Raw genomic sequence first — 118,401 nt, 5'->3', positions numbered from 1 at the left:
ATTAGCTAATACATGTACCAGTCATTTCATAAAATTATATGGATTAGCAGGGAATTCTAACTTTGATAGTTGTACAAGTTATCTTCAAATCTTAAGCCGTGTACACATGGCAGCGATAGGGGCTGATATCGCTGGGAATATGGTGGCTGGCAACCATATTGCCAGTGATGGGAGTGTGCCCCGGCAATAAATCGCTGGGTGCGCGCTCCTGTTTTAAGCCCTGTTCTAATCGCTGGTCGCTGCGACCAGCTGATTACCTCTGTGGAACCGATGAAAAGGGGGCATTGAGCGATATATTGCTGGCTAATATATTGCCCGCCAATGTACTGCCGGGCGATATATATCGCCCTGTGTGTACACACCCTCAGAAAGCATACTGCAATTAGTTCAATACAAGATGCTAGATTTCTTTTTATTGCTAACAAGCAGAATACGTAAACCAATACAATAAAACAATATTGCAAAGAAACTATCATTGTAGGATAGATGTATTTTTAAATAGTATGCACAGAAAACTGTATTTTTTTTTTCTAGAAGCAAGCTGTAATGTGCCCTGGGATCATCTTGGGTACTTGCCAAAGAAATGTAAGTTCAATTTCTAATAGCATTTTTTGGTACTTGTGTATTATCACGGGGGCATTTGTGTAGTGGGCTATTCAGGGTAGTGAAATCGCATCGCATGCCATTATTGTATGGCATGCGATGAGATATTGGTTATGGTTGCACATATATTAATTTCATTTAATGTGCTATACCATTTAATGACATATAATGTCATTTATTTAGGCCCCAAACCCCCCCCCCCCTCTATCCACGCCATCCCAAAGCGTTGCGTTGCCCGAAGCGTGGTGAGGGGACACGTAATACATGTAACATAATACGCGTCCCCTCACGGGTCTCGCTGAGCTTGCCACGCTTCAGGCTATATAAACTCAACTCCACGCGTCCCGCCGCCCCTTGCGGGGCTCGCCGCGCTCACCACGCTTCGGGATGACGTCGATATTAGGGGGAATATTAATAAATGACATATGTCATTTAATGGTATACTACATTAAATGCCATTATAACAGTTAAAATCGCATTGCATCGCATGCCATACAATAATGGCATGCAATGCGATTTCCCTACGTTTGAGTACATAGTAAAATCGGGCGCCGTGATAATACACAAGTACCCATTTTTTTGGATTATTATCAATATCATACATTTTTTATCCCATTTTTACAATGCAACAACATTGGAATATTGGAGAAATAACGTAAATACCTATAAAAGTATATTACTATTGTTGGTACGTGTTGTGTTCTTTATATGCTAATCTATGTGTATGGATTTGGGTATTGTTTATTTTCTAAATACACAACTTTATGTAAATAAGTTTTGTGTTCATTTTTATGTATGTTATAACATTTTGATTCTTTTATTTTTCATTGTGTTAAACTACTGTAATATTGGAGAAATAAAATTTCTTGCCTCCCCGTCGGGGAATTGAACCCCGGTCTCCCGCGTGACAGGCGGGGATACTCACCACTATACTAACGAGGATCAGCTGTTTCACTTTGCTGCCACATCAGTGCAGGAGAGTGGGTCTACTATGTATATAGTAAGAGTTCTATTGATTTGCATGGGTAATATAAACAGTTAAAATCATTGCTAATTGCCTATAATTTCCACGTGTTGCCTATTCCATTTGCACAACAGCATGCAAAGTTGATTGTCAATCAGTGTTGCTTCCTAAGTGGACTGTTTGATTTCACAAAAGTGTGATTGACTTGGAGTTACATTGTGTTGTTTAAGTGTTCCCTTTATTTTTCTGAGCAGTGTAGTATGCACAGAAAACTGTATCCTTTTTTTTCTAGAGGCAAGCTGCAATGTGCCCTGGGAACATCTTGGGTACTTGCCAAAGAAATGTAAATTCAATTTCTGATAGCTTTTTTTTTTTTGATTATTATCCATATCATAACATTTTTATTCCATTTTTACAATGCAACAAAATTGGAATATTGGAGAAATAAAACAAATGCCTATAAAAGTTAAATACTATTGTTGGTACGTGTTGTGTTCCAAATATGTGCTTCCTACTATGTATATAGTAAGAGTTCTATTGATTTACATGAGTAATATAAACAATTTGTTGGTCTAAAGTTCACAAAATGTCAAATCCATGTCAATTCTTGTGCATCATGTACTACGTCAAAATCTTACAGAAATTGTTTAAACAATAATTTTCTCTGATGCACGGGCCGCTCATCTCTATCGCTATGGCCTCTATGCACAGAGCAATGTATAGTTATTTTCTAAGTGATCTAGTTAAATTTCTTAGAAAATGCCTTGAAATCGCCCCATGTGTAGGCCCCATTAGTTTACAGTGGCCAATTTCAGTAAAATGGCACATTTTGTTACTTTTTCAAGGTTACCATCAATTTCCAAATTAGTTAATACATGTACCAGTCATTTCATAAAATTATATGGATTAGCAGGGAATTCTAACTTTGATAGTTGTACAAGTTATCTTCAAATCTGAAGCCGTGTACACAAGGCAGCGATAGGGGCTGATATCGCTGGGAATATGGTAGCTGGCAACCATATTGCCAGTGATGGGAGTGTGCCCCGGCAATAAATCGCTGGGTGCGCGCTCCCGTTTTCAGCCCTGTTCTAATCGCTGGTCGCTGCGACCAGCTGATTACCTCTGTGGAACCGATGAAAAGGGGGCATTGAGCGATATTTTGCTCGCTGATATATTGCCCGCCAATATATTGCCGGGCGATATATATCGCCCCGTGTGTACACACCCTCAGAAAGCATACTGCAATTAGTTCAATACAAGATGCTAGATTTCTTTTTATTGCTAACAAGCAGAATACGTAAACCAATACAATAAAACAATATTGCAAAGAAACTATCATTGTAGGATAGATGTGTTTTTAAATAGTATGCACAGAAAACTGTATCTTTTTTTCTAGAAGCAAGCTGTAATGTGCCCTGGGATCATCTTGGGTACTTGCCAAAGAAATGTAAGTTCAATTTCTAATAGCATTTTTTGGTACTTGTGTATTATCACGGCGCCCACTGGGGCATTTGTGTAGTGGGCTATTCAGGGTAGTGAAATCGCATCACATGCCATTATTGTATGGCATTCGATGAGATATCGGTTATGATTGCACATATATTAATTTCATTTAATATGCTATACCATTTAATGACATATAATGTCATTTATTTAGGCCCCCAACCCCCCCCCCCCACTATCCACGCCATCCCAAAGCGTTGCGTTGCCCGTAGTGTGGTGAGGGGACACGTAATACATGTAACATAATACGCGTCCCCTCACGGGGCTCGCTGAGCTTGCCACGCTTCAGGCTATATAAACTCAACTCCACGCGTCCCGCCGACCCTTGTGGGGCTCGCCGCGCTCACCACGCTTCGGGATGACGTCGATATTAGGGGGAATATTAATAAATGACATATGTCATTTAATGGTATACTACATTAAATGCCATTATAACAGTTAAAATCGTATTGCATCGCATGCCATACAATAATGGCATGCAATGCGATTTCACTACGTTTGAGTACATAGTAAAATGGAATCGGTACATCTGTCAGAACACACTTAGGTCTACAGTCATTAGGTCGACCCCACTAGGTCGACTGGCAGGAAGGTCGACCTGACTTAAGGTCGACATGGGCCAAGGTCGACATGATTTAAGGTCGAATTTGCATAAAGGTCGACATGAGGAAGGTCGACTGGTCATATGGTCGACATGGGTTTTTCACTGTTTTTTTTACCCGAATGTTGACATAGTCGACATGGACACAGTTGGCAATGAGAATCGGACCCTCGCATTGCTCGCTTCGCTCGCAATGCTTCGGGCACGGTGGCTCGCTTCGCTCGCCACAGCTTTAATAACCTCCTCTACGCCCTTGTGGATGGTAGGGCATGAAATACCGCCTGTCGGCACATGTCGGCTCAAAAAACAGTGAAAAACCCATGTCGACCTTATGAGCAGTCGACCTTCCTCATGTCGACCTTTATGCAAATTCGACCTTAAGTCGTGTCGACCTTGGCCCATGTCGACCTTAAGTCAGGTCGACCTTCCTGCCAGACGACCTAGTGGGGTCGACCTAATGACTGTAGACCTAAGTTCATTCTAATAGATGACCGCTTCCCAGTAAAATCGGGCGCCGTGATAATACACAAGTACCCATTTTTTTGGATTATTATCAATATCATACATTTTTTATCCCATTTTTACAATGCAACAACATTGGAATATTGGAGAAATAACGTAAATACCTATACTTCCTGGTTTTGCGTTCCAAAAATGCGGTTCACATGCTGCATGTGATGAAAATAACATCATGGAAGCCACAGGAAGCAGTATTTGCGTTCCAAAGACCGGATGCCCGCATTTCGTCCACTGCAGATCTATTTAAGATGGCTCTGAACCGCAAACGTCAGTGACGATGCGTTCCAAGGACCGGATACGGACGTCACTTCCGCTATGAAGGCGGAAGACCACGCTGTATGATGTTTGGCGCCGTGTAAACCGGCAGATACGAAATTCTGGCTCCGGACTGAACTTTTTACGTTATTTACCCTCTGATGACATGCATATTTATACTTTTAGAAAACGATCATGTAACATTGTATTTATATATATCTTGTTTACAGTATTGTTATTGTGTTTTTAAATCATTGTGTTAAATTGCAGTGTGTTTTCCGGTGTGATCCGGTTCCATGTTTTTTAATTGTCAATTTCAATTAAGTCAGTCTGCAGAGGTATAAATACCTGTGCAGACACTATGTCACTCCACACCTTGAAAAAGGACCTTGCAGGTCCGAAACGCGTCGGTGCTGTGGAGTCTGTGGATGGTTCCAGTGCTTCCAACCCAATCTTCTGATCCTAGAGCCTTATACCATCTTTGGGCAAGTACCTACCTCATACCCGGGAGAGATTGGTTTGGTGAAGGAGTAAGGGAAAAGTGGCACGTGGAAGCCTCCATTTTTTAATCTTTTATCTGTATTCATTGGACTTTGGAATAAACCCTGTTTTTCACCTGAATCATTGTTGGTGTGGAATTCCATCTTGGCTATCCAGAGATCCCAGGAGATAAAAAGAAACCTTTATATGAAAATAGGGCCCAGTGCCAAGGTGAGCTTGTACTCCATGGGCATGTCTGATGCTTATTGAAAGGAAAGAAACCTTTACGTGAACATAGGGCCTTTTATTCAGGTCAGTAGAGGGCAGTCACGTGTTACCTCGAAGATAGAAATGTCCATTTGAAGTGTTTAATACCTTTGTTTCTATCCCCATTGCTTTTCGGTATCCAATTTGGATTGAAACCTGGACCAAAAGGGGAGAAGAAACAGAGTACTAAGTTGTTCCCTGACAGCGCACTATTGTCCACCATTTGTATTTTCTGTACCTATAAAAGTATATTACTATTGTTGGTACGTGTTGTGTTCTTTATATTCTATTCTATGTGTATGGATTTGGGTATTGTTTATTTTCTAAATACACAACTTTATGTAAATAAGTTTTGTGTTCATTTTTATGTATGTTATAACATTTTGATTCTTTTATTTTTCATTGTGTTAAACTACTGTAATATTGGCGAAATAAAATTTCTTGCCTCCCCGTCGGGGAATTGAACCCCGGTCTCCCGCGTGACAGGCGGGGATACTCACCACTATACTAACGAGGATCAGCTGTTTCACTTTGCTGCCACAGCAGTGCAGGAGAGTGGGTCTACTATGTATATAGTAAGAGTTCTATTGATTTGCATGGGTAATATAAACAGTTGAAATCATTGCTAATTGCCTATAATTTCCACCTGTTGCCTATTCCATTTGCACAACAGCATGCAAAGTTGATTGTCAATCAGTGTTGCTTCCTAAGTGGACTGTTTGATTTCACAAAAGTGTGATTGACTTGAGTTACATTGTGTTGTTTAAGTGTTCCATTTATTTTTCTGAGCAGTGTAGTATGCACAGAAAACGGTATCCTTTTTTTCTAGAGGCAAGCTGCAATGTGCCCTGGGAACATCTTGGGTACTTGCCAAAGAAATGTAAATTCAATTTCTGATAGCATTTTTTTGGATTATTATCCATATCATAACATTTTTATTCCATTTTTACAATGCAACAAAATTGGAATATTGGAGAAATAAAATAAATGCCTATAAAAGTTAAATACTATTGTTGGTACGTGTTGTGTTCCAAATATGTGCTTCCTACTATGTATATAGTAAGAGTTCATTGATTTACATGAGTAATATAAACAGTTTGTTGGTCTAAAGTTCAGTCTTTAGATCTAGTTAAATTTCTTAGAAAATGCCTTGAAATCGCCCCATGTGTAGGCCCCATTAGTTTACAGTGGCCAATTTCAGTAAAATGGCACATTTTGTTACTTTTTCAAGGTTACCATCAATTTCCAGATAAGCTAATACATGTACCAGTCATTTCATAAAATTATATGGATTAGCAGGGAATTCTAACTTTGCTAGTTGTACAAGTTATCTTCAAATCTTAAGCCGTGTACACATGGCAGCGATAGGGGCTGATATCGCTGGGAATATGGTCGCTGGCAACCATATTACCAGTGATGGGAGTGTGCCCCGGCGATAAATCGCTGGGTGCGCGCTCCCGTTTTCAGCCCTGTTCTAATCGCTGGTCGCTGCGACAAGCTGATTACCTCTGTGGAACCGATGAAAAGGGGGCATTGAGCGATATATTGCTCGCTGATATATTGCCCGCCAATATATTGCCGGGCGATATATCGCCCCATGTGTACACACCCTCAGAAAGCATACTGCAATTAGTTCAATACAAGATGCTAGATTTCTTTTTATTGCTAACAAGCAGAATACGTAAACCAATACAATAAAACAATACTGCAAAGAAACTATCATTGTAGGATAGATGTATTTTTAACCCCTTCCCGACGCAGCATGTTTTTGCCTTCCTGACAGAGGCCTTTTTTTCAAATCTGACATGTATCACTTAAGTGGGGATAACTTTTTTTTGCTTTTACTTATCCCAGTGATATTGAGATTGTTTTCCCGTGACACATTGTACTTTAAATTAGTGGTAAATTTGGGTCGATACAATTTTTTTTTTTTTGTGAAAAATACCAAAATGTCGTAAAAAAATGGAACATTTTGCTATTTGCAAAATGTTACATTTTCTGCTTGTGAGACAAATAATCATACCACTCAAAATAGTTAATAACTAACAAAGACCATATCTATACTTTATTAAAAAATCATTATTTTAACCTCATTTATTTTTTTTGGACACTAGGGGGCAGCAGCGTCTAATTTTTACCAATCGCACATTTCAACGTTGATTTTGGCTGTTCATGTTTAAACAGCCAATCACAGCGATCGCCCATAACGGGGGGCATAGCTGCCCCCCCTGGGCAATGAGGGAGGATGTCTGCTGTCAGGGACAGCAGACATCATGCCTCTGTCACCGCGTCTCTGGACGCGGTGACCGTTTAAAGTCATGACGTATATATGCGTCATGTGTCGGGAAGTACATCCCGGCCATGACGTATATATACGTCAAAAGTCGGGAAGGGGTTAAATAGTATACACAGAAAACTGTATCTTTTTTTTTTCTAGAAGCAAGCTGTAATGTGCCCTGGGATCATCTTGGGTACTTGCCAAAGAAATGTAAGTTCAATTTCTAATAGCATTTTTTGGTACTTGTGTATTATCACGGCGCTCACTGGGGCATTTGTGTAGTGGGCTATTCAGGGTAGTGAAATCGAATCGCATGCCATTATTGTATGGCATGCGATGAGATATTGGTTATGATTGCACATATATTAATTTAATTTAATGTGCTATACCATTTAATGACATATAATGTCATTTATTTAGGCCCCCAACCCCCCCCCCCCCCACTATACACGCCATCCCAAAGCGTTGCGTTGCCCGAAGCGTGGTGAGGGGACACGTAATACATGTAACATAATACGCGTCCCCTCACGGGGCTCGCTGAGCTTGCCACGTTTCAGGCTATATAAACTCAACTCCACGCGTCCCGCCGCCCCTTGCGGGGCTCGCCGCGCTCATCACGCTTCGGGATGAAGTCGATATTAGGGGGACTATTAATAAATGACATATGTCATTTAATGGTATACTACATTAAATGCCATTATAACAGTTAAAATCGCATTGCATCGCATGCCATACAATAATGGCATGCAATGCGATTTCACTACGTTTGAGTACATAGTAAAATCGGGCGCCGTGATAATACACAAGTACCCATTTTTTTGGATTATTATCAATATCATACATTTTTTATCCCATTTTTACAATGCAACAACATTGGAATATTGGAGAAATAAAGTAAATACCTATAAAAGTATATTACTATTGTTGGTACGTGTTGTGTTCTTTATATGCTATTCTATGTGTATGGATTTGGGTATTGTTTATTTTCTAAATACACAACTTTATTTAAATAAGTTTTGTGTTCATTTTTATGTATGTTATAACATTTTGATTCTTTTATTTTACATTGTGTTAAACTACTGTAATATTGGAGAAATAAAATTTCTTGCCTCCCCGTCGGGGAATTGAACCCCGGTCTCCCGCGTGACAGGCGGGGATACTGACCACTATACTAACGAGGATCAGCTGTTTTACTTTGCTGCCAAATCAGTGCAGGAGAGTGGGTCTACTATGTATATAGTAAGAGTTCTATTGATTTGCATGGGAAATATAAACAGTTGAAATCATTGCTAATTGCCTATAATTTCCACCTGTTGCCTATTCCATTTGCACAACAGCATGCAAAGTTGATTGTCAATCAGTGTTGCTTCCTAAGTGGACTGTTTGATTTCACAAAAGTGTGATTGACTTGGAGTTACATTGTGTTGTTTAAGTGTTCCCTTTATTTTTCTGAGCAGTGTAGTATGCACAGAAAACTGTATCCTTTTTTTCTAGAGGCAAGCTGCAATGTGCCCTGGGAACATCTTGGGTACTTGCCAAAGAAATGTAAATTCAATTTCTGATAGCATTTTTTTTGATTATTATCCATATCATAACATTTTTATTCCATTTTTACAATGCAACAAAATTGGAATATTGGAGAAATAAAATAAATGCCTATAAAAGTTAAATACTATTGTTGGTACGTGTTGTGTTCCAAATATGTGCTTCCTACTATGTATATAGTAAGAGTTCTATTGATTTACATGAGTAATATAAACAATTTGTTGGTCTAAAGTTCACAAAATGTCAAATCCATGTCAATTCTTGTGCATCATGTACTACGTCAAAATCTTACAGAAATTGTTTAAACAATAATTTTCTCTGATGCACGGGCCGCTCATCTCTATCGCTATGGACTCTATGCACAGAGCAATGTATAGTTATTTTCTAAGTGATCTAGTTAAATTTCTTAGAAAATGCCTTGAAATCGCCCCATGTGTAGGCCCCATTAGTTTACAGTGGCCAATTTCAGTAAAATGGCACATTTTGTGATATCGCTGGGAATATAATTTGTGGTGTGTGCTGCGCAATTAAAGGCAGCTGACACAGGGTTTAGTCACTAACCCAAAATAGTAATAATAGAAAAAAAGGAAAGGTTTGTGTCAGCGCCTGCTGTTTAAATAATTGTTTACACGGTTCTCTTAAAAAATATATATAAATTTAATTAGAATAAAAAATAAGTATAACAAATTATAATTCATATAATTACATACATACAATAAAATAAAAAAATAAAAAAATAAATAAAAAATAAATTTATCTCGTATTGTGAATCAATTAGCAGCAATAAAACTTTTTAGCAGCAAAAAACTTTTTTTCTTTTTTTAGGAGGTATAATTGGCGACAGTCCTGTAATAGGGTAAAAGATTGCTGATATTAATATTACCATCCCTTGGCGCAGGTTGTTATGTTGGCCAGTTCAATATCTTGTGACGCTTTGAGGTTCTGTTTGCCTTATAATTTCAAAGGCTCAAGGATCCTGCATCGACAGTCCTAGTTTCCTTCTCCTTGGAACAATTAGGGACAATTGGAAACCCAGATGATTTTGAAGTGTCCAGGAAATAATTTTTGAAGGTGGACGTCTCAGGAATGAATGGATGAACCAGGTCACTTTGTATGATAAAGGATGGATCAGCAGTAGATTGATCGCTCAACGCGTTTCTCCGGAACCTCCGGCTTCCTCAGGAGCAAGTGTGATTGTGGGACAGTTTGTCCTGGGTTTATATACCAGCAAAGCTAATTGATCTCACTGATTCACATGTGTTCACATTAAAAACAATAAACTATTATAGCAAGAGAACCGTGTAAAATATAACAAATAAAGGTACCTTATCTTGACAGGAGACAGATATTGTCATTAAACTTTAATAATTCAAAAAAGAGACCTTTGTTTTTTTACTATAGCTCTAAGTTGTGCTCACGTGACCCGGAAGTGAGTCTATAGAAGCCGATTTTGGTATCCAAATATTGCATCGAATAAACATTATACAGAGACATACCCGACATAGGACAAGAGCCGAAGGACTAGGCTGGCGGAGTACGAAGGCCCTGCGTCTCTGCCCGAAGCCGATTGCCGGTATCGCGCCTCTAGCCCTAATCGCCGATACCGGCAATCGGCTTCGGGCAGAGACGCAGGGCCTTCGTACTCCGCCAGCCTAGTCCTTCGGCTCTTGTCCTATGTCGGGTATGTCTCTGTATAATGTTTATTCGATGCAATATTTGGATACCAAAATCGGCTGCTATAGACTCACTTCCGGGTCACGTGAGCGCAACTTAGAGCTATAGTAAAAAAACAAAGGTCTCTTTTTTGAATTATTAAAGTTTAATGACAATATCTGTCTCCTGTCAAGATATGGTACCTTTATTTGTTATATTTTACACGGTTCTCTTGCTATAATAGTTTATTGTTTTTAATGTGAACACATGTGAATCAGTGAGATCAATTAGCTTTGCTGGTATATAAACCCAGGACAAACTGTCCCACAATCACACTTGCTCCTGAGGAAGCCGGAGGTTCCGGAGAAACGCGTTGAGCGATCAATCTACTGCTGATCCATCCTTTATCATACAAAGTGACCTGGTTCATCCATTCATTCCTGAGACGTCCACCTTCAAAAAATTATTTCCTGGACACTTCAAAATCATCTGGGTTTCCAATTGTCCCTAATTGTTCCAAGGAGAAGGAAACTAGGACTGTCGATGCAGGATCCTTGAGCCTTTGAAATTATAAGGCAAACAGAACCTCAAAGCGTCACAAGATATTGAACTGGCCAACATAACAACCTGCGCCAAGGGATGGTAATATTAATATCAGCAATCTTTTACCCTATTACAGGACTGTCGCCAATTATACCTCCTAAAAAAGGAAAAAAAGTTTTTTGCTGCTAAAAAGTTTTATTGCTGCTAATTGATTCACAATACGAGATAAATTTATTTTTTATTTATTTTTTTTATTTTATTGTATGTATGTAATTATATGAATTATAATTTGTTATACTTATTTTTTATTCTAATTCAATTTATATATATTTTTTAAGAGAACCGTGTAAACAATTATTTAAACAGCAGGCGCTGACACAAACCTTTCCTTTTTTTCTATTATCGCTGGGAATATGGTCGCTGGCAACCATATTACCAGTGATGGGAGTGTGCCCCGGCGATAAATCGCTGGGTGCGCGCTCCCGTTTTCAGCCCTGTTCTAATCGCTGGTCGCTGCGACCAGCTGATTACCTCTGTGGAACCGATGAAAAGGGGGCATTGAGCGATATTTTGCTCGCTGATATATTGCCCGCCAATATATTGCCGGGCGATATATATCGCCCCGTGTGTACACACCCTCAGAAAGCATACTGCAATTAGTTCAATACAAGATGCTAGATTTCTTTTTATTGCTAACAAGCAGAATACGTAAACCAATACAATAAAACAATATTGCAAAGAAACTATCATTGTAGGATAGATGTATTTTTAAATAGTATGCACAGAAAACTGTATCTTTTTTTTCTAGAAGCAAGCTGTAATGTGCCCTGGGATCATCTTGGGTACTTGCCAAAGAAATGTAAGTTCAATTTCTAATAGCATTTTTTGGTACTTGTGTATTATCACGGCGCCCACTGGGGCATTTGTGTAGTGGGCTATTCAGGGTAGTGAAATCGCATCGCATGCCATTATTGTATGGCATGCGATGAGATATCGGTTATGATTGCACATATATTAATTTCATTTAATATGCTATACCATTTAATGACATATAATGTCATTTATTTAGGCCCCCAACCCCCCCCCCCACTATCCACGCCATCCCAAAGCGTTGCGTTGCCCGTAGTGTGGTGAGGGGACACGTAATACATGTAACATAATACGCGTCCCCTCACGGGGCTCGCTGAGCTTGCCACGCTTCAGGCTATATAAACTCAACTCCACGCGTCCCGCCGCCCCTTGCGGGGCTCGCCGCGCTCACCACGCTTCGGGATGACGTCGATATTAGGGGGAATATTAATAAATGACATATGTCATTTAATGGTATACTACATTAAATGCCATTATAACAGTTAAAATCGTATTGCATCGCATGCCATACAATAATGGCATGCAATGCGATTTCACTACGTTTGAGTACATAGTAAAATGGAATCGGTACATCTGTCAGACCACACTTAGGTCTACAGTCATTAGGTCGACCCCACTAGGTCGACTGGCAGGAAGGTCGACCTGACTTAAGGTCGACATGGGCCAAGGTCGACATGATTTAAGGTTGAATTTGCATAAAGGTCGACATGAGGAAGGTTGACTGGTCATACGGTTGACATGGGTTTTTCACTGTTTTTTTACCCGAATGTCGACATAGTCGACATGGACACAGTTGGCAATGAGAATCGGACCCTCGCATTGCTCGCTTCGCTCGCAATGCTTCGGGCACGGTGGCTCGCTTCGCTCGCCACAGCTTTAATAACCTCCTCTACGCCCTAGTGGATGGTAGGGCATGAAATACCGCCTGTCGGCACATGTCGGCTCAAAAAACAGTGAAAAACCCATGTCGACCTTATGAGCAGTCGACCTTCCTCATGTCGACCTTTATGCAAATTCGACCTTAAGTCGTGTCGACCTTGGCCCATGTCGACCTTAAGTCAGGTCGACCTTCCTGCCAGACGACCTAGTGGGGTCGACCTAATGACTGTAGACCTAAGTTCATTCTAATAGATGACCGCTTCCCAGTAAAATCGGGCGCCGTGATAATACACAAGTACCCATTTTTTTGGATTATTATCAATATCATACATTTTTTATCCCATTTTTACAATGCAACAACATTGGAATATTGGAGAAATAACGTAAATACCTATACTTCCTGGTTTTGCGTTCCAAAAATGCGGTTCACATGCTGCATGTGATGAAAATAACATCATGGAAGCCACAGGAAGCAGTATTTGCGTTCCAAAGACCGGATGCCCGCATTTCGTCCACTGCAGATCTATTTAAGATGGCTCTGAACCGCAAACGTCAGTGACGATGCGTTCCAAGGACCGGATACGAACGTCACTTCCGCTATGAAGGCGGAAGACCACGCTGTATGATGTTTGGCGCCGTGTAAACCGGCAGATACGAAATTCTGGCTCCGGACTGAACTTTTTACGTTATTTACCCTCTGATGACATGCATATTTATACTTTTAGAAAACGATCATGTAACATTGTATTTATATATATCTTGTTTACAGTATTGTTATTGTGTTTTTAAATCATTGTGTTAAATTGCAGTGTGTTTTCCGGTGTGATCCGGTTCCATGTTTTTTAATTGTCAATTTCAATTAAGTCAGTCTGCAGAGGTATAAATACCTGTGCAGACACTATGTCACTCCACACCTTGAAAAAGGACCTTGCAGGTCCGAAACGCGTCGGTGCTGTGGAGTCTGTGGATGGTTCCAGTGCTTCCAACCCAATCTTCTGATCCTAGAGCCTTATACCATCTTTGGGCAAGTACCTACCTCATACCCGGGAGAGATTGGTTTGGTGAAGGAGTAAGGGAAAAGTGGCACGTGGAAGCCTCCATTTTTTAATCTTTTATCTGTATTCATTGGACTTTGGAATAAACCCTGTTTTTCACCTGAATCATTGTTGGTGTGGAATTCCATCTTGGCTATCCAGAGATCCCAGGAGATAAAAAGAAACCTTTATATGAAAATAGGGCCCAGTGCCAAGGTGAGCTTGTACTCCATGGGCATGTCTGATGCTTATTGAAAGGAAAGAAACCTTTACGTGAACATAGGGCCTTTTATTCAGGTCAGTAGAGGGCAGTCACGTGTTACCTCGAAGATAGAAATGTCCATTTGAAGTGTTTAATACCTTTGTTTCTATCCCCATTGCTTTTCGGTATCCAATTTGGATTGAAACCTGGACCAAAAGGGGAGAAGAAACAGAGTACTAAGTTGTTCCCTGACAGCGCACTATTGTCCACCATTTGTATTTTCTGTACCTATAAAAGTATATTACTATTGTTGGTACGTGTTGTGTTCTTTATATTCTATTCTATGTGTATGGATTTGGGTATTGTTTATTTTCTAAATACACAACTTTATGTAAATAAGTTTTGTGTTCATTTTTATGTATGTTATAACATTTTGATTCTTTTATTTTTCATTGTGTTAAACTACTGTAATATTGGAGAAATAAAATTTCTTGCCTCCCCGTCGGGGAATTGAACCCCGGTCTCCCGCGTGACAGGCGGGGATACTCACCACTATACTAACGAGGATCAGCTGTTTCACTTTGCTGCCACATCAGTGCAGGAGAGTGGGTCTACTATGTATATAGTAAGAGTTCTATTGATTTGCATGGGTAATATAAACAGTTGAAATCATTGCTAATTGCCTATAATTTCCACCTGTTGCCTATTCTATTTGCACAACAGCATGCAAAGTTGATTGTCAATCAGTGTTGCTTCCTAAGTGGACTGTTTGATTTCACAAAAGTGTGATTGACTTGGAGTTACATTGTGTTGTTTAAGTGTTCCCTTTATTTTTCTGAGCAGTGTAGTATGCACAGAAAACGGTATCCTTTTTTTCTAGAGGCAAGCTGCAATGTGCCCTGGGAACATCTTGGGTACTTGCCAAAGAAATGTAAATTCAATTTCTGATAGCATTTTTTTTGATTATTATCCATATCATAACATTTTTATTCCATTTTTACAATGCAACAAAATTGGAATATTGGAGAAATAAAATAAATGCCTATAAAAGTTAAATACTATTGTTGGTACGTGCTGTGTTCCAAATATGTGCTTCCTACTATGTATATAGTAAGAGTTCATTGATTTACATGAGTAATATAAACAGTTTGTTGGTCTAAAGTTCAGTCTTTAGATCTAGTTAAATTTCTTAGAAAATGCCTTGAAATCGCCCCATGTGTAGGCCCCATTAGTTTACAGTGGCCAATTTCAGTAAAATGGCACATTTTGTTACTTTTTCAAGGTTACCATCAATTTCCAGATAAGCTAATACATGTACCAGTCATTTCATAAAATTATATGGATTAGCAGGGAATTCTAACTTTGCTAGTTGTACAAGTTATCTTCAAATCTTAAGCCGTGTACACATGGCAGCGATAGGGGCTGATATCGCTGGGAATATGGTCGCTGGCAACCATATTACCAGTGATGGGAGTGTGCCCCGGCGATAAATCGCTGGGTGCGCGCTCCCGTTTTCAGCCCTGTTCTAATCGCTGGTCGCTGCGACAAGCTGATTACCTCTGTGGAACCGATGAAAAGGGGGCATTGAGCGATATATTGCTCGCTGATATATTGCCCGCCAATATATTGCCGGGCGATATATCGCCCCATGTGTACACACCCTCAGAAAGCATACTGCAATTAGTTCAATACAAGATGCTAGATTTCTTTTTATTGCTAACAAGCAGAATACGTAAACCAATACAATAAAACAATACTGCAAAGAAACTATCATTGTAGGATAGATGTATTTTTAACCCCTTCCCGACGCAGCATGTTTTTGCCTTCCTGACAGAGGCCTTTTTTTCAAATCTGACATGTATCACTTAAGTGGGGATAACTTTTTTTTGCTTTTACTTATCCCAGTGATTTTGAGATTGTTTTCCCGTGACACATTGTACTTTAAATTAGTGGTAAATTTGGGTCGATACAATTTTGTTTTTTTTGTGAAAAATACCAAAATGTCGTAAAAAAATGGAACATTTTGCTATTTGCAAAATGTTACATTTTCTGCTTGTGAGACAAATAATCATACCACTCAAAATAGTTAATAACTAACAAAGACCATATCTATACTTTATTAAAAAATCATTATTTTAACCTCATTTATTTTTTTTGGACACTAGGGGGCAGCAGCGTCTAATTTTTACCAATCGCACATTTCAACGCTAATTTTGGCTGTTCATGTTTGAACAGCCAATCACAGCGATCGCCCATAACGGGGGGCATAGCTGCCCCCCCTGGGCAATGAGGGAGGATGTCTGCTGTCAGGGACAGCAGACATCATGCCTCTGTCACCGCGTCTCTGGACGCGGTGACCGTTTAAAGTCATGACGTATATATACGTCATGTGTCGGGAAGTACATCCCGGCCATGACGTATATATACGTCAAAAGTCGGGAAGGGGTTAAATAGTATGCACAGAAAACTGTATCTTTTTTTTTCTAGAAGCAAGCTGTAATGTGCCCTGGGATCATCTTGGGTACTTGCCAAAGAAATGTAAGTTCAATTTCTAATAGCATTTTTTGGTACTTGTGTATTATCACGGCGCCCACTGGGGCATCTGTGTAGTGGGCTATTCAGGGTAGTGAAATCGCATTGCATGCCATTATTGTATGGCATGCGATGAGATATTGGTTATGATTGCACATATATTAATTTCATTTAATGTGCTATACCATTTAATGACATATAATGTCATTTATTTAGGCCCCCAACCCCCCCCCCCCCCCACTATCCACGCCATCCCAAAGCGTTGCGTTGCCCGTAGTGTGGTGAGGGGACACGTAATACATGTAACATAATACGCGTCCCCTCACGGGGCTCGCTGAGCTTGCCACGCTTCAGGCTATATAAACTCAACTCCACGCGTCCCGCTGCCCCTTGCGGGGCTCGCCGCGCTCACCACGCTTCGGGATGACTTCGATATTAGGGGGAATATTAATAAATGACATATGTCATTTAATGGTATACTACATTAAATGCCATTATAACAGTTAAAATCGTATTGCATCGCATGCCATACAATAATGGCATGCAATGCGATTTCACTACGTTTGAGTACATAGTAAAATGGAATCGGTACATCTGTCAGACCACACTTAGGTCTACAGTCATTAGGTCGACCCCACTAGGTCGACTGGCAGGAAGGTCGACCTGACTTAAGGTCGACATGGGCCAAGGTCGACATGATTTAAGGTCGAATTTGCATAAAGGTCGACACGAGGAAGGTTGACTGGTCATACGGTCGACATGGGTTTTTCACTGTTTTTTTACCCGAATGTCGACATAGTCGACATGGACACAGTTGGCAATGAGAATCGGACCCTCGCATTGCTCGCTTCGCTCGCAATGCTTCGGGCATTTAATAACCTCCTCCACGCCCTAGTGGATGGTAGGGCATGAAATACCGCCTGTCGGCACATGTCGGCTCAAAAAACAGTGAAAAACCCATGTCGACCTTATGAGCAGTCGACCTTCCTCATGTCGACCTTTATGCAAATTCGACCTTAAGTCATGTCGACCTTGGCCCATGTCGACCTTAAGTCAGGTCGACCTTCCTGCCAGACGACCTAGTGGGGTCGACCTAATGACTGTAGACCTAAGTTCATTCTAATAGATGACCGCTTCCCAGTAAAATCGGGCGCCGTGATAATACACAAGTACCCATTTTTTTGGATTATTATCAATATCATACATTTTTTATCCCATTTTTACAATGCAACAACATTGGAATATTGGATGACCGGATACGGACGTCACTTCCGCTATGAAGGCGGAAGACCACGCTGTATGATGTTTGGCGCCGTGTAAACCGGCAGATACGAAATTCTGGCTCCGGACTGAACTTTTTACGTTATTTACCCTCTGATGACATGCATATTTATACTTTTAGAAAACGATCATGTAACATTGTATTTATATATATCTTGTTTACAGTATTGTTATTGTGTTTTTAAATCATTGTGTTAAATTGCAGTGTGTTTTCCGGTGTGATCCGGTTCCATGTTTTTTAATTGTCAATTTCAATTAAGTCAGTCTGCAGAGGTATAAATACCTGTGCAGACACTATGTCACTCCACACCTTGAAAAAGGACCTTGCAGGTCCGAAACGCGTCGGTGCTGTGGAGTCTGTGGATGGTTCCAGTGCTTCCAACCCAATCTTCTGATCCTAGAGCCTTATACCATCTTTGGGCAAGTACCTACCTCATACCCGGGAGAGATTGGTTTGGTGAAGGAGTAAGGGAAAAGTGGCACGTGGAAGCCTCCATTTTTTAATCTTTTATCTGTATTCATTGGACTTTGGAATAAACCCTGTTTTTCACCTGAATCATTGTTGGTGTGGAATTCCATCTTGGCTATCCAGAGATCCCAGGAGATAAAAAGAAACCTTTATATGAAAATAGGGCCCAGTGCCAAGGTGAGCTTGTACTCCATGGGCATGTCTGATGCTTATTGAAAGGAAAGAAACCTTTACGTGAACATAGGGCCTTTTATTCAGGTCAGTAGAGGGCAGTCACGTGTTACCTCGAAGATAGAAATGTCCATTTGAAGTGTTTAATACCTTTGTTTCTATCCCCATTGCTTTTCGGTATCCAATTTGGATTGAAACCTGGACCAAAAGGGGAGAAGAAACAGAGTACTAAGTTGTTCCCTGACAGCGCACTATTGTCCACCATTTGTATTTTCTGTACCTATAAAAGTATATTACTATTGTTGGTACGTGTTGTGTTCTTTATATTCTATTCTATGTGTATGGATTTGGGTATTGTTTATTTTCTAAATACACAACTTTATGTAAATAAGTTTTGTGTTCATTTTTATGTATGTTATAACATTTTGATTCTTTTATTTTTCATTGTGTTAAACTACTGTAATATTGGCGAAATAAAATTTCTTGCCTCCCCGTCGGGGAATTGAACCCCGGTCTCCCGCGTGACAGGCGGGGATACTCACCACTATACTAACGAGGATCAGCTGTTTCACTTTGCTGCCACATCAGTGCAGGAGAGTGGGTCTACTATGTATATAGTAAGAGTTCTATTGATTTGCATGGGTAATATAAACAGTTGAAATCATTGCTAATTGCCTATAATTTCCACCTGTTGCCTATTCCATTTGCACAACAGCATGCAAAGTTGATTGTCAATCAGTGTTGCTTCCTAAGTGGACTGTTTGATTTCACAAAAGTGTGATTGACTTGGAGTTACATTGTGTTTAAGTGTTCCCTTTATTTTTCTGAGCAGTGTAGTATGCACAGAAAACGGTATCCTTTTTTTCTAGAGGCAAGCTGCAATGTGCCCTGGGAACATCTTGGGTACTTGCCAAAGAAATGTAAATTCAATTTCTGATAGCATTTTTTTGGATTATTATCCATATCATAACATTTTTATTCCATTTTTACGGATTATTATCCATATCATAACATTTTTATTCCATTTTTACAATGCAACAAAATTGGAATATTGGAGAAATAAAATAAATGCCTATAAAAGTTAAATACTATTGTTGGTACGTGCAGGGCAGCCGAGAGGGGGGGGGAGCAGGTACTAATTGCCCAGGCTTGCTGGAGGGGCCCCGCAGGGGCCCTGGTCTGACCCTACCCCCTCCGTCCCTCCCGGGTAGCAACAGCAGCACACACTTCTACAGCATGTGCTGTGCTGATAGCAAGCTCAGCATGAGTGTCTCACTGAGAGGTCATGCTGAGCCTGCTGTCAGAACAGCACATGCTGTAGGTGTGTGCTGCTGCTGGGATTACAGTTTTTAGAGTTATCTTTCACCCTCCTCTAAACATTTTGGGGGCATGGTCTAAGTGCGGGAGGTGCCCACACCCCCACACTTAGGCCACGCCCCCAAAATGTTACCGGGGCCCGGCATTCCTCTCGGCTGCCCTGGGTACGTGTTGTGTTCCAAATATGTGCTTCCTACTATGTATATAGTAAGAGTTCATTGATTTACATGAGTAATATAAACAGTTTGTTGGTCTAAAGTTCAGTCTTTAGATCTAGTTAAATTTCTTAGAAAATGCCTTGAAATCGCCCCATGTGTAGGCCCCATTAGTTTACAGTGGCCAATTTCAGTAAAATGGCACATTTTGTTACTTTTTCAAGGTTACCATCAATTTTCAGATAAGCTAATACATGTACCAGTCATTTCATAAAATTATATGGATTAGCAGGGAATTCTAACTTTGCTAGTTGTACAAGTTATCTTCAAATCTTAAGCCGTGTACACATGGCAGCGATAGGGGCTGATATCGCTGGGAATATGGTCGCTGGCAACCATATTACCAGTGATGGGAGTGTGCCCCGGCGATAAATCGCTGGGTGCGCGCTCCCGTTTTCAGCCCTGTTCTAATCGCTGGTCGCTGCGACAAGCTGATTACCTCTGTGGAACCGATGAAAAGGGGGCATTGAGCGATATATTGCTCGCTAATATATTGCCCACCAATATATTGCCGGGCGATATATCGCCCCATGTGTACACACCCTCAGAAAGCATACTGCAATTAGTTCAATACAAGATGCTAGATTTCTTTTTATTGCTAACAAGCAGAATACGTAAACCAATACAATAAAACAATACTGCAAAGAAACTATCATTGTAGGATAGATGTATTTTTAACCCCTTCCCGACGCAGCATGTTTTTGCCTTCCTGACAGAGGCCTTTTTTTCAAATCTGACATGTATCACTTAAGTGGGGATAACTTTTTTTTGCTTTTACTTATCCCAGTGATTTTGAGATTGTTTTCCCGTGACACATTGTACTTTAAATTAGTGGTAAATTTGGGTCGATACAATTTTTTTTTTTTTGTGAAAAATACCAAAATGTCGTAAAAAAATGGAACATTTTGCTATTTGCAAAATGTTACATTTTCTGCTTGTGAGACAAATAATCATACCACTCAAAATAGTTAATAACTAACAAAGACCATATCTATACTTTATTAAAAAATCATTATTTTAACCTCATTTATTTTTTTTGGACACTAGGGGGCAGCAGCGTCTAATTTTTACCAATCGCACATTTCAACGCTGATTTTGGCTGTTCATGTTTGAACAGCCAATCACAGCGATCGCCCATAACGGGGGGCATAGCTGCCCACCCTGGGCAATGAGGGAGGATGTCTGCTGTCAGGGACAGCAGACATCATGCCTCTGTCACCGCGTCTCTGGACGCGGTGACCGTTTAAAGTCATGACGTATATATACGTCATGTGTCGGGAAGTACATCCCGGCCATGACGTATATATACGTCAAAAGTCGGGAAGGGGTTAAATAGTATGCACAGAAAACTGTATCTTTTTTTTTCTAGAAGCAAGCTGTAATGTGCCCTGGGATCATCTTGGGTACTTGCCAAAGAAATGTAAGTTCAATTTCTAATAGCATTTTTTGGTACTTGTGTATTATCACGGCGCCCACTGGGGCATTTGTGTAGTGGGCTATTCAGGGTAGTGAAATCGCATCGCATGCCATTATTGTATGGCATGCGATGAGATATTGGTTATGATTGCACATATATTAATTTCATTTAATGTGCTATACCATTTAATGACATATAATGTCATTTATTTAGGCCCCCAACCCCCCCCACTATACACGCCATCCCAAAGCGTTGCGTTGCCCGAAGCGTGGTGAGGGGACACGTAATACATGTAACATAATACGCGTCCCCTCACGGGGCTCGCTGAGCTTGCCACGTTTCAGGCTATATAAACTCAACTCCACGCGTCCCGCCGCCCCTTGCGGGGCTCGCCCCGCTCACCACGCTTCGGGATGAAGTCGATATTAGGGGGACTATTAATAAATGACATATGTCATTTAATGGTATACTACATTAAATGCCATTATAACAGTTAAAATCGCATTGCATCGCATGCCATACAATAATGGCATGCAATGCGATTTCACTACGTTTGAGTACATAGTAAAATCGGGCGCCGTGATAATACACAAGTACCCATTTTTTTGGATTATCATCAATATCATACATTTTTTATCCCATTTTTACAATGCAACAACATTGGAATATTGGAGAAATAAAGTAAATACCTATAAAAGTATATTACTATTGTTGGTACGTGTTGTGTTCTTTATATGCTATTCTATGTGTATGGATTTGGGTATTGTTTATTTTCTAAATACACAACTTTATTTAAATAAGTTTTGTGTTCATTTTTATGTATGTTATAACATTTTGATTCTTTTATTTTACATTGTGTTAAACTACTGTAATATTGGAGAAATAAAATTTCTTGCCTCCCCGTCGGGGAATTGAACCCCGGTCTCCCGCGTGACAGGCGGGGATACTGACCACTATACTAACGAGGATCAGCTGTTTTACTTTGCTGCCAAATCAGTGCAGGAGAGTGGGTCTACTATGTATATAGTAAGAGTTCTATTGATTTGCATGGGAAATATAAACAGTTGAAATCATTGCTAATTGCCTATAATTTCCACCTGTTGCCTATTCCATTTGCACAACAGCATGCAAAGTTGATTGTCAATCAGTGTTGCTTCCTAAGTGGACTGTTTGATTTCACAAAAGTGTGATTGACTTGGAGTTACATTGTGTTGTTTAAGTGTTCCCTTTATTTTTCTGAGCAGTGTAGTATGCACAGAAAACTGTATCCTTTTTTTCTAGAGGCAAGCTGCAATGTGCCCTGGGAACATCTTGGGTACTTGCCAAAGAAATGTAAATTCAATTTCTGATAGCATTTTTTTTGATTATTATCCATATCATAACATTTTTATTCCATTTTTACAATGCAACAAAATTGGAATATTGGAGAAATAAAATAAATGCCTATAAAAGTTAAATACTATTGTTGGTACGTGTTGTGTTCCAAATATGTGCTTCCTACTATGTATATAGTAAGAGCTCTATTGATTTACATGAGTAATATAAACAATTTGTTGGTCTAAAGTTCACAAAATGTCAAATCCATGTCAATTCTTGTGCATCATGTACTACGTCAAAATCTTACAGAAATTGTTTAAACAATAATTTTCTCTGATGCACGGGCCGCTCATCTCTATCGCTATGGACTCTATGCACAGAGCAATGAATAGTTATTTTCTAAGTGATCTAGTTAAATTTCTTAGAAAATGCCTTGAAATCGCCCCATGTGTAGGCCCCATTAGTTTACAGTGGCCAATTTCAGTAAAATGGCACATTTTGTTACTTTTTCAAGGTTACCATCAATTTCCAAATTAGTTAATACATGTACCAGTCATTTCATAAAATTATATGGATTAGCAGGGAATTCTAACTTTGATAGTTGTACAAGTTATCTTCAAATCTTAAGCCGTGTACACATGGCAGCGATAGGGGCTGATATAGCTGGGAATATGGTAGCTGTCAACCATATTGCCAGTGATGGGAGTGTGCCCCGGCAATAAATCGCTGGGTGCGCGCTCCCGTTTTCAGCCCTGTTCTAATCGCTGGTCGCTGCGACCAGCTGATTACCTCTGTGGAACCGATGAAAAGGGGGCATTGAGCGATATTTTGCTCGCTGATATATTGCCCGCCAATATATTGCCAGGCGATATATATCGCCCCGTGTGTACACACCCTCAGAAAGCATACTGCAATTAGTTCAATACAAGATGCTAGATTTCTTTTTATTGCTAACAAGCAGAATACGTAAACCAATACAATAAAACAATATTGCAAAGAAACTATCATTGTAGGATAGATGTATTTTTAAATAGTATGCACAGAAAACTGTATCTTTTTTTTTCTAGAAGCAAGCTGTAATGTGCCCTGGGATCATCTTGGGTACTTGCCAAAGAAATGTAAGTTCAATTTCTAATAGCATTTTTTAGTACTTGTGTATTATCACGGCGCCCACTGGGGCATTTGTGTAGTGGGCTATTCAGGGTAGTGAAATCGCATCGCATGCCATTATTGTATGGCATGCGATGAGATATCGGTTATGATTGCACATATATTAATTTCATTTAATATGCTATACCATTTAATGACATATAATGTCATTTATTTAGGCCCCCAACCCCCCCCCCCCACTATCCACGCCATCCCAAAGCGTTGCGTTGCCCGAAGTGTGGTGAGGGGACACGTAATACATGTAACATAATACGCGTCCCCTCACGGGGCTCGCTGAGCTTGCCACGCTTCAGGCTATATAAACTCAACTCCACGCGTCCCGCCGCCCCTTGCGGGGCTCGCCGCGCTCACCACGCTTCGGGATGACATAGATATTAGGGGGAATATTAATAAATGACATATGTCATTTAATGGTATACTACATTAAATGCCATTATAACAGTTAAAATCGCATTGCATCGCATGCCATACAATAATGGCATGCAATGCGATTTCACTACGTTTGAGTACATAGTAAAATGGAATCGGTACATCTGTCAGACCACACTTAGGTCTACAGTCATTAGGTCGACCCCACTAGGTCGACTGGCAGGAAGGTCGACCTGACTTAAGGTCGACATGGGCCAAGGTCGACATGATTTAAGGTTGAATTTGCATAAAGGTCGACATGAGGAAGGTCGACTGGTCATACGGTCGACATGGGTTTTTCACTGTTTTTTTTACCCGAATGTCGACACAGTCGACATGGACACAGTTGGCAATGAGAAGCGGACCTTCGCATTGCTCGCTTCGCTCGCAATGCTTCGGGCACGGTGGCTCGCTTCGCTCGCCACAGCTTTAATAACCTCCTCCACGCCCTAGTGCAGGGCTGGGCAATTGCGGCCCTCCAGATGTTGAGGAACTACACATCCCAGGATGCTTTGCATTAGTTTTATTATGTGGTCATGCTGAAACTGATGCAAGGCATGCTGGGCTGTGTAGTTCCTCAACATCTGGAGGGCCGCAATTGCCCAGCCCTGCCCTAGTGGATGGTAGGGCATGAAATACCGCATGTCGGCTCAAAAAACAGTGAAAAACCCATGTCGACCTTACGAGCAGTCGACCTTCCTCATGTCGACCTTTATGCAAATTCGACCTTAAGTCATGTCGACCTTCCTGCCAGTCGACCTAGTGGGGTCGACCTAATGACTGTAGACCTAAGTTCATTCTAATAGATGACCGCTTCCCAGTAAAATCGGGCGCCGTGATAATACACAAGTACCCATTTTTTTGGATTATTATCAATATCATACATTTTTTATCCCATTTTTACAATGCAACAACATTGGAATATTGGAGATATAACGTAAATACCTATAAAAGTATATTACTATTGTTGGTACGTGTTGTGTTCTTTATATGCTATTCTATGTGTATGGATTTGGGTATTGTTTATTTTCTAAATACACAACTTTATTTAAATAAGTTTTGTGTTCATTTTTATGTATGTTATAACATTTTGATTCTTTTATTTTTCATTGTGTTAAACTACTGTAATATTGGAGAAATAAAATTTCTTGCCTCCCCGTCGGGGAATTGAACCCCGGTCTCCCGCGTGACAGGCGGGGATACTGACCACTATACTAACGAGGATCAGCTGTTTTACTTTGCTGCCAAATCAGTGCAGGAGAGTGGGTCTACTATGTATATAGTAGGAGTTCTATTGATTTGCATGGGAAATATAAACAGTTGAAATCATTGCTAATTGCCTATAATTTCCACCTGTTGCCTATTCCATTTGCACAACAGCATGCAAAGTTGATTGTCAATCAGTGTTGCTTCCTAAGTGGACTGTTTGATTTCACAAAAGTGTGATTGACTTGGAGTTACATTGTGTTGTTTAAGTGTTCCCTTTATTTTTCTGAGCAGTGTAGTATGCACAGAAAACTGTATCCTTTTTTTCTAGAGGCAAGCTGCAATGTGCCCTGGGAACATCTTGGGTACTTGCCAAAGAAATGTAAATTCAATTTCTGATAGCATTTTTTTTGATTATTATCCATATCATAACATTTTTATTCCATTTTTACAATGCAACAAAATTGGAATATTGGAGAAATAAAATAAATGCCTATAAAAGTTAAATACTATTGTTGGTACGTGTTGTGTTCCAAATATGTGCTTCCTACTATGTATATAGTAAGAGTTCTATTGATTTACATGAGTAATATAAACAATTTGTTGGTCTAAAGTTCACAAAATGTCAAATCCATGTCAATTCTTGTGCATCATGTACTACGTCAAAATCTTACAGAAATTGTTTAAACAATAATTTTCTCTGATGCACGGGCCGCTCATCTCTATCGCTATGGACTCTATGCACAGAGCAATGTAGAGTTATTTTCTAATACCCCTTTCACACTGCACTTTTTAAACGGTATATTGACATTTTTTTTTTCATTTTAAAACGTTTAAGGCTGCAGTGTGAAGGCGCCAGAGTTGATTTACCGGTTAAAGTTAACTGGTATTTTAACACGTTTAAAAAGCAGAGTCCTACACGTTTCAAAGCTGTTTTTTAGGCAGTGTGAATGGCTCTATTTCTATGGCTTGAAACGTTTCCCTTGGGGGTTAAACAGGTTGAATGTTAGAATGGTATTTAATGCTTTTTAAAACGGTTTTCACCTGCAATGTGAAAGGTCTTAAGGTTCAGACCCGTTTTAAAGTCCCATTTAAGAATACAGGGTCAATACCCGTTTCTGCAATGTGAAAGCAGTATCAGTGATCTAGTTAAATTTCTTAGAAAATGCCTTGAAATCGCCCCATGTGTAGGCCCCATTAGTTTACAGTGGCCAATTTCAGTAAAATGGCACAGTTTGTTACTTTTTCAAGGTTACCATCAATTTCCAAATTAGCTAATACATGTACCAGTCATTTTATAAAATTATATGGATTAGCAGGGAATTCTAACTTTGATAGTTGTACAAGTTATCTTCAAATCTTAAGCCGTGTACATATGGCAGCGATAGGGGCTGATATCGCTGGGAATATGGTCGCTGGCAACCATATTACCAGTGATGGGAGTGTGCCCCGGCGATAAATCGCTGGGTGCGCGCTCCCGTTTTCAGCCCTGTTCTAATCGCTGGTCGCTGCGACCAGCTGATTACCTCTGTGGAACCGATGAAAAGGGGGCATTGAGCGATATATTACTCGCTGATATATTGCCCGCCAACAGGGGCTGGCTGGCAACTTTCAGCCTGGGGGGCAACACAAGCAAGTGGCCCATCACCATCGCCATCGTTTCACCACCCTATCCTCTCCCGTCTAGTATGCAGCAAGGATTAAACAATCCTACCCCCCACACACACACACATACAACAGAAACGGGGAAAGTGCGCGCCGAATGCGCGTTACAAAAATTTACACTGTGATGCCCATTACACCTAAAGCCATCACTGTAATGCTAATTACACATAATGCCACACACCGTAATGCCCATTACACATAAAGCCATCACAGACGTAATGCCAATTAAAGATAATGCCACACCGTAATGCCCAAACATAATGCCACACACTGTAATGCCCATTACACATAATGCCAACAGCGTAATGCCCATTACACATAAAGCCATCACCGTAAGGCAAGTTAAACATAATGCCACACACCGTAATGCCCATCAAACATAATGCCACACCGTAATGCCCATTACACATAATGCCACACCTTAATGCCAATTACATATAATGCCACACACCGAAATGCCCATTACACATAATGCCAACACCGAAATGCCCATTACACATAATGCCAACACCGTAATGCCCATTACACATAAAGCCATCACCGTAATGCCCATTAAACATAATGCCAATCACCGTAATGCCCATTAAACATAATGCCACTCACCGTAATGCCCATTACACAATGCCACACCTTAATGCCAATTACATATAATGCCACACACCGAAATGCCCATTACACATAATGCCAACACCGTAATGCCCATTACACATAATGCCATCACCATAATACCCATTACACATAATACCAGCAACGTAATGCCCATAAAACATAATGCCAATACCGTAATGCCCATTAAACTAAATAATTATACCATATAAATGCTGCTTACCTATATCGCTTGTTGCCAGGGGTTACATGCTTCTTGCCAGGTGTTTCATTCTTGCCATGGGGATTTTTTTGCAGAGGAGAGCCAGGGTACATGCTCGTCGCCAAGGGGATACATTTAAATCATACTTGCCTACTTTTGAAAACTAGTTTCAGGGAGATTTTAGCTGCTAGTGGAATGCTCCATGCCGCTGAGAGCGTGAGTCATGATCCGCCCAGGGGGTGTGTCTAACTCCACCTATAGATGTACCTATTGCCACTAGGGGGTGTGCCCTACAGTAGCAGAAGAAAACTCTGGAAAACTCTGGGCCTGATTCAGATGTCGATGCTGCTGTATGCAACACTGTATTATATGTTTTAAAGAAAATATTTCTGCCTCTCTTGCTGCCTATCCTGAGACAAAGAGAGAAGTAAAGAGAGACCGAGAATGCATGTGTAATGCTGTGTACACACGGAGCAATATATCGCTGAGCAATATATTGCTCAGTGTCCTGTTTTCAAGCAATATATTGCTCAATGTCTCCTTTTCATCAGCGACCAGAGATGATCGCTGATGAGGAGAAACTGGGGAAAACAGGTGACTGCCGGGGAAAGCGCTGGTGGCAGGAGCATGCTCCTGCGACAAGCGACCATTGCAGGGCTGGCCACGGGAGCGCGCTCCCGGCAATTTATCGCCCATAGCACATGAAATCACTGGCAATATGGTCGCTCAGCGACCATATTGCCAGCGATATGTGCGAAATATCGCCCCGTGTGTACACAGCTTAAGAGACAGAGGGGCGGAGTGTGTGAGACAGAGGTGGGAGAGAGAGTGGGAATGTGTGTGAGAGGGAGAGTGTGAGGAATGAAAAGAGAGTTTGTGAGAGAGACAGACAGGGAGAGAGTGTGCGGGAGAAAGGGCGACCATTTGCATGCGCCATCAGTGGCGTAAGGTCCTTGACCGGAGGCAAGATAAATGTTGGTCTACCACAGTCCCCTCACCAATGTATACAGTATCTATATACACACACATAGACACCTCTGTCACTCAATAAAAACACACACCTCTGTCCCACTGATGTGTCACAGCTCCCGATGTGTGTCCCAGCCCCCTCAAGAAGGGGCTTGTGGGTCGTCTGGCTACTGTGAGAGGTGGTTTGCTTGTCGTCTGGCTACTGTGAAAGGTGGCTTGCGGGTCGTCTGGCTCCTGTTCTATCACTTAAAAACCCTCAAAACCCCTCACTTAAATACACCACATACCTGTTTCACTAAAAACACACATGCACATACAACTTTCACTGCACACACTCAGGGTAGTATTCAATGCGGCCGGCGAGGGGGTTAAACAGTGAGGATCGCAGAAAACCAGCGATCATCCCTGTTTAACCCCCTCGCCAGCCGCTTGCCCTATTCAACGTTCTGGGGGAATCCTCGCCATCACAGGACGGCGAGGATTCCCCCAAACAGCGAGACCCGCGGCTAATGCAGTGAACCCGCTGTATATAGCCGCGAGTCTCGCTGCTTCTGCAGCCGCATCCGCCAATTCTCCCTCGCTCAAAAAACGGAGCGAGGGGGAATTGGCGTATGAAGGGGGTGAGTTTAATACTGACAGGGTCAGTGGTGACAGCGAGTAGGAAGCCCTGCTCGCTGTCGCCGCTCGCCCACAGCATTGAATACATCCCACACACCTCTGTCACTTTAAAAAACATACATACACCTCATTCACTTATAAACATCAATCACAGGCCTCTTAAAAAAAAATAAAAAAACGTGCAGAACATATACAGTACCATTATATTACACACATCCCCCATATTACAGCCAATACATTGCACACCAGCCCCCCCCCCCATATTACAGCCTGTCCACATAACTATAACATTATATTACATTATGTAGCCCCCTGCCCCCCCCCCACACTGATATATTATACACCCCCCCCCCACACTGTGATGCATCATACACCCTCCCCCCCCAAACACTGTGTTACATTATACATCCTCCCCCCAAAAAAAACACTGTGATACATTATACACTCCCCCCCCCAAACACTGTGATACATTATACACTCCCCCCACACACACACACACACTGTGATACATTATACAACCCTCCCCCCACACACACACACACACACACACACCATACCCTCCAACTGTACCGTTTTTGCCGGTACAGTACCGTTTTATAACGGGCTGTACCGGCTAAAAAATAAAAGTACCGATGTACCGGTTTCCTCCTTCGACCCGCAGGTGATGGCTTCGGGCTGCGATGGATGGATCCCAGCGGGGGTAATTTTGTCCCAGTGCAGCTGCCCCCGTTCCCAGTGGTGCCTTGCGCGCTATCCCGGCAGCCAGCGTGCTTGCATCACATGAGGTCAGCGTGCGGCCCCGCTCCCGTACTCAGGGGCTGCCCGCACAGTAAAGACCGCCTGACGCATGCATCCCTTTCATATCTGGAAGATGCCAGCGCGGCGAGACTCGGATGACAAGGCAGCACCTGGTGGTGAGGGGAGCGGCCAGCCGTGCAGCCAGTGGTGGTGAGGGGAGCACCTGGTGGTGAGTGGAGCGGCCGGCCGTGCAGCCAGTGTCGTGTCTTGTCCTCTGGGCCCGGGTACAGTACACATTTAGAATTAACTCCGTTCAGGTGGGGGCATGGCCACACCCCCTATATCAGTGACCACGCCCCCTGTACCGAAATCCATAGCTAAAATGTTGGAGGGTATGTCACACACACACACACACACACACACACACACACACACACACACACACACACACACTGTGTTACATTATACACCCTTCCCTCTCCCCTCTGCATTAAATTATACACACACACACACACACATTATACACAGCCTCCCTCTCCCCCAGTACACACTCACATGTCTGTGTTGCTCCTTCCTGGGAGGAGAAGGGACTTCCTGGAGAAGGTCTGAGGGAGGCAGCTGACAGCAGCATAGGAGCAGGGACAGAGAGCAGGGCTGGCCTGATGGATGGAGCCTGAGCCTCCTGCCGTGCTCAGTGTTTGTGGTGGGCGGGGCCAGCCTCCGGGAAGCAGCAGAGGCAAGCCCTGGCTGTCAGCTCTCTGTCAGCAATTTAAATAGCGCGCCAGCGCTACCCGAATCCGCACTTCCGGGTAGCGCTGGCCGCACTGTTCTCTTCTGACAGACACTAGAGGTATAGCAGTACCTCTAGTGTCTGTCTCCTATAAGGTGGCGGCCATTTTGGGAGAGGCCGTCACCTTACATTCGTAAGCTTGTGCTGAACACACGGAGGTGGCCGGAGGCTGCTGCGATGATGGCTGGGCTGCGGCAGCGTGTGCAAGATGCACACAGCGGCCCAGCCAGTAGATAGTCATACCGGCCTGGGGGGCATGTGGCACTCTGCCCCCCGGCCCAGCCCGCCTCTGCCCGCCAATATATTGCCGGGCGATATATCGCCCCATGTGTACACACCCTCAGAAAGCATACTGCAATTAGTTCAATACAAGATGCTAGATTTCTTTTTATTGCTAACAAGCAGAATACGTAAACCAATACAATAAAACAATACTGCAAAGAAACTTTCATTGTAGGATAGATGTATTTTTAAATAGTATGCACAGAAAACTGTATCTTTTTTTTCTAGAAGCAAGCTGTAATGTGCCCTGGGATCATCTTGGGTACTTGCCAAAGAAATGTAAGTTCAATTTCTAATAGCATTTTTTGGTACTTGTGTATTATCACGGCGCCCACTGGGGCATTTGTGTAGTGGGCTATTCAGGGTAGTGAAATCGCATCGCATGCCATTATTGTATGGCATGCGATGAGATATCGGTTATGATTGCACATATATTAATTTCATTTAATGTGCTATACCATTTAATGACATATAATGTCATTTATTTAGGCCCCCAACCCCCCCCCCCCCCCACTATCCACGCCATCCCAAAGCGTTGCGAGCGGCGTTGGGACGCGTTCGGCTGACCTTTTCATACCCCCACTATACACGTTGGCGTGGAGTTGATTCGAAAAAGTGTGGTGAGCGCAGCGAACCACCGAGCCCGAAGCGTGTTGAGGGGACATGTAATACATGTAACATAATACGCGTCCCCTCACGGGGCTCGCTGAGCTTGCCACGCTTCAGGCTATATAAACTCAACTCCACGCGTCCCGCCGCCCCTTGCGGGGCTCGCCGCGCTCACCACGCTTCGGGATGACGTCGATATTAGGGGGAATATTAATAAATGACATATGTCATTTAATGGTATACTACATTAAATGCCATTATAACAGTTAAAATCGCATTGCATCGCATGCCATACAATAATGGCATGCAATGCGATTTCACTACGTTTGAGTACATAGTAAAATCGGGCGCCGTGATAATACACAAGTACCCATTTTTTGGGATTATAATCAATATCATACATTTTTTATCCCATTTTTACAATGCAACAACATTGGAATATTGGAGAAATAACGTAAATACCTATAAAAGTATATTACTATTGTTGGTACGTGTTGTGTTCTTTATATGCTATTCTATGTGTATGGATTTGGGTATTGTTTATTTTCTAAATAAACAACTTTATGTAAATAAGTTTTGTGTTCATTTTTATGTATGTTATAACATTTTGATTCTTTTATTATTCATTGTGTTAAACTACTGTAATATTGGAGAAATAAAATGTCTTGCCTCCCCGTCGGGGAATTGAACCCCGGTCTCCCGCGTGACAGGCGGGGATACTCACCACTATACTAACGAGGATCAGCTGTTTTACTACACTGCCAAATCAGTACAGGAGAGTGGGTCTACTATGTATATAGTAAGAGTTCTATTGATTTGCATGGGTAATCTAAACAGTTGAAATCATTGCTAATTGCCTATAATTTCCACCTGTTGCCTATTCCATTTGCACAACAGCATGCAAAGTTGATTGTCAATCAGTGTTGCTTCCTAAGTGGACTGTTTGATTTCACAAAAGTGTGATTGACTTGGAGTTACATTGTGTTGTTTAAGTGTTCCCTTTATTTTTCTGAGCAGTGTAGTATGCACAGAAAACTGTATCCTTTTTTTCTAGAGGCAAGCTGCAATGTGCCCTGGGAACATCTTGGGTACTTGCCAAAGAAATGTAAATTCAATTTCTGATAGCATTTTTTTGATTATTATCCATATCATAACATTTTTATCCCATTTTTATAATGCAACGAAATTGGAATATTGGAGAAATAAAATAAATGCCTATAAAAGTTAATTACTATTGTTGCTATGTGTTGTGTTCTATATATGCTGCCTACTATGTATATAGTAAGAGTTCTATTGATTTGCATGGGTAATAAAAACAATTGAAATCATTGATACCGCACTTTGTTGATCTAAAGTTCACAAAATGTCAAATCCATGTCAATTCTTGTGCATCATGTACTACATCAAAATCTTACAGAAATTGTTTAAACAATAATTTTCTCTGATGCACGGGCCGCTCATCTCTATCGCTATGGCCTCTATGCACAGAGCAATGTAGAGTTATCTAGTAACATTTCTTAGAAAATGCCTTGAAATCGCCCCATGTGTAGGCCCCATTAGTTTACGGTGGCCAATTTCAGTACAATGGCACATTTTGTTACTTTTTCAAGGTAAACATAAATTTCTAAATTAGCTAATACATGTACCAGTCATTTTTATAAAATTATATGGATTAGCAGGGAATTCTAACTTTGATAGTTGTACAAGTTATCTTCAAATCTTAGAAAGCATACTGCAATTAGTTCAATACAAGATGCTAGATTTCTGTTGATTGCTAACAAGCAGAATACGTAAACCAATACAGTAAAACAATATTGCAGAGAAACTATCCACGCCAGCCCGAAGCTGGGCGAGCGCAGTGAGCCCCGCGAGGGGATGCGCTACGTGCCCTCCTGACCTCTTCATACCCCCACTATCCATGTATTTAGCATTTGTGATGGATGATTTATTGGCTGTTAGGACCAGAGTTAGTGCATATAAAATGCGCAGGAAAGCGCTCATTGCTCCAACTGTTTTTCACTAAATAAACTCCTGCAGGTAGGAGTCAAGGTGCTGGCACACAGTGCCCCTGTGTCTCTTGTTCCTCCATTTGCATGACCCCCAGAGCCTTTCGATGTTTTCTGTATGAGCCCCAGTGTCTGGGTCCTCGAAATTGTAGCAGTGGTTGACGCGCACATGATGGTAACCTGCCTGCTCAAGTTGTTGAGTGTTGTATGCGCACCAACAATCAGAATATATAGTGGTACCCGGTTCAATATTTGTCTGGATGGCGGACATCAGGGTGCTGGCGTCACGGCTGGCCACAGGTGTTACGAAACATTCACCTGTCTCACTGGATATGCCACCAAACAGCCACTGCTGAGGCAGGACATGGCAGACATGAGTTTTTCGCTGTACAAATAAACTTTCATCCACCTCAACTTTTTTTCCAGGCCCGCCAATCCGGCATTGGGGCTGTGACATCAAATCCAGGGTACACGCCTCCCACATAAGGTTTTTGTAAATAATGGTGTTTTTTTTTTGGAAATCATGAGGTGCCACTCAAAAAATGTAATGCTAGTTAGCTCCTACATCCAAATATGAACCGTAGAAGGGTCATAAATGTCAGGTGACATCCTTGAAAGCATTGAGCGGCCCGGAGACTAACCTTCTTGCCACAGCTTCTTATGTGGCAGCACCACATCCGCTCCTTTATATTAAGCCTCATAGGATTCCCATTGACACAGGTCTTTGTCTCTGGCAGCAAGTGGTGGCATTGTAAATACGGCATCGACTCCTCCTCTGTCTGTGGTAGGTTAAAGATGGTTAATGCTGCGGCAGCCATAACTGAGACAATGAAATTAGTGGTGACAGAATGCTGACTGAGTATGCTAACTGCATAATGCTGACTGACTACGTTGTTAAGAGGCCGCGGGAACAAGAAAATTTAGTCCCCCTTGGCAACGAGCAATTTTAGTCCCTCTTGGCAACAAGCTATTTCAATCCCCCCTGGCAATGAGCATGAAGCCCCTTGTCATCGAGCATGAAGCCCCTGGCATCGAGCATGAAGTTCCTAGCAATGAGCATGTAGTTAAGTGTCAAATGTGTAATGGGAATTACGGTTTGTTATATAGTATATAATGGGCATTACGGTTTGTTATATAGTATGTAATGGCCATTAAGGTTTGTTGTATAGTATGTAATGGGCATCATGTGTGACCTTATGTGTAATTGGCATTACGGCATGTGGCTTTATGTGTAATGGGCATTACGTTTTTTTATATAGTATGTAATGGGCATTACGGTTTGTTATATAGTATCTAATGGGCATCATGTGTGACCTTATGTGTAATGGGCATTACGGCATGTGGCTTTAAGTGTAATGGGTATTACAAAGTTTGCTAAAATGTGCAATGGGCATTACAGTGTGTGGTATAATGGTAGGCCACGCCACCATTTTGCTGCGCAAGAGCCCCGTCTACTGCAAACCGGGGGTGGGGGAGTAAAACATGCCATTGCTCCAGGCACCATGGCATCTAGCTACACCCCTGTGTAAACCTACCTAAACTTCACCTCCACACAGCTCAAGGGTGGTGTCGTTGCCATCAATGGTAACCATCAATTGAAGAAAACTATACGTTGGATAACCACTGACAAAGTGTCATCCCCTTTCTTTGAATTAGAACCAGGGGGCAGAGCTTTGCAGGTGTCAGAGTGGTGTTTTTACCCGTATCCCAATATCTTTGGGGAACAAATTCAGCTATGCTGTGCCATTAATGGAGGGAAACCATATGGTTCTCCCCCATTGATGGGAAAAGTATTCTACATCCGCCATAATCCATCGATGATTATGAATCATCGATGGACGATGTCCATCCCTAGCCTTATAAATCTGACACCACATAGCAATGAATACCCCAGAGACCTCAAATAAATGACATTTCACACACAACCTGCCACAGCCTTTAGTGTTTTTAGGCTGTCATGCGGGTATGGGTCATTGGGTCAACAGAGGAAGGTCGACATGCATGTAGGTTGACATTCCTGAAGGTCGACATGGGGTTATGTCGACAGGGCCATTAGGTCAAAACAAGCATTAGGTCGACAATCAAAAGGTTGACATGGAGGTTTTCATTTTTTTTTATTCCGAATGTCAAGCACAACAATATTAAATAAATGGTGCGCAATTAAACCAACGTGCAGCTATACACAAATTCACAAAGTAGAAACACCATGAACTACTGGATACATGATACAAATAGAAAAGGTAGTGAATCTGAAAGATAGCACTCAAAGGTAGCTATAACCCAAGGTGAAATAAACCTTGTAAATTGATATACAAAACCAAATGCAGCTGGGATGGAATCATAAATTAGTAGATAGGTTGACATGTGGTAATCCAGTTAGTCCAATCCTTCCAATTCTCCCAATAAAGTCACTTGATTATGAGCATGAAACAAGTGATCCTAGGCAAGCAGCAGGCAAAAGATGTGGTGGGGAGGGAAATAAAAGGAGGAGATGGCTGGAGGATGGTGCTGAAGTCTGAAGTCTGAGTCCCGCAAGGTTCAATATTGGGACCTACTTTGTTTAATATATTCTTTAATGATATTGGAAGTGACATAGTGAGTAAAATTGCAATATTTGCAGACGACACGAAGTTGAGTAAGGAAATTAACTCAGGAGAGAATTTGGAAACACTACAAAGTGACTTAAATAAACTGGAAAGGTGGAAAATGCAGTTTAACATTGAAAAAAAAAGTAACTCATTATGGGAACAAAAATGAACAAGCTGCTTACAGGCTAAATCAGGGGTGGCCAAAAGGTCGATTGCGATCTATCGGTCGATCACAGACCTTCCACCGGTAGATCGCGATCATCTTATGATGTGTGAAGCCCCACGTTTCCTCAAATTTTCTTCTGAAGCCATGCCTGGCTTCAGCATTCCCAGGAGTGCATTGCACCGGTGCGCGTGGGTAACGTCACCGCTCACCGGCGCAGTGCAGGACTGAAATGTTTTGAAAGTAGTGTGCGCGGCAGAGGCGGGAAGGAGCTTCTAAAGGGAGAGCAGTGACTGCGGTGGGTGAACTATGAACGGTGGCTAACGGCAGAGCGGCAGCAGCAGCAGCAGTGTCGACGGGCAGAATCTACAATAAAAGTAAGACTAAAGATTTTTTTTAGGTGCTTTACAGTTGTTTTTGTTTCAAGGTTATGGTGGGATGAGATGGGGTGTTGGGGGGGGGGGAGGGGGAACAGGGTCTCTTAATCCCAGTTAAATGGGATGTTTTATGGCCCCAATATTTTCTATAAAAAGTAAAAAAAAAAGTAACACTACTGTTAGTTTTAGTTAAAATAGCAGGTTTTTTATATTTATATATATATATATATATATATATATAATGCTTTTATGCTTGGGCACAGCATACCCTTGGTGTAAGATTGGTGGGCATATTTTGATTCTGTGGTGATTTGTCTGATGTGCTCAGCAGCCCCATATGTTTATAACTGATGATCATTAATAATAGCCTCTGCACAGCTTGATGTTGATGTCATTTATAATGGTGTGTCCTGTGAATTTTGGCCCATACCCTGTGTCCTGTTGTGAATTTTGGCCCATACCCTGTGTCCTGCTTTGAATTTTGGCTCATGCCCTGTGTCCTGGTGTGAATTTTGGCCCATATTCTGTGTCCTGATGTGAATTTTGGCTCATACTCTGTGTCCTGATGTGAATTTCGGGCCAATACCCTGTGTCCTGATGTGAATTTTGGCCCATATCCTGTGTCCTGATGTGAATTCTGGCCCATATCCTGTGTCCTGATGTGAATTTCAGCTCATACCCTGTGTCCTGGTGTGAATTTTGGCTCATACTCTGTGTCCTGGTGTGAATTTTGGCCCATGTGTCCTGGTGTGAATTTTGGCTCATACTCTGTGTCCTGGTGTGAATTTTGGCTCATACCCTGTGTCCTGGTGTGAATTTTGGCCCATACCCTGTGTCCTGGTGTGAATTTTGGCCCATACCCTGTGTCCTGGTGTGAATTTTGGCCAATACCCTGTGTCCTGGTGTGAATTTTGGCCCATACCCTGTGTCCCGGTGCGAATTTTGGCCCATACCCTGTGTCCTGGTGTGAATTTTGGCCTATACCCTGTGTCCTTGTGTGAATTTTGGCCCATACCCTGTGTCCTGATGTGAATTTCAGCTCATGCCCTGTGTCCTGGTGTGAATTTTGTCCCATACCCTGTCTCCTGGTGTGAATTCTGGCTCATACCCTGTGTCCTGGTGTGAATTCTGGCTCATACCCTGTGTCCTGGTGTGAATTTTGGCCCATACCCTGTGTCCTGGTGTAAATTTTGGCCCATACCCTGTGTCCTGGTGTGAATTTTGGCCCATACCCTGTGTCCTGGTGTGAATTTTGGCCCATACCCTGTGTCCTGGTGTGAATTTTGGCCCATACCCTGTGTCCTGATGTGAATTTTGGCCCATTCGGTATGGCATAATGTGTAAGAGGCATATTGCACTGGGAGGGGAATATTTTTTGCACATGGGGAGAGTAAGTAAGTGTACAAAAAGTAGATCCTGGGTGACAAAATTCCAACCACCCCTGGGCTAAATGGAGATATTATAGGAAATTCTGCTGTAGAGAAGGACTTGGGTGTTATTATAGATGAAAAATTGGTAATAGTGCTCAAGTGCAGCAGCAAAAGCAAACCAGACACTAGCATGCATTAAAAGTGGATGCAGTCAAAATCCAGACGGTCAAAATTCCAACAGGGTCAAAATCCTGAATGGGTCATAATACCGACAAGGACAAAATCCCGACAAGGACAAAATCCCGACATTTAAAATACTGACAAGGACAAAATCCCGACATTTAATATCCAGACAAGGTCAAAATACCGACATATAGAATGTACAGGTAAACTGTCAACATGACTTTGGGTCGACAGGTCTGTTTTTTGACCCGACATGTGTCGACAGGCGGTATTTCATGCCCTACCATCCACTAGGGCAGCGGTTCCCAACCTTTTTTGTCTCCCGTACCCCTTGATTAGGCTTTTCATTTATGAGTACCCCCTCGTGAAATTTTCAGGGGGCGTGGCCTAAAAAGGGGTGTGGCTTAACAGGGGCAAGTCATACTGGCAATGACGAGAAAAAAAAAGTGCAACCACTTGACCACAATATAAGCTCAGCCCATTCTGCGGACAGCATATAAAATAACAGAACCTTGTCAAATCTCTATTACTGAAGCAACAGACATTCCAACGGATCACGTTAGCCTTCCAATAGTGCCAGATACACATATGCCCCCAAAAGTGCCAGATACACATATGCTCCAATGGTGCCAGGTATGCCCGCACAGTGCCAGAAACGGGAATGCCACCACGGTGCCAGGTATGACCCCATGGTACTGGGTATGTGCCCACAGTGCCAACAATGCCCCTACAGTGCCAGCAACAAGTATACCCCCATAGTGCCAGCAATAAGTATGCCCCACAGTGCCAGCATTGCCCCACAGTGCCAGTAACAAGTATGCCCCACAGTGCCAGCAATGCCCCACAGTGCCAGCAACAAGTATGCCCCACAGTGCCAGCAATGCCCCACAGTGCCAGCAACAAGTATGCCCCACAGTGCCAGCAACAAGTATGCCCCACAGTGCCAGCAATGCCCCACAATGCCAGTAACAAGTATGCCCCCACAGTGCCAGCAATGCCCCACAATGCCAGTAACAAGTATGCCCCCACAGTGCCAACAATGCCCCACAGTGTCAGCAATGCCCCACAATGCCAGTAACAAGTATGCCCCCACAGTGCCAACAATGCCCCACAGTGCCAGTAACAAGTATGCCCCACGCCTGAGAAAAGACAAAATCCCTCTCCCCTACCCCCTCTCCCCAAGGCCACAGCAGAAGCACATAGTCAGCAAAATTTGTTACTTACATAAATGTAGTCAATCCGACCTCCTGGGCCCTGGCTGAGCTGGCTCCAGGCTACCAAGCAGCGTGTGGAGTGGGTCTGCTGGCTGTCCGCACTGCAATGTCAGCCTGCCTGCGCATAACCGCGCGGGTACCTCCCTCCTCTGTCCCCTGCTTGGCTAGTCTGGATCAGAGGAAGGGGGAGGCACTACCCGGCAGTCACCACTCGCATGTCGCACACACAGTGACATAGCTCTGCCTCCACGCCGGGTCCACTCTGCTCTGAGTGGTCTCCCCGGCTGAGGCTCCCTCTATGCCCGCCTCCGCTCCTTCATTCAGCCGCCCAGACCAGTCCCCGCCCTGTGCGCCGCTCGGTGCTCACAGACAGTCACAGCCGCCTGTCAGTCTACATATCAATGTGACAGGCGGCTGTGACTGAGCGCCGAGTGGGGCACATAATAAAACACAGTCTCTCAAGTCCGGCGCCCGACCACAGCCACCGGCTCGTCCCCCTGTAAAAACGGCCCTGCGCGGCCGCCATTACAGGCCGGGCCACGGCGTACCACAGGTTGGGAACCGCTGCACTAGGGCGTGGTGGGAGAATAAAATAGTGTGCCCGAAGCATTGCGAGCGAAGCGAGGAGCTACGGTTCACCTCCAACTGTGTCCATGTCGATTGTGTTGACATTTGGGTCAAAAAACAGTGAAAAAACCCATGTCCACCTCGCTACCTGTCGACCCAAAGCCATGTTGACAGTTTCACCTGCTCATTCTATATGTCGGTATTTTGACCATGTCGGGATTTTAAATGTCGGGATTTTGTCCTTGTCGGTATTTTAAATGTCGGGATTTTGTCCTTGTCAGCATTTTGTCCTTGTGAGTATTATGACCCATTCGCAATTTTGACCCTGTCGGGATTTTGACCATCAGGATTTCATACCGAATCCATTAAAAGGGGTATGGATTCAAGGGATGCCAATGTGATAGTCCCTCTTTACAAGGCATTGGTAAGACCACACTTACCACTTGTTCAGTTCTGGGCATCACACCTTAAAAAGGACATAAATAATTGGAACAGGTAGAGAGAAGTGCGACCTAGTAAAAGGTCTTGAATCACTAGAATACAAAGATAGGTTAACCAGACTGAGAAACAGAGGTTTAGAGGTGATATGATTAGTATGTTCAAATACAGGACTGGGAATCATATGGAACTGGGAGATGATTTGTTCACTAACACAGGCCTATACTTAGGACACGGGGGCATGTACTGAGGCTCGAGGAAAATAAATGCTGTACTATATTAAGAAGAGAATTCTTCACCATTAGAGCAGTAAAATTCTGGAACTCATTGCCAGTGGGGGTGATTACAGCAACTACCGTTAATGAATTTAAATCAAAACTGAATAAATTTTTGGCCATGTACTGCTGGGGAGCAGGGCCGGTGCAAGGCACCGGAGTGCCCCAGGCGAGTCGGGGTGGGGGCGCCCCGTTGCCGGGGGGCGGGGGGTACCTGTTGCGCCGTCTGGGGAGCGGGCAGGGGGGTCCATGCTGGCGTCTGACAGGAGGCTGCAGTGGTGTCCTTGCCGCGCGGGTACCTGCGGCGCCGTGTATAAAGCTGGTGGTGGCGGGGGGGTCCCTGCAGTGAATAATAAATAACTAGCGCTATGCGGCAGCGTGGGAAGCGCTTCTTTTTGAAAACACTGGCCGCATGCTGATTGGCTGAATCTCAGCCAATCAGCGTGCCGTCAGTGTTTTCAAACACGGCAGCGCTTCCCGCGCCGTCGCATAGCCCGGCGGATAGCGCTAGTTATTTCTTATTCACTGCAGGGACCCCCCACCGCCGCCAGCTTTATACACAGCGCCGCAGGTACCCACGTGGCAAGGACACCACTGCAGGCTCCTGTCAGAAGCAGGCATGGACCCCCCTGCCCGCTCCCCAGACGGCGCAGCAGGTACCCCCTTTTGCACGGGGGCGAGGGGCGAACTGCCGCCCTCCAGTGGCCGGCGCCTTAGGCAAATGCCTAGCCCTGCCTAGTGGTGGCACCGGCCCTGCTGGGGAGAGTGGTCCATGTACTGCTGGGGAGCAGGGTACATGTATTGGTGGGGAGGCAGCAGGGTCCGTGCGGCGGGGTACGTTCAGCGAATGGGAAGTCAGCGGCGGGGTCCCTGCGGCAGATGGAAACGAGTAGCGGTACATAGAAGAGGGACATACATAGGGTGACAATGGGTCATATAAATGGGACAATAGGACAGTGAGTCATGCACATGGTGACAATCACCACATCTTAAAGGTGATCATACAATGCTGCAATGTCTCGCGGCATTGTATGGCCACCTGATACCCTGTGAGCCACCCGGGAAGGGACACATGCGATCTATCACAATTTGTTGTGATGGATCACATGCATCCCTGCTCCCTGCCCGGCCTTCCGTGGGGAGGGAGGTCTCAGGTCAGGTGGTTGTACCTCGTACGGCCAGCAGGTACAACCACTGATTAAGGATGTCTCCTGAGGGGACATCAAACTGTTGGAATTGGAATCTGTTGGAATCAGCTGAAATCGGGCCATATCTGCTCAGTGTATGGGCACCTTAAGGCAATGCTATGGCACTCCTATCATTCAGAAAATAACTCTGGCCGATGTGCTCACAGAATAAATGCTATATCAAACAGAGGTGTAGCACTCGTAGCTTCATAAAGTAAAATTCAAATGGGCCCATTTATCATATAATATTTGCGTTAATTCCCCAAAACACCCGGGGGTTAGCTGCAAATATTAAGTATCCCCAAATTTATTATGGAGGGACTGCAGCAGGAATATTCAATCCATGCTGCGATTCCATCTTCCCTGTTGGCAGCTGCATTCCACATAGGGGGAATGCGATGCTGCCTGATGTATAAATATCGGGCAGCATTACATCAGGTCCCGGGGCTACCGCTATTCTCCGATGCCGTAACCCATTGTAGCCTATGGGCTAAAGACTGCACTGCCGGCAGGACAGTGCGGTCAGCACTGGTCAGCGCCAACCGTACATGTGCAGACCCCCGGCAAAGGCTCCTCTTTAGCCAAAAGGATCGCACGTTGCAATGCGATCCTGGGTGGTAGATCCCGCCCAGTGGCAGAAGGTATGCAAACTTGTAGTAAATGGGCCCCAAAAGTCTGCTCAAAGCAGGCGGATGCTGTCACATGATGTCAGCGCCCGCCCCCAATTCGTAGAACTACCAGTCCAGGCTTACTTTTATATTTATCTGTTAAGCAAATCATTCGATGGTGAGTAACCATCAAATGATTTCTCCTCTGATAGGGCGCAAGCGAGAGTATGTGTAAGCGTACACAACCGCTCGCAGCGCGGGGATACTTCAGCAGGGCGGCGTTTACCTGCTTGCTATGCAGCCCAGCAAGCAGGTTTGAATCCGACCCTATGTTTTGAGATTTGTTTGTTTATTCAATAAAATTCATTATTGTATGTACTTCTTGTATTGGAACAGTAAAAGCTAATTTAGCAAAAAACATGCATTTAATACAATACAATAATGCATCTTTTAAAATTCTATAACGCAAACAAAACATGTACCTCCCCGTCGGGGAATCGAACCCCGGTCTCCCGCGTGACAGGCGGGGATACTTACCACTATACTAACGAGGAATAGTTGCCAAACTTTTGTATCAGGCCACTAATGTGTCTATGTCATGGTATCTACTGTGTAATGATCTGAGACACTGAGGAGATCCTGTCGGTATTCATAGCATATCTGTAACTGTTTAGTATCTATACACAGAATATGACAAGACAACAAGAACAGCCTGTAAATTGAGCAAAGCAGCTTTCTATTCGCAGTGTGTAAAATGAACAAAGCACCTTTCTGTGCGCAGTGTGTAAATGAGCAAAGCACAGTTCTGTCCGCAGTCTGTAAAATGAGCAAAGCACCTTTCTATCCGCAGTCTGTAAATGAACAAAGCACCGTTCTGTCCGCAGTCTGTAAAATGAGCAAAACACCTTTCTGACCGCAGTGTGTAAATGAACAAAGCATCTTTCTGTGCGCAGTGTGTAAATGAGCAAAGCACAGTTCTGTGCGCAGTGTGTAAATGAGCAAAGCACCGTTCTGTCCGCAGTGTGTAAAATGAGCAAATCACCTTTCTGTCCGCAGTGTGTAAAACGAACAAAGCACCGTTCTGTCCGCAGTGTGTAAAATGAACAAAGCACCTTTCTGTCCGCAGTGTGTAAAACGAACAAAGCACCGTTCTGTCCGCAGTGTGTAAAATGAACAAAGCACCTTTCTGTCCGCAGTGTGTAAAATGAACAAAGCACCTTTCTGTCCGCAGTGTGTAAAATGAACAAAGCACCGTTCTGTCCGCAGTGTGTAAAATGAACAAAGCACCGTTCTGTCCGCAGTGTGTAAAATGAAGCAGAGATGCAGTCTATCTTCTCTGCGATCTAATTACACTTAGCTAAACCTACATTTACATAAAAGTAAATGTTTAACCTGAGTCCCTGAGTGCCCTAGAGCTTAATAAAGTTATATTAAAGACTAAAGTCTACAGAATAACTTGAATTCCTGCTTAATGAAAACAGTAGCGGGGACACCAACCCGAAGCCCTGCCCTCAGACACAAATAAAATTAAATGGTTAACACTATACTATGGATACAGTAAAATTCCTACCTCCCCGTCGGGGAATCGAACCCCGGTCTCCCGCGTGACAGGCGGGGATACTTACCACTATACTAACGAGGATTAGTTATTGTATAATTCTCAGACAGCAGAGTCATTGGCACCCAGCTGTATTTTAACATGCTATATTCGTTAGTCAATTATAACCCATGCGTGCATAGAACCACTAATTGTTTCATACTTAACAAACCGATCGAACAATAACTTTTTCTGTTCATGTACACACTGCATTCACGGTCTTAATCTATGAAAAATCAGAATACTATAACAAGAAGGGGATGTAGCTCAGTGGTAGAGCGCATGCTTTGCATGTATGAGGCCCCGGGTTCAATCCCCGGCATCTCCACTTTTTTTTTTTTCTCTCTCCTCCTTTTAATATATGCATTGGGGTCAATCCTATTAACCCCGAAGGGTGCGAGTTGCCAAATTGGCTGAAATTTGCTCGCACCTCCTTGCTCGCACCCCCTATGGAGGTGCGAGCACTTTTCAGTGAATTTGGCCCGCGTCAAGCATACCTCCCAACATGGGATGCAGTTACAATCCCGCCGGTCGGGATCCCGGCGTTCAGAATCCCAACGCTGGAATCCCGACCGCCGAAATGACTACACTTTCTCCCTCCTGGGGTGTCCCTCCTTTCTCCCTCCTGGGTGGCCCGCAAGGGGGGGCGATCCACGTCCCCCCCCTTGTCGGCATTTCGGCTGTCGGGATTCCGGCGTCGGGATTCTGAACGCCGGGATCCCGACCGCCGGGATTCAATACTGAATCCCCCAACATGACTCTCCCCATTACTCTGCTAATAGACTTCCCTATTAATGAACTTTCTTATCAATTAATCTGTTCATCACAGGTGATGGCAATCATGCATTAAGATGAAAGTCCAGGAGCAGAGCATTGTGTCCCTCCTGGGGGGGGGGGGGGTCGGTCATGTTGGGAGGTATGCGTAAAGTGCGCCCGGTGTCATGATGGTTTGCAATTGAATCAAAAGCACACTTCGGGGTTAATAGGATTGACTCCATTATTTCGTAAGGCAATGAAAAGGTTTTATTTGTGGACGTTCCACTACACCACACGTTTTCAGTATACATTTTGTACAGTTCCATTATTTTCTATTCAGCACTACCAATTTGTCTGCACAGATCTGTAAGCTATAATGTACAATATTAGCAAGCATTTTTCCATCGACATAGGTGCTTTTGTAAACACAAGCAACATTCCAGGACTCAGGGAATTCACAGGATATTATACTAGCCTCAAAGGGTTATCATCTTCCAGAATTTTCTGCACTGACAGAAAGATGGAAAATGGTAAACAAATCCTATGGATGTCACACTACCATAGCAGTGTGTACATTGATGTTGTAAGTAAAAAATTCCATCTCCAAACCGGTATCTGGATCACTGTTCCAATTGACTTTCCCCGATTACACTGCGGTGCTGACCTGGACCCGGAATACTTCTGGGCCAGCACCATTTACACTGCCGTCTTCCTCCCACGCCACGGCTCTTCAACCTCCGACATCAGATGCACATGCTCGCGGTGATTGAATCATAACATACCCCGCACGCTGCCAAAGGAGGTGGAAGAGCCAACTGACCACATACTCCTTGGTAGCGCCAGAGCATAGTGTTACTTGTTACTGGATAGGGAGGGGAGGGGGGAGCATAGCCAGTGACAGTCTAGCTATGCCCCTTTCAGACCGCACTTAAAAACCGGTATTTTGCCGATTTTTAACCGTTTTAAAATGTAATCTGTGCGGTCTGAAAGGTGCAGGACCACTTTACCATTTTACAAAAGCCGATTTTGTAAAACGGTTAAAATGGAGGGTCCTACCCGTTTCAGACCCGGTATTTTGGCATCAAAATCGGGTCTGAAAAGGTATTTAGGACCCAGCCAATGAGCTGGGTCCTAAATTCAGCGCAGTGAATATTTAATGAGCACTCATTAAATATTCACAGCACTGGAGCCGCCCCCACGCATTAGTCGACTCCCCCCACCCACCCCCTGCAATGTGTTAAGAACACCCCCCCCCCCCTGGTACGGTACCTCCGTAATTGTGGATCCCGGCAATGCAGTATGGTCGGAAGGTCAACCTTTTATTCTCAATCTATTGACCCTTTAACCTGGAACTGCTAAACACAGACATGCCGAAATGCAAATCAGTACAAAAATGAAAACACCTTTTTTTTTATTTCACAAATATATATAATACAATAGTTAGTTAATGAAAATAATCTAAAATGTTTGTCGTCTGTAGATACTATACATAGAACTGACATAACAAATGGTGTGACTCCAGTTACATTGTAACAATGTAAAATATACACACATGAATGGTAGGCCGCACTATAACATGACAGCAATAAAGATTGCCAGACAATGCCATGTTAACGGTTCTTTAAGATTTGAAGGCACTTGTCTGTTTAATGTTCTTCCAAGTTTAAACGATTTGCATAGTCTGTATTTATGGATCACTGTGGTCCAGTGTGTTTATTTCACGTGCTTAGCAAGTGACAGGGGGCCAGGCCTTGAATACATCGTTGTGCACAGCTTCTGGAATCCATTGACAAAATGCATGTAAGAGATCTGAAACACAAGAAAATTTTTGTTCTTCAGTATTAAAAATCCAATTTGCTGTTATTGACAAATATAGGACTGAGTAAAAAAACAAAAAAAAACCACTAGAAAATTACTGAGGTTTAAGATATTCAAAGCCATAGAAGACAATAAGCCTGAGGGGTAAATTTACTAAGATGGGAGTTCTATTGCCCATTGCAACAAATCATCTGCTATCTATTATCTTATAGAACAGGGTTCGCCAACCCGTCGCTCGCGAGCGACGGGTAGCTCGGCGGGTGTATTGAAGTAGCTCGGCAGCTTCCACTGACCTCCTGCCGCGTAGAGGTTCCAACCTCGCTGGCGGCAGGAGGTCTCAGAGAGAGTGACTCCGTGCCGCGTGACCGCCTGACGTCCCCAGCGCATGAATTCGCGCACTTTCCATCGACGCCACTGCCGAGCAGCCCGTCCTGCGTCACGCCGCCACAGCCTCTGCTCAAGTCCTGCGCGCAAGTCCTTCGTTTTGGTAAAAAAAAATTGTAAAACTCTGTGTGCGCAAAGTGGGCATCGTCTGTGTGGCATTGAGTCATTAAACATATGCCACACAAATGATGCCCATTAAACATATGCCCTACACCTTGGTGTGGGGCATATGTTTAATGGGCATCATTTGTGTGGCATATGTTTAATGAGCATCAATGTGTGGGGCATATGGGGCATATGGGCATCATTTGTGGGGCATATGTTTAATGGGCATCATTTGTGGGGCATATGTTTAATGGGCATCATTTGTGGGGCATATGTTTAATGGGCATCATTTGTGGGGCATATGTTTAATGGGCATCATTTGTGGGGCATATGTTTAATGGGCATCATTTGTGGGGCATATGTTTAATGGGCATCATTTGTGGGGCATATGTTTAATGGGCATCATTTGTGGGGCATATGTTTAATGGGCATCATTTGTGGGGCATATGTTTAATGGGCATCATTTGTGGGGCATATGTTTAATGAGCATCATTTGTGGGGCATATGTTTAATGAGCATCATTTGTGGGGCATATGTTTAATGAGCATCATTTGTGGGGCATATGTTTAATGAGCATCAATGTGTGGGGCATATGTATAAAGGAGCTTCACTTTGTGGGTCATAGGCATAATCGTCATCACGGTGTGTGCTGTGTGGCATATGTATAATGGTGCCTCACGGTGTGTGGCATGTGTATAATGGAGCATCACGGTGTGGCATATGTATAATGGAGCATCACGGTGTGTGGCATATGTATAATGGAGCATCACGGTGTGGGGCATTTGTATAACGGAGTATCACGTTGTTGGGCATATGTATAATGGGCATTGTGTGTGTGGCATATGTATAATGGAGCATCACGGTGCGGGGCATATTTATAATGGGTATCACGGACTGCACTATTGGGGTCATGTGTATCTGGCACTGCACTATTGAGGGCATATGTGTACCACACCCCCATTTTTCATGGCCGCACCCCATGTGGCTACAGCTGTTAGAGAGCTGACCATGCCCCCATAGCGGAAAAAATGGGGGATGTAGCCTCGCAGGAGTTCCACGGTAGTAGCTGAAGCTGAACCCTCAAATTTTTGTCTCTTCTCCTCCACCTACAGTGTTGGAAGGTATGTTTGTGACATATTGGACATTGCAGTGTGTGCCATATTATGTCTGGGGCATTGCAGTGTTTTTTTTTTTATATTATGCAGATTTTTTAACATTTTTTACTTTAGTAGCTCTTCGGGCGGTTTATTTGTCGCGAGTAGCTCCCGACCCAAAAAAGGTTGGAGACCACTGTTATAGAAGGTGCTAAATTAAGCCCTGTACACATGCATCGATTTTTCCCGATTTTCGATTTGATTTTGCGGTACTTGTGTATTTTGGCGGCGCCCATCGCATCGCATACCATAACGCATACGATGGTATGCGATGCGACGCGATATCGTACGATAGTATACAATTTTGAAATTGTATGCCATTGTACATGCCATACGATGCCATGCGATTAAACATTGTATAAGCACCCTAATGGGTGCTTATACAATGTTAAGCACCCTAATGGGTGCTTACAATGTTAAATGCACCCCCACGCCACCCCCCCACTATAAACGTGAACCCGAAGCGTGGCGAGCGCAGCGAGCCCGCGAGGGGCGGCGGTACGTGTCCTACGACCTTTTCATACCCCCACTATCCACGTCGGCGTGGAGTTGAGAATAGAATAGTGTGGCGAGCGCAGCGAGCCCGAAGCGTGGCGAGCCCCGCGAGGGGACGCGGATACCTGTGAAGCCCGCGAAGGAACGCGTTTACCTGTGAAGGTATCCGCGTGCGCTCGCCACGCTTCGGGCTCGGTGGGTCGCCACACTATTCTTTACTCAACTCCACGCCGACGTGGATAGTGGGGGTATGAAAAGGTCGTAGGACGCGTACCGCTGCGCTCACCACGCTTCGGGTTCACGTTTATAGTGGGGGGGTGGCGTGGGGGTGCATTTAACATTGTAAGCACCCATTAGGGTGCTCAAAAGCACCATTTAGGGTGCTTATACGATTTTTTATCGTATAGGGGGTCAAAATCGCGTCGCATGCCATCAGGTACATGGCATGCGATGCGTTCATCGTACGATGGACATCGGGGGCGCCGCCAAAATACACAAGTACCGATTTTGCTTATAGAAGCAAAATCAAATGTTTTTTGGGTCACTTTCGATTTGATGCGCGCTCCCGTTTTAACAAAATCGAACAGAAAAATCAGTACTTATGTAGTATCTGGACGCCCGATTATCGCATCACATCCGACCAAATCGCATGCGATGCGATGGACCCAATTTTCCATAGGATTTTATGGGAAAAAGAGTCCTTTTCATTACCCCACTATCCAACTACGCATGGAGATGGATATAAACCTGTGGCGAGCGTAGCGAGCCACCGAACCCGAAGCGTGCCCCGCGAGGGGACGCGGATTCGTTAATAAGTATTCCGCATCCGCTTGCCACGCTTTGGGGGTCGGTGGCTCGCTACGCTTTGGGGGTCGGTGGCTCGCTACGCTCACCACAGGTTTATATCCAACTCCATGCGTAGTTGGATAGTGGGGAATGAAAAGGACCCTTTTTCCCATAGAATCTTATGTTAAAATGGACTCAGTCCATTTTAACATTGAATCCTATGGAAAAATCGGGTCCATCGCATCGCATGCGATGGACCCGATTTTTTAATCGGGCGTCCAGATACTACATAAGTACCGAAAAATCTACTGCGCAGCCAAGGAAATATCGAATTCGATTTAGTAAATCGAATGTGTACAATGTACCATGAATGTATATCGAATTAAATATCTAATGCAAAAGTACAGATCTAATGCCAAATCGAATGGAAAGATCTAATGCCAGATATAATAGAAAATCGAATCTAACATCGAATCAAAAGCAAATGGATGTGTGTGTACAGGGCTTTAGAAGTAGAATCTGATTGGTTGCTATGGGCAACATCCCATCTTCAACAGAACTCCCATCTTAGTAAATTTACCCAAGTAGGATGCTTCCATGATCATGGAGAACGAACAGCTGCTTAATCAGGATCCCCAGCTGAGTGAGCATTTGAATTTTCTCACCCAGCTGTGTTTTCAGCCACCCACAGCAGGTGTACACAGCCAGATGGCCTGATGTATAGGCCATTGGAAGTGCTCAACAGCCAACGTGATATGTCTGAATAACATCGTCGACAGACATATTCGGGATACACACCCTCGGACAGGCTCACAATATATCTGCCAGTACTTGTGGAGTATCACGGCTCCCCTCGCATGCCATCGCATGCCATATGTAGTGGCATGATATGGCATGCGATGAGATGTGATTTTTACAGGTTTTTTTAGCTATTTTTATCAAAAATCGCATGCGATCGCATCGCATGCAATCAAATCGCATGCGATGCGATCTTGCACTGAAATGCATCCAAATGCATTGAAATGTGCAGCAAACATGTTAAATGCCCCCAAATGTCATTTTTCAGAGTGTACCACCCCCACTATCAACGCCAACCCGAAGCGTGGCGAGCGCAGCAAGCCCGCGAGGGGCGGCGGTACGCGTCCTACACTATCCACGTCGGCGTGGAGTTGAGAATAGAAAGTGTGGCGAGCGCAGCGAGCCACCGTGCCCGAAGCGTGGCGAGCCCCGCGAGGGGACGCGGACACCTGTGAAGCCCGCGAGGGGACGCGTATACCTGTGAAGGTATCCGCGTCCGCTCGCCACGCTTCGGGCTCGGTGGCTCGCTGCGCTCGCCACACTTTCTATTCTCAACTCCACGCCGACGTGGATAGTGGGGGTATGAAAAGGTCGTAGGACGTGTACCGCCGCCGCTCGCCACGCTTCGGGTTGGCGTTGATAGTGGGGGTGGTACACTCTGAAAAATGACATTTGGGGGCATTTAACATGTTTGCTGCACATTTCAAAGCATTTGGATGCATTTCAGTGCAAAATCGCATGCGATGCGATTTTTTAGCATGCGATGCACATCGTGGGAGCAGTGATACTCCACAAGTACCTATCTGCCAGTATGTACCCAACATAAGAGTCATTCTGACTGCATGTGGAAGCTTGTCCCGCAATAGGTTTTCATGTCAGCAGTTACAACCAGCATCATTAGTATCTGGAAAGGGGTATGTATAACTCACAGACCGTCAAAATTCTGACGGTCATTTCTCGGACATCAGAATCCCGACTGTCAGGAGCCCGATAGGGGGCAAACGCATTCAAGCCCCTATGCGCTTGCCACCTATTCTAGTCTCCCTCTATGGTGCTCTTGGACCCCCACGAGGGAAAATAGCCTGTGTAAGTCAGGATTCCAATGTCGGACAAAGGACCGTCAGAATCCCGACTGTCTTTAAGTCTTTAGTCACCCCTGGAAAGCATACACCCCAAATTTCTTTACACAGACTACAATGGAGCAAAGAAACTTGCATGCATTCCTGTGACACTTCCATGAAATGGCGCAGTTCTCATCATCTGTGTTGACATCATTGCCATTAAGTTATCACACAAAAAGGACCATTTTGGGTACTTGTGTATTATCACGGCGCCCACGATGTTCATCGTACTGCATCGCATCGCATTTAATATTGCGGCATGCGATGCAATGCGATTTTTAATTGTACAAGCAGCCTGATGGGTGCTTACAATGTTAAATGCACCCCCATTGTCAACGCCACCACCACTATCAATGCCAACCCGAAGCGTGGTGAGTGCAGCGAGCCCACGAGGGGCGGCGGTACGCGTCCTCCGATCTTTTCATACCCCCACTTGATTTTAGATAGTGTAGCGAGCGCAGCTTCGGGCTCGGGATAGTGTGTAAAGTAATCCACGTGCGCTCTCCTCACTATTTAAAATCATCTCCATGCCGAGGTGGATAGTGGGGGTATGAAAAGGTCAGAGGACGCAGGCTCGCTGCGCTCGCCACGCTTCGGGTTGGTTGATAGTGGGGGTCGCGTTGACAATGGGGGTGCACTTAACATTGCAAGCACCCATTTGCTGGCTTGCGATGCTATGCCAGCAAATGGGTGCTTGCAATGTTAAGTGCACCCCCATTATGCCCAACTATGAATAAGGCCTTATATGATCATAGAACCTCAACTGTTGACATGGACTTACATTTAGGTTCATTTTTCCAGGCAGCCTTTAATGCACACAGGTTGTCTGCCTTTTTAGAAACTAAGGCCTTCAAGAAAATATCTGTTCGAGGCTGGAGTCTAAAAAAAATAATAATCAAAATATCATATTTAAGAAATAAAATTGTATCAACATAAGAATAATAGATCTTTCAGCATCATTTACACTAAGCCAAAGTCAATATACTAATGTTCTTTTCTTGCCGCATGACAGTGTTGTGATGCATTAGTAAACTCAGGGGACAAATAGGCGTACAGGCTTCCCCCAAGTTTAGACAACTGCACATTACCTGTCAGAAATATCAGTAAAGTTTCACTATAATATATTAATGTTTGGCATGTATATTTAAATTTCACTTACTTGGCCCACGTTTTAAGCAATGTATTTGGACTTGACAGCAGAATATGAGTGTAGGAGCCCAATTTTTTTATTACCTAAAGGAACAAATAAGCATTAATATATTCCCATCTAATCTACATTATTGATGACATTTAATGTCATAATTTATATAGAGGTTTGAAGTACCACCACTTCTAACTTTTCCATACCTTCCCTTCAAGCAGAAACTTGGCAAAATACTTGTAGCGCTCTAGGCCTTCTGGGTAGTCAACTACAACAGCAGGAAGCTGCCATGCAACTCGATCTAAGGGATAAAGGACGACAAGTAATGGTCAGGTAACAAAAAAAAATACAGCAACAATCCTCCTTTATAATCATCACTGGTATATTTAGTGTAATCTGGCACCAACAGCAATTCAAGCAGGGGATACGATCACAACTGGAATGGGTCATAGGTTTGACTGTACTTAGGTCTACAGTCAATAGGTTGACCCCTATTGGTCAACGGGCAAAAAATTGAAATAAAGAAAAAAGTGGACAACATGGAAAGAAAGGCCGGCATGGGATCACATGGGTACCTTGTAAGTGTACAGCTTCGCTTGTCATGCTTTGGGCAGGGTGCTTCTACACTTGGCACACTTTTATAATCTACCTCTATGTCCACAAGGATAGTATGAAAATAATGCCTTTTTAATGTAAACCTTTTTCATGTCTACCTATTGCATGTTAACCTTTATCATGTGTTGACCTTTTGCCCGTCAATCAATAGTGGTCGACCTATCGACCGCATACCATCACAACCATGTCAACATAGATCACTGGAATCACAATGCCCACTTGTTACAGAATGATTTCTTTGGGACAGAGCTTTAGACTGCACTGACCACTGCTTACAGCAATCAGGGCTCCATGACTTAACCCAGGGGTTCCCAATCTTTTTTGATTCACGGCACCCTAGAGAATCAGAATTTTTTTCACGGCACCCCTAGGTCCCAAAAAAATTAAGTAGATTGGGTTTATATGTGATTCTTAGCGGCAGTTATGTGGTAAAGGGCAGGGTTTGCTTCTGTTTGTACACATTTTATGATTGGCAGCCACCAACACTGGTTTTGCTCATAAATAATTAACCAGTAATAATTTGAGTTGGTCCTGGACCACCAACCCGCGGCACCCCTGCATGTGTCCCGAGGCACCCCAGGGAGCCGCGGCACACAGTTTGGGAACCACTGACTTAACCCATTCCGGGACATGCGGGATCTAACCAACAACTGGTGGTCGAGCTTACAGTAGCAGACAGCCACTACCATTCAGTTGTTTTTATTTCAAATCAGGTTATAAATGTAATGGGTGACATTCAGGCATTTTCTGAGTGATTTTACAAAATCACACAGAAAATGCATGAAAACACATGTAAATCACTGTGTGTGTAGACCACACAGCGATTTAAATGTGCGGCCCCCGCCGTTCTGAATCTGCCCAAGATTTAGAATGGATGGGTCAGATCATTTCAGTGCAGTCGCTCAGAAGCTCCTGCACATCTCTCCCGCATGTGTGGCAGATGAGCAGGGCGATGCAACACCCCCAACCCCCCTCCCCCACCTGAGGCACACCCAACACCCTCCCTTGCGGCACTTCAGACCCCCCCCCATTCTCCATCCGCAGCACTTCTGACCCTCCCCTTCCCGCGGCACCCCAACCCCCGCCAATCCATCTGCAGAACCCATCCTGGTGGTGACCTATTCTTAGCGGGTCCCCCCTCATTCATTGGCGCGGTGGCGTCGAAGGAAAAAATAATTTCAAAATGGCCACGGCCAGCCTTGTCATTATATTAGCCAGCTCGAGACAGAGGGCAGCTGCCCCCAGGTAAAGAACACAGATTAAGAGGCTGAAGCCCTGGGAAGCAGCAGCCATGCAAAAGAGCTAAAATGGCCGCCACCCCAGGTGAAGACGTCACAGGAGCCCTGGGGTGGTGGGTAGGGGCCTCCTGGGTGAAGACAAGATGCAGTTTAATAAAATATTTAAAAACCTGTGTTTGTGTTTTTATTTTATTATTTCCTTTACAGGGGCTATAGGTACCAGCAGGCCTTAAATGCCCAACATGCTAGTACCTGTGGTTCTCCCAAATACCAGCATGTGGGGCAGGCTTGCTGGGACCTGTAGTCTTACTGTAAAAGACAATATTACTGTTTAAAACAAGCTATCAACCCTGCACCCACTCAGGGGTGAAGAGGATAGCCCTGGGCTTCTGCCCTGGGGTGCCCCGGAGAGGGGTGACCCCTCTATTTGGGGGGGGTCCCCACCTCCCCAAAAACTCACGGCTTGGGCTGACTAGTTAGGGTGAGTAATGCTTTGGCCACAGGACCTCATCAAGCGTGTCCCCTGGCTATGGCATTATACCCCTTGCTAGTGGAGCCTGGTGCTGGTCCTCGAAATACGGATAACCTCTATTTATTTCGTCCCCCGTATTTTGGGAACCAGGACCGCTTCAAGAGCCCAGGGCTGGTCATGCTTGCGGGGGAACCCCACGCCATTTTTTTTACATTATTAAATTCTTTTTCTATTATAGAGAAAGAAGATGACACGCACAGGCTTTAATTCCAACCCATTATTTCAATTTGAAGACTTTTTTTATTCCCCTGAAGTCGCCAAAATACTTTGTGAGAGATTTGAAATCTCTCATGCTGAATCTCTGGCACAAATCTCTCTGTGTGTGGGCTCCATTATCTGAGACATTCATTTTAAGCGAAATCTCTCATGCTGAATCTCCCATTATGAATCTCTGGCACAAATCTCTTTGTGCGTAGGGCCCTTAAGACTGTGTGGAAAGGTTAATGGGGCACAAGACTTACATAAACATATCTAATATATTTGCACTGCTTCCAAAAGAATATGTGAAATCATATTTAGCAGTATACGTACAGAATGTGCTTGGTCTGTGGCACTTCACAGTTCCTGATTCCGGGCAATAAAATGGGGAAGGGTTTTCGAGGGGGTTTCCAAAGTGGCAGTATTGAGGAAGCAATGCAGGAATCCACTCCGGCTCAATGGAGGAAACACCTACAAAAATCAAAAATCATTACAACCATTACGTATCTCAGTTTCTGCCTAGTTTAGGAGAACTTGTTTTATAAAATGGCTATGGACAAAATATATTTGTTCAGCCACTGCATGAGATGAAGCTGGCTACCATTCACTTACAGAAAGGTAGGGATTAGTATCGTACCTTTCATGTACATTTTGGTTGTTTCCAGAATTTCCTGGTAAACCACAAAATCAGGAAGCTGTCTGAAGAGTGCGGAGTTTGGATGAATGAAAACTGGATCTTCTAGAAGAGGAGTCTGGAAATGCAAATACAAAACAGTTTTTTGTTGTTGTTGATAATTTACATATGTATTTATTTTCTGGTTCAACAGAGTGAGATTTATCAAACATTCTAAATAATTAAATAACATTTTCCAGTATGTGCTAGGTGAGGGATGCCTAGAAAAATCAAATATGGGTCATTAGTTCTACAGTATCTAGGTTGACAGTCAAAAAGGTTGACCACCATTGGTCAACAGTCCTGTTTATTTGTGTCTATGTCGACATAAGAGTACCGCGTCCCCTGGCATGGCTTCGGGCTCTATTATATTCTCCCTCTGTGCCCACTGGGTTGGTAAAGTATGCACAAGTTTGAGTTAAAAAATAAATCACGAAAAACTCAATTCGACACTTTTCATGTATCGACCTTTTGGCTTTCGACCCAATTACCACATACCTGACAAATCCAGATTTTGGAAATATTCCAGGATGAGATTTTATAACCAAACTTTATAAAATATTGCATATGATGAAAACCTTACAGGTTGGTTCCTTTGACACTAGCTCCACACTATTATATACAGTATAGCAGCAAGAAGGGAAACCAAATGGACAGGAGGGGTTGGGATCATTTGGTCTACAGCATTATAGTAGACAGTCATTAGGTCGACATGAAAAAAAGGTCAACATGGTTCTCGATTGAAAGGTCATTAGTTCAACAGGTCATTAGATCGATAGTCAAGATCGACATGGGTTCTTCACAGTTTTTTTTACCCGAATGTCAACACAGTCGACATGGACACAGTTTAGTAACTTTTAGGGGTGTGGGGGATTGGGGCTTTGAACGGTGCACAGGTTCGGCTTATTTGTAGTAAGCTATACAGGGATTGAGAAAAATTGTTGTTATTCCACCAGTGTGTATAATATGAGGAGGAGTTCCTTCTCCTGAAATTCAATTATGGTGGAGGTGCACCCTTGAGAGTAATGGGGATATTGGAAGAAAAAGGGAAAAGACTCTCTTTGTGATAATCTGTGAGGGTGACCTCCCTAACTTTCAATGGAAATCTGTCCACTTTTTACTATAGATATATAAAGTGAGGGGGCAGCACACCCAATACAGGACTAGTAGGAGATTTTCCCTGTCTATCCCTAACCCCTTTGCTAATTGAGATTTCCCACAATACCTACAAAAGCCCACCTCTGCACAGTGGAAGCCAGCAGTGGTTTTAGGGTAGTTTCCGATATATTAAGGGTGATGTGACTCCCCTGAAACTAACGGAACTCCCCACCACTGCGATAGGTATATAAAGTGTGTTTTGAAATTCTCTGAGCAGGGCATCAAAGGGAGACTACATACTATAACTATCTCCCCTTTCCCCCTCTCTTTTACTCTTTTGATTCAAGACCCAGTAACACATCTACTCATGGGACTTGCTGCTGCAGGTCAAAATACGATATATATCGATATATGTCATACTACATGTATATAAAAATGTCTTTATATATAATGAATGTCAAAAAAATCTCTTCACCAAGGGATATCTATCCTTAGCATAGCTGGAACTCCTGAAACCAGCCCACAGGCACTTCTAGTAGAATTATTTGTATTGTTGAAGTTACTTAGTAGCCATCATTTTCAGTATCTGCACTGTTGAAGTTACACAATAGCCATTACCACTAGTACTTTTGTAATCACAAGAAGCTAGTTACTTTGTGACAGTCTCAACACAGTCCAGACAAACTACAGGTGTGTGATTATCACTAAAAAGTGGATCAATAGATAGTGCCTTCTATGTTCTGTGTTCTTTGTGTGTCAAATATACACAGCCCATGTGTATATGTTTGTCTAGTACCTATTTTACGTGATATTCTTAATAAAAGCCAATTTTTAGTACACTCAAATCTCCTATCTTACACTACTATTTCTATACTATCTCTTTCGATTGTAATACTAGCTTGAATTTTTTTCCATTACAAGGGGCGCCTCAAGGGCACTTTTGCGCTATGTTTCCTCCTTCCTACTTTTTTGAATCACAAATTGATCTTCCTTAAACCGTAATTACGTTAATTAATCTATTCATAAAGAGTGCCCCACAAAAAGAGAGTCTTTTCCTTTTTTCTTCCAATGGACACAGTTTAAACTGCACCACATCCCCTCACATCGCTCGCTGCGCTGGCAATGCTACGGGCACGGTGCCTCGCTAGGCTCGGCACACCATATTAGTCTGCCATGAACCCATAGTGGATGGTAGGGCATGAAATACCGCCTGTCGGCCCAAAAAACAGTGAAAAACCCCATGTCAAGTCAATAAATTGGCTCCTTATTCAAATGATTTAAATATCTAGACACTTGAAAAATACACACAGACAAAAAACGTTGTTTAGTTAATTTATAGAGAAGGCTCTTTCTTATGCCTTATAGAGAAGGCTCTTTATTGCTAAAATAAGAAAAATAATAACCCAAATTGTCAAGGAAAATTAATCACAATTAGTTAAGTGTAAGTATCAGAAAGTCTGACACTTATGCTTAACTAATTGTGGTTAATTTCCACGACAATTAGGGTTATTATTATTTTTCTTATTTTAGCAATACAGTCCTTGGTGTGAACCAGGAAATTTGAGGGTGCCGGACAGGGTCCCGACTGTTAAAACACAGACAGATGGGTTCCCGACATCCACTGGCTATTCTCCCTCGTGGGGGTCCATGACCCCCATAGAGGGAGAATAGAATAGGTGGCGAGCGTAGCAGCCATGTAGCGAGCCACCGTGCCCGCATTGTGGCGAGCGCATTAAGCCCGCAAGGGGCTTTGTTGCACTCGCCATGCTGTCTGAGTCCGGCCAGTTGGGATCCCGACGTCGGGCAAATGACTGTCGGGATGTCGAATGTCTGAACCCGAAATTGGAGGCATAAGAGAGAGCCTTCTCTATAAATTAACAAAACTACGTTTTTTGTCTGTGTGTGTTTTTCAAGTGTCTAGATATTTAAATCATTTGAATAAGGAGCCAATTTATTGACTCGACTATCTTAAGAGTGAACACGTGTTTATAACCAGGGGTGTGATATATCTTTTTGCAGTGCATTTTTATCCTATATTTTTTGTATAATATTTTTTTTATGTGTGATTATATTATGTGTGATTATTAAAAGTTACGTTTTAAAAAATACCACTTTTTCTTGATACAAAATATTTCCCATCACACTTGGGACCAATACAGGTATTTATACCCTAAGAGTGCCTCCACGGGTGTGGTATGGGACTCCGACAGTCGGGATCCCGACAGTCATTATCCCGACGTCGGAATCCCGACTGCCCGGAGTCAGACAGCATGGCGAGCGCAAAAAAGCCCCTTGCGGGCTCGCTGCGCTCGCCACGCTGCGGGCACGGTGGCTCGCTACGCGAGCCACCTATTCTATTCTCCCTCTATGGGGGTCGTGGACCCCCACGAGGGAAAATAGCGGGTGTCCGTCGGGCACCCGGCTGTCGGCATTTTGACAGTTGGGATCCCGACGTCGGGTAAATGACTGTCGGGATCCCGACTGTCGGGAACCCGTCCGGCACCCTGCCTCCACACATGAGTCGTCTTTTTCTCCGGTTTAAATATACTGATTTATGACTCTGGGGAGCACCTCTTGCCTCTAATTATTAAATTGAGATTTCTCATTAAAAACCAATACAGGATCTGGACATTGCTTAATTGTTTACTCTATCTTAAAATGGATGTAATTAAAAATCATCACGGTAGAGAATCCAGTGCGGGATCCAAGCAAAAAAACTCTCAGACTAAAAAAGTTGCCTGTAGCAACCAATCAGCTTTTAGATGGCATTTATCAAGTATATTCTAGGCAGAAACTGACAGGTTGCTATGGGCAACTTCTCTCTTCAGAAGGTGCGATCAGATCGCATTTATCACTGGTAGTTGATCCAATAGCTAGTAGGGGATGAAGAAAGTGAAATGGTTCTTCCAATAAAGGCATTATTCAATAAATCTGCTGTAGAAAAACAAATGTGTTGAAACCCATATAATACACGGATCACCATCACCCCCCCAAAAGAAGCTGTAAAGTAGCTGGGAAGGTATCCTTGATATTTATCATAAATAATAATGATCAAAAGCCAACACCCGGAACCAACCCAGCCCTGAATTTACACCAAGTGACCTTTGTAGCTAATTTTATTAATTTTAATCACATTTTTAGGCTTTTATTTTCCTGTAATGATTATTCGGTAGCAGGTAGTGGAACACAGTACAGAGTAATAACTGCATATAGATTCCACCTTGTATACGATATAATGCTTAAATAAACTTGCGAATGCTCTAGTGCAGTGGTTCCCAACCCTGGTCCTCAAGTACCCCCATGCAGTGCATGTTTTCCAGGTCTCCACACAGAATCACAAGTGACATAATTAGCTCCACCTGTGAATCTTTTAAAATGTGCCTGAATAATCTGTGCATCTGCTGGGTGACCTGGAAAACGAGCACTGTTGGGGGTACTTGAGGACCAGGGTTGGGAACCACTGCTCTAGTAGACACAGAAAGGGGTAATTATATGTAATGTGCTGACCTTATAAGCATTCCTCCATTTCTCATCAAGGAGTTCTTCTGGGCGAATCCGTCTGGCTATGTGATCCCCCAAACCAGACATTACAATTTGCCTCAGATAGTCCACTTGTGTCTCTGTAGGTGGTTGCATCTTGGAGTCAAGGAAAATGGAGACATCGGAGCACAGCGAGTTGACTAGAGAAAAACAAACACGGTAAATTATCTATCGATATAGTAATTAACAAAAAAGGATAAATTATAGTTTCTCTGTTACCAGTTGTGGTTAGCTGTCCTCGTAAACGTCTGATCTCCATCATGGCTTTAAGCCTCAGGCCATTACGTTCACAAAAATTTTGCGTCAGTCCAGAGTATTCACAAGCACCCACAGCCCCTATGAACAAGATGTTAGACTGCTGGACCATAAATAAGGCAATATATACAGTTTTATGTTATTTTTTTTTAAATAACAATAATTCCATTACTATTTTTTTTCTGATTGGGAATCAGAGTTCAGTGTTTATTATTCCTGAACTCAGATTGTATCACATGACCTCTACTTCTAGGTCAGTGATGACTAACCTTGACACACAGCTGTTGAACTACACATCCCAGCATGCCCTGCTAAAGCATGCTAAAAGCATGGCCAAATAGTAAAACTGTTGCAGGGCATCCTGGGATGTGTAGTTCAACAACAGCTGGAGTGTCAAGGTTATCCATCACTGTTCTAGGTGCTCAACCTGAGACTAAATCTGTGTTTTCATTGCTGCCTCGAGGCTAGTCTACTAATTGAATGTCCCCAAATGTTTTTTTTGAGAATGAGAAGGAACTATAAATAAAATAGAAACTCCATGCAGATCATTTTTTTTTCTTCAGTAATGTGCGCGACTTAACCTTCTCTATAATATGGCTGTGCAGGCACTGGAAACAACATGGGGAAGTTCCTACACGGAACTGACACTCAAAACCGCTCCTTCATACTCATACTATAATAAAATCTGATTACTGGGGTTTCTCAAATATAGCTATATAACATAAAGCAATTATTTTTTTTACATAATAAAACATGGAGTGCTAACTGCTTTCTAATCTGCCTTTACAGTTATCATTTTATACTAGCTTTTCCTTATGAGAGCTAGGCACCAGAAAAATATGCCAGATAAAGTCCAAATTTCCATGTGGATGAAATGCTTTCAGATATTTCAACAGATATAGGTAAAATCAATGGGCTGAAAAACGATCAGTGCATACGATTTTCCAGGGAGATGGATGACTGTCTATCCACTCAGACACTCATCTGCTGGCAATACAGTGCTCACCACACATCGCTGCCCCGTGTAACGGTGGGTGCCTTTTCCAAGTGAAAGCAGCTCAAAACAAGTAAACCGAGTTTCGAAAATGTTAGTTACCCAGTGGTACCTACCTAACATAACTATAAGATCACCCAGCTTCTGTGCAGGGCCCTGTCCTGCCCAGATCCTCTGCATCTGTAACACTCGGGCCTTCCTGCCTTTCAGTGCCTCTTTATCTTCATCATTAAGCACCGGTCTAAACAGAAGTAATACAACACGCTTAACAGTTCATACATTGTAATAACACGGAAAGCACTTTGAGCAATGTTATAGTTATCAGAAAACTGCAGCATTTTCATTAAAGCTAGTTAATTAATTACATGGGTTAATTTCTTTTTACTAGACCACTCAGCTTATCCAATGGATTGGTTGGAGAACTATTGAAGATTAGTAAAGAGTGATAAACAAGAATAGGACTCGTTGGCAAATCTGTTCTTTGGTATCCAACTTTCCGTAAGATTTGCTATACCCATGATTTTGCTTCGCTATGGGGTATTCAATCACAGGTCACGACTGTTGTTATGTCTCGACAGCCGTGACCCTTTGCCAGGTGGAACTCAATGTCCCGTCTGTCGATTGGCAGAAAGGGGGCGTGTCTGCGTAAACGGCCATGGATTGTCGATTTCTACCCGTGATTGCGACAATTCACGGCAAAACGGGCCCGACAGCTTGTAAAGTCGGTCCCTTTCTGTCGATCTGCCTCTTCAATGCTGTCGGTCAAGACAAATTAAATAGGTGCCGTCGCTATTTCCGACAGGGGAATGAATACCCCCCTTAATGCTAGGTAATATTAATGAAAATAAAATGCATCTTCCACCAACCTGTCCAGTTCCTCAAACAATTCTCTCACAGTCATGGCCGCCACAATAGTAATAATGTATGGTAAGCAATCGTGCTGCCTTCCTAGAGCCAGCATTTTAGCATAGCGTGGTGCTACTGGAAAGGATGCCATGGTCCGTCCTAGAGGGGTGATCGGGCTACTAAGTTTAGCCTTCTGCAGATCATTTAGTCTGTGGAAAAATCATATTGTATATGTTAAAACCCATCGGTAACAACTCTTCTATTCTTACCTGGATATAAGTTATATCAAGGGTGTGGATCGTATTGTCGACAGCACTTGGGTTGACAGGGGACAAGGTCGACAGTGTTAGGTCGGCATGTTTTTTTTTACTGTTTTTTAACCCCAATATGGACAAAGTCGACATGGACACAGTTGTAAGTCAATCGCAGCCCCTCGCATCACTCGCTGTGCTCGGCACACTATTTTATTCTCCCACCATGCCCTAGTGGATGGCAGGGCATGAAATACCGCCTGTCGGCACATGTCGTCTCAAAAAAAAAACAGTAAAAAAAAAACATGTCGATCTTCCGACCTAACCCGTCGACCTAATGCTGTGTCGACCTTGTCCCCTGTCGGCCCAACGGTCAACCCAAGTGCTGTCGACAATATGACAGCATCCCTATATCAACTATATTACAACATAATTTATTTGTAGAAGAGTACCACTGTACTAAACTCTAGTCTGCTGGACGTAGGTCTGAAGGCAGTTACCGTTACAGCAGTTCATTTATGGAAGAAAACACCACATTCTATAGAATATAATGACAGTACTACGGATGCTACATATCGGTGGTAAATTGCATTGTATGTTAAAGAAAAGCCTAATTTTCACCCTATTATCTGTTTACACGGCGTCCACCCACATAACATGTAAAGGTGCCCACACACTAGAAAGATCTGCGATCGTAAGATGTGCGCATAAATTATCCTTGAAATCTTTTTTCCGTCCTGGTCAAAAGATTTCAGGCAAGCGCACATCTTTACCAAAGATTTTTCTTAAGATCCCGTGTGCGTTCCTATGGATCTTTTGTTAAATCTTCTGATCTTTTGTGCAGCAAGTAAGATCAGAAGATTCAGCTAAAGATCCACGGGAGCACGCATCGGACCAAAATCGGCCGATTTTTGACCGATTATCTGTAAACATCGGCCGATATATCGACCGATTTATTGGAAATCGGCCATTCGGCCCAAAAATCGTTCTAGTGTGTGGGCACCTTAAGACAAGAAACCTGAACTGTGCAGCACATGCAGAACATCCCAGGATTATATCACTATAATGCTGCTACCAACTAAATACTTTTGAAGACTGACATTAGCACCTTGGTATGTAAATTATCAGGAACATGACTAATATCATACCTGCCAATTTTGGGAGGGTCCTTTAGTGCTCCAAGAGAGATCAATAATTCCTCTGCAGCTATTAGGGCATCAGCAGATGGAGGTGTGGGGAAAGGAAAATTTACAACCTGAAAATAAAATATATTGTATTGTAACTAGCAAATAATGTCTATGTATAGGAAGAACACAAGCAATGTATGCATGTTCTTTTACAAGCTGGTGTCCTCATATTGTATTATTTTGGTGTTTGTCTACACTGAGACATGGCAGCAGGGAAAGTGGGAGGAGCTTAGTACTAGACAGAGCAGTGAATGGCTGTATTGTAGACTGTTATATTTTGGACTTGTCTACAGGTCTGTGTTCTTCCAAGACATCGTTTATATAAGTTACAGCTTGGTCATTTGTGAAGTTATCCTAAAGGCTGTTGCAAAACTAAATGTGTAATTTAGTACTGTACCTTTAGGGACACTACGTGGGTTGAACCTCTAGATTCAAGAACACAGTAAAAAATAAAACTACAAAGAGTCAGCAATTTCAGAGGCGCATATTCAATTGGGATCAAATCTTCCAAAAATCTTGCACCACAGGGGTTTTCACGCAAAAGTAAGATTGTTGTTATTCAATTTGGGGGGAAGTGGGTATTCAATTTATTTTGAGCACCTCTGATATACACCTCTTATGTGTTTTTATGTGACGGACAGATTTTGATTGGTTGCTACAGACAACATCACATCTCTGAATTTTTAGAAGCAACAAAGTGCTATTAGCCAACAAGTCCCAGCTATTGAGGCATCTGCCTGCCGAGAATCCAGCTCCTCCATATTTAAGGTATCATATTGGTCATAGCTTGTAGTGCTGATTTAAAATATATTACAGATAATAGTCTCATTGATTGAGTGATTGAATGCTTTGATTTATATTACTTTGAGGTTTTAACAGTAAGCTACAGAGTGACAGCATCATCATTTTCCTAAATAACGTCTCTTTTTTGTTACAAATCACATTGATCTGTATGAAACCCACCTTTTCAATGTTTAAATCCTTCATTTGAAGAACTAAATCTTCAACAGGACGCCTGGTTATTTCAGGTTGAGAGAACTGTTCAAAATCACTAAAGACAGCTGAAGAGTACAACCTAAATGTCAGAATAAAGGACAAATGGATTAAATTGGTAGCAAAATGGCTTATAATTAATTAGAAAAATACTTAAGGCCCATAGACACTGGGCAATTTTGAGTTCAAAAGCCCTATTGTGGGCTTTAATACAAAATGCTCCAAAACAGCAGATGTACAAAGAAAGAAAGGTAGCATCAGTGATATGCCTATCGTACAAGGGGTGGAAAACAAATCTAATTATACTTCTTAGAGATTACATTTTTTCTGATCTAGATCACTAAATTTACAATATATTTGTGGACTGATTTACACTACAATCATTGTTTATATGACATAAAAAAAACAATTAAATATACTGCATCAATATGAATAAATATTAGTAATTAACAAATACCATCTGCAAAGCTTAAGCTGGCCATGCACTACTGGAATGTATCCCAGCAGTATATGGCCACCCGATCCCCTGTGAGCGCAAACATGTGATGTATCGCATGCGACCCCTATTCCCCACCGCTAGGAGGTGGGTCAGAGTCGGAGGTCGGACCTGCATCCAGGTCCGACCTCTGACTCAGGTCCAATGTGCACGAGACCCGATAGGAAATCAAACTCATCCAATTTGGGCCAATTTCTTGGCCAGATCAGTCGGGAACTGGTGAAGTCGGCCGAAATTGCCTTTAGACAAGCACAAAACCTGTAACAAATTATAAAATGTGCACCTGTAGCAGTGACCAGGCTCTGTACGCCCTGCTCTTCCAGCTCTCTGATTGGCTGAGGCCTGGGAAGTCCAGTCAACACGGAATGAGGAAACACCTGTTACTTTGTCATAAAATCTCTTCTTCACCTTTCCACAGTCAACTACATACTTTATACCAGGGATAGTCAATGATGTTTCTGCCACATTGGTGGCTACAACACATAACCTTGTACCACTTGGTGGGGGGCGAAAAACCTGTGAGGGAGACATTTGTTTAACTATGTATTGTAATTTTACTAAATGATAAATTACAATCATATCTAGTAGATAAAAGTGAGAAGTGGAACAACAGAAACAAACTTGAGTACGATTTACCTTGGCCTGTTTTTCGGGAGCTAATAAAGAATATAACGGCAACACAAAAAGTGGCAGGCTGGAGTCTGATTTTTCATCTATTGACAAAAAAATATATAGATTACAATATATACATACTACACCCAGTAATAGTAGCCACAAAAGCAAGCTAATTTTAATGAAAATTTACAAAACATCCCTTGTGTGTAGTACTTGGTCTAAGAGCACAGTGCAACATATCAAATATATCTATCCCCCTGGAACTTCCAAGATATCACACAGGTCGGATGTGATAAAGTTACTCCACTGAAGTCAATAAACAAGGTGGATTACTATATGAAAGCTGGTGCAATGGAAAAAGGAAATGCAAGCAGCCCAAACAACAAATAAAAAATTGCAGGCTTCCCAACATTTAGATAAAGCAATCCGGGACTCTCAAGCTCAGTAATCGCCAGGCACACCTGAAAAGTGGTATGGCCTGGTCAAAGGGGACATGGTATCACAGGAATACCTCTTGTGAGCACTGCACGCAATGTCATCTCTGTGGGGACATGGGTAATGCTCTAAGAGCTGTTTGCATGCTCTCTGTCCCTACTTAATAAAGACTGTATGCATTCACACAGCGTCTTATCACTGTTGCTTTGCGAAGCAGAGCAGTGAGTGACAGGGGGTCTTCCCAAATGCCTCCTCACCACAGGACACTGCTGCTTGCGGGTGGGGAAAAAAGAAAAAAAATGGACTGTCCCACAAAAATTGTGACAGCTGGGAGGTATGTAATTACTTAGGTGTTTTTCCAACGCAGTTTAAAAAGATTGAAAGCAAACATCTGTTGCAACCTTCACCCCACCCTTTTATTAATTGCTCCTTTTCTAAATCAATTTGCATGTGTAGCCTTTTCTCTGCTCTGCAAGTTAGCCACTGCTAAACACTTGCATTAGAATAAGTTCAGAGGTAACTTCATTGGTTGTTATTTTCATATAACAGCATACATCAGAAAAATATTACAATATGAGACCTTCGCCTGTTCCTGCATCTCCTAATTCCAGATCAAGGTCTGAGCCCTCTTCTTCTTCATCTCCTCCAGCATCCCTGTCTTCATCACCTTCATCCAGCGGCAAAGCCGAATAACTGTCCAAGTTGATTTTAGGCAAGTTCTAAATAAAGAAATACTATTATAACTTGCAGAAGAAGTTGACCATAATTGATGCAAGCACTTCAATATAACGATTACAGCAAATTCTTAAATACATTGGGGATGATGTATCAAGCAATGAACAATGGACAAGTGGACTAGTGAAGAAGTTGCCCATAGCAATGAATCCACTTTGGGGTACCATTTATTGTGTATATTCTATAAAATGATAGGCAGTAGCTGATTGGTTGCTATAGGAAACTTCTTCACTGGTCCACTTCTGCATGGTTTTCAAAGTTACATACCATATGGATAAATTTCTATGATGTAATTTTATTAAAGTGATAATACAATTTTGTGTATTTTTTAATGCTATGTCATATACCCTTTTTATGCCACAAACTAAATACTACAATTACCACATTCTTCTTGGATTTTGACTTCTTAAATGCTTTTAGTGCTTCCTGTGAATCCTCGTCATCATCTTCTCCAACTGAAATAAAAGAAAATACATGGAAAAAAGTGCAGCACGTGAATGGAGAGACCAATAATTTAACGTTTCAGTCACAGTATCGTTACAGAGATGGACAAGATCTGCAGTAATATGCTCTGTCATGGAGAAAGCCAACACCCAGCCCCTTGCTAATTGTGAGAGAATTGCGAATGGACTGTTAATCCATCAGGTCTGAATCAGGTCCTTAATGTGAAAAGCAACAGACATTATTCTATACAGCAATACATGTCCTCAAGCTGTGTGTTTATAATGAAGAGAAATCATTTTACAATGCTATCCAACAATCATCAGCTTGGAACTGTGGGTATAAAAGCAGCCTTCAGAAGGAGGAGTGCAAGTTGGAATAAAGGGACTACCTTTCCCCCAGAGAAAACACACTAGCCAACCAGATCTTCAGTGAATAAGATAGAGATGATGAAGACCAACAGCAAAGCATCAAAAATCCACTAGACGACCACATGAGATAATACTTTAGCTACAGTATATGAAATCAATATATTGAATCAAATGAAAAACAATAAGAAAATGATTTGCTGCTATCTCATTTGTATTTTGTGGGACATAAACAGTGGGTCATTGCTAAGCAGTCCACAAGAACAAATAGGGGGGGGGGGGGATGGCAACTAGAATCCTAATTGGTCCTTTCACTGATTACTTTATGCATAAAATATTCTCTTCTTATGTATGTGGTTTAACTCTGATATATATGTAAAGTTTCAGGAGCTGCCATACCTTTGGGAGTTCCTTATGGAAATGTTAAAAGTCAGTTGTGCTGTGAACGGGTGGGAGAAGGGGGGGTTGGAATGGAGAGTGTTCACAAGAAAGGAAGACTAACTCAAAAAGTATGGTGCATATTCTCTTGGAGCAAGACAAAGGACCAGGCACCCTTGGGTTCTTCAGATGCTTTAAATAGTCAGGTTACAGATTTTTCTTAAAAACCCTTTGCTAATGGTATCGTGTGCCTAATTCCGGCTCTGGAAGCTTTTAAATAGTGACATGCAGTATTACAGTTAGCAGGAAAACAGCGGAGGCAGAAGTTCACACTAGTTCTCCTGCACCTACAACACAAGTGACTAAACGGCTCAGATGTTAAATATAGCTTTTAAAGGTAGCTTTTATTTTTTTCAAGCCAGCAATAAAATGCTCTGAAATACTGAAAAGCTTTTCTTCATAGCAGGTTCCTATAGAGTGAAAGCAGCTTGTGTAATCCTGACAATTACAAGATGAATAAGTCAGACATTCGTGGCTGTAAGATGTCTACAAAAGGGATCAACTGACAAAAGTCAATTTATGGTAACTGTAAAACAAATTATATAATTTTCCCTGTGTGTTTGCTTAAGCCTTTTTTTGTAAAATGCCATTATAAAACAATGTATTGTTCACTGCATTTTGATAGATTTGGTATATTGGGCCTGAGTTGAATTCAAGAAGATTATATCTGTGAAGCCTGTCGCTGAAGTTTCACCCATAACCACTGTCCCACCACTGGCATGAAAAAAAAAGTTATGTTATCTGCACTAAGATTATGTCTTTAACATCAGGGCCACCAAGAGGTATGCCAGGCCCCGGTAAAATGTTGGAGGCGTGACCTAATCGCGGGAAGCGTGGCCACCTCCCACAATTAGGCCAGGGGGTGTGTCAGACCAGGGCCCCCACCACGCCTCTCCAGCAAGCTCCAGGTAATTAGTACCCGCCCCCCTCCTGGCAGCCCTGCTTAACCCAATCAATAGACCATAAGGGAATCATTGTGTTTTCACAAAGAGATCCTCATCAATAAAACCACGTACTTGATTAACTTGGCATTAATTGTGGAAAAGAAAATAACTTATTCTTTTAACAAGGTATTTACAAGTAACAGCAAAAAAAATCCCAAATAGGACTTTAGTAAAAAGAAGACACAACATTATATATGTTAATTCAATAACTCACCTTGAGGTCTATTTTTCCCCCGGTAAGGGAACATTTTCCTTAGTCGTCTACAAAGTGAATGTACTTCTGCTTGTCCTGTGAGAAACACCAATATACCCCCTAAGTGGAAAAAAATAAACCCAATTAGTGTTGTTTTGTGCATTTATTTTATTGAAGCGGGAGCATTGAAAATGAATATGCAATGTTCACTTACATATACTTACATATTAAGCATATCAAAAAATACATGTGTAATAAAGATACAGTCCAATGAAATAAAGATCAATACATTTCCACAACGTTCCGTAATTGTATACCCTCATATGTATAGGTACATTTTTTCCTGTTTATGGTAAACATATGTATCATTTTTAAACATTAAAATAAATGAACGTTCATAGGGCGTACCCCTGTGAATGCAGGCGTGTCGATGCCTGCTTGGAGCGGACGTCTGATGCCACCGGATAGCAGGCATCTGAATAGTAAGCATGGACTTATCATAGCGAAGGCTGGAGAAATCATTCGATGGTGAGCTACCATCAATGATTTCTCCTCCTTCTTGGCAGGAGGCATGAATTTGGCTGCTTGTTAAACAGCGAATATATGATGCCTAGCATGCAGGTCTGAAAGAGGCCTTGAGTTTTAAGATATTGATAAATGAGTCATGTAAAAGAATGACTTACCTGTAGGAAGCATCCTGTGAATCTTGCAGACCTTTCTGAAACACTCCCCAGCATAGTCATCTAATGGGGTACGTTTATTGAAGTGGACAGTGACTGGAAACTGCCTGGTATCCACCTAAATTGAAGCCACATTACGGTTACACAGATATTTTTCTTTTGGGCCTTATTCAGATCTGAGCTCAGTACAAATTTGTTTGGAAAATGGGCAAAACCATGTGCACTACAGGTTGGGCAGATGTAACATGTGCAAAGAGAGTTAAATTTGGGTGGGGTGTGCTGAAACTGAAATCTAAATTGCAGTGTAAAAATAATGCAGCCAGTATTTACCCTGCACAGAAACAAAATAACTCACACAAATCTAACTCTCTCTATAAATGTTACATCTGCCCCACCTGCAGTGCACATGGTTTTGCCCATTTCCAGAACAAATTTGTACTGAGCTCAGATCTGAATAAGGCCCTATGAGTGAGAATTCCCGGTACTTGTTTCCTAGCACGGCCACAATCTTGTGGTTCGTGTACCTTTAAGTTAAGGTACACGATCCACACGATGGACCCAATTTCCTTTGAAATCAGGTCCATTTTGCCGGCTAAGGCACAATATCGGGGGCATCGCGTCGGTCGGGACCATTAACATTGGTCCCGACACGACCGACGCGATGCACCCGATTTTTCCATAGGCTTCAATGTTAAAAAATATTTTAACATTGAAATCGTGAGGATCGTGTCGGGAAACGAAAAATATCGGGGGCATCGCGTCGGTCGGGACCATTAACATTGGTCCCGACGCGACCGACGCGATGCCCCCGATTTTTCCATAGGCTTCAATGTTAAAATATTTTTTAACATTGAAATCGTGAGAAAATGTGAAAAATGTGAAATGGGCCAATATGACCCATTTCACATTATAGATGTCCCCGTCGTCACCCCACGATAGACGCCAACCCGAAGCGTGGCGAGCGCAGCGAGCCCGCGAGGGGCGGCGGTGCGCGTCCTCCGACCTTTTCATTCCCCTACTATCCACGTCGGCGTGGAGTTGAGAATAGAATAGTGTGGCGAGCGCAGCGAGCCACCGAGCCTGAAGCGTGGCGAGCGCAGCGAGCCCCGCGAGGGGACGCGTATAACTTCACAGGTATACGCTGCGCTCGCCACGCTTCGGGCTCGGTGGCTCGCTGCGCTCGCCACACTATTCTATTCTCCACGACGACGTGGATAGTAGGGGAATGAAAAGGTCGGAGGACGCGCACCGCTGCGCTCGCCACGCTTCGGGTTGGCGTCTATCGTGGGGTGGGGTTTACGCCGTTAAATTTGGGGGGGTTGGGAATATTTTACATTGAATCCAATGTAAAATCGGGTCACAGGGACCCGATTTACATTTCATTTAATAAAAAAATCGGGTCGGTCGCGTCGATCGCATCGCATGCGACCAAATCGCATGCGATGCGATCGACGCAATTTTTCCGACACGACCACCCCGATGTAAATCGGTGTGGCCGTGCTAGGAAACAAGTACCGAATTCCCTATTTGTCCAGAAACTTTTCGCACCCGCATTTTCATAATTTACTTAAGTAGCCCATTTTAAGTGAAGTTAAGCAATGTATGTTGTCTCCCAATTGTGTGACCTATAAATATGATTCACAAACCACTTAAACACGGGTAAACAATTTAAAATTAAGAAATGAAAGGAACATTAAATGCCACAACACTTATTTATATTAATAATCCCTGATGCATTGATTGGCAAATTGAGGGAATCCAACATGCTGGATTTCCCCGATTCAGAAGACCAGGAATTTTGAAAAATCCATCTCAGATGTATGGAGTAAGTGCTTAACTCAGTTAATATGTTAATAATTATCTATATACTTTTTACCACTTTTAATTTTATAACTAGAGACAGGATTATATGCAACAAAAAAAGCTTGAAATATGCATGCAAATATGCATGAAAAATACTTAAAATATGCCTGAAAAGTGTTAAAATATGCTACATTAAATAATAAAAAAAGTAATTTTTAACTTATTTAAAAATCTGCATACAATTAGTTGCAAATAAACCTCAAAAATAGGCCCACAGCATCTGCAGATGTCAGTATGCTGGCTGCTACAGCATACTGCAGCGTCCAAAGCTCTTCTTGCATCAGCTCTTCTTGCACGGACCCTCATCTCCAGCGCAGATGGATCAAATGTCAGCATAGCGTGTGAGGACGGCGCAGTGGAAGGCTTCCTCCCTGCGCCGCATACTCACTGTGACACAGCATTTTCTCCATGCCGGGTGATGTCACAAACCTTCTGCCCGCCTCCTCTGCTGCAGAAGTCTGTCTCTTGGTGTAAAGTCCCAGGCCAGGGGCAGGCAAAGGTTCAGGAGCTTCGTAATAGCATCCGCCCTCACTGACTTTTATCAACATGGATTGGCAGCCTAGAGCAGTGTCAGACATAGCGTATATCCAAGGTTCCCCACACTGCGCACATATTGCCACAGCCTGCACACTCTACCACTACCTGGCCAGCAGCAGCAGGGCAAAGCAGTGCTGTGACTCGCGGGTGGGAAGAGGGCTGTCCTAAAATATGCACCATCATGGCGCTCTTTATTTGTACTGTATTTTTGTTATTTACTCAATGTTATGCCAAGTTTTGTCTCCCTGTATTGTTCCTTTGTACGGCGCTGCGAAACACTTGTGGCGCCTTATAAATAAAATGGTACTCTTTACCTAGAACGGCGCCCATCGCGACCATCGAATGCACTAAAAAACGGGTGCGATGCGATGCCCGCGATTTCCCATAGGGACCAATGTTAAAAGTGAGATTGGACGCAATTTTAGTGTTCAATGCCTCAATGGCCGCGATTTTTCCATAGGAAACAATGTTAAATGGGCCACAGAGCCCTAATAGTCCCCCTGAAGTCTGAAATGGCCCCCACAATTTTCAACGGCACCCCACGATCAACGTCAACCCGAAGCGTGGCGAGCGCAGCGAGCCCGCGAGGGACGGCGGTACGCGTCCTCCGACCTTTTCATTCCCCTACTATCCACGTCGGCGTGGAGTTGAGAATAGAATAGTGTGGCGAGCGCAGCGAGCCACCGAGTCCGAAGCGTGGCGAGCGCAGCGAGGGGACGCGGATACCTTCACAGGTAAACGCGTCCCCTCGCGGGCTTCACAGGTGTCCGTGGCGACGCGGACACCTGTGAAGCCCGCGAGGGGACGCGTTTACCTGTGAAGGTATCCGCGTCCCCTCGCTGCGCTCGCCACGCTTCGGACTCGGTGGCTCGCTGCGCTCGCCACACTATTCTATTCTCAACTCCACGCCGACGTGGATAGTAGGGGAATGAAAAGGTCAGAGGACGCGTACCGACGCCCCTCGCGGGCTCGCTGCGCTCGCCACGCTTCGGGTTCACGTTGATCGTGGGGTGGCGTTAAAAATTGTGGGGGCCATTTAAGACTTCAGGGGGACTATTAGGGCTCTGTGGCCCATTTAACATTGTTTCCTATGTAAAAATCGCGGGCATTGAGGCATTTAACACTAAAATCGCGTCCAATCTGACTTTTAACATTGATCCCTATGGGAAAATCGCGGGCATCGCGTCGCACCTGTTTTTTATGTACCCGCGATTTTTTACCCCGGACGCCCGCGATGCTAATCGCGGGCGCCGTTCTAGGTAAAGAGTACCAATAAAATTATAATAATAATAATCACTAGATTTTAGGTAAAATATGCAATAACCAGTGAGAATGGGCAAAATATGCAAATGCATATAATACTGTCTCTATTTATAACTATGTCTACCCTGTTTGGATCGCTGATCTGTACGGTGTTGTAGAACCTGCTTGTGTCACCCAGTGAAACCTGCTTACTGTAAGAGGTTCTAGATAACTGACATTTTCAATAAATGCAATACCACCGTAGAACTTTAACAATTACATTTTGTTATTCATTGTGCACACAATGCTGGATATTTATCTGCCTAGAACTGCATAGAAAGAACTCTTTGTTTGCTGTTCGTACCGGGAGCTGGGTGTTAAAACTTAAAGTATTTGGTAAATCCTTGACCTGCTGGTCATCAGGAAGGTGGGGGAGGCGATACACACAGGAAAAAGGAATTACAAAAGTAATAGGATTCAGCAGAGTATTAACCCTTTCTTTTTCTTCCCTAATTGCAATCCATCATATTTACAGTTTGCATTGTGTGAACAGGGTTTTTCCGTAACCTCAAATTATCACATGGCAAAATAACCAGCAGTCTACTGCCCATAGTATGCCCAGCAGATATTAGATTTGGCTTCCAGGGACACAAACTGTAAAACAATTTAGCGCTTTTATAAAGCTTCCTAAAAATGTAATGAAGGGACTGACCTTATAATTAAACAGGACACTGCAGTGACTGTGATGGGAGGAACTAGCATTTCACTATGGGTAAACAGTTTTAATTAACCCGTCTCAGTATTGGCAGAGCATATATAAAGTACAGATATAAGCACTCCTATACTCAGAGAGGGTAAAAGCAGAGTGGAATTTGGAGTAATACAAACCGTGCAAAAAGTAAAGATAACTAAAATTTGCTACCAAAAGAAGCTTGCATCACAAGGGGACGGGCAATAGCCATGCCTCATCCTTCCAGGGGCTGACCTAAAATACTAACTCCCCTGCAGTGAAAGGAGCCCGGTGGTGATATTTCCAAACACCACTCAGCTCCTGTCACAGAGAAAGAGACGAAAGTGCAGCCACAGTCTACTGGAGTGAGTCCCTTCAGTGACAGAGAGGCTCCTATGAGGCCATACCCACTGTCCACAAAGTCACTCCCCCTATTTCAAACACGGGGATCTCCTGGTGCGCACCCTGCGTCACCACCGACTCTGTTGCCACTTGCTTCTGTCCCAAAACTAATCATATACATTTTTAACAGGAAAGACATTTATAAAGAAGGAGAATGTTACTTCGGTAAAATGCTCTGGTACCTAGGAGGTTATCACGGAATTAACCCTTAAGGAGGACAAAGTGAATCAAAATTGGGCAAAACCCTTATTGCATTAGGCATCTTAAATTTCCCTAAGCCGAGTGGGTGCACTAACTTCTGTAACCCCATCTCCTCCCCCGCTAACCCCCTTCAGCGCCGCCTTGCATGTACAGGCTTCTACTGTACCGTAGAAGCTGTTGCAGCTCCCGGTCCCAGGGATGCACTTCGCCCAGCGCGTGACGTCACTGCACACATCACGCGGCTGCAGTACACAGAGGGAGCAGTGGCGCAGGCGGAAAACAAGAAGAAGAAGAACTGAAAATTGCTGTATGGTCGGTGAGGAGCAGGACTCGGGGCATGTTACTTTAAAAGGAGGAATAGGAGCTGTGTAAGAAGGACTGGGGGCATGATACTTTAAAATAAGGCCTATGATGTTTTTTATTGGGGAAAAAAAAATAAGACAGTGTCTTATTATCGGGGAAACACGGTAGTATACCCGGTCACACTTACCTTAATAACTGGAGGAGTTACTATAAAAAGCCTTTTGTTTTCTGTGAAGTCCTCAATACGCAAAGTTGCAGACATAATTACCAACTTTAGTGGGTGGCCTTTCTGTAAATGAAAACATATTACTTTGTACGGCGCTGCGAAACACTTGTGGTGCCTTATAAATAAAATTATAATAATAATAATATTAGTTTTAAAACATGGGTGATAATAATGTGCTTACCCCATTGCATGCACTTATGCTATGTTTTAAGACTACTTTGGGCTTATTGTTTTATAGTGCCTTAAAAGCAGTAAAATAAAACATAATGACAATGGCTAATGAAGATGCATTGTGAGTGAACTAAAAGTGATTATACAAAGAAGGAAACATAAAAGCAGATTTATTTTAGTAACCTTTGTCCGAAGAGGAACAATGCGAGATAAAAGTCCAATTAAAATATCAGTGTAGACGCTCCTCTCGTGGGCTTCATCAATTATTATGACTCTGTACCTGTTAAGCAAAAAATCCTTACAGGAAACAAAAATTGTTATTAGAATCCTGGTGAGCGCCAGGTTTAATAATAAGCTTTTCAACTTAAATTCATAGAACAGGAGCTACTGAATAAATAGTGCCTACAAATGATTTACTATAAGTCTGTGACTCGGGGGTAAATATATGAAAAAGCGATGAGTGGAGAAGTGTGCCAGTAGAGACGTTGCCCCTGGCAACCAATCAGCTGCTCTGTATACTTTTATACTTTACACCTTCTCCACTGGCTCCACTCTTATCACTGCGTCATACATCTCCCCCTCAGTTTGGCCTTCCTCACTGAGCCTCATCTTCTTATGTGAAATATACAGAAGTACAATTACTTCTCCAAACAAGCCATTCCTAAACGTTATCATTGACGACTAACAAATGTTACAAGAGACTGTTTATCCGCCACTGATGCACTTACCTTCTGGATTTCTTTCAGCAGCACACCATCTGTCATGAACTTTATTCTAGTTTCAGCAGAGACGTTTCCTTCATATCGGATTTGATAAGAGACAACACTTAAATGAAAAATACATAATTACTGCCAGAAAAGTGACCTAGTAATAGAATAGATCAAGCGTTTGTATAACGCTTGATCTATTCTTCTGGATCTATTCTTGTGATCTTCTGGATAAATGGGAACAGGTCGGCAAGTGATTAAATCTGACATGCTTAGGAAATTGTATAGCGTTAAGCATTAAAAATATATCAATCGAAAAAGCCAATAAAATAATTAGTTATTACTTAGGTTTTAGCACCAGATTTACTATAGCACATAACTTGTTCTTTATATTTAAAAAATAATTATGTACTTTGGCCAAACGTAATAGCCTCCAAGTGCGGGACGCAGGCCAAACTCTAAGGTTTTTTAAAGGTGCAATCAATTGCAAGGCAAAACTATGCCTTGTAAATGATGGCCATTTAGAAGAAAAAAAAACCCTCCAAGTTCAGCTGGCATCCCACATGGCGGCTGCATTTTAATCTATTACATTTGGACAATTAATTTCCTAATGATTGCAACAAAGAGTGCAGATATTTACAATACTGGGTATATTGATTGAATAAAACCTACCTCTGAGGTAAATTCATTTCAACTGCCACTCGCTGTGACATGGTAACTGCTGCTACACGCCGCGGTTCAGTGATACCAATTATGTTGTTGTCACTAAAGTGCATAAAAAGAAATACAATGAAGTCAGAAAAAAACCTATACTTTACCCATTTAGTTGTATCACACACAACTGATATATACAATGAGAGCTAAAAGTGCAAATAGGGCTTATTTTGGAGAAATATGCAAACGAGGCATTGAGTACATCATCAATGGTGGGGAACCTGCACTCTCTTCGTTTATTACGTGCAAAACAAATAAACATGGTTCCTATGCCATAGCCAAATGTACCGGCTGGGGCTGTTGGGGGCGGGGGGAGGGTATTGTACTGATGGTCTTTCAGTTGATCTGATGCTGCATCTTAGGGTCTGCAATGACTGCTGACTGCAGGAGGCATAATTTTCCATCAGAAGCAGATGCATTAGCTTATACACATACCGATTGACTGTTCTGGGTTACCGGAAATCTGCATCTTAAAGCAATGTTTACAGATTATCAATGAGGGGAATTCTGTGCAAAGTGATGGACCCAGCAGTGTAATGTGCCGAAAACCTGCACTACCGAAAAAAAAATGGTATGTGCACTGACATGGGATTGGGCAATACCCAGTGGCCCATCACTTGGAATTGTATTCCCCCAATGAATATATGGACTAACTGGCCATAATCAAATAACTTTACAAAGGTTTTTTTATTTTTTTTATATGAATGATGCAGTTAGTTCAGCTGTCGATTTTAAATAAACCTTCCTTAAAAGGACCATCTAAACGCACCAAGGAACCTACCTTCCATAACCAGCTTCATACAGGAACTGTGGCACTTGGGTCGTTTTTCCACTTCCAGTTTCACCACATAAAACTACAACTGGGTTTTCATTAATGGCTTCCATAATAACTTGTTCTTCAGCCAGGATTGGAAGTTTTAACCTGGCTTCCTGCAGGAAATAATAAGTGTTGAGGTGCTGAAGCTCTGGGATAAATGTGAAGTTTGTATTACAATTACATGCCAACATCTCTATACCTTGTATTGAATAGTATGTAAATATTAAGGAGAAGACTTCATAAATTGGTATGGTCTGCCTACAGGGACCACCAATCATTAGAATAAGTCTTAACACTTTATTTTTGTCTCATTATTTACCTTCCCAAGGACTTATTGGCTCTAAGTCTATATATCACAGATTTTACAAACTTAATATTTAACCCATCTGTCATTGAAATGAAAAGTGGTCAATCTAACATTTAGGCCTGTGCAAGGGTCTATTGAAATCTGCTTGCTGTCCTTGTGATCAGGTTAGTTAGCACCATAGTAGTAATTAGACTCCCCTGCAGTTACATACAAACCTGGATTTCGGGAGACCGGTCAACAGGGATGAATATTGCTGGCTCTGAGGATGGAGGTGCAGATGGCGGTGGCTCTTTTACAGGCATTATCTTAGACTCTGCTTGAACGTTCTGGGACATATTTGCAACTATAGGCTGCACAGCAGAGCTGTTATACTCCACATCTTTTCCCTGCTCCTCCTCAGCTGCATCATCTTCATCAGAACTATCCGAGGACATGATACTATCTGACTCTTCACTGGTCTCTTCTGCAACAGATTTTTGCCTGCGCTTCTTGTTGGCTCCACTGATGCTGCTTATGCGCCCCAGTCCTGCACTACTGGCATCCTCCAGTGTTCTATAAAAGATAACTACATTTAATTGTCATGGTCATACAGTATTGAAAAGTAAAACTCAATTTAAAACAACTTCTCCCTGTGATATCTTGTACACTTTCCTTTCTGTCTATTTGGTGCTTAACTCACTCCCTTGTCAAGGTATTGAATCCAAACTCATTAGAGAGATATTGGGGCTCATTTATGAGAGATCGCATATTCAATGTGATCCTGGGTGGTACATCACCACCCAGGATCTCATTGTAATATGCGCTTCTATCGGCAGTATGTATTACTGAGCAAACACAGAGACAAGAGCGCTGTCCCTGCAAACTGCCCTGCTGGTTGCCAGGGGGTGGTGGTTATATCTAAGTGACAAGTGTCTTTATACATTGATAAATAGTTCCCATTGCCTTCATCTTAAACATCTGTGAATGGAATTAGTCTGTGCAAGTTTACACGAACTCAATTTACAAAGGAGAATGAGCAAGTAGCAAATTACTACATCTCACTTGGTTTATGAATGTGAAGAAAAAATATATATTAAACAATTGATAACAATAAAATGTGCCTAAACACATAGGGCCTTATGCAAAGTTGTATAGAAGCCGGGGATATATGCAAATCTATGTTTATATTAACATCATGGTTGCCTACCTGACCCTCTCCATGAGGAAGAAAATGCTCGGTTCCTGGGCTTCCCTGGTAATGTAGGATTGCCATCACCTGTGGTGAAACGCCTTTCTCATCAATTACCTAGCTCCCCACAGGTGATGGTTATAATACATTACCAGGGAAGTCCAGAAACTGAGCAGAGGGTCAGGTAGGCAACCCTGATTAACATATTCTGTATACCGAGTTGCATGCCTGCTCTCTATCTGTGTGCTTGGTTAGTTACCTGTCATCAAGACCCTCTTGTACCATACTATACTTGGTGCAAACGGCACACCCAATGATTCGTCAGCACACTGACAGACATTTGTCCATTGAGATCACCCTCTTACACTTCTTCTCTGCCTCACCTGTACTTTCACATACTTTGTTAAAGAGGATGCCCAGTGCAAAAAAACACAAGGTACACTTTGCAAGAAAACATACAGTACATTTAACAATTTCTGTAGTGTATTCAATTGACAAATTACTAAGCTAAGCATTTCAGAAAAGGTCTGCACCTTTAATATCAGTGGTTATTAACACTATGATTTGTAAGACAGAACCTTGATATGAGCTTTGCAATACCCAATACTTATTTTTCTATGCACAATAGAAGTCTATACCAGTTTTTGCCAGTCGCCACTAACAGGGCATCTGGTGAGAGAACACGGACGTTGACTAGATTTATATTGCATGCCGTATAAATCTAGTCAAGCGACATGTGGGACCAGGCATCGCCTTCGCTGTGGTGCCTACACAAGGAGCATGCTTCATTTCTAAGTGATCTATTCAGATTGCTTAGAAATAATGGTACTTGTGTAGTTTCACGGCGCCAGTATGGTGCCGTGCGTCTGAGTCCCCTTGCGGGGCTCGGTACGCTCGCCACGCTATTTAAAATCAACTACATGCCAACATGGATAGTGGAGGTATGAACTATCCATGTTGGCATGGAGTTAAGTTACTTTTTTTAACATAGATTGTGGCGAGCGTAGAACCCGGAAGTAGCACGGCACCATGCTGGTGCCGTGAAACTACACAATTACCGAAATAATCCCTAAAATCGCACTATTATATCACAAAGGCAACTATTCTTGCATTTCATTTTTGTAAAACGAGTAGGAATTTTTTTTAATCTAAATTCCCAATAAAAATCTATGCTGAAAGACTTACCTTTTAACACTGTACAAACGATCCCCTGTGCCCAATTTGGAGGTTGTATATAGTAGACTCAACTCTTTCTCTGAAGCTTGGACATCACTCAGTTTACTGAGAATATCTGCTCTCTGCCAAAAATAAAGATTAATTATTTTTAATTGTTCTGTAAGTGTAACTGCTGGAGTGCACAGAATTGTATCTGTGGTCTTAAACTATACTTTCATACAGTATTAATTTATACCAGGCATGTCAGCTGTAAAACTAAAAGTCCCATCATGCCTTGCCACAATTTAGCAATTAGGGAATGCTAAATTTATTGCAAAGCATGCTGGGATGTGTAGTTTCATATGTGTACAATACAGGTGGGGGTTGGCACTGGCGAGAAATAATTGAGACGAATAATTCTATAGGTACTGAGATAATTACTGTACCAACGTACAGAAATGGTCCGCGGTGTCTGGTTGGTGGTGCTCCCAAAAAGTTCAGTGTCTAAACTGAGAAAGGTTGAGTCACAGGTTGACAGCAAGGAAAAACAAAAACAGGTTTTGGGGCACACTTATCAAATGGTAATGTGAATAATATTAGCTAGTACATCTAATAAAAGTTATATTTTTATAATATTCACATTACCATTCGATAAGTGTGCCCCAAAACCCGTTTTGTTCTTCCAGCAGGAGGGCCACAGTTTGGACATGCCTGATTTATACCATGTGTAGTTTTCTACAAACAAGTTGTTTACTGTAATGCTGTGTACACACGGTCCGATTTCCTTTCCGATGTTGACGATATAGTCAACATCGGATCGGCATCGGATGCAGATCACAAGGGTTTTAACCCTTGCGATCCCGATGCGCGTTCACGTATCGGAAGCCAGAAAGTCTTGGCTGCCTTGTCTATATAGTGCAGATCTGCACTATATAGTCAAGATAGGATGCAAATCGGATGTGCCTTAAGATCCTATCCACGATCCTATCTGATCAGATCGTGGATAGGATCTTAAGGCACATCTAACGTGTGTACAACCATAATACTTAAATGTTATTAGTTCAATTCTCCTCCAGACAATGTAACAAATGGTAACAAACAGCTAAAACAACTGTAGCAACTTATTTTTAGAACAAAAAATGAACAGATATAAGTGTACAATTTGACCAAAACTGTTCATCTACTTGAAACAAAACAGGGTAGGTGCGGGGTTAATATTAATGTCTTAATTCTTGGGAATATGCATAGTAGATAAAGAAGACGTGTTTTCTGTTACTTTAGGATAAAAAAATATCCTAAATCAGGCTATCGGGTTACCCAAGAACACAAGGTGACCAACCTTGCTCTTTTTTTCTTTCTGTTCCAGAACCTTCTGAAGTACTTTCTTTTGTTTTCGACTTAATGGTTTTTTAGAGGCTACAGCCTCAATTTTTTTCCTTTTAGACTTTTGGGATGGTAACATCAGAGGATTGCTCTCATCCAGTCCTTTTAATTGTTCAGCTCCTGAAAGATTTCATTGTGTCAATCAGTAAAAGCAAATATTTACAGTGTTTCTAACTGCTTCATAGTTGGGAGTCTCACCTTCAAGTTCAACCTGGACATGTTGCTTGGGTTGTGAGGATTTGTCTTCTGTGTACTGTACTTGCTGTCTTGCTTTCCAGTTATGTCTCTTTCTCATTCTACCCATTTTCTGACTTCTGCAATTATTCAGATTTTAGAATACAAATAACTACTAATCTTCTAGCAAATGCTGTACTACACTCAGGAAGACAACCAGTGACAATAAAGCTACTGTGGAACTACAAGTTTCAGTATGCAGCCTTCCACATACATGCTGGGACTTGTAGTTGCAATCAGCTGGGAAGTCGCATATGTTTAGAGAAAGGTGTAGATCATGTACATGAACTGTACTTCCAACATTAGTATTAAGGACAGACGTCAATTCTGTCTACAAGTAATAAACATACAGCGTCCTACACACACATTTATACAGTATGTACATGCCCTGCTTTTATTACATACAGTGTCCACATACAACTCACTTCAGAAACCACCGACTCCTAGCAAAAAAATCTCAGTGTATGCATGGAACACACATGCTGCAGCACTCTGTGACCCGGAAGAGGAAGTGACGTCAGAGACCCATAGCAACCCACAGCTCCATAGCAACTGTACGAAGGAAGTCTCTGCACTTTGCATAGAAAACAGTATTTTCAATAATGGGTGTTGTGTTGTCACTAATAGGTTGTCTCTGGCTATACCGCAGTGATATGGCTGTAATAAAATGACGACTGTTGTCATAACTATTGAGTGCACGTGTGTAATACACAGCTTCTATAGCATGCTATAGAAAGTATTGTGAAGTATTGCATGCTATAGAAAGTATTATGAAACCTGTATGTCAGCAATAGAACCTGTGCAATTCTGGTGTGTCCTTGTTTAAAGGGATATATCATATAGATAGATAGATTAGATAGATATTTTTTTTTTTGGGGGGGGGGGGTCTCTAAGCTTCAACAGTGATAAAATGGAGAGTGATAAACAGCCAGCCAATCAGCTCCTGCCTGCCATTTTTCAAACACAGCCTGTAACATGGCAGGTAGGAGCTGATTGGCTAGCTGTTTATCACTCTCCATTTTATCACTTTTGAAGCTTAGAGAATCTGGCCCAAGATCCTGAAATGGACATTAAATGCTGCATTCCGAAGCTTGTAGTGTCCGGTTCGGGGGTGTCCCGTCTAGAAGGTGTCTTGTTCGGGGGGATGCTGTGATAGATTTTACCTGGGACATGGGGAAGGGGAGATTACAGCTTCCCCGTGTGGTCTGGACTGTTTCATCTGTTGGCAGCAAGGGAAACTGCATCTCGCTCACACATGCACAAACACAGAGGCAATCACAAGGTAGCAGACTAGCTTTCAAAGCATTTGATTCAAGTGCGCTTACTTGTATATAATGTATTTGGCGTGCTGGGGTGTGGCCTAGTGACCAGGGGGTGTGTGCATACCTCCCAACATGATGGGGGAGGATCACACTGCTCTGCTCCTGGATTTCCCTCATAAGGTATGATTTCCATCTCCTCTGTTGAAACACCATTCTTATCAATGAAGCAGTTCAACGGCAATCATACGTTAAGAGGGAAATCCAGGAGCAGAGCATTGTCTCTCTCCTGGAGAGGGTCATGTTGGCCATGCCCCCCCCCCCATGTTTTTATATAGTGTGGCGAGCGGACACGGATTACTTGACATGTATTCACTGAGCCCGAAGCGTGACGAGCGCCCGTGGAATACATGTCAAGTAATCCGTGTCCGCTCACCACGCTTCGGGCTCGGAGGCTCGCTGTGCTCGCCACACTATATAAAATTGACTCCATGCCGTAGTGGATAGTGGGGGTATGAACAGGTAATAAATCGCATGCGATATCGCATGAGATTTACTGGCGCCGTGAAACTACACAAGTACCAAAAAAACTATTACTTCATATTCCTCTGTAAGGTTACATTGTAATTGTCTCATAATCATATCATTCATTTTTCACTTGGTAGAAAAGATTATGGGGACCATTTTACCTTCAATTTTTGCAACTAATCACCCGAAAACATGTGTTTTGGAGGTTAGCTGCAAATATTAAATATTAGTGGCTGGGTGATCCCTCCTGTCCCACTACCAGCCCCTATATTGGGGATGTGATGCTGCCTGATTTACCAATATCCACAATGCAAAGCATTTCTCCATTGTTAAGGTGTGTAGTGCCTGGCGTACTATAATGAGTCTTTCAGACCCATTATTAGTACCACTAATGCCGGCAGAGTGCTCCTTCAGTGCTGCAAGCCATGGTGCACTGCACCGGCAGCACCACTGGTAGTACTCCCTCTGCCACAGCTATGGGCTACTCTTCATACAGACCCGTCTTCCTTTCCAGATGTGTCTGTTGTGGATCACGGTCAACACTGACATGCATGCGCAGACCCCAACTGGGAGCTTGCAGAGCACATCACAAGGACTGGCTCCCCTACTTGTGCTCCATATTAAATTCCACTGATAGGAACGCATTTTGCAATGCGATCCTGGGCCAGAACACATTAAATATGCAATCCATAGCAAATGGGCCCCTGTGGTACATGAGCTTGTTAGTGCTATCACTCAAGAGTATTCTAGTTCATGTTCCATGTATATTGTTTCACCACTTCCCCCAAAAAATGTCTCATTACTTATTAAATTAATAACATCATCATCAACATTATTTGAAAGGCAATTTACAATCTGCATAAAAAACATTTACATAAAAGGTAGATATAAATAGCATAGTCTTAAAATGGCTGAGCCTGTTAGAGCATACATGCTAGATTAAGGGGTAGATTATATTAGGAACAAAGGGAATATGGGTCATCATTTGAGGGAGGCACGCAGGGGATAGTGAATGTGTGAGTTTTAAAATAGCACTTGACTGATTGGAGTTTGGGATAAAGTCCCTCATTCTGATCGACCCGCAAAGCTTTGCATCTAAATGCTGCCTGCACGAAGGTCGGCTGCCCGCTGCATGCACTGCGAATCTCCCCGTGCGCATGAGAATGGTCACCGACCATTGAATTATTTCTCTAGAGCTCGCAGATCTAAAGGCCCCCACACACTAGAACAATTTTTTGTCCGATTTCTGACCGATCGTACGATATATCGGCCGATTTTAACAGAGAATCGTCAATAACCGACCGATTATTGCAGATTATCAATAAAAGTCTGCTGATATATTGGACGATCGGTCGGAAATTGGACAAAAATAGTTCTAGTGTGTGGGGGCCTTAAGACACTCTGGTGTCTTAGATCTGTGGTGCTTCTATACGGGAAGAGGGTATCAACTGCGTCACCAGGGAATGTCCATGGGCCGCCGCCACCTGCCCGCACTGCTACGTGTGAACAGGCTTGTGAATAATCAATTTGCCGCGCCCGCTCGCACAAAGCGGCTGCACATGTGCAGAAAAGTTTATGCGCAGTAGCTAAATATCGCTCCCCTGTGCGTTTGCGATCAGAATCAGGGCCAAAGTCCAATCAAGCAAAGCAGGGCCATAATTTCAAGGTGTGAAATTATATTTTTTCCCTGACCACTGGTCTAATGTGTACCCAGCTGTATGGTTTTGTAACGCTGAATTCAATGCCTGCGATACAGAGGAGCGAGCAATAGATTAGACTTGTTTTCTTCTTCCTGACCACCAATATATATCGAGCCCGGTGTAAATGAGGACTTCAGAATTTAATTTAGGAAATGTTGCTGGAGTCGGTCTGGGTCACCAGTCACCACCTATAGGCTGGCATGGGCTGTTCGGTCGGTCAGTGTTGCAGCAAGCAGGATATTTTATTGCAGCAATCAGGATATTTTATTTAGGAAGGGGCTGTTCTTCCGGTGCTGGGAGGAGACGGAAGGTTGGGCTCATAGATTGTATCGCAGAGAGCGAGAACTGGAGCTGCTACCGACGTCTCTTGCTGCTGCCATCTGCTCCTTCACATCTGCCGCTGCTGGGACATGGATCGCCTGCGACGGAAGCTGCCCTGGTGTCTCACGCTACTGCTGCTGGTCTCCGGGGCGCTGAGCGCTCAGGCCACCAGGAACCGGGGACATGAGAAGCAGAACAACTCCTTCCGCAAGGCAGCCACCGGCTTCTACCAGACCATGAGTAATACCTTCGGCGAGGATAACGTGAGAGCGGTGCAGAAGGTGGGACATGCGGCTGCCTTTGGGCTCCTAGGGAAATAAATATAGCGGAATGTGCATTTAGGGGAAGGAAATGTCAGTTAGTGTTGGGCATAACATATGTACCCTGGTTCTTTTACATTGCATGCATGCATGCATGCATGTGTCATACCCTGGGCATTCTGCATATGTACTGCCTGCCTCCATTTCTTATAAATAGCGACATGCACATCGCCTGTGCGAGCTATTGGTGTGCACATGCTGTATGCCTTCCTTGGCCTTGTTGCAATACATTGCAATTGTGGATCGGGTTATTTGTATGCTGTAATTGCCTATAGGGCATTATATTTTAGTCCGTGCAATCACTTATGTGTACCTTGTAGTCCTTTTTTACTTGTTGTTCTCTACAAATCCTAATGCTTTTCTTTCGTCATGGACTAGTCAACGGTGATGCTGATATACATAAAGTACAGTATATTGTAACCATAGATGGTAAGTTCCTCAGGGATACGGTCATTGGGTCACCAAGCAGGTCGCCATGCAGGTAGGTCGACAGGGTCATTAGGTTGACATGGGGACGGTCAACAGTCAAAAGGTCAACATATATTTTTTTATTGTTTCTCTGAGCCAACGTGCCGGCAGGCTGTATTTCATGCCCTACATCCACTAGGGTGTGGTGGGAGAATAAAATGGTGAGCCGAGCGTAGCAAGCCACCGTGCCTGAAGCATGGAGTGCAGCCGCGGTTGTACGTTTCGGTGTCCATGTCGACATGACAGGTGCCGGCAGGCAGTATTTCATGTCCTACTATCCACTAGGGTGTGGTGGGAAAATAAAATAGTGTGCCGAGTGTAGCATGGCGAGCATAGTGAGCCATGCGATGGGACGCGGTGCTATGTGTTAGTGTTTATGTTGACTGTGTTGACATTCGGGTGAAAAATATAAATAAGAATAAAAAAAACATGTTGACTTATTACTATCGACCTAATGACACAGTTGACCTTTCTGCATGTCGACCTAGTGGTGTCGACCTACTTGCTGGTGACCTAATGATCCATACCCGTTCCTCAGTTAACACTCCAGTGTTCTGAATGTGCATTACACATAATAGAACAAGTAGAATTATTATGCCATTATTGCTGGGTACACAGCGCGACATTGTAGCGGAGAGGGAAACCCAGCAGGGTAGCTGGCACTGCATACACACTTGCTGATGCTGGCAATGACCTAGTGGGGCCATGTATGCAAGCGCAAGTACATGCATCTTGCATGTACAGATTATGGAGGATGGCGCTGAGGAGGTATAGGAGCGAGCATCATTAGCAACATAGTGTGTACACAGTGGATGATATGACTATTTTATTGTTCTGACCCGCCTGAATCAGCAATTATTGTCTGTGTGTACCCATCTTTAGATTATGTCCAATCTTTCTGGTTGGAGCTAAAATCTGGTAATATCTTGGCAATAAATCAAAAGTATTAAACCAGTTTGGTTAAACATCCATTTTTTTTTTTTAATGTATGTTTTTCAATATTTGGAGCACGTGGTCAATTGTAGTTTGCTCCTATATATCACCAGATTTTTGTTCTAATCACAAAGTTTAAGCTCCATACACACGGAGCAATATATTGCTCAGCGCCCAATTTTCAACAGCGACCAGAGATGGTCGCTGATAAAAAGGAGACTCTCTGCTGGGGGAAACAGCTGATTACAGGAGCATGGTCCTCCAACCAGCGACCACCCCAGGGCTGGTCACGGGAGCGCGCTACCGGCAACAGCCACCCCATACACACGGGCATATGGTCACTTAGCAACTATATCGCCGGGGCTACAATCACCCCGTGTGTATAGGGCTTTAGGCAGATAATCTAAAACCCCGTACACACGGTAAGATATTGGCTAAGCAATTTCGACTAGATGTACAAGAGATTTTGAAGTAATGATAAGGCCCATACACACTGGGTGACTTTGAGCTAAAAGTCGCTCAAAACAGCAGGTTTGAGCGGCTTTCAGCTTAAAGCCGCCAAGTGTATATGGCCTGGCGATGAGCGGTGAGTGCTGCTGCGCGCTCCCGCAACATCGCCGGGAAAGCCGTTCATCTGCTGGTTATACCAGCAGATGAGCGGCTTTCAGGACGTCTTTGCATAGTGCTCCGCTATGCAATGCCCCCCCCCCCCTCCATTGGTGCCGGGCATGGGTAAAGCCGCTCAGTATGTATGCACCGATTGTCATCATCGTTGTCCATACACGCTGGGCATAGTCGCCCAGTGTGTATGGACCTATAGTCTGTGATCGAGTCAAAATTACCTATGCTAAGCAATCTATGCTAGACAATATTGACTAAGCAGGATTTTGGCTAACCTTGGACATTTTAACTAGTCAAAACCTCACTGTGTGTACACCCCTTTAGTGTATAGCCAGCACAAGACATTTGTGCCCTGTACCAAAGCATGACCATTGATTTTTATTGAAATGTATTGCATGTAAATGGGCTGCCAGGGGAGTTCAAGAGATATTAAATGCAATATATCGTGGTTGCTGACGGCCGCACATCTGAAATCTCTTATGTGCAGGCAGAACAGTCTACCAATCCTATGCGCACAAGGAGGCATTTCAGTTGAATGCAGTCTTTAGGCCCATACACACTAGAAGATTTTCATTTCAAAATCGCTAGATATATCTGTCACCAAAGTAGTGCGTACACACTGAGCTATTTTCCCAAAGAGCAATAGATTTTCAGGAGGTGAAAGACTTTGCTGTGAATCTTTTATTGTAAAAGACTATTCAGGGATTTCTGTTCTTGGGGCCTGATTCAGAACTTATTGTTGGGCTGTGTATATTCAGAGCTTAGGTAAACGCCACCCCACACTGCCCCGACCGGGCAATATCCCGCCCATGTGAACAACTACGATTTAATTTGCAGCGGTGTGCGTAAGGTGAAATCTGTTCACCTGTGCCAGCAATTTATATATTACCACCATAAAAAATATACATTGGGGGCAGTGGTGGAGGTAACATATACATTGCTGGTCTGCGCCAGCAATGCTTATGTCACTGCTTGTATTGGTCGTCAGCAGTGCTTAAAGTGGTCCTGGTGAGGAGGTGGAACTCGCTTTCCCCCCACCCCTCATATGCGACAGCCATGGTGGGTACTAAGGTGTTTGGTGCCTCCCTGCAAGCTTTACATTTATGACCTATCCCATGAAAATAATAATGTGGGCCACATAATACCACCCCTAATTATGCCCCACAGTGCATAAGACCAACACCTAATAAAAAGAAACTGTGCGCTCATGGCTTTGTGGAACATTGGATTATGCACACCGTAATGCCAAGTACACATTATGCCACACAACGTAATGCCCATTATACCACACATAGTAATGCCCATTACATAATCTGCCACATGAGTGCCTCTTACCTACATGCTTATTGCCAGGGGTTACATGCAGAGTCAGGGATTGTTACTGTGTGCACTGCAATGCACTGTGTGGTAAAGGAGACAACCGGGCAGAGTGGTGGGAAACCCGGCTGTCTCAGAGCAGGTTCATCTGTCTGCGGCACTGCTATTTCTAATGACGCACCAGCTGGCGAACTCCTGATTGGCTGCCAGGCTGAATACTCCGACTGGCTCCCGAGTAGCGAGCCAGTGCATCATTTGAAATAGCCTTGCCACGGACAGATGGACCTGCTCTGAGACTGCCGGGTTTCCAACCAGACTTCCTCCTTTAGCGATGCAGGAACAGGCAGCGGGGCAAGGGGAACAGAACAGAGGTGGATCCGTTCCGCCCCCAAAATGTAACTGACGGATCACAGTTCCACATTGTTCTGGGTAACTTTAACCCCTGGTAGCCAGTGGTGCCAGTAATATATACATTGGTTAGCCCTAAGTTCTCTAGTGCTCTACATCCTTTAATTACGGTATACATTATTTAGTTAGGTCACTGGGACTGAAATCTTGTTAGCGAAGAGGACATAGAGTACTCAACCTTTGCTTTACAATGCATCATTACCTTTTCTTTAAGGGCCCTACATACGCAGAGATACATAACGGGAGATTCAGCACAAGAGATTTCACTCTTTCAGACAATGAGCCACATACAGAGAGATTTGTATCAGAGATTCATAATGGGAGATTCAGCATGGGCGATTTCAAATCTGTCACAGAAAGTGAAGTAAAACACTGCACTTCATCACAAAAATAATGTTATATGGTATAGACATCTACCACATAAATAATGTCTTCTTTAATAAGTGTTCCTTCACCACCCCCTAGTATGCCCCCCCCCCCCCCCCCCCAAAAAAAGAAAAGTTCAATCATTGGTGGCTAGTGGACCCCCCCCTTTTAAACGTTGGTGGTACAATGGGAACGGACATGAAAAATACTTACCAAGTCTGAAGTCCAGCGTCTCGTCCTCTCAGTCATGCAGACAATAATTTTCTATAATTAAAAAAATGGCATGGGGTCCCCCCCAGGCATGACCAGGCTTTTTTGAGTGGTCCTGGTTCCCAAAATACGGAGGACAAAGTGAGTGGGGTCCCCCATATTTTGGGGACCAGCACCAGGCTCTGGAGGTAGCCCTGGTTTCCAAAATACAGGAGACAAATGAATAGGGGTGCCCCGTATTTTGGGGACCAGCACCAGGCTCCACTAGCAGGGGGTGTAATGCCATTGCCAGGGGACACGCTTGATGGGGTCCCGTGACCAAAGCATTACCCGCCCTAACTAGTCAGCCCCCCAAATAAGGGAACCCCAGGCCTGGGCTGAAGCCCGGGGCTATCCCCTGGGCGGTGGGTGCAGGGTTGATATCTTGTTTAACAGTAATATTGTCTTTTACAGTAGGACTATGGGTCCCAGCAAGCCTGCCCCACATGCCAGTACATGGGAGAACCACAGGTACCAGCATGTGGGGCATTAAAGGCCCGCCAGTACCTATAGCCCCCTGTAAAGGAAATATTAAAATAAAAACACAAACACAGGTTTTAAATATTTTATTTAATAAAAACACAAAGGTTTTTACATATTTTATTAAACTGCATCTTGTCTTCACCCAGGGGGGCTCCTGCCCCCCCAGGGCTTCTGCGTAGTCTTCACCTGGGACATCGGCCTTTTAAGCTCTTTTGCAAGGCTGCTGCTTGCCACGGCTTCTGCCTCTTCATCTGTGTTCTTCACCTGGCGGTGGCAGCCTTTGCATCTCTTTTGCATGGCCGCCGCCTCCCAGGGCTTGTTCTTCTGGAGCTCTTCCCTGCTCCTCCTCCGCCGTTGGACTACCTGCCTCCTGTCTCGAGCTGGCCAATGTAGCCAGCTCTAGGGGGTGGGGTAATGACGCGGCGAGCCGTGATTGGCTGGCCGTGGCCATTTTGAAATTAGAAAAAAAAATCTCTCCTTCTCCCGTTGCCGCAGAGAGGAGAGGCGGGGTTCAGTGGGGGTCGCGAACGGTGCTTCCGCTGGTGGGGGAGGGGAGTCAGGGGTGCCTGCAGGTTCTGCGGCACATGTCTGCAGCATTGTCAGTCACTCAGCCCTGCTCATCTGCCCGCAGCCACACATGCGGGAGATTGGGCAGATTCAGAGCGGCGGCGGCGCGCATGTAAATCGCTGTGTGGGCTATACACACAGCAATTTTACGTGCGTTTTTAGGCATTTTCTGAGCGATTTGTTAAAATTGCTCAGAAAATGCCTGAATATCGCGCTGTATGTGGGGCCCATTACAGTTTGTGCAATTTATGTGGTTCGACAAGTCTGTTGATATGGTGTGCTTTTTTTGAGGGGGAGATTACATCCTATATAATAAAGTATAACATTCTCCACTCCGATATGGAGGGAATTTTCCCCAACAGAGTAAGTCAAGAATTGCCATGTTTGTGCTTGCAGAGCCGCTTGCACTGTTGTTACTTACTTGTTGTCTTATGTTTCACCATTTGGATGGGCTGGTAGGTAGTGTAAAATAAAATAGTATGTGAGTAACTGTGAGATGGACTGTACACTAGTTTGTGTAAAATACCGTAGGACAGGGTTTCCCAATCTTTTTTGAATCACTGCACCCTTGAGTATCAGAATTTTTTCACGGCACCCCTATGCCAAAATAATTTGTAATTAGATTTGGTTTATATGCGATTTTTAGGGTCATTTATCTGGTAAAGGGCAGGATTTGCTTCTGTTTGTACACATTTTATGATTGGCAGCAGCCAGCACGGGTTTTGCTCATAAATCTACCCAGGGCACCCCTGCATGTGTCCCGAGGCACCCCAGGGAGCCACGGCACACAGTTTGGGAACCACTGCCATAGGAGAATTCACTCTGTCTATGCAAATATCAAAAGGGAGCCGAATGCATGGAGCGTATAGTCCAGTAAATGCATGTTCTAGTCACATAGCTGCAGCATGGGGAGTGTTCTCACTAACAGTGTCTCCTAAACTATGAGCCCTCTATAGTGCTGCTTGTGGTCTGGTATCAAATCACATTGTTTTGGTTGGCATCTTTAAAGGCTTCTTCCTGCACCTCCCCTCAATTCACCTTCTCTGCATGGCTTCCGCTAGAATCCCTGCCATCCATATTCCTTCCATGCCTGCTACATTATCTGTGATGGTGGTTCTACTGGTCTCTTTGTCTTTTGTTTTGTGCCTGTACACACCAGAGCGATCCTGATTGTTAGTAGATCGTTAGCAGATGTGTTGGAGCACACAATCTGCTAACGATCTGCATCCAATCTGATCCCAATCCAATCTGAGTCTGTATCTAGTTGAATGGGTCTTTTACAGATCCTATCTGCAGCAGGTAGTATCTGAAAAACATGGCCAATCTACATACAATCTGTTGGAATTGGATCCAGATTGATGGGATTGAGCCCTAATCATTCTGGTGTGTACCCTACATAAGTCTGAGATTTTCCACATGTACCTTTCTAATCCCCCCCCCCCCCCCTTCAGATACAAACATTGTGTATATAGCTCCCATTATTGTTATCTTGCAAATCCCCGTTCATTTCTCCTGCCTGTTCTATATATATCTATATATATCTATATATATCTATATATATATCTATATATACATACATACATACATACATACATACATACATACATACATGTTACAGGGGTTAGGCACTACCTGTAACAGTTCTTTAAGAGCCGGTGCCTTCACAGGAATTGAAATACAAAGCCAGCAAGGGTGTAGCACTCATAGCATAGAAACCAAGGACCACGAATACGTCATACAGTAACAACGTTTCAATTTATAAAATTGTCATCAATTGATGACAATTTTATAAATTGAAACGTTACTGTATGGCGTATTCGTGGTTTCTATGCTATGAGTGCTACACCCTTGAGATATATATATATATATATATATATATATATATATATATATATATATATATATATATATATATATATATATATATATATATATATATATATATATATATATATATATATAATTATTCTGTAACAAAGGTGAGTGACGCTGAAATTTTTAGTGGATATTATCTCACCAATGTTGGCACTAAGGGTTATAATTTACTTATAAAGAAGCCAGAAACCATGTTGGTGATATTGTAGGTACTGTTTCTAGTCTGATGAGGCAAATACATGACATGCAGAGAATTGGTAAGTATTCTGTACGTATTAAGAAGAGAACACTTTGCTCTGGAGATTAATGTCTAGGACCCCTTAATCTCCAGCCATAGGGTTTGGACCACCACAGAATGGATTACATGTGTAGGTCACATGAAATAGAGGACTAGTAGGCATGCTCTGTCACAGACTATAGAGGAGATAACACGGCTCACTGTACCTACTTTGGGATTTACTTCTCTATTCCTTCCATGGGAATCCTGAACTTGCAGGAACTCATCCTGAGGTGATTTTCACTCTGACATCAACCTCTATGGCACTTTGCTAAGCTTTCCTTTGGGCCAGGCTGTCTGTCTTGGTGCAAGTGAGAAACAGATCAGTGGGAGCAGTGTGGCACTGGGCCGTTGAGTAGTTTTGCTAAGTAACCTCCTTCACATTTTTGAGATATAATTCATTTTTCCACATGGATATAAATATTGTCTATATAGCACCAACAATGTTAAGTGCTGTACAGCAAATATATATTTAATTCATAAGTATTTGATATGAATAAGCATATTCACACGGAAGTATTAGGTGGTGCTGTGAGGCAATATGGTGATTGCTATGCCACTGTGCTGCCCCCGATGGTCCGTCCCGTCCGCGCCCCCCCCCCCCCCCCCCCCCTCTAAGGGCGGTATTCAATGTGAATACCTGCGAGGTGCAGCGAATCCTTTTTTGGATTCGCTGCACATTCGCCACGTTCCGGAGCCGGCGGGCTCCGGTATTCAACGAGTCAGGGGCAGCGAGCCGCAGGGAGCCTGAGGACGGTGCCAGGCAGAGAGATGGTAGTCTCTCTGCCTAGCCCAGACCTTTGTGGGGGGTTAGGTGGGCTCCCCGGGTGCCAGGCAGCACAGGCTGCCCCCCCGGGAGTGCCAGCAGGGGGGCGTATATTCACTACACACGATCGTAATGATCGTGCAGTGAATATATGAATATGTAATGAGCGGCTCGGCTCCGGCGCCCCCTGCTGGCTGCTGTGTAAAAAAAAAATAAAAAAAAAAATATTATTTTTAAAATTAAATATATATTCATGTGCTTACAGCACATGAATAAAAATAGCATGCCCCTCCTCAGAATAAAATTCCTGATTTTTTTTGACACCAAATGTAAAAAACAAAACACTTTATTTTAAAAGTTCACATTCCACTTCACCATAAAAAGATAGCGATTCCTACTCGGTGAATCATGGCGAAAAAAACCTTCAAATGTATTCGCCATGTGGTCATTGAATAGGGTGATTCACCGTTTTTGTCAAAAATTCGCCAAACAGCACAAATTCGCCATAAAAACATGGCGAATTTCATTTTAATTCTAGTTTGAAAATATAAAGTACAGGTTGAGTATCCCGTATCCGAATATCCCTTATCCGAATTATTCCAAAAACCATACATTCCAGAAAGTGGGGGAAAAAAAATTTTTTTTTGCTAAAAACTCACTAGGGACATTTGTAACAGCATTACTGAGGACATGATATGTAACTGGCACTATATATGTACAAGAAAATGATTGCTAGGCATTCAAATTCAATATCTGAGATAAAACATGAAACAAAATTTGTGTACTAAAACCTTGTTTTTTGAACAAATAAAATATATTTGTGTGCATTTCATGTGTTTGATGTGTTTATACAGCATAAATGCAAGATACTTCAAAATACATAATTGAAATATTAAAATATTCCAAAATACGGAATAATCCGTTATCCAAAATTCTCCTGGTCCCGAGCATTTTGGATACGGGATACTCAACCTGTATATAAATTCTGAACAGATTTGACTAAATGTAGCCTGTATGTTGAATCACATGACAATCATGCTACTTAGTTGGTTGATTGGACATGTAAACAGTTGACAAGTAGTTGCTATTACTATTTTATTAAGTCACTCACACTGCAGCTATAAGGCGATAATTCGCCCTTATTTTTTTTTTTTACCATTTCAAAACGGTTATAGCTGCAGTGTGTAAGCACCAGTTTTAAATTACCGGTTCAAGAAAATTGGTAATTCAAAACTGGTACAAAGAAGGACCTACGTCTTTCAGACCCATTATTTGTGCAGTGTGAAGTGGTCCGGTATATTGGATCCCACACTGTTGTGTCCCTCCTCCCCCGGTACCTGGCAGCATGTACTGTACCACCGCTTTCCCCACCCCCCTCCCTGGTACTTGACAGCGTACGGGGATCCTGGCAGCGAGGTACATGCTGGCGATGCAGAGTGGTCTGTTCATCCAATGAGCAGTGTGCGGCGGGGTCCGTTTGGCACGCTGCCAGGTACCAGGGGAGGGTGGGGAGCTCAGGCCAGGTACCAGGGAATGGGTGGTATATTACTGGTGTATTAGCGTTTTTGTACCTTTCACAACGGGTTCAATGTGAAAGGTACAAAACTGTAATTAACCAGTAATATACCGTTTACAACATGCAATGTGAAAGGGGTTTAACTTGCTTCGACCCGTTTTAAGAAACGTGTAAAAAATTAGGTCAAAGCAGGTTTTGCAGTGTGAAAGCTGTATTGTTTTACATACTTTATATGGAAATGGACCTTGCCAAATGTGCAGCAGTTCCTAATCATTTGCTGGCTACTTTGAAGAGCGAGCTTTTGAATAGATGACAATGTTGCAAAATGGCCATGTATATAGTGTGTTAGCATTATTGGCAACACTAGAACAACTTCATACAGTGAAGCATTAAAATGGATCAAATCCTTCCAAAGCATTCTCTCCTCTAAACTGTAGACAGATTAAGGGCTCTTACTGAGATTCAGTCCTTGTTGAAATAACACCCTGCAATGCCACTAATTCCATAACTACCAGTCTCACTTGGCAGCCTGAAAAAATCCATATGCAGCCAGATTGTTGGTACATTTACTTTCCTCTTCTGCCTAATCCTCCTATTTTTCATACACTACTCAGGCTGTAGTTACACCCTTGATTAACTTGTTTTGTAGGTTTAGTGGTAATTTTAATGGAAGAAATGAATATAGCTATCCTAGCGTTACATTCCTGGGCACAGACCTTGTGTATTACTGCAAAATAACAAAAAATGGCTTCCACACCAGACAATATTGTTTTGATCCTAAATATATATATATATATATATATATATATATATATATATATATATATATATATATATATATATATATATATATATAGTGACAAAAAAGGAGAAGGGGTTACAGGCACATAACAAGACAGTGTTACAAAATCAAATGTTAACAAATATGAGTCCTCATCAGGTAGTGGAAATGAGGCATCTAACATAATAAAGAGTCATATCCATATCCTATATTAAGAAGGTCCTGTACCTCTTTTACACCGACGCAAAAACCCAGGTTTTTCCCTTGCGGACCCGGGTCAGCGGCGGTGTAAAAGGGGTCAACCCGTGTCTATTTACATGGGACTTCTACCCAGGTCCTGACCAGGGTGGAACACGGACAGGAACTGGGTAGTGGGCAGTGTAAATGGGTATGCCCACTACCCAGGTCCTGTCACTACCCTGTAGTCAGTATGGAGGTTGGGCGTGGGGCGCACACAGCCTCCGCTGCGGTCTGCTGTACTGTGCAGACAGCAGCGGAGGCAGGGAGGGGGTGAATGGATGCCTGTGTGCAGCATCCATTAACCTTGCGGACGCGGAGGGGGCTTGCGGTGCCCGGGAGCTGGGGGCAGCCCAGCAGCTTACCTTTTGTGCTGGGCAAGCCCCCAGCCTGACGATCGGTGGTCCTGGGGGGCTGATTGGCGCTCCCGACGCTTGGATACTCCAAGTGCAACCCCCGTTTACACTGCAGGTTGGCACCGGAGTGTAAATGGTGCATATCCCGTATCCAACCTGGCTTGGAACTCTGTTCCAAATACCAGGATGGATCCAGGATTTTGGTGTAAAAGGGGTATAAGTCAGTTAAATTATGTACTATTGGCCATTTGCTAATGTGAAATCCGCCGATATGGATTTGATAACTGTGGCTGCCGGGACCCAGCAGGGAGGGAGGGAGGAACGCATGGGGAAGGCATGCTGCCTTGAGCAGCGCGGCCCTCCTTTTTAATCTAGCAGATCAAAGCAGAAATAGACTGTGCAGACAAGTGTGTTTCTGCTTTCTATCCGGAGGCCCTTATCGGGATCAAGAAGGTAATTTTGGTTCTCTCACTGTTGAATTTTCACAGCGGTGGGCAATGTTTTGTGACTCCACATGCGCATAAACATTTATCCGCATGTGCAGCTGCTTGTTGTGAGCGGCCACAGCGAATTGATTATTCCCCAGCCGCTCGCACACAACACTGCGGTTGCAGGGTGGCAGGCCGTAGCCATGCCCATTGTTTCATTTGCGTTCCCATGAAAACTATGAGCAGATGTCAGCTGCCGCCCGCTTCCCGCGCAGGGAGCTCACAGATGTCTTACATCTGCGAGCACTGCAGAAAACATTCGATGGTTGGTGACCATCAAATGATTTCCTCCCCACACGCAAGCTGTGAATGGATGTTTATGCAAAACATCCATTGCTATGCTTGGGGGGAAACAGACATGCGAGGGAGGACGGACGGTCATGCAGGCGGCGTTTGGTTGACTCCAAAATCTGCAGCTTTTCGAATTAATCTGAATGACCTCCCGAATAGAAAGTGACCCTGAATCATACTGTGTGTACACAATAGATAGCAATGAGGATGAAATACCAGCACCAATATTTTATAGAATTCAGGTTATCATGAAGATAATACTTTACATGTCTGCTAGGCACCACATGGAAGTTTTAGGCTTTGTACCTTTTGCTGCAGTATTTATAGACCAAACCAACATTTTAGTATGCTCATTTCTTGTGTGGAAAGACAGAGCAAAAATGTCAGCCTGTATCATTTTCAGTGACATACTGATTGCTTGTTTCTATTCCTAGTTCTTTTCGCGTCTGACAGAGAGGTTTGTGTATGGTGTAGATGTCTTGGTTGACACACTATGGAGAATATGGACTGACCTCTTGGATGTACTTGGAATGGATGGTAAGTTGTTTTTTTTGTTTGTATGTTTTTTTAGTATGTGTTCCCTCCCCCAAAAGCATCTATTTTTAGAAACCCCCAGGAGCACAGTCTAGATAAGGCCACATAGTGAGCTGGAAAGTTCTGAAAGGTGATTTTCTCCTGCCTTTAACAAGGTAGTAACTGGCAGAAGCAAGTTGTATAGATATAAATAGGAAAAGGGAAACTGTCTTAAAGGGATTCTGACCAAATTAATTTACATTATTATATACAGTATAATGTCCTGTATTTGTGAGCTCCTATAGGATGCCTACCCCTATACACCAGGGGTAGGCATCCAGCTGCTATGCAACTACACATCCCAGCCTGCCTAAAAGAACACATGTGGCAGGGCATGCTGGGACGTGCAGTTCCACAGCATTTGGCATTCCAAAGGCTGCCTACTCTTGCTGACAATATCAATGATCTACTTTTTTTAGATTCCAGCAAGAGGTATGGATCATTGGATAGACATGAACTAGAGTAGAGAAATAGGAAGAATGCCATTCGCTGGTGCACCTCTGTCAAGTGCTGCGTAATATTTATGCGCTATATAAGAAATTATTAATAATAAATAAATTGTCCAGTGTGTATGCTGACAATTTATTATTTATTAACAGTTTCTGACGTTTGCCTTGTCAGTAACATCCTCAGTTATCTGTACATGCAGGAGCCATACTATTCCCTTCACCCTGCTGTTATGGACGGCATTGGCAAATGTGCACGCACTTGCCGATGCCGGCACCTCTTTAGGTCCAAGTTATGTATGATCTCACTGGGTACACCCATTATAAGTGTATAGCCAGCATAACTCTATTCATAGTCTGCATACAGATAACAGCTATAGCTTGCATTTCTAGCCCATGTACCACCACTTAAGACACTAGACAAGAAACAGTTATGTAACGAGCGCTCTTCATTGCAGTATAGTGGGAACAAATGAAGATAGGTGAACCTCTTGCTAAGGGATATGGTCACTAGGTCGACATGCAGGAAGGTCGACCTGGGGGTTTTCACTTTTTTCTGAGTTGACATGTGCCAACATGCTTGTGTCAACCTAATAACCCATGTAGACCTAGTTCATGTCTAAATTAAAGGAAAGAGATATGTCAGTCGCACAGGTCAATAACGTTTTTATATTGATTCAAGGACCCTCCCAGATACAAGTACAATTATAATAATTTCGTGTAGGTAACGAGGGTGTGCTACCATAGGCATGGAATTGACAAGAGTAGAGAAATAGGAAGAATGCCATTCGCTGGTGCACCTAAGAATTAATTGAACTCATAATACATAACTTTTATTGGGTATACATATAAAATTTCTGCGAAATAAAACCAAGACATACAACAATCACACTAATAAAAAAGGGGAGGATGTTCCCCTGACTCAGTGTGACCCCCTGATCACCACAGCCCCAATATGTGAGTTATTTATTCTGTTGCCTATGGTACACAAAAAAACAGAGTAGGTATTCTCTTATTTCAAGAGGACTCGCGGTAAGGTCTTTTTTTATATAATAAGTTTTATTCTCTCGCAGGGAGACAAATCTCATAGACCCGGGTGAGGCACGCAGCTATTGAGGGCAATCCTCCAATAGTGCTGCCGTCAGCCCTTGTAGCCGCTACCGTCCCTTAATGCTGAGGGCTGGTGAACCGTATGTGAGGTGTGCAGGCTTGCACTTGCCTCGTTCACCCAGCTAGCTCAGATAACGCTGAGTCTGGCGCCAGACTAGCGTGTCGGTCACCGTGTGGACCGCTCACAATGGTTGCGCAGCAGTACAAATCAAAATTTCAACATTGTATGTGGGGAGGGGAAGAGGGGGTTTTACAACACACTGAGTGTGTTAAGACGGTCAGCGTACGCTTCGCAGTGAACGCTTCCTCAGGACGCTGACCGTCTTAACACACTCAGTGTGTTGTAAAACCCCCTCTTCCCCTCCCCACATACAATGTTGAAATTTTGATTTGTACTGCTGCGCAACCATTGTGAGTGGTCCACACGGTGACCGACACGCTAGTCTGGCGCCAGACTCAGCGTTATCTGAGCTAGCTGGGTGAACGAGGCAAGTGCAAGCCTGCACACCTCACATACGGTTCACCAGCCCTCAGCATTAAGGGACGGTAGCGGCTACAAGGGCTGACGGCAGCACTATTGGAGGATTGCCCTCAATAGCTGCGTGCCTCACCCGGGTCTATGAGATTTGTCTCCCTGCGAGAGAATAAAACTTATTATATAAAAAAAGACCTTACCGCGAGTCCTCTTGAAATAAGAGAATACCTACTCTTATTTATTCTGTTGCCTATGGTACACAAAAAAACACTCACATATTGGGGCTGTGGTGATCAGGGGGTCACACTGAGTCAGGGGAACATCCTCCCCTTTTTTATTAGTGTGATTGTTGTATGTCTTGGTTTTATTTCGCAGAAATTTTATATGTATACCCAATAAAAGTTATGTATTATGAGTTCAATTAATTCTTAGGTGCACCAGCGAATGGCATTCTTCCTATTTCTCTACTCTTGTCAATTCCATGCCTATGGTAGCACACCCTCGTTACCTACACGAAATTATTATAATTGTACTTGTATCTGGGAGGGTCCTTGAATCAATATAAAAACGTTATTGACCTGTGCGACTGACATATCTCTTTCCTTTAATTTAGACATGAACTAGGTCTACATGGGTTATTAGGTTGACACAAGCATGTTGGCACATGTCAACTCAGAAAAAAGTGAAAACCCCCAGGTCGACCTTCCTGCATGTCGACCTAGTGACCATATCCCTTAGCAAGAGGTTCACCTATCTTCATTTGTTCCCACTATACTGCAATGAAGAGCGCTCGTTACATAACTGTTTCTTGTCTAGTGTCTTAAGTGGTGGTACATGGGCTAGAAATGCAAGCTATAGCTGTTATCTGTATGCAGACTATGAATAGAGTTATGCTGGCTATACACTTATAATGGGTGTACCCAGTGAGATCATACATAACTTGGACCTAAAGAGGTGCCGGCATCGGCAAGTGCGTGCACATTTGCCAATGCCGTCCATAACAGCAGGGTGAAGGGAATAGTATGGCTCCTGCATGTACAGATAACTGAGGATGTTACTGACAAGGCAAACGTCAGAAACTGTTAATAAATAATAAATTGTCAGCATACACACTGGACAATTTATTTATAATTAATAATTTCTTATATAGCGCATAAATATTACGCAGCACTTGACAGAGACTATTTGAACATTCACATCAGTGAATTAAACATTCTGATTTTGTCATTACGATTCCTCTAGTCTAGCCTGTACCCAGCTTTAGGGGTGTGTGACTGCATCTCCTGTATGTTCTGTCACAGATTGAAGGATTTTGGAGGGTTCCGAAGTAGAAAACTCTGTAAGCAAACTTAACATTGCCATTTAGTACAGGATCCTGTTTTGGGATCCTCAGTGATACTCCAAAATTGTATTCAAAAGCAAATTCTGCAATTCATACAGAAATTTTACTCTGGAGCTTGGTAAAACAAAGTACAACCAACACTGAAAACATTTTGTCTTCCTAAAAACAAAAAAAAAGCACATACAGTAGCTTGCATTAAGTATTAAACTGATGTGCTTGTACTCCATTCAACACTTGAATACAATGTTCCATTGAAGGAGGTGATCCACACCCTCTCTCTGGGGAAGCCAAATAAACCAAAGGTTCTCGGACCCCAAGCAGTTAGGTATCCTCACGGTGAGCCTAATGTGATGTGGTTTGAGCTGTACCGATTATCGGTAGTTTGCACAGGGCCCACTCTCCAAGGAAGTTTGAGAACCACTGAAATAACCAAAGATAATATATAGAAGGGCTGACCACAGCGCTGGGACAATATGTCCAATAAATCTGTAGGACTTGCAGGTTTCAAATAATTTCTCCAAGAAAAGGCGACGTGAAATGCGTCAACTTAAAAATATATATACCGTATATACTCGAGTATAAGTCGAGGCACCTAATTTTACAACAAAAAAACTTGGGAAACTTATTGACTCAAGTGGGACTCTCACTCGAGTATAAGCCGAGGGGGGGCTTTTTCAGCATAAAAAATGTTCTGAAAAAGTAGGCTTATACTCGAGTATAGAAGGTAGTCACTTTATTTATAAAAAACGGATCAAACCATAGGACCAATCCAATAAAAAAAGGGTAAAAATACCACAAAACATCAAACACATGAAAATAACAGTTCTATGTAAGAAGTGATTATCAGAGCACAGGACCTCTTAGGGGATGTGATTTTTCACCTTAAATCCACTGATCTTTAACAGGATTTCCCACTTGATAGGACGTCTGTCCTTCTCACACTGGTACTCTTCCCTTAGGCGCCACACTGCCACTGTGGTTGACCTAGGGTTTTCCCTGTGTTTGTTAGGTTTCCTGGTGGTAAGGGAAAATAAGAAGAGAGCGGGAGCCAGGTGCACGGGTAGCTGGTAACAGGTGTGCTCCCTCCTGTCAGGATCTGCCTGCGCTCGCAGTCTGGTAGGGTCACGGCAAAGATGTTTGTATGCCGCGATGCTCCTCTGGTGATATATGCTCTCTTCCCGGCTAATGATTTTACTAAGCCGTCCGGGGCTGCTACTGTAAATATGCAGACGTCTCCACCGGCACTTCTCCCCTGTATCTGGTGGCTGTCTCCTCTCAAAACTCTGGTCTCCAGCTGCTCACCACGTGTGGTGCCTAAGGGAAGAGTACCAGTGTGGGAAGGACAGACGTCCTATCAAGTGGGAAATCCTTTTTAAGATCAGTGGATTTAAGGTGAAAAATCACATCCCCTAAGAGGTCCGGTGAGCTGATCATCTCTTCTTACAAAGAACTGTTATTTTCATGTGTTTGATGTTTTGTGGTATTTTTACCCTTTTTTATTGGATTGGTCCTATGGTTTGATCCGTTTTTATTTTTTTATAAATAAAGTGACTATATATATATATTTTTAAGTTGACGCAATTCACATGGCCTGTTCTTGGAGAAATTATTTGAAACCTGCAAGTCCTACAGATTTATTGGACATATTGTCCCAGCGCTGTGGTCAGCCCTTCTATATATTATCTTAGATTTTTTCCTTTGGAAGTATATTGGGATTGAGCCTTTCCAATTTGGGCTAAGCAGCAGCAGGGAAAGAAAGAGCTTGAGGCTGTTTGGACTGCTTTATCTTAAAGTCACTGAAATAACCAGTTGGTAACATTTGCTGCCTTAAATGGGATACGAAACTTCTTTGTGAATCTTGCATAAAAGTACTGTACCTTTTGTGCAGATCCTTCCAATGGAGGGGGTAATAACACTTTGTTCAAGTAGGCTTTTAGTTTTATTGTAAGTTCACTTACTTTGCCCTTCATCTTCACAGCAGATGCATTGCTGGTACTTTGGGTGGAAAGGGCAACTTGTATCATCTCAGCACCAATACTTTAAGCTGGGTACAAACTAGATGATATTTGTTACGATTTTGCCGGTTTCGAAGGATCAGAATAACAAAGTCTAAGGGGGATATTCAATCTCCGGCGAGCACCTCCCATCGGGAGATGCCCGCCGGGCCCTATTCAATGCTGTCTTCCGCGACAGCATTGAGCAGGGTATCTCGGCAGAACGAGCCCGACATCACTAGCTGTCGGGCTCGTTCTGCCGGAAAGTGACGAGCTGTCAGCTGCAGCTCGCCTCTTCCCGGCCGCAACTCGCGGCCACGCCCCCTTTTCGCTCCCCGGCAGGCGGGACATTAAATCCCGCCTGCGTGTTCTCGGTCGAGCTGACCGAGAACGGGACTGGGTCACGGCGGTCGAGCAAGCTCGACTGCCGTGACCCTGACATTGAATACCCCCCTAAATATAGTCCAGTGTGTAAGCACTATTTTACTGACCATGCAACAACACTGTCAGCACTGCGATAGCCATCATCGGCAGGTGTGTGTATGCACTTGCAATGCTGCCATGTCACAGACGCTGCTGATCTCGCTGGGTACACATCGTTTAGTGCGCACACAGCTTTAGTGGTCTTCTGATCTATTTTGCTATAAATGAGTCTGAGGAAGCTGGCAGTGTGCCTGAGAAATGTGCTACATGTTTATGCGACAATTATTCCATGGAACTCATTCATTTTCTCTTTCCTAGCTATTGTTTATGCAAGATTGGATTTATGAAACTCCCCTTTCAATGAACTTCTAATTAAGCTAAAAGCCTATTTAATGCATATGATTTTTCTGTCCATATTGATGTTGCAAAGCAGAAGGCTATTTTCCATTATTTGTCAGCAGATTTGTGAAAATATAAATAACCACTGGAAAATACTGCTTACAGCACTATTCACCCACTGCATTCTAGCACCTTGTACAACCAGTTTTTGCCATATCAAGTCTTTTGGGATACGTTTCTGGTAGGGTTTGCACTCTAGGGGGTAGATTTGCTGATGCTTCTAAATATTAAGCGGTTATGTTGCCCATAGTAATCAATCAGATTTTGTCTGATGGCAACAAAAATCAGCATTGAATCTATTTGCAATCCCTTTGCAACTTGGCTGACAGGAAGCCGGCATTGGCGGTGGCAACTTGCACTCCAGGTGTTACAAGAACTACATCCCAGCAAAACTCTGGCGGGGCATGCCAGAATGTATAGTTTTATAGCAGTCCTCTTTTGTGTGGACTGCCCCTGGTCTAGACAGTGCCTGGGGGCTATGATGCATTTTCCTATATTTATACATGTCTATACATTATTTTTTTTTTTTTTTAGACATAATATTTTTTTAACTTGTTTTTCACACCTCCTTTTTTTCATATTCATAGTTTGAGGTTTTTTTTGGTAAAATAATTATATACTATTGGATGTGGCCGCTGATGCAATATTTTGCAAGCCTGCACACCATGCACTGTATGGTTTTTTCAGGAGTTCAAGGGAAATCGACCTTGCATCTTAAGAGCTTATTGGTTTGCAGTAAAAATACATTCCGAAACTCTCATTGTCGTCATTTTCTAGGATGCAATAGAGAAATGATAGACAGAATCTTATTGGTTTCTATGGGCAACATCATCGCTCTTCATTTTTAGAAGCTTTAGTAAATTTACACCTTCATGATGTTGAACATTTTTGCAAGCCACTGTATGATGTCCATTTTTGATATGGCATCCTTAATTTTAATAATAAATGCTGCACTGTTGCAGCATAATGGAAATCTAAATGCAGCAATGATTGTTACAAAGGTGTGTGTGTGTTTTTTTTTTTTTTTTTTTTACTGACTTGTTTGTAAATGTAATATATAAACTCTTGCAAATAACACTGCTCATTGTGTTTTCCAGCATCGAACCTCACTCACTACTTCAATCCCGCTGCAGTTGCCAGTAATCCCACCAGGGCACTCATGCTGGTGGTGGCTGTCCTGTTGGCCTATTGGTTTGCTTCTCTTTTCCTGGGATTTTTCTTCTACATTCTACATGTTGTCTTTGGACGATTCTTCTGGCTAGTTAGAGTCTCCCTCTTTGCACTGTCCTGCGTTTATATCCTGCAGAAATATGAAGGTGAACCGGAGCATGCTATGCTACCTCTTTGTTTTGTGGTGGCAATTTACTTCATGACCGGGCCTGTTGGTATTTACTGGAGGAGGAACAGCAGCAACAACAACCTAGAAGAGAAGATTGACCATTTAGACAATCAAATAAGACTATTAAATATTCGTCTTACCAGAGTCATAGAAAGCCTGGATAGAGCCAATGACCAGTAATCCTCTATTGCGTAACAGTCTACACCAGCTCCCTTTTTAGCACATAAAGCACTCTCGTTTTTAAAGCAGATCTTCTGTTTGGTCTGTAGTCTGATTGGATCAAAAAATTCTTTGTAGAGCATAAATCACTAATGTAATGTAAATGTAATAGGTAAAAACAAATCCTATTTTAAAAGAAACGTTAATGTTGAGATTTACAGTAAACCCTTCAGCTATTTCTGGTCTTAACTACATTTGGGTTCCTTTCCAAGAGTACATCATTTTAAATCTGTCCATACACAAGCGAATGCAATTTTGCCACAGATTTGTGATGCGATTAGTAATGTGCCGATTACTGAACAAACTGGCAGTCCGTCAATAACTAATCCTTCCCATACGGATTTGGAGTAGGATGATGATGATGATGATGATGATGATGATGAAACACAGATATTTGGGCACAGTTTGGTCTAAAATGCCTTATTAGCTGCACATATCTGTGTTTCCAAGGACAATTTAATGAATAACTGTACCCAAGACTAAAGTAGTTTCGGGTCAGATTAGGCCAGGGCTGGGCAACACCGGCCCTCCAGATGTTGATGAACTACACATCCCAGGATGCTTTGCATTAGTTTTGCTATGTGGCCATGCTGAAACTGATGCAAGGCATGCTGGGATGTGTAGTTCATTAACATCTGGAGGGTCGGTGTTGCCCAGCCCTGGATTAGGCAATATAAATAATATATACTGAAGCTCAGATATCTGTTTATCCTTCTGAATTCTCTTAGCAGCAGGCAGTTTCACCTGCTTGGTGCTTTATAAGATGAGGAAGGACTTCAGGTTGTGGGTCAGATGTACTAAGTTTCAAAAAGTGACAGAGTGGTAAATTATCTGCCAACCAGCTCCTGTCATTTTTTACACACAGCCTGTAACATAACTGGTAGGAGCGGATTGGCTGGTTGTTTATAACTCTCCACTTTGTTACTTTTTGAAGCTTGGTACATCTGACCCCAAGGCTTCTGAATTCCGCACACAATTGGGCATTGCCTTTTTATTTACCGCTCTAACTGTAGACAAATCTGCCTTTCTAGTTTTGGCCAATTTTTTTTATTGCTGCAAAATTTGTTTTGTTTCTTAATTGGAATACCAATTACTCAATTGGTTCAGGCTTTTTTTTTTTTTTTTTTCCGCAAACAGGTTTGGAGGCCCTTTCATATCTGGCGGGAATAAAATAGATACATTTATTTATGAGGGTATATTTTATGTGCATCAATCAAAGCAACTCACTGCCTAAAAGTATGTTTCATATACGAACAATATTGTTAAATGTCATCAATATTATCTTAAGCGTATCCGATGTGCTTTTTTTATTTTTTAGATTTATATAGAAGTTAAGTTGGTAAGTTCATTATTTTTGAAAGTAAGTATTTCGTTTCATTTTTATATCTATATTATATGTAGTTTCCAGCTTGTGCAAAGTGCTTTCTACACAGTGCTGTGTATTACATATAGTACATATTTAGTACATAAGTAGAGTATACGGACTATTAAATGTGCTGTAACTACTGTGGTATATGTTGTGCCACCCTGTATACAATTTCAGGTTTATTGGAAAAGTTTGTACTGAATTTTGAATATAATAGTTAGGTTGTGTCGTAAAATTCATTTTCATTTTACACATTCATCTTCGAATATTAGCAGCTGATGTTGGCGCACCTGCTGCTTTAAATTTATCTCAGGGTTTGCTAAGCGGCAATAAACCAGTCATGTTTAACATTTATAGCTTGTCTATGGTAAGATGGAAAAAACTATTTTTTCCAAATCTAATTTTGTTTTACAGGACAACCCTAAATGAGCTAAGCCGTGTAATTTGTATGTGAGTAAAGTTAAGGGAGCATCCAGCTGAATGAAGTACTTGGTTATTTTCAAAAATCGAATTCAATTCATATAAACCAAATGCAAAATGATTACCACTGATATTATGCTGCCCATACTGACCGCACTGAATTATGCAGCAAGGAAATGAAACCCACTTCCCCAATTCTCTTTATACATTGTATGACAGAGATCAGTAGGTCATGACTGCGGTACCTTCCTGCGTTACATTTACACCACTAATATGAATATAATTGTAATGACATTATAATTATTGTAATCTCTGAGTAATCCTATTGTCTCCTCAAGCCATTAAAAATTTTATGCGGTGCATAAGCTGTAATTATAATTTAGAATATATATATATATATATATATATATATATATATATAGTGCAGTATAGATGTGCTTGTTTGGTTTTGCACCCTTAGGGATTAAAGAGTAGAGAAAAATCATAATCTAACAAACTTAATTAAAGGTTATGGTGGGAAACAATATTTTACTATCAACTGCACAATATTGTATAAGTAAACATATTGCAGTAATAAGCAACACAAAAGCTCTTGGTGATTTAAGTACTAAAAACTATTTTCATTTATTTGTTAAGACACTGGCAGGGATCCTATTGGGTGTAATCCTTTTAGCCTGTGATCATTATGGAGCTATCCAATTATTGGCCGTTTTTTTATCAGCCGATGATCAAGCAGTAGCACGAGGGATAAGTTCCGGATCCTGTGTATTATCGCAGTTCTGAAGGCTGCTTATCAGGGCTAACTGCATAGCCATGGGCTAATCTTTGATGCTACCACAGCTAATGGGATACCGGCTTTTCTGTAAGTAAAACTAAATACATTTTCAATTAAACGTTTCCCTTAAAGCATGGGTCCTCAAACTGCGGCCCTCCAGATGTTGTGAAACTACAAATCCCAGCATGCCATACCACAGTTTTGCTATAAGGGAGTGTTAAAACTGTGGCAAGGCATGCTGGGATTTGTAGTTTCACAACATCTGGAGGGCCGCAGTTTGAGGACCCATGCCTTAAAGTGTTTACAAGTATTGTAGTTTAGAATGGAATAAGTATACATAGGTCAGTATCTACAAATTGGTTTATGTCATAGTGTATGTGTCCAGCTTTTGTTATGCTATCTAGGAAATCTGATGTTTTCATTTTTTTTTTTTTAAATCCCGATTGCAATCATCTCTGGTGGTGTATGCAACATTACTTACAAACTACTAATAAAGTCTTTAGTTAACTCTGAAAGTTACATTTTTCTGCACATTCTGGTTTTATTACAAATATTACGTTTCCGTTTAGTTCAAGCAGACCACAAGTGTTCAGTATATATTAAGTGTGTGATTAGGGTGTTATGATGTTTTAGGATTTATATAATGTTACTATTTACTTTCATGTAGTACATGCACTGTGTGTAAGGTGTAACCATCCACTTAACAGTTGAGGCCGCCATTTTGTTGGCCGAATTACAGCCTACTAATGCAATAAGAACTTGTACACATTTCTCGTGCTTTGTCACAAGCTTGTAGTGGATTCATTGACTGAGTTTTCATAAATAAAAGCTCAAACCACAAAATAGCAGCCTCCACTGTATGTTAACAATGGTAACCGTTTATTTAACCTCAGGGAGAAATAACTTAGTATAGTCTCTATTCTTGTCATTTCAGAAAAAATTATTGAGATCTTTTCTGTAGATGTGCGTGTTGCATTTTAAGCATGAGGACATAGTCTTTACTCATTATTATACACAAACTTTGATCGTTGCGCTATGGATTATTCGGTTTATGATTGTGTGAACTGTAAGAATGACATATGAATCAATAGATGCTTTGCCAGCTGTATTTACCCATAGATATAATCACATCACATTGCCATGCATTGCATTTGGAACACAGCGTGAGTACACCTAGATAAGCTAGTACAAGGAGAATGAGACTGGGTCTTTTTGTACTGTAAGGATATGGCAAGATCAGGTACCAAAAAAACAGGCAGTCATATTATCCATTATATTAAACTTAGTGAATAATTAAGATTTTCATGCAATACCCAGTAAATCATTCATATGATACCAATGTGAGTATTTTATTTCATGAAAGCAAACTTTTCTATGCTCTGTATTACAATGGCTATTGCTGCGTACGAATATCGGTTTAGTTCTAAGATTGGTTTGTAAAATGGTGTTTTTAACAGTTACTCTTTTATAAGCATATATATAGTTATTGAATAGCCACTGCCTTAAGGTCTGGGCAATATAACCACTCAATGTAAATGAATGTCACCCCTTCGCTTGTTTCTCTGTAGTGAAGCTGTTTGGTATAGTTTGGGTATTTAGGATATTGGCATTGATATTAGCATTGATAAACTTGAAGTAGGTTTGCTAAGTGTATTAAGGTATTACATCGTTGAATTAGGATTATTACTGTATAATACAGTGGCCATTTAGGCCATCCAGTCATCAGGCATTATATTTTCTTATATGTGTGGTAGCAGAAAACTTGTTCAGTCTGTGCAAATGGTTTCAGTAGTTGACACTGTGCTTAAACGTAATTTACTTTTAGAAGTTTCTCCAGATACTGTAGTATAGCAATTAACAAAACATGTTTTTTTTTTTTTTTGTTTTTTTTTTAGTTTTCATAGATTTTTTTATACTCCGACTCCCTCTAGTGGTTTATAAAGGTCAATTCTGTTCAAAATGCAGATAGAGGGGATGGAAGCTAGTATTAAATATATTTCTATTGTGTGCAGTAAAAGTTTGCTATGTTATAGTGGCCTGTAACACAATGGATGTTTTCAGTTTTAACAATTTCCTCTTCTATGTCTTAACTGTAACTCTCAGACAGTTGTAGCGATAACCGCTGTCCCTGCAAGTTACATTCCAGGCACCTTGTACTGTGGAACGTCTCCTCCAAAGAATCTCACACTGTGTGCAGCGCTGTATGGAAGTTGTAGGAGAGGGATTTTGCCATAGACATAAAAGCAGTTTATTCAATCTAAAAGCGTTGTCCGTCAAAGGTGCTAAACATTGTAACGCTCTGGTTTTTCTGAAATTGGTACATATGGGTCAGACCATAATCCCCATTGCTAATGGGACAGTCTGCATTATTAATTGGCCTTTTGAATCAGATTATGTGAAATAAGAGCCATCATTCATAAAATTGTATTGATAAATTGGCCCTGTGTCAAGAGCAGCATGTTTGACTTTACACAAAATAGTAGATATAATCAAATTGTAGGAAATATAACGGTACTTATGTAATATCTGGACTCCCGTTTTTCTTATGAGACCGCGTCCCCTCGCTGCGCTCACCACGCTTCGGGCACGGTGGCTCGCTGCGCTCGCCACACTATATAAAATCAACTCCATGCGTAGTTGGATAGTAGGGGTATGAAAAAATGGGGTGCATTTAACATGGGAGTCCAGATAATACATAAGTACCAATATAACTTCTACATGCTAATGTACGTTAGAGTTACAAATCTACATGGGTGACATCTATTGTTTTTATATTAGGCTGCAGAATGCCTAGTAATAACCAATCCATGCATGTTTTGTAAAGTTTCCTGCATCCCTAAAACTCAATATGCCATATAAGCTAGTACATTACTGTGCTAAGTTCCATTATAATGTGTATTCACGTACAACATATTACAGGGTAAGCGTTATGCAGCTTTTAAACCTATATAAATGTATTAAATCAGTGATGAAAGTGCCAGCCAGGTAAACATATACAAATTCTAATTTGTTATGCTGGGAGTACATGATTGAATTTTACATTTAGATGAAAACACTTTTTTAAATTTTATGCTGGGAAAAATGTCTCCTGTCTGTTTCTTACACTAGCTGTCATAAAAATATAGCATGCCTTTATGTATGCTAGGACTAGACAAATTCTGGTTCTTCAGCCTTTGCTGCTGCTGAAATTTGGAATCAATTAAACCTAACCGCAGCAGGGTTTTGCTTGATAAGTATATAATATATTAATACAGTCTTTATTCAAATAAATATTTACATTTTAGCATTTGTAACATTGTACATGATCTCCCCTCATTTCAGAACCAGTGGAAAGCATGTGACTTACATGGACCATACGTAATTGCATGTATCACATACAATGAAAAAGTTACTGGTTTTGTATTTAACTTTTTTTTTTGCGCTGTTTCATAGACTTTTCGAAACACCTAATTTATAATTCATATAAGTGCCAGCATTTGTACAATCGGTTAAACATTTACAGTTTTTAAGAAATACTTTGAACAATATATAATAGTAAACAAGCTGCGGTTTCTTGATGTGGTTAACCCACAGGTTCAAAACATGCAGTTTTAACTTTCCCGCCTAAACAAGCTATGGTGCAGAAGCTACCTTTTTAATAAATTAAACCGCTAGTCTTGTGCTTGAATGGAAATCATTTTTTGAATGGTAGGCAGGAGTTTAAATACGCTATGGTTTTCCTACTCTGGGACAGGTGTTTTAAGCCTGGAGAAGTAATCTAGTGGAAGATAAGGCATCAGCCAGTCAGCTGTGTTTAAAAAAAATGGCAGTTAGGAGTTATTTGGCTGAAGTGCTACCACCTTCCACTTTATCACTTCACCAGGCTTACTAAGTGTCTTTGGCAATGGGGCATGAAAGTACTAATCATATCCGCCCTACAAACCAGTAAACCTTATAGTTAATACTAAATAAGAACACTGGTTGACTTGTGGGGTTAGTGCTGAGAGAGGAGGGGAGTGGGCATACAATTACTGATCAAACCAGCAAGTTAGTCTATTTGTACATTCCATAAAGAGAATTACATGTTAAGCCAAATATATGTATGTGCAATAATTTAGGAGTTTAGCGTGTGTAACTCCCAAAGATGGCAGTCTCTATCAGGAATATTAGGGTTGTATATATTCGTATGAATAGTAATGAAATGCAGTGTTTAGATGGTTTATCATTGAACTACTTTACTGCCAAAGACCAGGGTTTATGGTTCTCTACATAAAACTCAATAAAACTAGGCAGCTGCGATAAGTCTTAATGGCCTCCAACATACATTCTGCAAATCTACCAGCAAGGTATTTCAACAATTGAAAGCTGTACCCATTGCCATTTACAAGCTGTGACTGTTAAGATGACAAGCATCACGTTTGCCAAACAATCCTATTTTCCTATAGTGATCATGATCGAGACTTTAATACATGCCTATGGCCCCTTCTTAGCCTCTGCAAGTGGCTCAAACTCTAATTTTACAGCTATTTTTCAGTTCTGTCAAGATCTCAGACACATAAATGACATTGGTTCAATAGTAAAGACAAGATTTGTAATATATTTTCTGTACATAATGGTTAGAAGCTCTTTTTGCTCAAATACTTACACATTGGTAGAATTCAAGTTTAGCGGTAAAGCTGTTTAAGAGTTTGTTCTATAAATACATAGTCTGACTGTATTTCCTACCTACAGTAGGTACTGTGAGTTATAGCTGTGACTTCAAAATACAATGTATGTTATTTATGACTTATAAGAGTATTTGACAAAGTATTGGCAATTCCTTGCATGCACATTGTTATGTAATTGTGTTCCTTTTTCAACATATACTTGATGTAACCACAATTGCTTAGTGTAATCTTTCGGTGAAGTATTACATTGATTGCTGTATGAATATGGTATATAGAAAACAATCTATTTTTATCTATCCATGAATTGTTGTAGAAAAATAAATTTCGAGAAGGTATTAATAAATAACTTATGTGGATTCTATGTCTTTATGCTTGAAGTGTACATCTTTTAAGATTTTTTTTTTTACTATTACACAAAGAAGGAAACTGTACAGTTTTTATATTTGGTTACATATAGTGACCTGCCATACTGTTACCCTTTTTCCACTAGAAATCCCCATATGTCCAACTCCAGTAATTGAACATTGGCTTGAAACCTCATTCACACTGCACACTGGATCATTGTTAGGAGCTGGTCTTCCCTCTGACAGCACTTGCCAGAGTGGAAACTGCTCCTTGACCCCATAGTCTAAACCAGGGGTGGTCAAACCTGTTTTCAAGATCTACCAGCAGTTCATGATTTTCAGGCAACCTGTGAATCTATAGTAGGAATGAATGCAGCACATGTTTGAAAATGTGACCACTACAATTGTGCACCAGCTAGATCAGGCATGTCCAAACTGTGGCTCTTCAGCTGTTGTCAAACTACACATCCCAGCATGCATTGCCTTAGTTTTAGCATTCCCTAATAGCAAAACTGTGGCAAGGCATGATGGGACTTGTAGTTTTCACAACAGCTGGAGGGCTATAGTTTGGACATGCCTGAGCTAGATGATTAGGAAAACTTGGACCATTAGTTGATCTCAAGGACCAGTTTGGCCAGCTCTCGTTTAGACCTACTGAACTCCTAATTTTAATCACAGCTTAGAAGGGGCAACAAATTGTTGTGGATTCGCAATCCTGTTCAGCAGCAAACAAGGAGAACTTCTACAACCAACCATGAGAATCCCAAAAGTCTGTAGTTCCGCTGCATCAGATCCGTTGCACCAACAAGAAATCTGTAGTGTTGTTGAATCCATTATTATTTTTTATTTATACATTTTGCAAAACATTTGAGTAATTTAGATTATTCTTAATGTTTAAACAATGGATTCTGATACCGAATAGGACAAATGCTCCGGTGATTTACATTCATCCAGCAGTAGGAAAATACACATGATGTACTGTGACCGAATTATCTATCTATATCGTGAAACTACATCTTTCTCTTTAACATTAGATACCCTACTAGCTTGTGAAGCATTTGCTTTGAGTTGGCTTACTAGTATTTTCCAAATCATTTATAGAAGCCTGGTACAAAAATTGCTGCATATAAATGGAAAAACTGGAGGTCTACTGCGTCTTACCCAATCTGCTATTTAATTGCATGCAGTTAATGGGCGGAGGTATTAACGATGTGTTCAAACTAGGGCCCTTATTCTGATCGGTGCGGTAATATCCGCGTGCATTCGTGCTGCCGATGTTTTGTGTCTGCGCATGTGCAGAGGCGTCTCTGCGCATGTGCGAGCGGGGCGTACGGCCAAATCCTGCATGAAATGTGAACACTCCGAACAGGGGGTGGAGAGGGGCGTGAAGGGCTATTTGGGCTCATTACCATATGCATACGCCCCGCGTTTCATGGGCGTTCCCATGAAAACGCTGGGCGTACGTATGGTAATGCGGCCGTGACGCACGTGTAGGGGGCGGGCATATGACATCGCCGTATGTCAGCTGCCCGCCCAGATCTCTGCTTTTGCACGGAAAAATGTCCGTGTGGTCTGAGGTTGCGGGAGCTGGTGGACCACTCGGTCCTGCATTCGATGGTCTGCGACCATCGAATGATGGGGGAGGTTCCCTGAGATGGTGGAGGCGTATTCCGTGAAAAATACGTGCGGTCCGTTCGGCCAGCTTCTTACCGCGTACGGACGGAGTTGGCGATCCATATGGAAGGCGGGGTTTCGCATGCACGGTCCCGGCCGCATATTCGGATGCAGCCGCACGGATCAGAATAAGGGCCTTGGTATGGATCATTACGCAACCAAAAAAGGAGAGAGGTTTGCGCCAGTCGCACAGGAAAAATATTTTTATAGATTTACATGAGCCCCTATTGTTTAGTGATCACACTACTTTACTTGAAAGATTTCTTAATGATGGTAAGCATGTAAGGGGGTGCTACCACGGGACACGAATAGAGACAATTTTTATTGGGAAAGAAAGAATGTCACTTTGGTGGTGCACTTCAAAGGAAAAAGAGTTGGTACTTGTTTCCTAGCACGGCCACAATCTTATGGATCGTGTACCTTTAAGTTAAGGTACACGATCCATACGATGGACCCGATTTCCTTTGAAATCAGGTCCATTTTGCCGGCTAGGACACAATATCGGGGGCATCGCGTCGGTCGGGACCATTAACATAGGTCCCGACGCGACCCGATTTACATTTCATTCAATGAAAAAATCGGGTCCAAAATCGGTCGATCGCATGCGATGCGATCGACCCGATTTTTCCAACACGACCACCCCGATGTAAATCGGGGTGGCCGTGCTAGGAAACAAGTACCAAAGAGTTTTTTTAAAAAGTAACTTTTAATAGAAATAGCTAATAAAATGTTGCGAAATATAGACTAAAACAAAACATAGAACACAGACAGTGTGGTTAAAAAGGATACTGAATCCTCACACAGTGATCCCCACTGTCAGGCCGTCCCCTAATATGTTAATATCACAGTTTCTATTGGTGCGCGTCACCAATGACACAAATATTTAGTCAGTCCTGTACGTGTCACTTTTATCCTACAATATAATATTGATGAGGGAACTTATGAAATGTCCCGTTGGTTAAAGTGACAGTTCAGGTGGTGGTGTGTATGGGGGGTGACAGGTGCTTCACGTATATTAGCAAGGGGTAACAGCCCGGAGCCTGTATCGTAGGGCTGTGGGCATGTGTTCCCTGACGCTAGCTGGGTTTCACTGAGGCAGCCAAATCCACGCGCTGGCAACTGAGTCAGCGCTGGAATATTTGGCTGTCCGGAGGGACCCGCCGTCGTCTATAGCCGTGGCTCTGGTATCGGGTGTGCGCCAGAGTGTCAAGCGGTAACACTGCCGGTCAATCACCACCCCGTCTGGAGCTGCGGTGAGTGGCGCCACTACACCGCTCCACGGACTCACAGGAAAGTGACAGCCGTTGGTAACGCCGCACTGTTTAAGCTAAACATATACAAAATACATTCAATGAGGGGAAGGGAGGCAGGGGGGTATACACTGCGGGCGCAGTCGGTCTGCGTACGCTTCGCAGTTAAGCTTTGTTAGGGTCCTAACGAAGCTTAACTGCGAAGCGTACGCAGACCGGCTGCGCCCGCAGTGTATACCCCCCTG

At 42.6% G+C, this 118,401-nt stretch overlaps 2 protein-coding genes and 11 non-coding genes across 14 annotated transcripts; 2 read left to right on the top strand and 11 right to left on the bottom strand.

Annotated features, from left to right (window-relative positions):
* Positions 1-1,473: 1,473 nt before the first annotated feature.
* On the bottom strand, positions 1,474-1,545 carry TRNAD-GUC (transfer RNA aspartic acid (anticodon GUC)). The gene has a single exon. It is a non-coding gene; the product is annotated as a tRNA-Asp (tRNA).
* A 4,092-nt stretch (positions 1,546-5,637) lies between these two features.
* On the bottom strand, positions 5,638-5,709 carry TRNAD-GUC (transfer RNA aspartic acid (anticodon GUC)). Its single transcript has one exon. It is a non-coding gene; the product is annotated as a tRNA-Asp (tRNA).
* A 2,870-nt stretch (positions 5,710-8,579) lies between these two features.
* Positions 8,580-8,651, bottom strand: TRNAD-GUC (transfer RNA aspartic acid (anticodon GUC)). The gene has a single exon. It is a non-coding gene; the product is annotated as a tRNA-Asp (tRNA).
* A 6,040-nt stretch (positions 8,652-14,691) lies between these two features.
* TRNAD-GUC (transfer RNA aspartic acid (anticodon GUC)) lies at positions 14,692-14,763 on the bottom strand. The gene has a single exon. It is a non-coding gene; the product is annotated as a tRNA-Asp (tRNA).
* Positions 14,764-19,136: 4,373 nt separating this feature from the next.
* On the bottom strand, positions 19,137-19,208 carry TRNAD-GUC (transfer RNA aspartic acid (anticodon GUC)). The gene has a single exon. It is a non-coding gene; the product is annotated as a tRNA-Asp (tRNA).
* Positions 19,209-22,494: 3,286 nt separating this feature from the next.
* On the bottom strand, positions 22,495-22,566 carry TRNAD-GUC (transfer RNA aspartic acid (anticodon GUC)). The gene has a single exon. It is a non-coding gene; the product is annotated as a tRNA-Asp (tRNA).
* Positions 22,567-25,645: 3,079 nt separating this feature from the next.
* On the bottom strand, positions 25,646-25,717 carry TRNAD-GUC (transfer RNA aspartic acid (anticodon GUC)). Its single transcript has one exon. It is a non-coding gene; the product is annotated as a tRNA-Asp (tRNA).
* Positions 25,718-32,847: 7,130 nt separating this feature from the next.
* TRNAD-GUC (transfer RNA aspartic acid (anticodon GUC)) lies at positions 32,848-32,919 on the bottom strand. The gene has a single exon. It is a non-coding gene; the product is annotated as a tRNA-Asp (tRNA).
* Positions 32,920-43,636: 10,717 nt separating this feature from the next.
* On the bottom strand, positions 43,637-43,708 carry TRNAD-GUC (transfer RNA aspartic acid (anticodon GUC)). Its single transcript has one exon. It is a non-coding gene; the product is annotated as a tRNA-Asp (tRNA).
* A 1,016-nt stretch (positions 43,709-44,724) lies between these two features.
* TRNAD-GUC (transfer RNA aspartic acid (anticodon GUC)) lies at positions 44,725-44,796 on the bottom strand. The gene has a single exon. It is a non-coding gene; the product is annotated as a tRNA-Asp (tRNA).
* A 211-nt stretch (positions 44,797-45,007) lies between these two features.
* Positions 45,008-45,079, top strand: TRNAA-UGC (transfer RNA alanine (anticodon UGC)). Its single transcript has one exon. It is a non-coding gene; the product is annotated as a tRNA-Ala (tRNA).
* Positions 45,080-46,901: 1,822 nt separating this feature from the next.
* On the bottom strand, positions 46,902-83,881 carry DHX37 (DEAH-box helicase 37). 2 transcript variants are annotated; one of them, XM_083150655.1, is made up of 28 exons: positions 83,660-83,878; positions 83,199-83,314; positions 82,957-83,120; positions 81,648-81,760; positions 79,510-79,846; positions 78,952-79,100; positions 78,129-78,221; positions 77,478-77,574; positions 76,933-77,046; positions 76,540-76,641; positions 71,078-71,192; positions 70,416-70,514; positions 68,392-68,465; positions 67,856-67,994; positions 66,862-66,938; positions 66,509-66,741; positions 65,700-65,811; positions 64,698-64,804; positions 63,319-63,507; positions 62,569-62,693; positions 61,423-61,539; positions 61,171-61,343; positions 56,530-56,644; positions 56,226-56,363; positions 53,516-53,610; positions 53,328-53,401; positions 52,950-53,047; positions 46,902-47,316 (listed from the first exon to the last, which is right to left on the bottom strand). In XM_083150655.1, exons 2-28 carry the CDS (start codon positions 83,302-83,304, stop codon positions 47,234-47,236), a joined length of 3,438 nt encoding a protein of 1,145 aa, XP_083006781.1. In that variant the 5' UTR covers positions 83,305-83,314; positions 83,660-83,878; the 3' UTR covers positions 46,902-47,233. The 2 variants fall into 2 exon arrangements, 1 of the variants encoding a protein (XP_083006781.1); XR_014444706.1 differs by lacking the exon at positions 53,328-53,401 and having other exon boundaries at positions 83,660-83,881.
* Positions 83,882-86,930: 3,049 nt separating this feature from the next.
* BRI3BP (BRI3 binding protein) lies at positions 86,931-110,367 on the top strand. Its single transcript, XM_083150641.1, has 3 exons — positions 86,931-87,323; positions 99,796-99,898; positions 107,221-110,367. Exons 1-3 carry the CDS (start codon positions 87,132-87,134, stop codon positions 107,640-107,642), a joined length of 717 nt encoding a protein of 238 aa, XP_083006767.1. The 5' UTR covers positions 86,931-87,131; the 3' UTR covers positions 107,643-110,367.
* Positions 110,368-118,401: the final 8,034 nt, after the last annotated feature.

The sequence above is a fragment of the Crinia signifera genome, chromosome 1 (assembly GCF_055691185.1).
Source record: "Crinia signifera chromosome 1, ASM5569118v1, whole genome shotgun sequence".
Lineage (NCBI taxonomy): Eukaryota > Metazoa > Chordata > Amphibia > Anura > Myobatrachidae > Crinia > Crinia signifera.
Note: the sequence above shows the minus strand (reverse complement) of the source record. Positions and strands in the feature narration are given on the sequence as shown.

Bases quoted from the DNA above. Each gene is read 5' to 3' on its own strand.
- DHX37 (XM_083150655.1), bottom strand. From the start codon at position 83,304: ATGGGTAGAATGAGAAAGAGACATAACTGGAAAGCAAGACAGCAAGTA. The intron at 53,048-53,327 runs GTAAGTGAAATT...TATTTTTTTTAG, and splicing joins TTGCTTAAAACGTGGGCCAA to ACTCCAGCCTCGAACAGATA. The intron at 47,317-52,949 runs GTAAGTCCATGT...CTTGTGTTTCAG, and splicing joins CTGGAAAAATGAACCTAAAT to ATCTCTTACATGCATTTTGT.
- BRI3BP (XM_083150641.1), top strand. From the start codon at position 87,132: ATGGATCGCCTGCGACGGAAGCTGCCCTGGTGTCTCACGCTACTGCTG. The intron at 87,324-99,795 runs GTGGGACATGCG...TTCTATTCCTAG, and splicing joins ACGTGAGAGCGGTGCAGAAG to TTCTTTTCGCGTCTGACAGA. The intron at 99,899-107,220 runs GTAAGTTGTTTT...TGTGTTTTCCAG, and splicing joins GGATGTACTTGGAATGGATG to CATCGAACCTCACTCACTAC.